Here is a 144,179-nt window from a genome sequence, read left to right on the forward strand (position 1 = left end):
TATAACTGTAGGCAAATCCTAGGTACTCAGACTTGCTCACTCTTTGTTTTCAAGACATTGTGGCAAAAGAGAACTTTCTACCTATTCCTTTTCCTAGCCTCTATCCCTGCCATTCTTTCCCTAGCTCCAAGGGGAGAAAGGGTTCAAAGTTTGGCATTTTCTTTGCTTAATAGCTCATTGAAATAATGCTGTGAGAGTAGGTCAACATTAGTGGAAAAAAGCTTACTTGAGTTGATACTCAACTTCCTCAGAGAGGAGTACTTGGGAATCCTGAGAGAGGTAAAAGGCTAATGGCATGGTGAGTTATCAAAGATGGAGGGACATCAAAGAGAGGAGAACAACTATGTGTACCCATGGGACATGGAAGTGGGTTGACCCAATCTGTGACTTCATAAGGAAAGTAATGACCTGCCTTGTGCCTTCTGCATGACCTGTTACTAGTGGCTTACATATCTCTTAGGCACATGGGCATGAGTACAGTTTACAATTCTAATTTCCCCAAGTTTTCAGTGTGGATCAGGACACTCTCATCCTTAAAGGAATAAAGAGTATCTGAAAAGGACACAGTTATAGTTTCATTCCAGATGATTCTGGAACATTCTTCAGGGTCAGAGAAAACTCAGCCTTGTTATGAAATATTTTAATGTCCTCTCAAGATAGAAAAAACTTCTTGGGAGAAATTCTCAGAGCAGAGAAAAGGTAAACTGTTTACATTTGCTCCTTGCCCTCTTCCCGTTGAGCACAGAAAGTGCTATCTTGTTAGCAAAAACAAACGAAAGGGGTGCCTCCTAGTCTCAATACATGGGGATTTATGCAGGCAACTGGTATTAGTGTTAATGGGTGTTAGACGTGTAAAACCCAGCCCTTCAACATGATAATACATAATACACCCCTTAATTTTTAATTCACTCGGGTCTCCATTTTAAAGCATTTTCTTGTAGTTTGTCCTAATTATAATCATTTTTAATGACAGCTTAAAAATTTCATCCAACTGTCTTATCACATACGGTACTTAATTTCTCAAGTGAACAGTTTTACTGTACACCATTCTGGGAATTTTAAGAACTAAAACATAAAAGGAAAGAAAGTCCTTTGTATGGTGAAACTAGATGTTAATTGTTCTAATATACATAAAGAGACCAAAGCAGTTTCTTGAAGCTGGGGACTGGCCTTCCTGCAGAGGCTTCTCCATCTCCTTTCAAGGGAGATTCGCCAAAACCCCAGGGGAAAAAAGAAGAAAGGGATTTTTTTTTTTTTTTTTCATTTTGCTCGGTTCTGCCAAAAACCAGAACAGGGATTGAATATTCATTGTTGTATTCTACATGTTGAATAGACAGTCCTGTTTGCTTAGACCTAAGTGGAAACTACCCAGCTAGAGAGAATAACGAGCTGACGACCTTAGCCATACTATATTTGGACCAGCTTGTTTGTGAGGTTGTTAGAGGCACGATGAATTTTCTAACATTTGCTTGCAACTCTTGGGGAGCACTGACCTCCTGGTATGGTGTGTAGCTTACTGGCACCCAGAAAGACACAACTGATCGCAGAGTTGTTAGACTGCTTGGTTGTAATTAATCATGAGCCATCTGTAGGATGTAGGAGGGTTAGAAACACACACACACACACACACACAGATTTTTTTTTTTTTTTTAAATCTGGCAAGTTAAAATACACTTAAGATTGCAGTTTCTTTCCCATCTTCAGTGGTATTAATAGCCAGGTACATGGCTCCATCAAATGGAGTACTTTTCCCCACTGGGGTACTTTTCCCCACTGCCCTTAGCAATCTGACCTTCTGTGTTACCCTCAGTTCCTGCCTCAGGACCTTTGTGCTGTTCCCTTTCCCTGTGCTCTTTTCTCTCACAAACTGAGGTCTCTGCTCAAAATGCTACCCTCTGAAAGGTTCTCCTTGACTCTGATTTATCCCTATCTTCCCAGTCACTCTTTATGGTCCTATTCTGCTTTTTGTTTTTCTACAAACCCTTTATCATGCCTAATATGATCTCATATGTTGTAAACGGAAAATGCTTCACTTTCAACAGCGATTGCCTAGAGGACCCCAAAACCCAGTACTGCCCTTCATCATGACTAAAGTGCTATGACGCACACTTTGAGTGGACCCCCTTCACCAGACCTTGGTGAGACATCAAAAACACTCTTCCTTCCTGACCATTAACAACAGGACTTTTTTTGACCACTTCCCATGGACCTATGCACTCATGGGCTCCTAACTAGAGGGCTAGTTTTCAGTCCTTAATAGTTTTCAGTAGTTTGCACAACTACTCAGTGAATTTCTTTGGTGATGTCTATGCTCTTCCTTAGCAAATTAGTACATTGATTTTTGAAAATTTTCATATAATCCTACTTGTCAGCTCTGATGGTCTTTGTACTATTTTCCAGTAGTTGTCCAGTTCCTTATTTACTGTGTTTCTTCCATGGATATAAGTGACATGAAAGCAAGAGTTTCACCTGTTTACTTCTGGCTCTGTTTAGAACCTTCGCTAGCCTGCAACAGATGATTGATAACCCTACTGAATTATGTTGCTAAATAAATGACGGATTGTCCTTATCTTTGGTCTCAGCTGATACACACTGACTGGACAGAGCAATTAAACACTACTTCTAGTTATTTCTTGACTATAAAGGCAAATGAGAGCAGAGGAGGGGGCTTGGGAAAGGTTAGTTTAGTTTCAAGGTTATAGAATTGTCATAATTGAATTTTCCATTTCTCAGTGTGATTTTTGAAGGGCTGAGTAGAACATATAGGAAAAAAAAAAGGGCTAGATCATCGATGTAAGGGCTTGAAGAATTTTCACAAAATGAACATATCTTCAAGGTCAGCACCCAGATCAAGAAACAGAACATTCCTAGGATCCCGGAGCCCCTGTGCTCCTTCTGGATCTGTCTGCCAGGATGAACGACAGTAATTGGAAGGTTCCCCTGACCCCGTGCCGATCAGTCTCCTGGGGCGTGGTTGTACTGTTATTGGAACACATGGCTGTTTGATGAACTAAATTAACTATTGAGCTGGGAAGAGGCTTTATTTACATCTTCTCCTTTTTTGTAATGTTCTGGGGCTCCTGAGTTTTGTCATATTTCATTTACTTACAATTTTTTGGAGAAGCTGGGAGTCTCCAGTGGCTGCCCACGGAGGCAACAGAGGTTTTACTCTGTTCACTTTGTCTGGTGGAGACTGCATTGAAGTTTCTTCTCTTTCAGATTCCTTGGGTCACTCACAGGTAAGCACTGAACAGGCTGGGAAAATGAACTTTCATTACTTGTTGTAATTAACACTGAGGACATATTTAAAAGAACATAGGGAAACACAACATCTGTGACATTTACATTATTTAAACTGTGCTCTGGAACCAGCCACACTTTGGGAGCTCATGACCTCTAGGATATGCTGAGATCACCTGGGTATTCCGGGGACAAGGGGAAGAGGACACATTTTGAGGAATCACTTCCAAAGACCCAGTTTCAGCTGCTCTTGGGAGGGTTATTTCTATTAAGAACCTCCTAGGATTCTCAGGTAAGATTTGTCAAGAGTGACTTGGGGACTGGCAACCTGTTTCTCTTGGTAGGACAAAAAGCCAAAAGGAAACAAATCTAAACAAAATCCAGTAACAACAACAATAAAAAAAAAAAAATTCCCCACTAAATGCCTGTAACTCTTCTTGAGCAGACAATTTCCTTTTCCTGTAAAAAAAACAGCCCTAATAATAGAGTTCCTACCCAGTCACACACAAAGGTTTTCTACACACACACAAACATTTTAAAGCTTTCTGAATCAACCAGCCACCAGTGGGTATGAACAGGAGTTTCATCAGGAGCCTGATGTTGAAAGTGACATTTGAGGGAAAATCTGGCTATGGTTTGACCCTCTAGAGTTTGGGTACATCCAGATCTAACGTAACCAAGGGAAAAAGCAGCATTCCCCCTAGCCCCCCCTCAGTTTACTCCTGCCGGGCTCCTGTTCCAGATGGCAGGAAGGCACAAACGCTATTTCCGTGCAGTGTGCGGTCTGTCTTCACTTCCTTTTGGGAAAGGCCCAGGTTTTTCTGGATGGTGTGTGCAGAGTGTGTGGCTGTGTGTGTCCCCCGTGCATTGTCCCTCCCAAACAGTGACGGCCTTGGTGACTCTGTATGAAAGGGCTCTCGGGTTTGCCGTGTGATGATCAGAGCCCAACATTTACCCAAATAAGTTTACTCCAATCATGTGCCAGATGGAATGAAGACTGCAGGCAAAAACATTCTCTCTCTCTCTTTTTTTTTTTTTTTTTTTTGGATGCATCTCTCCCATCTATGTGCATGTGCTGTCTGTTTTGATTTCTTTTTGAGAAAGGAACAGGTTTTCCCATGTGTTTTATGTATGGCCAATATTAAGACTGATAGTGGTGTTCTCCCAATGGTCTTGTGTTGTGCTCCTACCAGTCACCCCTCAAGTGGCCCATGGGACAGTTCCAGGGGTAAAGGGGGGTTGCGAAGCAGGTGTCATTTCCTTTTTGGTCTAGCATACCTAGGGAGTGGAACTGAAAGCCAGTGGCCACCGCTGCAGGTGAGTGAGCTTATGACCACAAAGGCAGTGGGCAAGAAAGCTAAATTCCCTTCCCCTGTGTGGCTGGGCCAAGTCATCCCGTGACCCTTCAAGCAGAAGGGGAAGTTGCATCCACTGTAAGTGCCAGAAGGTAAAAGTCACCGCCAAATTAGTAGCTTCCAAATATCATTTTCCATAAAAACTTCCTGATAAAAAGCATGTTAATACCCAATGGTTAGTGGTTTTTATGATGGCGTTAAACCATTTGTGCTGAGGCTCTGCTCTCCATGCCGTTTTCCTCACCAAGGAATGAAATTGGCTGCTCGTGCAACGTTTGTGCGTTTTCACTGTTGCTATAAAATCAGCCCCCAGGAGAATTTTAAGTCTTCTTGAATTGCTTTTTAGCACCAACTAAGGAAGTAAAAGTTCTAAAACTGCCTGGTTACAGACAAATCACTTAAAAAGCCAGCTCTGTACTGGCAAAGTCATGCTATAGGAAACGTTTCAAAAGGCAGATGATAACAATATGAAAGCTAAGTATTGTTATTTATATAACAAATGAGGCAGGCTGTCATTGAAAACTAGGAGCCTCCAGGAACTCTTTAAGGTCATGCAAAATGCCAGATCCTTGTTGTAACAGACGCCCTGCTATAATGCGCGATGATGTTTATACACGTATGTCTTGGCTGGTGGACTTGTTTATAAACAGCCATATAAGCACACATTCTCTATTCAATAAAAGTTTATTAATCCGTTGCAAGTTGATTCAAAATAGTACCTATGTGAAGCCATTCTCCAGGTGGCCAGAATCATTGCATCTTCCAGTGAAAAATATAGAATAACCTAGGTTTAGTTCAAGTCTAATACATGGAAAGTTAAACTAATCAGAGTTAGTTGTTATGTTGCATATATCCTGTGTACACACAGTTTTAACAAAATGGAGAGAAGCCAGATCCAAAGAGTCACCAGGAAAGGTCAACAGCATTTTAGACGTGGGGTTATTTGACATGTTTGACTTGGTCAGTGTTACTCTTCCCACCGCATGGCGAGCCCCTTCAGGACAGACACCTGGGAAGTCATCTTCAGGACAGACACCTGGGAAGTCATCTTCCTACTCCCTGTTCCCTGGCCCCTGTAGTGGCATTCTGCTCCTAAACATGTCCAATAAGCAGAAGCTGTCAGAAAACTGGTGCCGTTTGTGTACTGTCAACTTCAGGGGAACGACACTGTTTCATTTCATTTACTGGCCAAGAACATGAAGATCATAATAGAAAAAAAATTCTATCAAACAGGATGACAGATTTGGACTGGTTTTAATCAATGGACAGTGAGACCTTCAGTCTGGAAATCCACCTGAAAGGGGTTCAGTGTAATCCGCATGCCTTAATGCTCCCTGGCTTCCATGCAGTGACCTTGGGGTTGGCCATCACGCTGGTTCCAAATAACCTCACATGTAACAAAGAGCTAGGATTGTAAAATCCGGGAAAGACATTTTAGAAATGATAAACAACCCTGAGGGTTTGAGTATTTATTCTAGGCTGCTTATGATGACATATTTTCCTAACACTTGTCCGGGTGCCAGGTAATGGCAGGGTGGAAAATCACATTCCCCAAATAAGTGAAGGGTGTGTCACCCTGAACCCGCCTCTATCTCTAGCCAACTCTATCGATAGCTGAGAAAGAGACTTTAAAGGTGCAAGAGAGATTTAATTCCTCTCAAAATGTCTTTTAAGAACCTTTTATGTTCCAAGAAGCCTTCCTTTTCTTCTTTCTTTCTTCCTTCCTTCCTTCCTTCCTTCCTCTTTTTCTCTTTTTCCTACTTCTTCCTCCTCTTCTTCTTTCTTTTTTTTTGACAACTTTTTTTTTTTTTTTTTGGACAGCTCATTGTCAGTGTTTGCTAATTTGTGATCTTTAGAAATGTCTAATGTATTTTCAGGGCTTCTGCGTACCTTTAGTGAGAAAGGTTTCTCTGCTTAATTAATTTGCCTTCCTTTTTTTTTTTTTTTTTGTTTGCCAGACAGGGTCTTCTGCTAAAAAATCTTTTTTTTTTTTTCTTCTAGAAAGCAAAGAAGGAATTGGAATAATTTTGCATGTCAGTTTTAGAACATTTTATATGGATAATTTGGGGTTTGAGCTTGTGAGAAGAGATATAGGAATCACATTCCTCTCATTTCTAACACTGCGTTCTGTAGAGTGTTCTCTGGAAGGTTCACTTAGTGTTTTCTATTAAAGTCTGACTTGAAATTGGGATTCCAGAAGGAAGCGTGTATACTTTCTAAGCATACTGCCACTTTCCCATTGTAAAATAACCCAATATAAAGTTTCAAACACTATACAAATTAGGGATGGTCATTAAAATAGTCACCCAAGATGCCTGTATGTTTTCCCCTCAAGTAATTAAATTTACACATGGACGTTAAAAGCTGCCACAGAAAAGGAAACATAATTTGTGTAAAAATCAGGGCTGGGAAGTTGTCACTCCTTGCTGAAAACTACAATTCTCATAGCATGTGGAACCGTAATACCGACCTCATGCTGGTCAAGTAAGAGACCATTATTACTGACAAGGAAAACGGGGAGATTTGCAATTATGACTTTGTTCAGCTAGGGGTTGAAAAGTGCAGACAATTTATGCCAAATATATCTGATGTCCTGCATTTTTTGATGTTATTAGTAGACCTGGCTTTCACATTTGTGGAAATTTGCATGGGGTATGCCCTAGCTCTGGGGAAGAGAGAGAAAAAAAAAAAAAAAAAACTTGTGTTTTGGGGACCAGATCAAAGCCCGCAACCTCCAGAGAACATGGAAAACTGGTTCCTTGGGGCCAAAGAGTATTTCTGAATGATGTCAGAGATGTCACACAGGGGAGGACCATTTTTCTCCTTCCTGAATGTCCAGTATTAAGCATTTGAAAAAAAATGCAGGTGTGTTCCAGGATACACGCAAGTAGACCATCTCATTTCGTCAAGGGAAGGTGACCTGTGCAGTCATACACGGTCCTCGGTGCAGATGGTCTGCGCTTGCTCTGGTACTTTGCTCTTTCCACTCTTGAAGTTTTAAATAATTTTAGCTTCAAACCTGTGCTTTGCAAGTGAAGGCCAATGGGATGGCAGACCATGTGTGAGAACAGAGGAGATGTAGGTCACATGTGTGCTCCTCTCTCTTTGCCACTTTATTTCCATATAGCCTTTGAGCAGCCCCTGGAACACAGAATTTGGGGAGAGGGCCAAGTCCTTGGTACGTGGGACTTAAAGTGAGAAGAAAAGGAGCATGTTATGGAAGCCCCAATTTCCAGAGGGTATTGGTAGAATGTGGGTGACTCAGGAAGTAAGGTAAAAATAGTGGAGTTGCTTTCGTGCCGTGTTTCTATTGCTGCGGTAAGAAGGAGGGATGAGCCTCATAAGAGCTATGAAATATAAGTTGTGTAATTTTGGTGATTTCATGCATGACTTAAATGCTCTTATATTTGCATTTAAAACTGGCAGGGGCACATATAAAGATGAATGGTAAAGATCGTACTAATGATTTAATTAAACTTTTCTTTACTGAGAACAATATGAAACGGCAAACAAGAAACACTAGGCGAAGTTGAGAGAGAGAGGGGGAAGACAACTGAAGAAGGAAAAAAGAAAAAAAACCTATATTTCAGTATCTTCATTGGTACTTTTCCTCTACTTTTTGAGCAACATGTCCTGCACTTTTATTTTACACTGACCTACAAACTCCTAGCTGGGGTTGATTAGGAAGATGGAAACCACAGTAGCTATTTCAGCGGAGTCATTTAATGTAAGGGATACTATAAGGAACTGGAGAAATAGGCATGGATGGGCTGAAAAGGCAGAAAGAGGACACGGAGGTAATTTGGGTAGTCAAAGCAGGCAATGGACTGTCACCACTCCAATGGCAAGGAGAAAAGGGATGAGCTGGGGTCAGCCACACCCAGAGCTCAGAGGTGGAGCCTTGTAGAACGGGGCCCAGATGCTAAGGAAGGACACAGACGGGCTGGTGCTGGTACCTGAAGAGCTCCCAAGAACAGCCCCACAGAACCAGGGTGCAACCCTGTGGGAGCAGACATGGCGTCTTGTGCTGGTACCGCTGGTGGAGCATGGTGGGCCTGCTTCTAGAAACTGGACCAATAGTCCTGAAGCTGACTACTGTAGCAGGACTGGGTGCTTGGAAAGGAGCAAGGCCCTTCTCCTTCCTGTGCCTTTGAGTTGACGTTTAGTCGTCCTGTTTGGCCGACCTACTAGGAGCTTGGTTGGTAAAGGACAGACATCGTTTGTGGAGTCCCAGTGCCAGTGTCACTAAGGGTTGGAACTGAGAGACTTCCTTAATAACCAGAACATCAGTGAACCACGTTGAGAGCTCTGGGGTATTCATGGTTTCTTACAAGAGCCAAGTTTTCACTGGTGGCTACATGCAGTAGCTCTAAGAGGCATCCAGAGAGGCTAACGAGAAGTTTCCCATATGAACACCACCGATGTTCGAGGCTGAAGATATGCCTCATCTAGTCTCACCCGCTTCTGGCCTTAGTCATTTCTACTCTCTTCCCTGCCAGGCCCCTTCTCACCTCAGGATACTCCCAGGTCCAGAGCGCCCTTCTCCCAGATGTTCCCATGGCTACCTCTTCCCTACTTAAGTCTCAGCCCAACTACTTCTCTGTTAAGCCTCTCTAGACCTCAAACCCAAATAGCAACTTTCTCTCCCGCCCTGAGGCACACCCCACCCCACTCTACTCTTTTGTCTGTGCAATTATCAATATCTACAAATGTGTGCTTGCTTGTTTAACCTCTTCTCCGAGCTGGCTTGTCAGCAGCATGAGAAGAGAGAGGTGGTCTACCCTGTCCAGGGCTGAGATTATGCCTGGCATGTGATAGATACTAAATAAAATATTTCCTTTTGGCTCCAAGTGGGAAAGAGTCCTAGAGCAGGTGTTTTCTGTCATTAATATTATTAGGTGAAAGTGGAAGGTAGAGTTAGAATATGGTACTTTGCTAAAATGGTATGATGACCATAGAAAACTCTATTTAAGAAATATATAATCGAGGATTAAATACACTTAACTCATTGCAACTTTTTCTTGAGGGGGTTCCTGGTGTGTGTGTGTGTGTGTGCATGTGTGTCCAGGCGCACTTCGGAATATAGAGTTTTCAGTGAACCAGTTGAAGAATTGAGAGACTCAAAGAATGTTTTTTGGACAACCCAAATGTCCACTGGTTGAATGGATATAATGTTGTATATCATATAATGGAACATTATTTGGTTGTAATAAGGAAACAAGTACTGATATGTACAGAACATGGATGAACCTTGTAAACAGTTTGCTAAGTGAAAGGAGCCAGTCACAGAAGACCACATAGTATGATATTATTTATATGAAATATCCAGAAGAGTCAGGTTTATAAAGACAGGAAGTCGATTTGTGGTTGCTAATGGCCAGAGCGGTGGTGGTTGTGGTGGGATAGGGGAATGATATAGCTAAGTACAAGATTTCTTTTTGAGGTGACAAAAATGTTCTAAAATTGAGTGTGGTGTTGGGAGCATATACGTGTAAATATACTATATATTAAATATATGTATTATATATATGAAATATACTATATACTGCTGAATTACATACTTTGTATGGGTAAATTGTATGGTGTGAAAATTATAACTCAATAAAGTTATTATTAAACATACATGTTTTCTTATTCAGGATGGTATATGAAGAATGCACACTTATATTATCTCACACCCTATAGATCAGGGATGGATACACTATGGCCCATGGACCAAATATGGCCCAGAATCTGTTAGCCTGTCTTTTTTTTTTTTTAAATAAAATTATATTTGGAATGCAGCTATCCTCATTTGTTTACATACTGTCTACAGTGGCTTTCTTATTACAACATCGAGATTGAGTAGTTGTGACGGAGACTTCATTGCCCACAAAGCCTAAAATGTTTATTACCTGTCCCTTTAACAGAAAATGCCAACCCCTGTTTAGAAGAAAAAGATGGGCAGATGAATAATAGCAATGTCATTGAAAGAGCAGATACATGTCATGCTAAGTGCTACATAGAATATTAAAACAGAATATGCTGGAAATGGCCACCTGGAAAATTTCTGAAGAAAACCCAACCTTGTTGTGAGCATTTCTTTCTTTGTCATCATACTATTGCCTAGATCATTCTATTTCATTGACTCTACCATTCCACCAAGTGTGAGAAGCACCATTACCATATGTACTACTAAGGAAGAAAGACTTGCTTTATTAAAATACAACACAAGGCCTTTTCATCATATAGAACTTCTATTTTATACTTGTTGAAAGAACTCTTCCAGGTACATTTAGATGCATTTTTATCCTACATTTTTCTTGCACAGGTGACCATGCTCTGTGGCAATATGTCAAGAGAAACGATGGAACTCTGGGTAACTCTGGAAAGATGTTCTCATGCTTAGTATTTTATTTCTTGCCTCCTATCCATTGCTTCTCTTAGTCTCTCCTTCTAATTGTCTAGTCTCTAGTCTCTCTTTCTAATTGTTGCATCTGCCAGTCTCCTCTGTCTAGATGCTCCATATCTACTTTCCTCTCTCTTTGTCCCTTTCTCTGCTTCTTCTCATACATCCTTTGTGAGTACAAAGGACCTATGGATAGTGACTAAAAGAGACGTCTTGGGGCATAAAAGTTGAGAAAAAAAAATGTGTGACTTGGAATCCATGTAGGATGATATTGAAGATGTATGGATTTTTATAAAGATTTTATTTATTTGACAGAGAGACACAGTGAGAGAAGGAATACAGGCGGGTGGAGCGGGAAAGGGAGGAGGCTTCCCACTGCGCAGGGAGCCCAATGCAGGGTTCAATCTCAGGACCCTGAGATCATGACCTGAGCTGAAAACAGATGCTTAACAACTGAGACCCCCAGCTGCCCCAAGATGATGTGTGGATTCTAAGTTATAAGTAAGATGATGTAGAGAGGTTACAGGATAATAAGCTAGTGTAGTCAATGTTGTTTGGATTTTCAATTTGATAGGTTTTGTATGTGTGTGATCAGCTGATAATGCCTGGAGATATTCTTGTGTCCAGCTCTGCAGAGAAGGATCTCTCCAGCCCTCAGCTGGGACAGCCTGTGGTGACTGGAACATGCACCAACCAGTTCATGCTGGAGCTCTAGTGGCCAGAGCCTTGCTTCTGAATCGCAGTTCCTGCTCTGACCGACAGGGGGCTGTGTGGTGCCCAGCAGTCAGCCTGGGCATACTCCTCTCTCCTCCATTTTCACTCTGCTGTCAGTGGTACTTAAGGTGTAGCTACAGGCTAGGCGAATCAGGATCACCTGGGACCTTGTTAGAAACACTAAAGTTTGGGAACCACTTCTTAATAACCTACCTGGAGTGGAAATCTCTATCACCTTTACCAGTTCCTGGCCTGTGGGCCTTCATCTTCTGCCACAGTGGGATTAAAGGTGGCAGGAAGTGACCATAAATCTAAATTTAAAAAATTCATATCAGGTAAGGCTGTTCTTTGTGGGAGGGACTGCTCAGTTAGGGAAAAAAGGCCCCATGCTTTTTGCACTATTGGGGTAGAGAACCTGTCCTTCTTGGGTGATGTGATAGGACAGGACTGATGAGCAAGGATAGCCTGCACGGTCCGAGAAACCCTCACTGAAGAAGCGACGCTTAAGGGGCATCTGGAGGGTCTTCCTACCCTCTTCTCTATTCCAAGTTATCCTTCACATGGATGACAAGTTGATATACTCAAAACACCTGTTTATTCACGCCACACTTCTGTTCCAGACACAAATATGGCTTCTGCCCCAAAGTCTATAACACCACCAGATTTAGCCTGCATTCCTCCATGGGACACAAGCTACCCATCCCTCCTAAAGGAGTCCACTTACAGTCTTCTTACTCTGCTCAAGCTTTCATCCTGTCCGCATGTGCTTCTCTTCCCCAGTACCATTCTGAAGGCTCTCTACCTACAACTGTGTCACTGTGTTAAGCAATCACATTAATCATGCTGCTTTTACAAAGACCTTCTATGTGGCTAAACCATTAGCATCTCTATACATTTTCCTTTTTCCACTATTTACACATTGCTTTATAATTGTCGCCTTAAGGTGTAAGAACTGCTTACCCATATGTATGAACACACATACATCCATTCCCCCCACCCAGGTATTATTAAGATTCAGATCTGATTCAAGTATTCATTTTTGTTTTTTCTGAGCCTACATAGTAGGTATTTAATGAAGGTCTGTCAAATTCAGATAGGAAAATGTGCCTTTTAGAGAGTTCTAAAGAAATTGTTGTGGCAGAGTTACCACCGAATTCATTTTTCCTTAACAGCAATTTTGGTTCGGTGTGTCTTAAACCAACAGCGGTAGGGTTCACAGGAATTACAGAAAGTACAGGAAAGAAGACCCCTGCTTCAGAGGAAAGTGTACCCAAAAGAGATTAACGGAGTAGATTTTTTCAGTATTAGTGATTTCATAAATAAGATTTTAAAAAGGAAGGATGAAAACCAAGAAAGATGAGAGAATAGATTGCAAACAGTAGAATTTTAAAAAATAGAACTATGAATCAAGAGATTCAATATATATATATATTTTAAAGATTTTATTTATTTATTTATTTGACAGAGAGAGAGAGAGAGAGAGAGAGATAACAAGTCGGCAGAGAGGCAGGCAGAGAGAAAGGGGGAAGCAGGCTTCCCGCTGAGCAGAGAGCTTGATGTGGAACTCGTTTCCAGGACCCTGAGATCATGATCCAAGCCGAAGGCAGAGGCTTAACCCACTGAGCCACCCAGGTGCCCTGGGGTTCAATATTTTTAAAAATGATCTTTTTAAACCTATTTCTAACCTCCCAGTTTTTAAAAGTTTACTACCATGTAACTGCCCCATAAGAAGGACAATTTCCAAATTACAACATAAATGGCAAATGTCAAGGTTTGGAGGCAAGTCAGACAAGCTCTCCCAGCATCACTGTGCCCATTTCAGAGCACTGCACATGGAAGTACCAAGAGTGTGCCTTAGAAAGCAAACCCAAGGCCAGGAGGCTGCAGTGTAGAGCGCAGGTTAAGGGTTTAGGGTTGCAAATAAGACTGTTGGGGAGGCAGACAGCTGGTGTCAAATATCTGCTCACCCTTTACCAGCTGAAGGCCTTGGGCAGTTTATGGAACTGCTCCCGGACCGAGTCTGACAGTATTTCCGAGGTTGTCGGGAGACTAAAAGAGATACAGCAGGGGAAGCTCTTAGCATAGGTTTTGGCAAGTTATAAACACTCAATAAATGCTAACTATTGTACAGAGAAGGGGTCTTTCTGTCTAACCACCAGATGACATTTCCTTCCTTCTGGGCTTGCAGATTCATTGCAGGGGACTATCAAGCTATCTGCTATCTCACAGCAGAGGACTGCTTTCATGTTTCAGTTTTATGAGTTTCCTGGTTATCTGAGTGCTAGGAAATCCTTCATTTGACCAATGTGCCAAACCCATTTCCCTGCTAACAAACAAATGACAAGGGTGTTCTCCTCCAAAATAAAACATAAGCTTGAGAACGAAGGCATTTCCACAAAGAATAATGAGCACATCGAGCCCATATTTTCTCCCCAGTCCAGGTGGCCTTCAAGGCAGGTGACAGCAGGGGCCATGATGGTATTAACTTCATAAGAGTAGATAAGTCAGCGGGAGCTACTCAATCACTTGACAGAAGTCAATTCAGAAGGCATCTGAAATGCCTGGCTTTAAAGATAATCATGTTAGGAATCAAAAAGGGGTCTCATGTTTGAGTCATGCCTTTCAAATGTAACAAATCATTATACCTGTCAAGATTTATGGACAGATGTATTTATGTTGACACTGGACCACTAATACTTTGACAAATGAGGGGCCTTGACATATACAGCAGATACGTCTGTTTCCCGATTCAAAAAAAAAAAAAAAAATGGGATGAAGTAGTGAATCATGACAAGCTGGCGATGTGGGCAGGCATGGCTCTGGGCAGGCTCCTACCGTCCAAGCCCCATCACTGCCCATTGCCCACTGCAGCAAGGCCAAACTGTTCAGCACAAAGGGCCTCTCTCACCAACGACTAAGACTGGAAATGGCTGATCTGAAAGTCTAAGAAAGAATGAACTCCCCTGGAGGTTACCCACTCCCAGAAATGAACCTGACTCCTTAGCCTTAAAGCGTTTGTGGCCCTTTGTGAAGGAAGTGAGCATTTGATTAGCAGCTGGGAATCTGAATGTGGCGATATTGCAATGGCCTTCTATTCTAAGTTTATTAAGGAGGCTAATTCTTATCAGTGAATTAAAGTCAAGGCTTGATTCATAACCAGACACTTGGGAGAAATTTGCTGTGGAAAGAAAAAAAAGTCTCTAAAGAGACAATTAGATTTATGATGTATCATCAGAATTTGATAAACTTGCCATGGTCAAAAGGGACCTTAGATGGGATTTGTTAATGTAACAGGATCTATGGCATTAATGACTTTTGCAGATGGAATATTATTTCTACCTGCTTGTTTTTGGATAAGATCCCCTGATTTTTTTTTTTTTTTTTTAACCAACTCATAGTTCTTGCTTTAGGTAAGTCCAATCCATAGTAATTTCGTTCTTGGATTCAAAGAAGGAATTTCTTTATTATAGGACAACTCAGTGTGCACCAAGGTTTTTGCCTGGAGGAAACAGAGCCTGGAATGATGACAATGAGCTTCTTTATAGAGACAGAGATTGGGTATGGGTGTTATGGCAGAGAGGGAGAACTTGGCCCCACAGACTTCCAAGATAGCTTGGGTGGAAAACAAGGGTTCCATCAATGTATCTCTTTGTTTGGGCACACACATACTCTCCCCTTCTGAATTTAGTTGTGACTATGGAAAACAGAACAGTAAGAGGAGTTCTGCAGGCTACAGAAAACAACTACCTTAGTGTTCACTCATTCATTCAACAAATACACATGAACAAGTACTGTGCTCCAGACAAGACGCTAAGGCCCGGAGAAGCCCCAGTAGAATATATAGCAGGTAGCCTGCCTGCTCTCAGGAGCTTGCAGTCAAGGTGTGGGTGATGTGAAGGGAAGGACCATCAAATAATGAACACACAGGCAAAGAAAAAGATAAATGCAGTGTGAGTAAAAGCTGTAAAGAGGGTAAAGATTGTGGAGGTAGAGAACAGTATGGAGGGGGAACTCCTTTAGGTAGGAAGAGTAAGGTACTTTTGTAAGATGATGAAGCATATCAGGAGAAGGCAGAATGGAGCAGCTCTGCCAAAGTCTGGTGTGCCAGATCGTGGGACCAGCGGGTACAAAGGCTCTGAAATTGGCAAACACTTGGCTTGTTGGAGGAAAAGAAAGGAAGCTGAGATGACAGAGGAGGAGTAAGTAAGGGCCAAGAGTAGAGAGGATCCACTGAAGGGGTTGGCACTTAGGAGTGGGATCATCTGATTTCAATGGGGGGGAAATATATATATTCTGATTGCTCTCCCAGTGATTGCCTGGAGAGAGGTAAGAATGAGTGTAGGAAAATTTGGTGACTACCTGGTAATTAGGCAAGGTGATGGAGCTTGGACCAGATGGACACCACACAGATGGAGAGAAGTGCATGGATTGGGGATTTATTTTGGAGTCAAAGGACTATAACTCCATAGTTTCTTGGAAGGTTGCAATTCTTTTTCTAGTAAGCACCTAAGATTTATATGGAGATTAATGAAACGGTACCCACACAGTGCTTTGAATTCCTCGGAGGGAAGCAAGGCATTATTTTCTTTACTCATATTATAAATTTATTAACTTTTAGCTCCTATACCAATGTAGGTATTTCACTAACAACTGGGGTCTCATTTAGCTCACCAGGTGCCCATGTGAAACAAAGGTTATATTATTATTGAAGTTATTATTAGAAAAACATAATAGCTTATGTTGAATACCACTAACAAAACTTAATTTTGTGTAACTCTGGCAAGCAGCTTTAGTTATGGGCATGGGCGAGCGAACTGGGTGATCATGTTTCTGATGTTCAATGTTCGCTTCTCCTGCCGGCTTTAAGGGTATTTGGGATCCTGAGTGATTCCAGCCCAGTTCATTTGGAATGAGAGCTTTGCACAGTGGTCAAACCAAAAATTTCTCCAGAATTTAAAATTAATCTCTTGAGGAAGTGAGGGACAGCATGTTGATAAGGCAAAAGAAAAACCCAAATTAACTAGTCCTCAAGAAGCAATTAAACCCAGGAAATTTGGTTATAGGAGGAGGGCAATTTTAGAACAGGCTTACGATTACATTTAACAAAATGCAATAAATGTAGGAAGAATATGCAGTCATATATTTTTCATTGTTTGGATGTGGATAAAATCAGAGTTAATATATTACCTGAGAGCATTCGAATCCTCTACCTCCTGAAGCCCTCGTCCTCCCAAACTGGACTGTACCACACACAAATTTCATAGCTAGTTGCAAGCACTATCACTTAATGTTTGTTTTTTAAAAACAGGAGAGCCTGCCAACCAAATAATACGTCCTCAGTGAGGCGAGGATGTGTAGAAATACTGGTTAGTATCCATGTTGACCAGGGTAAAAAATATTCTTTAACACAGACTTGGCAGAGAGAGATCACAAGTAGGCAGAGAGGCAGGCAGAGAGAGAGAGAAGGGGAAGCAGGCTCCCTGCTGAGCAGAGAGCCCGATGCAGGGCTCGATCCCAGGATCCTGGGATCATGACCTGAGCTGAAGGCAGAGGCTTAACCCACTGAGCCACCCAGGCACCCCTTCTTCTTCTTTGCTTGATTTTATTTGAGGTGACAATGCTCTTGGGAACCCTCCCCCACTCAGCTTCCCAGCTTCCCTTGCAGCTAGGTTTGGCTCTGACAGTTTTGGCTAAACAGCTGTGAGTGGAAATCTGCTGGGTAGCGATTCCCGAAAGGTACTGTCTTCCTAATTTTTAGAAAGCCAGATTTGACTGCCATGTCTTTGTAAACATCTGAACCAAATACCCTTGATCTTCTTTTTCTCCTTTGTGCCAGTAACCTGGATGTGAGTCCTGGAGGAGGAGCAGACATATTGACAACAGGAGGCAACGAGCGTGAGGACAAATGTTAACTCTCTAAAGAGGGCGTGGAAGTTAGAAAAAGCCTGGGCCTGGCCTGCCTTGTTGAGCTGCAGTGACCGTCCTGGTTCCAGATTTGCTAATACAATTCCAAGCCACACTTGGCATAGTTCTCTGTTACTTTCACACTACCCTGAAGCAGGATCACGCATGGAATTCCCCGTGGGTCTATATGTGTAGAAATAAACACACACAAACACATACACCATCCCCACCTGGGCTCTATCTCTAAACATACCGATTCGGAAGATCTGAGATGGAACCCTAAGCATCTGTCTTCAAAACAAACAAACAAACAAACAATAAAAAGCCAAAGCTCTGTAGGTGAGATTGAAACCCTCTCTTCAGACAACTTCCAGGAAACTTGGATCTAACTCTTCATGCTGTACATACCCATCCATCTCTGTCTCTGAAAATACTGCCCTCCAGAAAAGTCCTATCATTTAAGGCTTCCTAAACTTCTCAGTCATATTTGGAATGTTAGTGGCAAGAACTTTTTCTTCCATTGCCCCAAGAATGAAACAGGGTTTATTGTTATACCCAGAGCCTTTTTTATTTTAGCCATTTGAGAAGAACACAAATGAGAGCAAGCAGGAGTTCAGTCGTGGCTAGCCAGTCCAGAGCATTGTCAATGGGAAAGCTTCAAGAGTGTGCCTAGTAAGGAGTTACAATTATTGCATCCCTTAAGTAATTAAGATATTTCAAGGTGGCTAAGTACTGGCTGTCCCTGGAAGGATTAGCATAGGGCCATGGGGGCATCCAATCCAGTAGGGGTGCTCTGGGACATCAGAGTGGAACTCTTCCTAAAAGTAGGTGTTAGGTGCATGTATATTTGCTCTCCATATCCTAGGGCATTAGAGATATGCTTGTATATAATCATTCATTAACAACATTGAGTAATTCAGGCAAAGGATACTGGGCCTTTTCTTTGATCAAAGAATATAGAAACACAGCAAAACAACAGCCAAACAAAGTGTTCCACACAAATTTTCCCTTACAGTGAATGATTCCAGTTACCAGTTTTCTTTTCTACCGCCTTAGTGCACAAATATTCATGATGAACGGAATCTTCTATAATAAAATACAAACCCTGGCTACATAAGATAACTCATCTCTAAAGTAAGGAGTGTTTTATTTAGAGTAGTAAGGGAATAATGACTTTCCATTGACACTCAACTTATGGAAGAGAGGCAGGTCATGGAAGGTTGGACATCTATCTTGTTTTATTTCAAAACAAATGCTCTTTTTATCTTCCCCTCTTGGACCACATGTTCCAATGATCTGCCCTGCAGCGGAGAGATGCAAAAGTGGACAGATTCCCACAGAGCAGGTGAACTCACAATGGTATAATTTTAAAAGCTACTTACTTCCTATCCAACCTTATACCCTCCTCAGAGTTCGGAGCTGAGTTAGACATTTGCAGACATGCCTTTCCTTCCTTCCTGCAAACACTGGAGGCTGAAGCAAGGCAGTGCCAGGGAGCAAGTGTGTGAGGGCTGTGCTACCCCCATGGAGAGTCCACAGCTGACGATGCTAATTGATTACGAAACTCTTTCCTATTGAGTCAAACAGTGGACTCAGAATCTACCCCACGACACTGCCAACAGTCTCTACCACTGCTGGAGATGACAAACCCCATGGACCTATTTACCACACGGCTGAAAGTTGAAGACCAATTTCCCACGTGAGTGGGGAGTAACGAATTTCCCAGCCACACACTCAGGCTTCTCCTTTGTGCCGCTCCACCTGGTGATGTCAGCCAACTGGCTAGTAGGATACTGAGATGTTAGAGACCACCTTACTGAATGAGGTGACTTCCTCCTAACTTCCTTAAAACACCCAGGACAATCATTCTCAAAATCAGCATGCATTAGAAGGACTTGTGGCACCACCCCCTCACCCCCATAGAGTCAGGTGGCCTAAGGTAGGACCCCGGTCTTCCATAGTTGACACTTGCAAAACACTTTTCAAAAACCATCTCTGGATTGTTCTTCTTCCTCTTTGGAGAGAGAGAGAGAGTCAGTTTTGGTGACTCTGGGGACTCAAAGGGGTATCCCATAAAAGGTGAAGTACATATCTCTTCTAGTCCTCACTGTTCCTACCTGTTATGTTCAGACCTAAAAGTTCACACCAGACACAAAGATTTGTCCTAATTCTTCCACCAATGTACTCACTGATTCACCTCAAAAACAGAAAATTGCTGACACATAGATTCTCAAACCCATGTTGAATGTACAGACGCACGAGTCCAATTTTACTTCAAGAAAAGCTTTTAGATGGGGCGCCTGGGTGGCTCAGTGGGTTAAAGCCTCTGCCTTTGGCTCAGGTCATGATCTCAGGGTCCTGGAATCGAGCCCTGCATTGGGCTGTTCGCTTCTTCCTCTCTCTCTCTGCCTGCCTCTCTGCATACTTGTGATCTCTGTCTGGCAAATAAATAAATAATATATTTAAGAAGGAGTTCTTAGAGGTCCCCTGAGATATATTTGATAATTTTTAGAAGTCTTTGCCCTACATCACTTCTTTAAATACTTTTGCAGGAACAAAATCATAACAGTTGTCTCAGAAGCTCACCCCAAAGTTAATGCTGTCAGTTGCAATGTGCCTGGAGTGACTCGATCAAGGAGCATTTCTGCTGCCTGGATACCTGTTCTGGATAACTGAGGAGAGTGTGGCTGTCAGCTGGCCCCAGAGCGAAGCAGTGGCTGACAACGTCCTTTGTTGCACAAGCTGCCCACTATGCATAAAAGAACAAAGCTTGGAGCAGATACTGGCATGAGAGTTGTCCAGTTGAAAAACTGTCTCCATGTCAAATTTAAAATAGGACTTTATAAAACAGATCACACTTGTTCTGTGACACTCATTCACTTGTCTCGGCATCACTCAAGGTCAATGGTGCCAGCTGCTTTTTACATAAGGAAGGCATTGGCTGTTTTATGTCTTTGTAAACTCAAATGCCATATTCTCAGCAAGAGCTCATGCCACACAACTGTAGGACGTCACCTGACACACCTCTGAATGAGACGTAAGCCATCCGCTACCACAGGGCCACCTGTCCTCCAGGGACAAGAGAGCTTTCCAGATTCATGGGGAGTGGACTTCCAAATAATGGCCGGCTAAAACTGATTCGGCTTTCATCTCAATTCAGTTCCAGCACATTCTTACTGTGCACCTGCCATTTGCCAGGCTTCTTATAGGGACCTGGGGATATGGTGGCAATTCAGCCAAATGGGGTCGGGCCTCACAGAAATTTTAATCAGGTGCAGGAGTTCTCACCCCTTCTATGCCATCGAGCCCTTTCGAGGGTTAGTGATGCCTATGAACCTCTTCTTATGATATTAGTTTTAAATACATTAAATACATAGGGTTATAAAGAAAACCAGTGATAATGAAACTGTCTAAATAATTTAAAAATTTTGATATAATAATATATGTGTTTCTTTATTAATGTATTAAATAAATTCTTGAGGCATGTCTTATGACTACCATAATAGTGATGAGCATAAATATTTTAAGAGATCAGTAATAACTGTAATGTGTTATGAAATATCTATGCTCTACTGTTGACAAAGTCGGAATTGCTGCTACTACTGTGTTTTGTTGCCTCCATTCACAAAGGAAGGAAATGATGAATTTCAGTTTGAGGTTAGAGGAAAAAAGATGTCATTTTTTTTCCCTCCCACAATTAAGTTTGAAAAATACCCTCCCCCACCTCCAAATTTCTATTTATGGACCACCTGGAGGTTAGTCAAGTCAGGTAGAAAACACCTGGAAGTGGAAGAGGCTATGAATATGGTTCCTCATCCACACCATATCTATATCTATATATCCATAGAGAAGTAAAATATAATGCATGGCAGGTATTGTGATAGAAGAGTACAGATTCCCCTGTGTTACTGTAGCCATGGGTGGAGGAAGGCTAGGACATTTGGAAGAAGTAAAAGGTAGGTTGGGACATAAAAGTAAAGTAAAGCCCGTGAGAAGTATTTAAGGAGAGGGAAGTCAGTACTATTTCAGACAAAAGAAATCACACGTACAAACTCCATTAAGTAAAACAGATCATGCATGGAAGGGATAAGGAAAGTTTCAGGGGCTGGACAATGGAATGGTGAGTTGTCTGTGCTCGGGAAGGGCTAAGCGTAAAGAGTGGTGAAGATGTTAGATCACGAGGGGAGGCACTTCATGCTAAGGAACTGACCTTCATCCTTAAGAGCGGTGAGAAGCCATGGTGGGTTTTCAAGAAATATGTCAATTTAGAAGATCACTTTGACTACCATGTGGAAAGCAGCTCATGTGGGGTAAACAGAAAGAGGCAGAGAGACTCCTGGAAGGCTGCCGGGCTAATTTGGCCACTGATTTGATATGGGAGTGAGCAGAACTCTGGATGTCTGATGATGCCTTTACTGAAATTGTGATTGCAGAAAGAGATGTGAATTGAGGGCAAGGGAGAAATACTGAATGCAATTTTGAGTGCAGTAAATTTCGTATGCTTGTGAAAAACTCAAGTGGCCGTAACCAGAATGCACTTTTATATCTGCATGGAATCTGATGCACAGAAATAAAATACGGGCTGGAGATGGAAATTAAACTAATCTTTTTCTTGTTGGATACCAAACCAAAGATTCTAAAATTGGCAAAAAACTATATTGAATCACATATTATGTAATTATTTCTAAATACCATTTAATGCTATGCACCAGACATAATATATAATTTGGATGTATTTTCTCTGTCTTTGAAGAATTATACGATTGTGCTAACTTCGCAGACAGGAAAACCAATACTAAGAGAGGCTAAGTAATCTGTAGATCAACAGTGAGTAAGAGACAGAACCAGACTTTAAACCAGGTCATGAGATGCTCAAACCCATGATCCCAAATAGTGTGTTCTAGGGATTCCCTAACTACCTCCCATGAGAAAAAAACAACAACATTCCCTTAATAGAAAAGACAATAGAAATATCAGACTTTCTCTTTCTCTCTCCCTAAGAAGTGAACCAATTTCTACAAAATTTTCTGCACATTTTCATTTGAGGTCTCAGTTTATACCTAGTAAAATCTTATTTAATTATTTTATATTTATAAGGATTTTTATTTATTCATTTGACAGAGAGAGAGAGAGGGAGGGAGCACAAGCAGGGGGAGAATGGCAGTTGGAAGAAGAAGCAGACTCTCCTGAGCAGGGCACCTGATGCCGGACTTGATCCCAGGACCCTGGGATTATGACGCTTCACTGACTGAGCCACCTAGGTGCCCTCTAGTAAAATCTTTTCATCCATTTCATTCATTTGTGTCATATGTACTCAGTGTCTATTTATCAAATGAATGGAAATCCCAGCTTCACCTGAGTTGAGTTCATTAAGGAAGAAGAACATACACGAACATTTTCTGAATTAGGGAGAATTATGTTCGTGATAAGAGACACAACCCAACAAAGTTGATTTGGATTAGTTCAAGGGGGAAAACAAGGATTATTTCCTGAATAATGGGAAAATTATCTTCTCTTCAGGATGGCTAGATCCCGGTCGTGTTCAAATGATGTCACTAGATTTGGTCTCCCCTGGTCCTTCCTGGGATAAGCTTTCCACAAGACTCTGTCCAGTAGCTCCAGGTTGACATCCTCTTGGATTCATTTCCAGGAAAAAGAGCTTCTTTATTCCAGTCATTCCAATATGATTCTTTGAATTGCCTCTCTTTGGTCTGGCTGGGATCACACGCTCAGTCTGAGCCAATCTCTGTGGCCAAGACGAAAGACTCTGATGTCTGGCCTGGTCTGAGTCATGGGTCCACCCTCCAAATGTGGGCGAGGATGAGGGTCCTCCCAAAACCATATGCACTAAGGGGATTAGAGGGGGTGGGACCTCCCCTAAAATGCAGCCTCTGCTAATAGTAAAGGGAGGAATATGTGCTGGGCAGGCAAAAACAACAGATGTCCATTACATTTGGCCACAGCAAAATAAGATTCTGGTTTGTCACAAAGAATGCAGTTTTCATATAAATATCTTTGTGTCTAGAGATAAGAATATTTCGACAACAGTAAGTTCCATAGTTAACTCTTCAATCACCAGGTGCTATTTCATGGGCTGCTTTGGGGTTCTAACTAGAATCGAGGAACATAACCAAGATGTAAAACTTTAAGGGCACCTAACTACAAAAAATGAAAACAACCATAAGCAATGTTATCTGGCCTCCTGTCAGGAATTTCTAGAGCTATATTCTCTGTGATTTAACAGAAAAAAAAAAATCCCTGACACCAGTGTAACTTCTGTGTGAAGAATAAGTGACTAATCTTAGAGCAGAATAAGAAAATTTGCCCTCATTACCTAAACTCTATTTGGTTCCTGATTTTGGCTAGTGTATGTTATCACTGTGAGGGAAACCTATACTGGATTTAGGCTAATGATTCCCCATTCTTTAGGTGGAGCAACTTTTACTTTTTGATGTATCCTCATAGACATCAATGACATACACAATTATGTAAATGTAACATTTAACAAAATAAGAACAAAATTCCATCCGTTAGAGATGAACTATAGCATTCTCAAGATGTGTGACAGTGTTAGTTTTGTTTAGAAGTAAAAGCAAAAGGAGTAACTAGCTCCCTAATAGAGCTCATTAAGCAAATACGTCATCGTCATTAACACTGTATTCTGTGGTGCCAATATTGGGATGCCCTGGGATGACAGATGTCTAGACGTTTCTTAAAGAATAAGTTCATATCACAACAAAGCAGAGCAAAATTAGACTAAGGCTTTTCTTTTCTCCCTCTCCCTTTTTGTTCTTGGCACCTAAAGAGAGATTCATTAAAGAAGGAACAATAGGAAATTGTTCCAGGAAACTAATCTTCCTAAATATTTCAAGATCAAGAGAGGGAATATTAGTAGGACATAACTAACACTCATTGAGTACCTACTATGTGCATGGAATTTGGCAATTAAGAAAAAAACCTTTTTATTTTGAAATAATTTTAGATTTACGAAAGAGTTGCAAAGAAAGGTTACAGAACTCCTGTGTGTTCTTTAGCTACATAGAATATTTATTATAATTAAGAAAGTTTGGAACAATACTGCTAGTGAATGTACAAATTTCATTTGGATTTTACCAGGGGTTTTTCTTTCTTTTTTTTTCTTTTCTTTCTTTCTTTCTTTTTCCTTTTTCTGTTTCAGGATCTAATCAAGGATTCTGCATTGCATTTAGTACAATTCTTTTTAATACTTACATATATGTCCTTTGGTCTATGTGACTTTCATACAAATGAAACAACAGTTACTAAGAACTTATTAAGATTCCTGGTGGCAAAATCTCTGACATCAAATGCCGTAATTTTCTCATCCCTATACTGCACTTTGCTTATGAATTCATAAGTTTAGAAATTGATATTGAGGATATTTTTTGCCTAAATATCATTGCCAATTAAAGCATTTAAAATTTGTACTTTAAAAAACTCCCCCCTCTATAAAGTGTGATAGAGACATTTTCACAACCCGTGTTGATCTAAAACTAGTTGGTTATGGAGATCAATATAAGATTGTAAGAAAGCTACCAGCATTTGATTAATTCAAAAAACAGACATTTCCGTTCAAGATTCTGAACAAAGAAACAAGAAGTGGTTGAACATATCCTGCAGTCACTTGTAGCCTCACGTCCCTTCCTGCTTTTCAATGTACCACCATGTTGAGTGGGGGAGGTCAAATGACCTGTTCCCTTTTGCACATATTCTTGGTGAAAGGGCCATTTCATGGGATGCTCCCACACTGCAAGCAAGAGAGGAATCCCCTCCACCTTCTTCCTACCTGGAGAGAGCCTAGGTGGAGGTACGAGACCTAAGCTTAACCAGTTGCAAATGGTTTCCCAGAACTTTGGATCCCTAGCAGATAACATGACAATGAAAAGACTGATCAGAAGTCCCCGGCCAGCCCACTGTGGCCATTTCTACTTTTTTTTTTTTTTTTAAATATTTTATCCATTTATCTGACAGACAGAGATCACAAGCAGGCAGAGAGGCAGGCAGAGAGAGAGAGCAGGAAGCAGGCTCCCCGCCGAGCGGAGAGCCCGACTCGGGGCTCGATCCCAGGACCCTGGGATCATGACCCGAGCCGAAGGCAGAGGCTTTAACCCACTGAGCCACCCAGGTGCCCCCGGCCATTTCTATTTTTAAACCCTGGTTCCTGCTGCCTAGGCTTCTGTTCTCGTCCATTTCTAAGCCAAGTTCTCTAAATGCCCATTGATTCTGTGGGTCTGCACCTCAAATTTCCTTCCCAAAGACTCCCTTTTATTTCCATGAACAGAATGGATTTCTGTTGTTTGTAACCATGTGCTGTAAGAGAAACACACAAAATCTCTGGTCTAAGCATGGAGAATTGCATACATGTTTATTAGGCTTTGGAGGCCATCAAAATGCTTACTTACCCAATTGTTCCTTTGTTGAAAACTGGATGTTGGCTTCTACCTTTGGGGGCCTGGAATGCAGTGCTGCCTGTTCATTTGGTCAGAATCCTCACACTGAGTTCTTGCTGTTTGAATTTTTCCCCAGGTGACATTCTCTATCCAGGCAGGGCCTTGGCCACCAGTGTCTAGCATTACGTTGGACACACAGCAGGCTCTCATGAGATGGAAGGGAAAGAAATGCATGATTACCAGAAACATTTCTCCCAGTAAACACACACCATTTATCCTCGAGAAGGCACATTTTTACCTTTGGGATAGTTATTTCAACTTCTAGTGAAGAGCCACCATCTGTGTCCACATTAGCAAAAGCAGATGCTTGTTCACCAAATATTGAAGGAGACCCCTTTAAAGGTGCCAGAAACACTGTCGTCATGTCAATTGGAAAGTATTTACCAATTTTTACTTCACCAGATAGGCCCATATTATTAGTTAGCATAAGGTCCTTTAGAAAGAAACCACTTCCATATGCCGTGTGGAATCTTGTGACGGATCATTACAGCTCTTAAGGGAGACACTATTTTTCTCTAGAGTTCAAATGTATTTGGAATCATGGACTTAACACGTGGGGGCAAAGTTATAGCCCACCAAAGCCATAACAACACTGTTTAGCAAATGAGGGTGATGTTTACAACAGGACTGAATGTGACAGCTTTCACAGCATTATGTACATTTCTAGGCCTATACATGCAGAACACTGACAGCATGTCAGTTATAATTTTTGTAATAATGTGGACATAATTTATTAGAATTCGAATATGGAATAAACTAAGCACATGCTTGCGTCCAAAGTACTAATTTGTCTATTGCTGACAGTTCTGTATGTGTTTTAAGGAGAAATAAAGACATTATAATGGAATAAACGTTCTTCCCCTTGCTAACCATGCCCTCTCAGGGTTAACAGCGAGCAAATGGAATAATGCGGAATCCTTGCAAAAGTAACCACAAATAAGACAACCATGGGGGAGAGGTGGGTTTCAGCTTTCCTGGTTGCCTGCCATAGAGGTTTGCTCATATGTGATTGATTGCCCTGGTGAGTAATACCAGTTGGCAGACATTAGTAACACTTTGTCTTACTTTTGGTACAGTTGTTAGCTTTTCTATGTTTAGCATGTTTTCATATTTTAATAAGAATTCTGAAGCTGTGTGTGTGTGTGTGTGTGTGTGTGTGTGTAGTTAGCATTAGCCTGAAACTTGACACTTTTGATTCTGGGGTAATTTATAGCTTCATCTGTATTTGACATAACTACAAGATGCTTTCAACATATGGAATTATGCTTGTAAAATTTAACCTTATTACATTCCTATTCCAGCCCCTGTGCATTTTTTTTTAAATACACATTTACTCTGCATTTTAAACATTTCGATCCTATATTGTTAGTGGGGTTGGCATAGTTTTGCAGAAGGCGCAGAGGATGGGAGAAAACCAGGGGACACGTGGAGTTGGTTTTTTTTTTTTTTTTTTTTTGTGACAATTGACCAGGAGGCTCCATTTCATTTAGGAACCAAGATGGATGAGGTACCAGCCTGAAATCCTTTGTGATTTGGCCAACAACATGAGTACCAGGAATGTTTTTACCCCTGTACTAAAGTATCCGATGAGGTGTTGGAAACATGTGGGCTTGTCCAGTATTCTGTGTGGTGCACTTGCTCCCTTCTGGGAGTTGGAACACATCCACCAGGCGAACCATGTGAAAGGCATGAGCCTTCAACAATGGTGTGATGGAAATTTAAATAGGCGAGGACCCGCGCCAAGTTTGCAGAGCATTGTTTTAGGCTGACTTTAGCTCAAGCCAATGAGTGGCTTGGCTTGCGTACTTCAAGAGAAGTTGAAAATGGCTTAGGGTTGTCTTGGAAGTCCCGGGAGTTGCTAGATATTTAATAAAGCACCCCCATCTTCATCAGGAGTTATTTCTAAGGACCGGCTCAATCTAGGAAACGGCACAAAATACCTTCGAGAGAGAAGGCTCGGGATGGTTTTAATTCACAATGACAAACTACAACTAAAATTAAGTGGATGATAATCCATTCTGTATTTGCTTATTTCAGTTTATTGCAGCAGAGAAGTGCATTTTAAATGCTTTATTATGTTCTTTCTATGGAGTTCAGTTAACATCGCCTGGGGCCCCTGAGCAAGGGAAACTTAGAGGTTTTTCTTAAACAAAAGAGAGGAGAGCTTGCTCCTGAAGCAGGTTTCCCAAGGTCAGGGCCACTTCTAATTACAATTCTAATGAAACGTAAGGAGATCTTCCCAGGAGATCATTACTTGGTAATTTTTCAACAATAGCTATACCATCTTCTTCCCTATTTGGAAAATACAGAAAAATGGCCCATCAGCGTCCCCACCATAGATGTCATTTTCATACTCAGTATTTCTGAATCCTTGATTAGTTCTCTGACAAGCAGCACATTTATATACAGTATGAAATATGAGCGTTATCTGTGCCTCGGTCTTAATTTAAAATTTGCATTATACAGTATTTATGTGGACCCTCTCTGCAACCTTTCAAGTACTCAAACAAATGATTCTCCATTAAAAGAGTTTATCTTGAAATATCTGTCTGAGCATTGTAAATAGCAAGTTATGTATCACGCGTTTATTTAGACAAGTGAAATACAACATCAAAAGCTAGCGCTGAAAAACTAGGCCAATATGGGCATTAAAAATATAGCATCATATATCTTGGGCAAGAAAGTTCTCCAGATCCCATGTGCGATGATGGGGAATATTTAGACTCTCTAGCAAAGATTACATGTTTCTTGATTCATCTCACAGAGCAAGTCTACTTCATTTGCAAAGTGATAACCTATTACCATAACTAAACCGCCTATTGCATGGAGGCTCAGAAATAAAATAAAAAGATTAGCCAGTTATCTTATTTACATATATTGAATTGCAGTAATACAGCCCGATCTCTGCCTCTCATTTGATTCTAATTAAAGCGTAGCAGAGAAACTGCAATCCACACAAGAGCTTATTTTAATAGTCAGAGCTGGCAAAGTCCCAATATCACAATGTAGCAATTAACAGCACGGCTGTATTTGCTATTCATGGTTTGATGTAAAAACTTGTTTATTAAGATGGGCTGGAGGCGCTGGTGTGCAATAGACCTGCATGTAATTAGATTCCAATTATTTGTCTGTTTCTGATATTGTAAACTGGCACTTAGCACATCAGTTAAATTGACACACGGCGCTGCATGGTTTACTCGGTAATTAAAACATGTTCTGTTAATTAGATGATGACCACTTTATTTCAGGGCTCTTGTGTTTGGGTTTTCTAGTGTGCTCTGTTTGTATCATGAGCCACCAGACGCTCCTCTAATGAGTCCTTGTTTTGTTTCAATTACCACCTGCTGTTCAAAAGCAAAGCTTGTTTTAACTAAACAAAATTAATGCTTGTCTCTTCCTTTGTAAGAACTTAAACGTTAGACAAATTAATACGCTTATTATCGAAGTGCTAAGCTCTGGTTTTAAAGACTGCTAAGGCAATTAGAAGAAAGTTATAAAATGTTGTAGAGTGCGGCATAAATATTGTTTAGCGTATTAAGAGGCATTACAAACAATGAAATATTTGTTGGAGTTGAAAGGGAGCATAGAGACTTAGCCTCCCCACTCCCAAATTAAATTAGCTCTTGCAATTTGCAGAGGGATCCAGACACTAATGATACCAGGGACTTTCTAAGAGAAGGAATTGAATGAAGTTAGACATGAAGGTATGTGGCATGACTATAAATAAATTCATGAATGGTCATGGATCATCCTGGATGGTTTTCAAAATTACGTGTTTGCTACATGTTCTCTTACATGATACATGTTGTTTCCATGCTAAAGAACTGAAGCAGAGGTTTCTTAGAACTTTCACTGCAAAGCCTAGCAGGAAAGCTTCTGCATTTTCTGGGGGGTATAGGCTTGTCCTATAAACTAATACTTCCCTATCAGGGATGGTCTCATGCAACCAGCACAGCACAGCACAGCACAGTTCATCTTTACAACACCTCCATCCGTCTCAACAGCAGCTCATTGCACACCATGACGTGTTGGCCGCCACGCCCATCTAGAGTTGGGCACTGAGTTAGTACAAGAGTCAGGAGCAAAGGATGAGTTCTTATTTGCCACGATATCTTCCTCACTGGATTTGGAGGACTCATTAATGAGGTTAACGAAATGGTGTCAGGCAAGCAAGCCACCGGTGGACGTTTGAGAAAGCACTCTAAATAAAGTCAGACCTTTCCGAACGGCATACAAACCCACCAGCTCATTTCTCTCCATGGGGACCAAACCAGCCAAGTCAAAAGCTAGGGGGTTGTCCTGTATAAGACAGACCAGCTTGAGGTAACTCCAGGGTTGTTCCGATGTGCTTTTTTGTAAGTGGCAATTCAGCGTTATTCAGAGTTCATGTCACGTGTTTTACATTTAACTACCTGTCGTCTTTAGGAAAATGCCCAAACAGATCTGGAGTGGTATACTCATAATGTATTTTCTTAGAAAGGCATTTTAATTCCAAGGCGAATCCTGTTATCCTGTTGGGAAAAAAATCAGTTTTATTCTTACAGGTGTATTCTAGAATTTGGGATTTCATTGACACCAGACCTTCAACAACAGCAACGGCAGAGCACGGAAGGCGGACCTGAGATTACGGATGTCAGCCAACCCCCGAGACCATGGTTCATCAGTAAAGGTGATACACTTGTATACAAAAACTAAATGCTGCACTTCCTTCTGGAACATTAATTGAAAAAAAAAAAATTCACAGTAGCTGATTTCTATACCTTAGGGTACATTTTCAAAGCAATGGGCGGCAAGCGAGCTGCTAGACTTCTATTGATATTAATGGCAGTCGCAAAGCTAAATCACCAAGCACCACTTGGCAAACTTACTCCTTAATGCTGCAGTTGCTTTAAATTAATATTTTACAAAGACCTAAAGTAATTAGACTGTGTCTAACTAAATGCCCCATTTACTCATTAGATAATTCAAAATGCATCTTTTGCTGCAGGCCCACTGGGGCACATTAAGTACTCTAAAACGTATAAATGACTTCGGTGGGACCTTTTTAAAAATACTGGTGGAGGGGCAGGGCACAGTTTCCAGTTTCCTCACCAGTGACCAACTAATACTGGCTCTCGAGGGTACACATTGTTGGGACTCAAGGGGCATGATCTGATCATGGCCATCCACATCCGGGAACCAATGAGTCATTTTTCAACCATGACTCCGTGTATAAATTTCAGATGTAAACCCTAATTTCTATCTTTGTGGTAGACGTTTGCCGTTTTTGGCCTTCCAGGCTCTACTCCCTTTTGTCTAATTTTCCATTTACATCCTCCTCCTTGCCCATTTACACCTGGGGAAGCTGATTTCACTCCCAGTCCTGAATGAAAAGGCCAGTGTGAGCCCACCCCTCCTGGCTGTAGTGATTGGCTTACAAATGAGCACCTTAACCAGGATGGTTGAATCCCGGAAGCCAAGGATGCTTAATTAATAGTTAAAAGAAGAAGTATTCTCCTTTCTGCTGGATGGGTGCCTGGAAGAAAATAACCCCAATAATTGCTGACAGACAACTTTGACTACATCTTTTCAGCAAAGGGCCAACACAGAGGAAGCAGAGGCAACAGAGGGAACATGGCCAAATCACGTATAACCTTTATCAGGCCATGTCAGTGCTACCCCTAGATTAATGTGAAGCATTATCTCCTCCACTACCTTGACCACCATACTCTATTTTGTTTTGTTTTAGCACTTAAGATAGTTAAGGGTTTTTTTCCCCCCCCCCACTTGGAAGAGGAAGAATCTCTAACCCAACTTTTCACATCATAGCATCATGCTATTTTACCTATTTAGGTCCTAAAGCTGAAGAGAAGAATCTGTTTTAAAGGTACATGGTCCAGGGGTGTCTGGGCGGTTCAGTGGTTAAGCCTCTGCCTTCAGCTCAGGTTATGGTCTCAGAGTCCTGGGATTGAGCCCCACATCAGGCTCTCCTGGTTCCCCGCCTCTCTCTGCCTGCCTCTCTGCCTACTTGTGATTTCTCTCTCTGTGCCAAATAAATAAATAAAATCTATAAAAATTAAAAACAAAACAAAAACAAATTACATGGTCCAGGATGGATTTCAGGAGATTAATTAAATCCATGAACTCATAAGCAACGTTTTCCTTTATGTGCATTTTTCTAGGGAGTCAAAATGATTGTTAAGATGTTCTCCAATTCAAGAAGTTTAAGAACCCCTGCATACTGGAAACAAAAGTCTTGGCAGGTCAGGAGGAATAGGTACAACCAAAATGAAGAAAAAGTTTGTATGAAATCACCCTCTGGTGTCAATTTTGACTCACCTCAAAAATTCAAGGGGTTCTCTGAAGAAACATGCCTAACTGAATGATAGGACTTCTGGTTGTCCTGGGAGATAAAGGAGGCAAATCAAGGCTATAAATGAGTTAATGAGGTGGTGTTTTTTGAAAGTCTTAATGATTGTCCTGCTTCAGAGATTGTTGCTTCAATGTGTGTTTGATCGCAGAGACTATGCTACATATACATTTTTGCACATGTAAGGGCCACTTCAAGGATCTGAACCAATAAACAGATATTTATAGTCCATGTTGCACCTGGAGAAATGTACAGTGACAACTTCAAATGCACTAGGCAAAGGGGCTTGCCTCAAGGCTCTGTACTCAGAGAATAAAACCAGAACCAGATTCAAGAGTTGTCATGCTGTAGACATGGAGGCCAAGTCTATCACATCTTCCCATTTCTTTTCAATGTTCTTCAATATCTCTTTCCTGTGATCTAGATGAAAATAGGTCCCTGCTCCTCAGTGATGATAGTATAAGAAAAAGAGAAGCAAAGCAAAGCTAAACATAAAAAGTAAAATCAATCCTCCCAGACTTATCACTCACTTATACTCTGGAATTCTGCCTAATTATTTTGTCAAAGTGATCCAACTATGAGCTCTAGAGCCAGATTTTGAATTTCAATTCTGGCTCTGCCTATTCCTACCTTGGAAGTGACCTTGGAAATGTGAATTTACATGTCTGTAGCACAGATCATCATCTAAAAAGCAGTAGCAGACTAAATTATAGGAAATAAATTGACATTCATCTATATTTAGAAAAAGAATAATTTTATATGATTCAGACCCATATTTCTCCTGTATTAGTTTCTATCCAGTTTGTGGGTGCTTAAAACAACAAGAATTTATTCTCGCAGTTCTGGAGACTTGAAGTCCAAAATCAAGGCATTTGCAGAGCCATGATCCCTCTGAAGGCTCTAAAGAAGAATCCTTTCTTAGCTCTTCCAGATTCTGGTGGTTGTTGGCAATCACTGGCATTGCTTGGTTTGCAGCGGCTTCACTCCAACTCTGCCTCCATCTTTACATGGTGCTCTGTGTGTGTGTGTGTGTCTGAGTATCCATGTCTCTCCTTATAAGGGACACCAACCTAATCCAGCATGACCCCATCTTAATTTGATTACATCTGCAAAGACCCTATTTCTAAATAAAATCACATTCTAGGTACTGGGGGTTAGGACTTGAACATAACTTGGGGGGGGTGCAACTGAACTCTGGGATGAATAATGAATAACCAAGGCTAAGTTGGGACATTCTTGTGAGACCTAACTAAATGTAACTCTCTTTAAAGAATCCTTCCTCCTGGGACGCCTGGGTGGCTCAGTTGGTTAAGCAGCTGCCTTCGGCTCAGGTCATGATCCCAGTGTCCTGGGATCGAGTCCCACATCAGGCTCCTTGCTCGGCGGGGAGCCTGCTTTGCCCTCTGCCTCTGCCTGCCATTCTGTCTGCCTGTGCTCGCTCTCTCCCGCTCTCTCTGATAAATAGGTAAAATCTTAAAAAAAAAAAAAAAAAGAATCCTTCCTCCTGGTCCCTCCAAATGAAATTTGGGTTTTCCCAAAAGATACTACTTTGGCCATAAGCTTCTCTTGTGCAGGAAGCTGCTTTTCCAACATCCTGTGGACCTTGGATCCTCAGCAGTTTTGAACTGGCATTAGGGCTTCCTGCTTATTCCACATCAAGACTTGTGAATTTATTTAAAAAAACCCACCATATTATAGGGTCTTTTCTTGCTCTCTGCTTTGTTTTCCTCCCACTTCTCATAGTCATTCTCATTGTCACCCCCAAATCCCTGTTGATTGGTAAGTTAGGCAAGTTGAGTTGTAGCTTAGCCTCACTCCTATTTCAACCATGTGCTCAGAGATATCTTTTCCAAACAAAAGTGGTCAGATGCTCAACACAAGTATGTATGAGTCAGGGTTTTCCAGACAGGCAGAGCCAGTAGAATGTATGTATTTATAGAAAGAGATTTATTACAAGGAATTGGCTCAAGCAACTGTAGAGGCTGAGAAGTCCCAAGATCTGCAGTTAGCAAGTTGGAGACCCTAACTGCTGATGTGTAGTTCCAGTCTAAATCTAGGGCTTGAGGACCGGAAGAGCCAATGGGGTAAACACTACTCCAAAACCAGAGGCTCAAGACCCAAGAAGACCCAATGTTGTAGACTGAATCTGAAGGAAGGAAAAGACCCATGTCCCAACTCAAGGCAGTTAAGCAGGAGGAATTCCTTTTTCTTTGTGCAAGGGGCTGCCTTTTTATTCACTTAGGATTCTGGCTGATTGAATAAAGGCCATTCTCACGAGGGAGGGCAATCTGCTTTACTCAGTCTACTGATTTAAATGTTAGGCTCATTCAGAAACACTCTCACAGATATAACCAGAATAATGTTTGAACAAATACCTGGGCACATTTTGGTCCAGTCAAGTTGACACATCAAATTAATCATCATTAGATGGTTCTCTCCTCTGAGAGAAATTCTACAGATAGCTCTTACATCTGTAAGATACATGCTACAGATAGCATCTTACATCGAGCCCCGCATTAGGCTCTCTGCTTGGCGGGGAGCCTGCTTCCCTTCCTTTCTCTCTCTGCCTACCTTTCTGCCTACTTGTGATCTCTGTATGTCAAATAAATAAATAAAATCTTTTTAAAAAAAAAGTAGCTTAAAAAAAAAAAAAAACCTGACCATCCCCAGTTTGTCCCCCCACCTTTCTACTCCATCCTACTCCTTGCAAAATTAAAAAAAAAAATGAGTAGAATTCAAAATCCTTCATTTGGTATACAAAGCTGCCCCCAAATTAGCCCACTATACTTTTCTTAGCCATTCTTTGCAGTATCCTATCTCCTGTCATACTGAATTTTTCAGTTTTTCTTAGAGATCCTTTTGGTATTTTACTCTCACATAAGCCCTTAGTTCACATAGAATACTCTTAACATCTTGCTCACTTATACATTTGTTCTAAACTTAGGTAAACCTACTTGATCTGAGGCACCTGGGTGACTCAGTCAGTTAAGGGTCTGACTCTTTGTTTCGACTCAGGTCGGGATCTCAGGATTGTGGAATTGAGCCCTGTGTTAAGTTCCTGACTCAGTGGGGAGTCTGCTTCCTCTCTTCCTCCCCACTGCCCTCCAACCCTGTGACTCTCTTTCTGTCTCTTTCTTTTTTCTTAAAAAAATAAACCTGCTTGATTTATTTGTTATATTTATAAGGCATATTCTGCACGTTACTATAATGAGCTCTAATTTGTGGTCTGTTTAAATATGTCTCCCTAAACTGACAGAATAGGAGAAGATATTTGCAAATGACATATCAGATAGAGGGCTAGTATCCAAAATCTATAAAGAACTTATCAAACTCAACATCCAAAGAACAAATAATCCAAGAAAGAAATGGGCAGAAGACATGAATAGACATTTCTGCAAAGAAGACATCCAAATGCCTAACAGACACATGAAAAAGTGCTCAACATCACTCAGCATCAGGGAAATATAAATCAAAACCACAGTAAGATACCACCTCACACCAGTCAGAATGGCTAAAATTAACAAGTCAGGAAACAACAGGTGTTGGCGGGGATGTGGAGAAAGGGGAACTCTCCTACACTCTTGGTGGGAATGCAAGCTGGTGTAACCACTCTGGAAAACAGTATAAGTTTTCTTGAAAAGTTGAAAATAGAGTTACCCTATGACCCAGAAATTGCACTACTGGGTATTTATCCCAAAGTTTCAAGTATAGTGATCTGAAGGGGCATGTGCACCCCAATGTTTAAAACATCAATATCTACAACAGCTAAACTATGGAAAAAGCTTAGATGTCCATCAACAGATGAATGGATAAAGAAGATATGGTGTGTGTGTGTGTATTCATTCATTCTATTATATATATGGAATATAATATATAATTATATAATGGAATATTATGCAGCCATCAAATAATGAAATCTTGCCATTTGCAATGATGTGGATGGAACTAGAGGGTATTATGTTAAACAAAATAAGTCAATCAGAGAAAGACAATTATCATATGAGCTCACTGATTTGAGGAACTTGAGAAACAATACAGCAGATCATAGGGGTAAAAAGGAAAAAATGAAACAAGACAAAACCAGAGAAGGAGACAAACCATAAGAGACTCTTAATCTCAGCAAACAAACTGGGGTTTGCTGGAGGGGATGGGGTGGGTGGGATGGGGTGGCTGGGTGATGGACATTGGGAAGGGTATGTGCTATGGTGAGTGATGTGAATTATGTAAGACTGACAAATCATAGACCTATACCCCTAAAACAAATAATACATTATATGTTAATTAAAAAAAAATCTCTCCCTATCACCATCCTATGGTTTCACAAAACAAGTACCTGGGAATGGTTGCCCTAGGAAGGGGGGAAAAAAAAAGAACTATAAAAAATAGGGTTTCCTTTTTTAAAGAATTGCAAAATGTGTCCATTATATTCCTCCAGATTAGAATTTTGTAATGTATATGCTGAAGACTCTAAGGTCTTCAGAAAAGAAACGTATTTAACTTGGTCTATTCTAATATTTGACTATTTTAAACTGATTTATTTTGCATTTTTACTGGCTGAGAGTTTGTTGAGGTTTTGGAACTACGGGTTGAAGTTTTTCACATCACTTGTAAAAAATTTAACAACATGTTTTCAAATGTTTTTCTTCTCTCTTTATTTCCTTTCAGGATTCCAATTTTACAGTTAGATCATTTGGTGCTTTCCTGGAGTTTATCAATACTCTCTACATATATTTACTTTTTTTCAACCTCTCCCTGCCCTTGGCTTCAGTATTAATACTTTAAATTCACCTGTCTTTATTAGTCCTTTCTCCCTCAGCATTCAATTTTATACTAAGTCTCTTCCATGAACTTTAAAAAAAGTTCACTTTTACACTTTGGTTCTTTGGTAAGTTTCCATTTTCTTGCCAGAAATACCCTCATTTTATCTATCTCTTCCTATAAAACATTTCATGTATGCATAAGAGTTATTTAGAGCCTTTGCTAATTTCAATAAATGTGTCATCTATTGATCTGCTTCTATTGGTTATATTTTCTTTTTATTATGTGTTACATTTTCTTATTCCTTCTCATCTCTCATATTTTAAAATTTCCTTCTTGACTATATAAAATGTAAAGTCTGAAAGATGAAAGGTATTGAGAACAAAGTTGTGGCTTTTCTCCTTCCCTACTTATGGAAAATGAAAGTGGAATATTTCATTTTCCTACCCAAGAGTGAGAGCCTCAGGACACTTTCCTGAAGAAAAGGTAAATATCTGCCAGAAGGAAGACAGGGAGTCTAGTCCCTGGCCATACATTTCCTTGTATATTCTTCTGCTCTGTCTTTGTGCCCATTTGAGTTTGAGAAAATGAACAGGGGAGACACAATAAAGTAAAGAGAGAATAACAGGTACAAGGTTATAGTGCTATACTCAACAATAAGAACTTGTGAGTTTTGTGAGACACAAGTGGACCAACCACAATTGTGTTGTTTTGCTAACTGTCCCCACAGAGGGTTGCCTGTCAAGAGGCTAGGGGTGGGGACTTAGGGTGGAACCTAGGGGGAATATTGAGGCTACACTGATGAACTCTCATGGAGGAGGACTCCTGCAGTACTTTCTGGAGAACTCGTACATATCCATTAGGGAGTAGGAAAGGAAACGTGTAGTGCATACCCGAAAGTAATGATTTTACTATTTCATGGCTGATTACCCCACCAGCGTTCAGAATGCTTAATAAATTGATTACATTTAAGTTTCTGTTTCCTATGAGGAGGTCTATGTCAGGGCTTATGTGTGTCTTGCCTGCTTCTCAGTTCAGTGCCTTATTCATAGAAGGTGGAGTATATTCCAAATATATATTTTGAATAAATGACCAAAGAAGTAGAGTTGCCACTAGCCCCCATATATTCACTTCACTTTATTTTTCTCCCTAGCACTCATCACATAGGATGCATTATATATTTACTTATGCATTTGCTTACTGCTTATCTTTCCATAGAATATGAGCCCAGTGCGGAGGGCTTTGCTCAACTGTGTGTCAGTAGGACCTAGAACAGTGACTTGCACCTACTATGTTCTCAATAAGTATTTTTGAATGCGTGCTTTTTCTGTATGCCACACTTGGTACACAGAATACAAAATTGGGGGTGCGGCAGCTAAAAAGATACAGTCATGGCAAACATTTGATGTGTATTTTGGTAACACAGATAAAATTAAGGCAGGAGAGATTTTTGATGCTAAAATAGTTTTTGAAAATGATTTGTGAAGCTACTCCAAAGGACCTTTCTTTTAAAAAAAATCTGTAAGTTTAAAAACGTTTAAACATTCACCTTAGCTCACATCTTTTATAAATTATGACAATACACATTATAGCAAGGATAAAAAAGAAACAATTCTTAATTGATGGGGTCACAATCTAAAAAATTAGCTGAACACCAAATATTTAAAAAAAACCAGTTGAATAAGTGTTTGAATACCGACTAACATGAAGCTTCATACGGTAATTAATGAATCCGCTTAAATGAATAGAGGGAGTAGGACTTTTGGAGCGATGATTTTTTAAAGATTTATTCATTTATTTTTAGAAAGAGTGAGAGAGAGAGCAATAGTGTGCATGAGCAGGGGAAAATGCAGAGGGAGAGGGAGAAGAATCCTCTAGCAGACTCTCCACTAAGCATGGAGCATGACATGGGGTTAGAGGCTCTATCTTAGGACTTGAGATCATGACCTGAGCTGAAATCAAGAGTTGAATGTTTAACTGACTGAGCCACCCAGGCACCCCTGGAGAGATGCTTTTTTTTTTTTTTTTAAAGTTTTAGGGACGCCTGGGTGGCTCAGTTGGTTAAGCAGCTGCCTTCGGCTCAGGTCATGATCCCAGTGTCCTGGGATCGAGTCCCACATCGGGCTCCTTGCCCCGCAGGGAGCCTGCCTCTCCCTCTGACTCTGCCTGCCACTCTGCCTGTGCTCTCTCTCTCTCTGACAAATAAATAAATAAAATCTTAAAAAAAGAAATCATTAAAAAAAAGTTTTAAATTCAAAAGTGAAACAGTCTTACATTGAAACTGAAAAATTTTATTGACTTGTTATCCTTCCTCTATCTTGCACATAGGAAGGGCACAAAACCATAAACCAGGTGAGTGAGGAATCATGCCTTGGGTAGTATGTGACTGTTGGAATGAGCTAGTTTTAGAGTGTTTGTAAATAGGGCTTTGGTTGACTTCCATCAGGATCACTGTTGGTCATATCATAGACAATGAAGCTAGTTCAAAATATGTGTCCATTGGAGAGTAAAGGGAGGCATTAGACTTTTGTTGTATGACCCTGACTTTAGTGCAGCAAATATCCCCTAAGAAAGCAATGGACAGTCCAATGAGCCCATGACCTAGCTCTTTGTTTCTCTTAGTCATCATCTGATTAATCTGAACATAAGGATTTTTATCCTGGTAACCAAAAAGTAGGATCCTGGGCAAGAGCACCAGTCACAACACTGTTTCTTTTAGTTAGACGTAGTGGTAAGTGGAAGAAGCACCTTTTAGATTTTACCTGATGTTCCTTAGCTGCTTAATGATAAACCTTAAGACAATGCCAGGACTTTAGGAACACCTATTTTAATAGCCACACTTCCTAAAAGCATGTACTCTGACGTCAATGAGGTGTTGTTTCACCACGCAGGAAATTAGCCAGAAAAAGAATCTGCAAGTGGCAATTTCTACAGTAATAGATTTTGATGAATATTTTTTCAAAATGTTCTGCTGATGCTTGACATGGTAATGAATCATGCCAGATTACATCAATCATGTTGTGTCACTTAAAAAAAAAAAACCAAACCCCAAAACCAACAACCCCCAAACCATAGTGTGGCTGTTAACGATGGAGTTGTAATGGGCCATGCCTAGGCAGCCTCTGTTTTTAGAAAGAAAAAAAAAATACTATGAATACTTGGTATTTACCAATTGCCAAATTGCCAAATTAAGAAAGGCTTCTAAATTCTCTCTGAAAGGAGACAGGAGCCAGTTTCATATTTAATTTTTTTTTTAAAGTAAGATATATACTAAGGAAAAAGGATAATCTAGAAACAAATATTTAAAACTATATACAACCAATTCACAAATCAGATTGATTGGGACCATTCAATTATCTCCCACTTGAACCTGTTTCTTAGTTTATGAACCCAGTGGGGAGTATAGAAACATCCCCATGTAGAAACTAGTGGGCATCACAGAATGATTCACCCGGAGAAAGATGAAAGTGAAAATGGGGAAAATGAAATCATCCTGAAAGGTTCTACATCAACTATAAAGTTCCTAGGAAATATCTCTATTAGTTTGATTGATGTAAATACTATTTTTGTAGGATATTGATACTCTCAGAATCAAGGAGCATTTCCTTTTAAGTCTTTCCTTCAAATATTATTCAACTCCATTTCCTTTCTTCTTGTCCCTGGTTAAAAAAAAGAATGCATCTAGCATATTAAATATCTTTTTGAGATACAAAAATCACATTTTTTTTCTTCTCTAAGACAATTATTCTCAAAATGTTTTGGCCTAAGAAATCTCTCTTTAAATAAAATTTTAATATAAAACAGATCAAACTGCTCAGGTTGAAGGGAGTATAGGTAGTCCTCAAATCCTTCTCATTTCATTGACCCAGTCAGATCTACAAGAAACACCTATAGTGTAAGATGACAACTATTATTTCATCTATCTTTGTATACTCAGAACCAATTCCCAATATTGTAATTTTTATTGCTTTTTTTTTTCTGTTTTCTTTACCCCCACCAGCATTTTCATATGTGGACCCTGAAACTAAAAGATATTGAAAAGTTCTTGCTGAAATTCTGGTGCAAGAAGAAAGAATGCCATGGATGAATACTTTGATTTAGAGTACTTAGCTATTTTTTTATAAGATTTATTATTTTATAGAGAGAAGGAGGGAGAGAGAGAGTACTAGAGAGAGAGCATATGTACATGAGCAGGGGGTGGGGAACAGAGGGAAAGAATCCCCAAGTAGCCTCTGCTGAGCATGGAGTCCTACACAAAGCTTGAGCCTTTAACCCTGAGATCATCATCTGAGTCAAAACCAAGAGTCCTATGCTCAACCAACTGAGCCACCCGGGCACCCTTGCTCTATTCTTTATACTGTAAATATGTTTCTTAATACCTTGGGAGGCATGAACATCTCCACTGTTATTTACCTGTTTCCAAAATGTATGATTAGGTAAAAACTTAGAAACTTATGAAAAGTTCATTTTCTATGTTTATAAAAACTTGAATCTGATATATCAAATTCTTGAATTTTATACGTGGTTGCAACTGCCCTAATATATGCAGGCTGGAGAATAGAAAAACAGAAAAACAACTTGTGGTGTGTTAATGTGATACGCAAAAGAAGATGTCTGCACATATATGAGGGAGTACTGTAGAGTAGTGAGATCTGTAGTCAATCTGCCTCAAGTTCAGATCTTCATACAATTACTAATTGTAAACTTTGGTGAACTATGTTCTTTCTCAAGATCCGTTTGCACCAACAAATCAGGAACATTAATGTCTGCCAATTGGAGTTATTGTAAAAAGAAAATGACACACCACGCATAAGGACACATAACATGGGTGTCTCACAATCAGCAAACACTCATGTATCATCTATACTGTAAATTTCATTTGGGAAAACAACAGTCTTTTGTAGGGTTGGCTTGTCACTTTAAGTTTTTCTAGGGTCAAGAATGTAATGAAATATTACTTGTAGACTTATATATATATATTTGAGAGATAGACAGAGAACATGGCAGGAGGGGCAAAGGGAGAGAGAGTCTTAAGTAGACTATACACTAAGCATGAAGCCCCATGCAGCACTCCATCTCATGACCCTGAGATCACAACCTGTCCCAAAACCAAGAGTCCCATGCTTAACTGACTATGCCACACAGACCCCCCAGTAACAAAATATTTTTTTCAAACCTTTCTTAAGATTAAAAACTCAACCAATCTTAGTCATAGGCTTTTATTTGAGGAGTAAATACTAAACCAAGAAGTATTAATATTCTTATTCATGACTTGCAGAAATACAGGCAGAGAGGCAATGTAGCTTGATTATAAGGCATGGTTAAGGAAATGCCTGATTCTTCATACCTTTTCCTTTAACCACTAGAAAATATTTACTCTGCAAAAGTTCTCCCTTGTTATTGGATCTCTTGCAGCTTTGACCTTTGGGCATTGGCTGGTACATTTTTGGATCTTCTTCAAATGACTGGAATAAATTTGGGGTTGAAACTGAAAGTTGGAGAAACCAAAAATCCATGGTGAATTGTGGCCTGGGGCCCTTGTAAAACTTCTCAAAGAACATCACAAACAATTTACCACCTGCTCTTACTTGTCTGCTTCATGAAAATTAGCGGTGTCTTGGGTGAGTAGGGGCGGGTGAGGGCTGATGATTTACAAAGAGCTGCTTCCGCTCCCCAAGTTTGACAGCATGTGAGAGCAAGTCACGTGGAAAGGACCCAGAACGTACACTGCTTTGATGACGGCTGGCCATCGCCAAGGAAACTGCTCCCTTGGTAACCATGGTCAGTACATCTGTCTAGTTGCGTTTCTCAGACTCACATAGTCACTACCATGGAAAATATATTTTAAAGCACAAACACAGAGGGAAAAAAAACAAATAAAAAATAATGGAGTTAATAAGGAATTCTTTGCTTTTATGGCAAAGTTGTTAGGACACAATTACAGTGTTCAGTAGAACATGTTTAGGGGTGTTAACTCATAAATGGAAACCAAAATGTCTTCAGTGTAAGCCAGCCTGTAAAACAAAACAAATCTAAACCAGATAATCATTGTTTATTATTCACAATATGCAGGGGTTTAAGACTTCAGAGAAATATTTCTGGGGAGCTTATTTCAAATACTGAGCACTCCCTAGTACAGTTAAGCTGAAGTTTGCATAACTTTATCTATCTTTAAAAGAGATGAGGGCAAGAGTGATGGAGATAAAGAGGAGAGAGTAGAATGTTAGATCTAACAAAAATTAAGAAAAGAAATTCTGAAGTAAAACTCCAAGGTGGTAGAAAATATGATTCTATTTAGGAACACCTGATTTTTTTTTTCAGCATTCTTCAAGAATACAATGTAATATGTGAGGAATGCCTACAGTGAATTGTCACTGACTTTGAGAGGCTACGGAAAGCTAAAATTTAAACTTAAAAAGTTTGAGTAAGGCTAGAAACAAAGATTTGAATATACATTATACATTACAGATTTCATATACATTATACATATACAGAATTTCATGGAAAGTTGATTGTTTCTGTGAAAATAATTTGTGAGTGTCCTTTACCATTAAACATCTGTGTAACTATAAAAGGCTAAAGAAAATATATGTGATGCTAGTGATATTTTATAGTATGAAAATACTAGGGAATTGAGATAAACTGTTGGGTTATGCTTGCAAATGTACCTTGAACAATAAATAGTATTTAACAAATTCTTGATACAATTTTCCACGTCTTTGTGAAAGTACCTTAACATTGCTGCTACCCAGCAGTGGCTGTGACAGAGCTAATACCACCTGTGCTCACCCAGGAAAGTTAACTGCACAAGACAGTGTCAGCAACTTGGAAGGAAGTCTTGGGAATAATAGTGGAGCATTCTTTTAAGGATGCTAATGTTCATGATGGCACAGAAGATGAGAGTGTATGGAAAAACACAAACATCAACAACTGTGTCAAAAATGAATTCAGAAAAGTTGGACTATAAATATGTGGAGATTTTAGGAACACTTTAACCAATTTATTTTACTTATGTTTTACTTTTTATGTTTGTACAAGTGTGAAATATGATAAAAATGTGTCTAAGTCTAAAACTGTTCTTTTGGTAAGCAAAGAATAAAAATTCTAGGTGATAAGAAAGCATTACATTATAGCTTAGGCAGCTCTGTGTTTTCTGTCTTAGTGGTAAATAAAAATGGCGTATCTTACAACTGACAGTATCTCAGGTTCAGTGAAATACAGACCTAAGTTTAGACATTACCTTTTGTCTAAGAAGCAAGGAAAAGGAAAGGCTGAGAGACAATTGGATGAAAATACTGACCAACAAGGACACTATTCTCCCTCCCTAATAAGTAGAAACAGGCAAAGATAATAAAAGGTTTTCAATGAATTGTTGCTTAGTAGAGACAAAGTACAAAGTTGGTAAGCATTTCTCTATGGCAAAACATGTCATCATTAAACACACAATTATATCGATTTCATAGATGACCTTGGCATTTAATCTTAATCTGCCTCTGTCACTTAATCTGAAATCTGATTTAACGTCTTCTTTTTACATTAAAGAACAACACAGGTCCATGCTATATATGTTCCCAAAGGAAAAAAATTTAATTAAAAGAGAAACACTTTCCCAGATAGTAAGGTTGATGTCAATGTGTTAGGTAGAGTCACAGTAAATTTGGCATTTCCATGGAGTAGGTTGATTTTTCTCTCCGATAAATTATTCTTCAAGAATATCTTCAATGTCAAGTCTAAAAAGTTGTCTTTATAATATTGCCAGTCAGTTATTGTATATACTTTCTTTCAACTGATTTATCTACCAGGGTCTTTTTGTGCCTGTTGATTGAAAAGTCAACCCTGCATACATTTCGTTGTCTTGATCTATTTGACACAATCTTAGGGAAACATTCAGAAAGAGGATCCTGCTTTCATAGTTATATCACTCTGTTTGAGATCCCATTGAAATTCAGCAATAGATAATACCAATTCCAACTTTATAGTATAACTTCCATTTTGTGGGAAAGCTATTTTCATTTTGGCACATTAACTAGTACAATATGAAAATGAAAAATCCTTAAGTGAATATGAAAATCTGTATACCCTCCAGCTGATTCTTCAAAGTTCATTTTCAAAATGTACTTGTTTTGAGATTCTCTGCGGTAGGAAAACTGTATTTACCAAACCATGTAGCACATTCCTAGACAGACACAATACCACTAAATCCATTTAATGTTGGCACTTGCCTTACATGAGAGTTTGGTTTTAAGCTTATCACTGATGGTATGATTTTTGGAGTACCTAGTAACTGCTGGCAAATTGTAGTTATCATACTTAATTGTAGCAGAAACAGAACTACGTGTAGCACTAGGAAGGCTACATTCCCCAGGCTGCCTTGCAATTGAGTGGGATCATGTGACTGTATCCTAGATGAGTGATACAGGCACTTCCTGGTCTCACCCTTCTGTTTCTTTGTTTATTGGATGATAGATACCAAAAATTCAGGGAGGACTCTGAAACTTAACAGAGGGTGAGCAATAGGAGAAACCATCCCAGGTCCATTCATGACTCTGTGGAGTAGAGAAAACCTATACTCTCAATCCACATTTGATGGTGCCAAGAATGAAGCATGAATCTGTATTATGTCAATGTGCTGAAATGCTGGGACTGTATGTTATAGACTCTAGGGTTACTTAACCTGACCAGTAATGACAGTTTAATAGACAAGTCCCCTTCTATACTCCTTAGAAGCTCCACCAGATATTACATTATAGACATAAGGTCTTTGTAACATAGGAAAACACAATCAAAACATACCTGGATATTTATTCCCTCACCTCAGGAGTATTTTTGTGTGCCTACGTTCAAAGAATTGAGATAAGTACAGGGGATATAATAATGAGCCAAATAAACATGGTTCTTCTTCTCATGGAGCCACCAGTCCAAGAAGCAGACATCAGACAATTGATCATACAATGTAAAATTACTTCCATGACACAAGAATCATGAGCTAATCAGACATGAAAACAGAAGTAGTATCCTTAATTAGGGAGGAGCCCAGGAGGAAGGATTCTATCCTAAGGGAGAGAGATATGCAATCACCATGTGGATGTCAGACGGTATGAGACAAAACAAAGGAGAGCCGGAGTAGGAGTAGGTAGGGTAGAGAGAATGAAGGGAAATGGTTTAAGACAATTCTGGCTGAGAATGCAGTGGCTCATCCACTCTTACTCCGGCCAGAAAAAGGATCTGCTCTTTACTCAGATACTAAATAATCAGATTTCCCTTTTTCTTTTAAAAAGGCTGTTCTGGGGTGCCTGGGTGGCTCAGTGGGTTAAAGCCTCTGCCTTTGGCTCAGGTCATGATCCCAGGGTCCTGGGATCAAGCTCTGCATCGGGCTTTCTGCTTGATGGGGAGCCTGCTTCCCCCTACTCCCCACTCTCTCTGCCTGCCTCTCTGCCTATTTGTGATCATTGTCTGTCAAATAAATAAAATCTAAAAAGAAAAAAAATGAAAAGGCTGCTCTGACTATACTGTAGATGAAAGGATTAAACATAAACATATGTCTATATTTACACAAAAAATATGTGATATTAGAATTATCTATCAATATACAGATACCCCAGAAATAAAAGGAAATATAAAAATAGTTCAGTAATGAATATGCTTTGGGGGATCGGATGGTCCTTTTGCTAAAGTGTAGTTACTTTTAATTTTACTCCCTGTCCCCAACTTTTTTTTTTTTTCCCCCAATTACAAATCACCTAGTAGTTCAGTTTGGTAAGTCTGACACAGGAGACATTTGTCTTGAGCCACTGGGAACATCCAAGGCAAATGAAATTGCAGCAAAATATAAGACTGGTTTGAGTAAGATTTTGGTCTTTAGTGGCTCTGTACCCAATCCCCTTTAAGAACCTACAAGTCATTCATCCATACCAGCCACAAGGAGGTCTCCCAATAGGAGTGCTGGGATTCCCTGACTTATTACTGGGAAGACATTATGATGTCTCTGTTTGTCCCAGGACTTTATGAAGAATTATGCCCAAAACATGAAGGAGAAAAGGTTTTCCCAGCTTCCCTGATTTGCCCAGATTTCTACCATCCATGTTCATCTGCCTCAACCCCTGAGAGAAGATATCTTGATCCTTTTATACTGATTTGGTTCTCTGTACATGAAAACCACTGCTATTGAGGCTTGTGATTACATAATCATCTTGAGATATTTCCTGTACTATTGTGGGTCCCAATCTGATTTCTTGCCCTTGCAATTCAGGCAGAGCCTGGCAGTCACACTTTCCCAAGCACATAAACATCAGAGCAGGTTCATACAGGCCCTTTCTCCTCCATGCACAGGAAAAAAAGAACTGGACGCTCAGCTCTTTGCTGCTTTTCATTTTTAGACACACTTCACCTTTCCAGAAACAATTTATGGAGAAAATGCTAAATAGTCTGCCCTACATTGAGATCCATCTCAAAAAATATCTCTTAGGGTGAGAAAGGGTGATGGATTCCAAGTAGTTAGTTTCTAAGGTACAGTTGTAGACCTTCAGAGTCAGGTTGTTAATTCAGTGATATTAACTTTTGAGTCACTTGACTAGTCAGTTTAGGAAGCAACAATTCTCTTAAAACTCTTATAATTACACTTGGACAAGTTTGCGCGTAGGACCACAAGTCCATCAGCTTATTATAACCATGGCGCGTTTCACACACCATCTTCATTATCTTGTGCTAAAGAAGAGAGCACACACTCTTCTGTGGGTAATTTTAGATTGGCCACTGACACACTCCGCAGTGTTTATAAAGAAAACAAAACTTGGATGTTGGCCCTTTTAATTATAACTGGCAGAATTGCTACACCCAAAAATCACATAATCTCTTCACCATATTATATCTTTGAAGACATCTGCTTACAAAGCAGTAACAAGGAACTTGAAATCTAAAAACAAACTTTGTACTAGATTGATTGGTTTGGCGAGCCATGCTTCTGAAGTACTGACGGATTCTGAAAGATATATTCCTGAACTTCAGGGAAAGTTTAAAATATACTATCATGGAGCTACATGAAATTGTCCTTGATCTGGACAGGCAGATTAGAGTTCATTATTAGAGCATCTGTTGTGAAAGAAAATTGTCTAGCCCAATGGAAGATGCTGTAAATTTTACCAGTCATTTCTTCAGTTTTGTTTCACAGTTTCCAAATAAATGTCTTGTTAATGAAACATTTTGAGAAGTTCAGGGCACTCTTTCACCTGAGAAATGATCATCCTTACGACACTATTTTCTAGGTGCTTTATATAATATTTTGAAGACAACTGAAAAAACTGGACATTCCATCAAAGGATGAAAGCTGATCTATGACATCATCTTGACTATTCATCCAGAAGTGTAGCTGTCCATTCCCATGTATTTGGACATGATCTGAGCTCATCTTTGAGTAATTACACTGCGATCCTAGTCACTTACCTTTGGGCAGATCATTTTACGGCTCACAGAGTTCTTAAATGCGTGGTGCTGTAACCTGAAAGATAAAAGGGAACAGTTAATTATTAATTAATCTGTGCTTTGCAGATGAGTAAGAATCTTTTCTTTTGTAGGGTGCTTGTGCACATGCAGTTGAACTAAGTGCAAAAATAAAATGCAAAGGCCTGAATATCTTGCCAAAATAAAATTGCCTACGTCTTATGGAGTCGTATAATTCATAAGATCCCACCCTCCTTCCATAACTCTAGCCAAAGAGTCTGTTTTTCCTTCCCTAACAGTGTTTTCTGAAACCCAGGACTAGTTGTTAAACACTAACATGACTTAAGGCGGCTGCTGGAAAAGTGAAAGCAATCTCATTGTGCTGCATTAGTTCAACCACAATGACTAACAAATTTCAACATTTAGAATATCCAATTGGACAAATATTTACTGCTCAGTTAGTAAGTTTATTTCAAGAGTCTTAATCCAAAATTACTTTGCTGGTGGTAGTGCTTTGAACATTGTCTGTATTTTAGACAAAGTGATTTTACATTTATAAATAGGTACATTACCTAAAAATGATCAAATTGGGTGTATAACTTTTTAAAAGTCAAAAGTGCCCAAGAAGCTTCAAGCATGCTGATATTTATTGTCATTTTAACACTAATTTTATTACTCAAAGGTATTTTTTCCCAAAGGCTTCCTGAGAAGCACAGAATAACTGTTGTTAGCCCAGAGCCTGAACTATGAACTGTTAACAGCCGGGGAATTTCCAGCTTCCAGTATTTTAGTGCATGCTTGGATATACATTATTTTGCTCATGCAACTCCTTCTTGCAAATGCATAAGCCGAGAATGTTAATAATTTTGGTATGAATTAAAAACTTCTGAATGTCAGCATATATGTAGCACAGACTCAGGAAACATTGTTAGAACTAGCCAACCACTAGGATGAAAGAAAGTGTGAAAGCAACACACACACACACACACACACACAATTACAGTACAAAGAACAATTTATTTTAATGGAGCTAGTTCAGCATTTCCATTTTGTGCATTTATGGCACAGTTATTCCACATGTTTTCTCCTTCCTTCCTTCCATCCTTTTTCTTTCGTTTTCTTTCCTTTCCTTCCTTCATTCCTTGCCTCCTTCCCTCTTTTCTTTTCTCTTTTCCTTCCCTTCCCTTCGCTTTCTTTCCTTTCCTTTTCTTTTCCTTCTCCTTCTCTTTTCTCTCTTCTTGTTTTCCTCCCCCCCCCCTCCTCTTCCATCTTCTGCTTCTGACAGGTCATGCCAGGAAGACTTTGGCTGAAGAAAATCTGTACAGACAAGAGATAATGGAAGAGGAAAAACAAAACAACACCTATCCTATGGGGATGCCATTCTAGAACTTTCTGCCATTCTAGAACTTTCTTTGCCAGGGAGTCAGACCAGGATGTTTGGAGCTAGGTACATTTGGGGGAACGCCTTGGGCTCTCAGAACTTCCACAGATCACTGGAGAAGGGGTGAAAAAAGATGATTAGGGGCTCTGATTAGAATATTAATGTGGCCTGTGCTAAATCTTACTTTTTTTTTTTTAAGATTTTATTTATTTATTTGACAGACAGAGATCACAAGTAGTCGGAGAGGCAGGCAGAAAGAGGGGGGAAGCAGGCTCCCTGCTGAGCAGAGAGCCTGATGCGGGGCTTGATCCCAGGACCCTGAGATCAAGCCTCTTTAACCCACTGAGCCACCCAGGCCCCCCTAAATCTTACTTTCTTCAGGGTAGCTTTGTGCTGACAGACAGGCGTCCAAATTATAAGATCTGGGTGATTTTTAGACAAGTCTGTTTTGCAGGACTTGCCTTTTAAGGTGTTTTCCTGGGCCAAGAAAAATCTCTATCATCAAGACAGGATAAATACATATGTACTCACTGCAAATTAATATGTCTCAAAGGCTGCTAATGCGGGAAATTCCTCCCTGGCTCAGAGAATCTAGAAAACTTGTGACTTCTGCACAACTCTCTCAAATGCTAAGGAAGCAGGCAGGACTGGTCTTTGATTCTCTTAGGGAATGTAAAGAGTGAGTAATGGTACAAATAAAATTATGTTTATTTTTATTTTATTCACAGCATTTAACTATAGAGGGAGATGGGTATTCAGATAGCAAAACAGCCATAAACAAGGGAAAGGTTCCTCGTTCTTTTTAAATGAACGCTCTGTAACAGCTGGGCAGAGCATTACTGGAACACCCAGCTAAAGACAGAACCCATAAGCCTACGTGTTCACTTCGGGTCTGTCAAATAGTGCACTGTTGGTCTATTTTTCAAGCCATTTCTCTGCAGTAACTTGGCATTCGATAGGATTACCTTTAGATTCTGGTCTGAGTTTCTGCTATGCCTGAAAAGATTGTCATCTTTTGATTTAAAGATAATAGAGCCAAACATGTGAAACTGTTCTGTAAAGAGTCAACCTGTGACTCATAACCAAATACCCAAAAAGATTTTGTCTATAGTTTGTTTTCTTACCTCATTGTTGTAACTAAAACGATCAAATGACTAGTTTCCATTATAAACACTATATATTTATTTTATAAAAAGCTTGACATTCTTCAGAAATGAAATGTAATAGTATCATAAAACCGAGAGGTGATTCTTTTCCCCTGATGACTCAGAACATTTGCTGATTGTAATTTTAATTCAAAAGTTTCACCAAAAAAGATGAATCAATTTTGCTTAAGTCTAACATTTGTCAATTAAAAAAAAAATGTGAACAGGCCAGACACAGATAAAACCAAATTCTGAGGCATTAGAACGGTATAGTGGAGGAGGAACAAAACACAACTGAACACTGGCAATGCAATTGACCATTCAAAATATAGTTAATAAGTTCCCAAACATACAAGTTTGAATTTTAAAATTAAGCCTCCCAATTGCCAATTTCAAAAAATGTAATGAGTTTAGAGTGGCCTTTTTATTATGCATGGTTTTATGTCTTTGGATTTCAAAATTACCTAGCATGCATTTTCAACTTTGCTACAATTTCTGGGCTGTTTTCATTTCTATTTTAAAAAGGCTAAACAGTAAGATGTGCCTCTGCTTTGCATTCTAATTGCATGTAACTGATTTGCACAGCAGAACAAAAAACTCATTTTCAGATTAAGAATTGTGCACCAAGAAATAATTATTGTTCTACTAGGAAAAAAAAAACTATTTTCCCACTTTCTCCCCTCATTTATGTGAACTGTTTGCTATGTTTTCCCCTAGGTTGATCTCTTTTATAGACCACCGTGCATTGCTCTTTAGGGACTAAAACAATCCAAATGGAAACAAGGAATATACAACTGTTTTGACTACATTCTTCTGCCTGCAACATAACACTTGCCTTTATTATTTTATCTTCAACAATCAAGGGGTGACTAAATGGTTGCAGGTGGTGATGAAAATAAAAGCCATCCATCATTATTTATTAGGCATGAAAAAGATACACAATAATGTAATTTAATCTCAGAGCAGACAATTATTTCCACATATTGATAATACAATGTGAAAACTGTCATGAATTCTAATATGATATTTTGGCTTTATTGTTGCACCACGGCCAACATGACAAATAATGAAATTGTCTCAAAAAGAAGACAAAGGTAATTATGTGCATGTGTCAATATCATGGGTAGAAAACATATCACCAAAATTTTAAAGCTTCTTCATTACAACTTACCCAATTCGAAAGTTTGAAGTGGAAAAAAAGTACATGTTCAGTTTTCAATATTTAAAACACCATCTCTTACATTCACACCACAATCTCTAATCTGAATAAACATTGACTATGTAAGAGTTTTATCATATAAAAGTTTTGAAGACTAGCCAGTCTGCTAAAATATTTGCGAGAAGCATATATACACCATAGGGTCGAATTTCTAACATGTTCTTTGGTTCACTTTAGTCTGGGAAAAATCTGCAGATGAAAACTCTGTGATCTCTACTTTGGGTAGCATACACATGACTATTAAATGTAGCAAAGAACGTACCTTTTAGCCAAATAAAGCAAGAAATGGCTGAAAATAAACATCTTTGGTAGGAAAAAACCTGACTGATGAAATGTTCAGTCAGAAAAAGGGAAAGCAAGTTTCTCTTTATATTAAATGATTCCTAGTTCCACGTGGTTGTCGAACTCTATCCTCAAATAGGCCTTGGAAGGTGAACATATGACAAAAAAGGAACGGACTAGTATTTGATCTCTGTAGATGGAAACTAAAAACATTTTATGACTTGTATTTGAAAGATTTGGGTTTGTGCCAGAAGAGAGATCATGATTAGAAGGTTTTCTTGTTAGAAATAAATGAGATGGTTTTCAAAGTACCTGTTCATTATACAGTGTACACACACACATACATTCTACAATATATATACATAGCACGCTCAAGGCTTGCTTGAAGACATAGTTACTCACCGTTCATATATTGATTAGGGATATAAATATAAGCTCACTGGATAAGATAAATGACCTCCTCTTAGAAAAATGCCTTTAGAATTATTAAAGAGGAAAAATAGGTTAGATTTGGCTTTGGGTGATGGACAGGACCTGGAAGAAAAAATATCCCTGAGTGATCACAACACTGTGCCCATTCTGGGCCAGGAGAAAATTTATATATCATGTGGTTACTCAATTTTATAAAGGGAATCTAAGAACAAGTGTAGGCACTGGTTAGGAAAAACAAATGAAAGGAATAATTTAAAAAGTCAATAAGCCACAGGAAATCTGGAGACTGTTTAAAAACACCTTATTGGAAGTCTAGCAAAAGTATGTGCTAGAGATCAAAGGGACACTTGGAAATGTGGCCCAAGTAAGGAAACCAGGGAGATCCGCAAACTATGGCAGGTCAGGTGTGAACAAGAACACAGGCGAGCCAAAAGAGAATTCAAGTGTACCTTGCAAGTGACTCCAAAGCTAATAAAAATGTTCTTCAAAATATATCTATGGCAGGAAACCAAGTAGAGAACTAATGGGCCAGTCAAGTGACACACTCTGGGAGGAAGAGATGCTTCTTAGAGGATGGAAACTCTTCTAACTTTACTCAAGATGATTCATTCATTCATTCATACATTCACTTTTATTCACTCATTCAATCACCCACTTATCCATTCACTTTATCATTTAATTATTAAAAAAATTTACAAATGCCTACCATGAACCAGACTTTGGGTTTACCACTAGGAATATAGAAATGCATTAATCATTCATTTATTCATTCTTTTTTTTCCTCTCACTTAATCTTCGATGCATCTACCCATCATGCATTTGCTTATCTATCCATTCAACAAAAAAACCCTGCAGAATGTGTATCATGAGACAGACTCTGGGTTGAGTACTCGGAATATATCAATATGTAAAATATCCATTCATTCAGCTAACAAATATTTGAGTGTCTGCTATGTGCCAACCATGGGTCTAATTCTTTGAAATAGGTTAGTGCACAAAAGAGTCGACATTCTTGCTTGAATCTAGCTTTCTTTTTAGCAGTGACTAGCCGTGAAGGTAGGCAATACATACAACAAGGAGCTAATCACAAAATCCAAAGCAGTCATTTAGTATGGTTAGTATTATGAGCGGCAAGTCCAGGTAGCTGTGTGTGCCTGACAGGGACCCCATCAGAGAAAGAAGCATCCTATCGACAGAGCTGAAGGAAAAAGAGCAGAGAGAGAGAAGGAGTAGCAGGAGGTGATGATGGCACGATGGTAGCTCCATTTGGGGCTTGGTAGGCCACATGAAGAATACTAGCCAGGCCCTCCCTTCCTCCCTCCCTCCCTCCCTCCTCTCTCTCTCTCTCTCCCTTCCTTCCTTCCTTCCTTCCTTCCTTCCTTCCTTCCTTCCTCCCTCACTCTCACCTTTCTTTCCTTCCTTCCTTCCTATCATGGTAAGTGTACACTTTAGTCCCCATCCCCATCACCAATTTCATCCATTTCCCATTACCTCCCCTCTGGTAACCATCAGTTCTTTATTAAGAGTCTGTTTTTTGGTTTGTCACTTTTTCCTTCATTCACTTGTTTTGTTCCTTAAATTCCACATGTGAGTGAAATCCTATGATACTGGTTTTTCTCTGACTTACTTCACTTAGCATTATACTCTCTGGCTCCATCCACCTTATTGCAAATGGCAAGATTTCATTCGGTTTAATGGCTGAGTAATATTCAATTTTGTGTGAGTGTGTGTGTATGCATATGTATGTATGTACAACATATAGGTATATTTATATATGAGATATATACGTATCTCACATCTTCTTTATCCATTTATCTACACTATCCATGGCACTTGGGCTGCTTCCATAATTTGGCTATTTTAGATAATGCTACAATAAACATAGGGTACATATATCATTTCAAATTAGTGTTTTAGTACTCTTTGAATAAACACCCAATACTGAGATTACTGGATCATAAGATAGTTCTACTTTTAATTGTTTCGAGGAATCTATGTACTGTTTTTCAGTGCTTACACCAGTTTGCATTCCTACCAACAGTGCACGATGGTTCCTTTTCCTGCCCATCCTCACCAACACTTGTTGTTTCTTGTGTTTTTGATTATTATCCTTCTGACAGGTGTGAGGTGATAACTCATTGTGGTTGGGTTTGCATTTCTCTGATGATTAGTTACGTTGAGCATCTTTTCACATGTCTGTTGGCCATTCAAAGAACACTAGGCTTTATCTTAAGACAAGGAAATCAGCTGAAGTATTTTAAGCCAGAGCAATCTGCTGAAAAATTCTGACACTCTTCCACTCAAAACTCAGCAATGGCTTCCTACTTCGGAGTCAAAGCTGAAGTCCTTACAGTGACCTATAAGACCCTCCATATTCTATTCTCATTAGCTCTCTGGCTCAATTTTTTAAACTCCCTCCTCTGCTCACTCTACTTTTGCTGCACTAGGCTCTTTGTGTCCACTGGCTATGCCCCTTCCCCTCCACCCATTCCAAATGGACCCACCCCTACCTTTTGAAGTCCTTGCTCAAATTTCTCCTTGTCTATGGGGCATATCCTGAAGACTAGGCTTAATACTGTAACTTCCTCACCATTTCTACCTTTCTCTTGCTTTGCATTTCTTCCCTCTTATAGCATTCATTACCTCCTGGTATTTATTTATTATGTTTTGTATCATGTCTATGTCTTCCAGTAGAATGTGTTTTCCATGAGGCAGGAATTTTTGTCCTTTGTTCCCACTGATCCTAGTCAACTAAAAGTGTGCCCTGGACATACAATTTAGTAATCATTTGCTGAACAAATGAATGAATGCATTGAGCAACATAGTCATATTGGAATTAAAAATTATTCTGGCTGAAGCCTGAAGAAAAAGTTGGGAAGAGTTACATACAGATGTAGAGGGTGTATGTGTGCTCTAATTGAAAAGCAATTGCAATTTAGGCTAGGGCAATAATGCTACAGAGAGAGGCAGGTAAATAGGTTAAAGGGTTTTTTTTTTATGGGTAGACTCACCACAGTTTATTTTCAGTAGTGTGCTGGAGCTAGTTGGCTCCCACTAGTTCGTGGAAGCCAATAGTTAAATTTTCAGGTTTTGAGGAATTTTCTTAGTTGGTTATTACACATAGGCATTATTAAATATTAAATTAAACTTAAAATTAAATATATTAAAATAAAATTAATTCAAATGTAATGAATTCATAATTATTTTATTACATTTTACTCTTATTTGTGCTCTTCATGTTATTTGTGTCTTTTGTGTTTGTATGGGAAATAACATATGATGGGGTGTTACTGCACAAATCTTCCCAACTCCACGTTCAGTTATGTCATGTCTGCAGTTCGGAATCAGTCATAGCAGGAGTATTTAATCCTTGGTAATTGTCAAATGCTATAAATCAGGGTTTGCTTTTTTATGTTGTTGACTTTCTAGATTTAAGAAAGTGATGGAGAAAATGTTAATAATACAGATTGATTTTAAAAGTGTGTCATGTCTGCAGATGTTTCATTGTTAATATTACACAATATTGAGGAAACATTCCTCCAGTATGTGAAGACAATGATCTGATTCAGCAAAGAATTCATTCACACCATTGAAAAAAGAATGAAATTTTGACATATATCTTTGTTGTTTCTCTTGTGTCTTACTCTTCAATGTAAAGAGAACTATCAACCAATATACCCATCTGAAATACACTCAGTTGCAACCACAAGTTGACTATGGATCCAAGAATTTGGCAAAAAGGAATGAAAGCATTCTGTGAGAATCAATTGGCTCTAAGAAATTTACAACAGGGCACTATATATTTCATTATTTGTAAACTATTTGCTACACATTCCTCATATCAATAGTGTGATGATTTAAATATATATGCATACATTTTCTTTTTAGGAGAACTAGTTATTAAACAGCACAGGTATATATGAGTCAAGACAGAAGGTGTTGTCAAAGATGCTGCTAGTTTCTGTCTTGCTCAACTGCCTATATAATGGTACCAATTTCCTTACTCAGGGAACACTAGACAAGGGCAGCGTTGGCAGATGGGGACAGAGAAGTCTTTGTCATGGGCTAGGCTGGGTAATATTGACTTTAAAGAGACAGACTACACAGTCTGGTGGCCAGTTGGATCGATCCAAAGCTCTGGAACTCAGAAGGTAACTCTAAGCTGGAGCCATCATCATTTAGGCTGTATCCATGAAGAGTTAAGTAATTGAAGACTTGAGAGTGGATAAAACTATTCTGTGTTTTTTCCAAATTAACTTTCAAAGTAGAACTTGGAGGCATTTAGATAAAAGTGTTCAATGCTGGATGTTTTAGTTCTAACAAATTAATAGCACAAGTATTATTGGGGCTGAACAATATCTTCTAAGAATATTGGAAGCTTCCATGATGAAGATATAGTTCCATGACCAAGGATATGTTCTCATTTATTAGAGAAGGATGCCTGACTTAATGGGTAGTGTCAAAAATATAGATTACTATTGGAAGCCTGTGATAAGCAGAAGACTACATAGAGTGCCATGTATAAGGGGACTTGAGTTATTTACTTACTACCTACTAATGACCTGAATACTGTATGAAGGGGTAGTTAATTGATAACTGATATAAAATGTGGGGGTCAGATCCTCAAAAACAGGTTCTTTATTTGAAGGCTTTATATTACCTTTTAAAATGAGAATCAAAAACTTCCACTTCTGGGAAGATGTGGTTTTCACCACTTAAACACAGCTAAGACCCTGGTGTATATATGTATATAGATAAGGAACAAAGAAAATATTATATATATAGTGTATGACACATCCTGGAAAGGTAGAGAAAAGCAGGCAGGTGAGGCAAGGAACTTAGGATCAAAGAAAAAAGGTGGAGGTGAGTGTCCTGGGTTTTCTTTTCACCTCACAAGTCTCAGACTTGTGAGCTAAAGAAGTTAACAATCCAGAAATGCCAATAGACACAGACAAAAGAAAAAAAAAACCCAGCCTAAAACAAAAGCCTAACCTCTCTAGTCAAAGAATCAGGAAAGAAACCTAAGAAGACAGAAAACTTTTAGAAAATAGACACTCTACTCCAGCCAAACACTACAGAAAAAAAATGTTATTCCACCCCAGCCATACCAGCAAAAGCCAAGTGGGAGGCAAAAACCAAGTGAGAAAATCCACCCTAGTTGGATTATAACAAAGCTTCCCAACACCACCCACCAGCAGGATAATGTCAAAAAATCCCCAAACAGGGAGTTTATACTTTCATTTCTGCCAAGTGGTAAGGAGACATCCATCCCAACCCTATTATGTGTGGTGTTGGTGGAGACCACAAGTTGAGCCTAGACTTCCATCCCCAAGAGCAATAACGAGGACATAACTTTTGGTATCAACCAAGGCTGAATGGGGAGCTTGAACTTCTACTGCTAGCTGATAGTAAGGAGTCATTTCTTCCTCCTCTTTCTTGCTGGCCATACCAAAAAGACAAAAACAAAAACAAAACTTTCAGCTAAAACAGAAGTTTAAATAAGAGTCAGAATATCACAACATGAAAATGTCTAGATTTCAGTTAAAGATCATACATCATAGCACGAACCAGAAAGGTCTAAGTGAGAATGAAAGAAGACAATAGATGCTAACACCAAGATGGCAAAAATGCTAGAATTATCACAGATTTTAAAGCAGTTAAAAAAAATACTTCAATGAGCAATGAAAAATATGCTTGAAAATGGAAAAAAAAAAAGAGCATCTTAAAAAAATAGAAAGTATCAGCAAAGAAATGGAAGGTAAAGAGAAGAACCAAGTGGAATTTTTAGTACTAAAACACAAAATAACCAGCATAAAGAGATTAATGCATGGGTGCAAGAGCAGAATGGAGGAGACAGATGAAAGAACCAATGAATCCTGATAGAGACCAATAGAAATTATCCTACCTGAACAACAGAGAGAAAGTATACTGAAAAAAATGTGAGTGCCTCAGGGATCTGTGGATTGTAACAAAAGATGTGATATGTGTGTCAATGGAATCCCAGAAGAAGAGGAGAAAGAGAATGGGCTAAAAAAAATAGTTAAAAAATAATGTGTGAAACTTCCCATATTTGCCAAGATGCATAAAACTACAGGTTCATGAAGGTGAGTGAATCCCCAAAAGGGTAAACACAAAGAAATCCATTCTAAGACACATCATAATTAAGTGTTCAAAAACTAGAAACAAGGGAAAAATCTTGAAAGGAGCAGAGAAAATAATACCTTACCTATAGGGGAAAAACAATTAGGATGACATAGTATTTCTCAACAGAAATCAGGGAGGCCAGAAAGAAGTGGCACAATATCTTGCAGGTGCCGAAAGAAAATAACTAAAAGGCAGAATCCTATATCCAGTGAAAACATTCTTTAAGAATAAAGGGAAACCAAGATAATCCTAAATAGAGGAGAACTAAGAGAATGTGTAGCCAGCAGATATCCTCTAAAAGAATGGACAGAGGAAGTTTGTGAAATGATAAAAATAAGGAACATCAAGAAAGAAGAAATAATTTGATAAATGAAAACACTGGTAAATACAGTAGACTTTTCTTCCATTCTTGAGTTTTCCAAGTTCTGTTTGATGATTGAAGCAAAAAACGGAACACTGATGGGGGAATCCATCAGAATCCTAGAGGAGAACATAGGGAGTAATCTCTTCGATATCAGCCACAGCAACTTCTTTCAAGATATATCTCCAAAGGCAAAGGAAACAAAAGCGAAGATGAACTTTTGGGACTTCATCAAAATCAAAAGCTTCTGCACAGCAAAGGAAACAGTCAAAAAAACAAAGAGGCAACCCATGGAAAGGGAGAAGATATTTGCAAATGACAGTACAGACAAAAGGTTGATATCCAGGATCTATAATGAACTCCTCAAACTCAACACACACAAAACAGGCAAACATATCAAAAAATGGGAAGAAGATATGAACAGACATTTCTCCCATCAAGACATACAAATCTCTATCAGACACATGAAAAAAATGTTCATCATCGTTAGCCCTCAGGGAGATTCAAATTAAAACCACATTGAGATATCACCTTACACCAGTTAGAATGGCCAAAATTAACAAAACAGGAAACAACATGTGTTGGAGAGGATGTGGAGAAAGGGGAACCCTCTTTCACTGTTGGTGGGAATGCAGGTTGGTGCAGCCTCTTTGGAGAACAGTGTGGAGATTCCTCAAGAAATTAAAAATAGAACTTCCCTATGACACTGCAATTGCACTCCTGGGTATTTACCCCAAAGATACATATGTAGTGAAAAGAAGGGCCATCTGTACCCCAATGTTTATAGCAGCAATGGCCATGGTGGCCAAACTATGGAAAGAACCAAGACACCCTTCAATGGACGAATGGATAAGGAAGATGTGGTCCATATACACTATGGAGTATTATGCCTCCATCAGAAAGGATGAATACCCAACTTTTGTAGCAACATGGACGGGACTGGAAGAGATTATACTGAGTGAAATAAGTCAAGCAGAGAGAGTCAATTATCATATGGTTTCACTTATTTGTGGAGCATAACAAATATCATGGAGGACAAGGGGTGTTAGAGAGGAAAAGGGAGTTGGGGTAAAATGGAAGGGGAGGTGAATCACGAGAGACTATGGACTCTGAAAAACAATCTGAGGGGTTTGAAGTGGTGGGGGTGTGGGAGGTTGGGGTACCAGGTGGTGGGTATTATAGAAGGAATGGATTGCATAGAGCACTGGGTGTGGTGAAAAAATAATGAATACTGTTTTTCTGAAAATAAATAAATTGAAAAAAATTTTTAAAAAATTAAAAAAAAGGAACACTATGTGATTTGATTCTAAATGTATTAATTAAAAAAAAGCAGGAATTACTCTATTAATATCAGATAAAACACACTTCAGATCCAAGAATATTAACACAGATAGCCATTTTATAATGATAAAAGGGCCAATCTACCAAGAAAATGTCTGAATTGAACAGAAGACCTACAAAATATTTAAAGCAAAAACTGAAAAACTGAAATCCCAAATTATTTATAATCAGGAAAACTAGAGAGAAAAGCAGCAATGATCTGGAAAAACTCAACATCATCCTCCCAAGTTCTAAGTGATATTTGTAGAATTCCCCCTCAAGCCATAGCAGAGTGCATATTCTTTTTAAGTGCCCATGGAAAATATGCCCAAATGGATCATATCATGGGTCATCAAACAAACCTCAACAAATTTTAAAGAATTCAATTCCCACGGAGTATGTTTTATGATCATAAGAGTATCAAACTAGAAATCAATCTTTCAAACAGAAACATAGTAAGAAAATCTCCAAACACTTGAAAACTAAACAATACACTCCTGAATAGATCAGGGGTCAAGAAGGAAATATCAGAGGAAATTTTAAAATACACTGAATTGAATGAAAATAAAAGTACAACGTATAAAAATTTGTGGGAAGCAGCTAAAGCAGTGTCAAGAGGGAAATTTATAGCACTAAGTGCTTACATTAGAAGAGAAACCAGGAAAGCCTCAGATCAATAATTTAGGCTCTCAGAAGAACCTAACAAAAGAAGAGCAAAAGAAGAAGGGAGAAGAGAGGAAATACTAAAGAGCAGAAGTGAATGAATTTGATATAGAAAAATGATAAAATTAAAAAAATAAAGATCTGATTCATGGAAATGATTATTAACAAATTCACAGTGAGATATAAAAAGATAAAAAAGACACAAATTACTAAAATCAGGAATAAAAAAGATGCTATCACTATAGACCTTGGTGACATCAAAATTATAAGAGAATACTACAAACAACTCTATACACATAGGTTTTACAACATAGAAAAAGTTGACTAATTCCTGAAAAACTCAAACTAACAAAACTATCTCAAGATGAAAGACATTAACCCTATGACAATTGAGGAAGTTGAATTCATAATTGAAAAAATTCTCCCATGGAAATTTCTGGTCCCATATGGTTTCACTGGAGAATTTAACCAAAATTTTAAAGAAGAATTGAAGCTAGCTGTACACAGTCTCTTCCAGAAAGAGAAAAGGAAAACCTTTCCAATTCATTTTATGAAGCTAACATTACTCTGATAATGAAACCCATGACAGTGTAAAACAGATCAAAACAAAAGCTAGAAAACAATATTCTTATGAGCATAGATGCAAAAATCTTTACAAAAATAAAAGCAAATAGAATTCAACAATAAATAAAAAGAACTATATGGTCAAGTATAGTTTACTTCAGAGATCCAAGACTGATTCAGTAATTTGAAAAATCAATGTTAACCCACCATATTAACAAGCTAAAAAATGAATTTCATATGATTTTTATCAATTGGTATGGAAAATATTTTATAAATTTAAACACCCATTCATGATAGAAACTCCCAGAAAAATTAGAATAGAGGGGATATTCCTCAATCTGAAAAAAAGAACACCTACAAAAACCTTAAGCTTATAGCATACTCAATAGTGAAATACTGATTTCTTTCTCCTGAGATTAAAACCTGAAAGAAGACAAGGATATCTGCTCTTGCCATTTCTATGTAGCATTGTACTAGAGCTCCTAGTCAGGGTAATTAATCAACTCATTTTTGACAAAGGTAAAAAGAAATCCAGTGTGAGACACCTGGGTGGCTCTGTGGGTCAAGCATGCCTTTGACTCAGGTCATGATCCAGGGTACTGGGATTGAGTCCTGCATCAGGCTCCCTGCTTAGCTGCCCTCCCTGCTTGTGCTCTCTCTCTCTCTCTCTCTGACAGATAAATAAGTAAAGTCTTAAAAAAAGAAAAAAAAGCAATCCTGTACAGGAAAGATAGATTTTGCAATAAACAGTGCCAGAGCAAAGGAACATCCAAAGGTGAAAAATGACTTGAGACTCATAACTTCTGCAAAATTGAACTCGAAATAGAGTGTGGACTTGAATGTAAAATTATAAAACTTCTAATTGTTTTAAAAAAGATTTATTTATTTATTTATTTATTTGAGAGAAAGTGAGAGACAGCCTGCATGTGCATATGGAGGCTTGAGTGGGGGAGGGGCAGCACAGGGGGAGAGGAGAAGACACCCTGCTGAATGCTGATCCCAATGCGGGACTGGATCTCCAACCCTGAGATCATGACCTGAGCCCAACTCAAGAGCTGGTCGCTGAACTGACTGAGCCACCCAGGGGCACCAAAAGTACAAAACTTTTAGAAAAAAATATGAGAATATCTTCAAGATCCAGAACAAAGCAAAAGGCTATTACCGTTGCCATCAAAAGCATGATTCATTTAAAAAAAAATGGATACAAAGGACTTCATTAAAATGGAAAGTGTTTGCTCCTATTAATTAGTATAAAAAGACAAGCAAGCTGCAGACTGGGAGAAAGTATTTGCAAACCACACGTCCAGTGAAAGACTGGCATCTATCTTATATGAAGAACTCTGAGAACTCAATAAACTCAAACAAACCAGTTTGAAAATGTGCAAAAGACTGAGTGATGTTTTACCAAAGAGGATATACAGATGACATGTAAGCATTAAAAAAAAATTCAACATCATTAATCATGAAGCAAATGCAAATCAAAACTACAATGAAATATCACTATACACCCACCAGAATGGGAAAACATGAAACGCTGGCAAGAATGTGAAGAAACTGCCTTTACACATGTCCCTGGTGGAAATGTAAAACAGGACAGTTACTCTAGAAAAGTTTGGCAACAGGGGAAATGAACTTTAACAACATACTCTCTTGAGTTCAATATTCAAATTATAGCATTTCAACATGTAATCAGTATTAACAATTAATAATGACATATTTTACATTTCTCTTTTATGATAATGTTTCAAGTTCTGGTGTGTGTTTATACTTCAAGCACATTTCAATTTGGACTAGCCACACATCAGGTGTTCAAAAGCCACTTGGGGTTAGGGGCTAGTGTCTTGGGCCCTTTGAGTTTCCACACAAGATTTGAAAGGCAGAGGAAAAGCCTTCCTCTCCAGCAGAAGGTGCAGTGAGTCATGCTAGCATTGGCAGATAGGAGATAGGAGGTTTTGCCAGCAGCTTCTCTGAGTCCTACAGACAGCTGAAATCATGAGTGACAGTTTCCTGTGATCCCTGAACTTGCTGATTCCTTGAACTTTAGTGGATTCTTGCTCAACCTTCACTTTCCCTGCTCTTTAAATGGTTGTATGTGACTTCCAATGTCCTATATTAAATCCCTTCCTACTGGAAATACCTAGAGTGGTTTTTGTTTTCAGGACTGAGCCCTGACTAATAAGGCTGGCAGAGAATATTTACTTCTCAGCAAATATCCATATGCTCTCCCACATTTCCTAGCACCCTTGCAGTTACGGAGCCTTGTATGTGGTTCAGGCCAATATGCTGAGAATTAGTGAAGGATGTTATTTGCAATCTGGAGCATTTAAGAGTTATGTGTGACTTCCTAGACACGTGCCCTCTGAGAGAACCTTAGTATCACATATTGATATGACGATGTCATGAGATAAAAGCCACAAAATTGCATGAATCACTAGAAGGGAGACAGATGCCCTGGAGGTGTCCCAACTCACCATGGAGTTTTCTTGAGCAAGAGATAAATTGTTGTTACTTTACGCCGCTGAAATTTCAAAGTTTGTTTGCTGCTATACCACAATCTAGATTATAATGACTAATATAGAAATTAGTCCTGGAAATAAACATCAGTATCCAACCCTAAAATAGGTGGCAGGGGCTTAATATTCCTGTGAAATAAAATGAACCAACACTTGACTGCTCGAGAATAGGGGATGTCACAGATTAAACAATGAAATCTGCTCTTGTGTAAGAACGGCAAGTGGTGCTGGTTCTTTGGAAGGAGAAGCCCAACATATTTTGAAATCATTAATAGTGACAGGAGAGAATATAGGGATATTCAGACATCTACTTAGAACTTTTTTTCATATACCCAAGACTATCTTGTGTAAGAAGTATATATGTGATTCTTTGAAACACCGTCTAAAAGACTAGGCTTAAAGAATGATGAGTGTCTCTTCAGAAGTAATGTAATTCCAGAAATATTAACAAATGAAGAAGGAAGAGATGTAGAAAGGAACTAATGTTACCATAGAAGAACATTTTTTAAGAAGCAAGATGTCAAAATGTTCTGTATATTCACTAAATAAAAGAAAATAAAATGTTTCAGAAATATGGAGAAGCAGTTGTCGTCCAGGGCTATAGGAGAGAAGCTGAGTTGTCTTTGTATTCAGGCAGGAGATAAACAACAGACTTGCAAAAGTCTAGAATAAAACTGGTGTTAATAATTAGTAAGTCTCAAATTGATCATTCAACAAAAGATGTATTAGGAGAAAAAAATAGGCCAAACATTTTCTCTTCTAGAAACAGATTGGGGATCACTGATTGATAAGACAATTTGTGGATGGCTCAAAATTGAAAGGATGGTCAATTTTTTGGCTGAAGAAGGCAAATTCTAAATGACTAAGAGAAAATAATTAAGATAAAACAGGTTTTAAGGCTACAAACTAGTAGATATATATTTCTTCAGCTAATCCCTTCCCCCCCAAAATTAAGCACAAAATAAAGGCTATTTAAATTAACATTTACAAATATGAAACATCTGGGATTTTATCTGTTTCATATTAAACAAGCCCCAAATAAACTGTTGTGAGTTCACATGTATTTAAAGCACTCTTGGGCAAAATTAATTACTGTCTATGATGAAAGATGTAATAATTTCTTACTAACCAGACCATAGCTAGAAGTGTGTGTGTTTAAACTTGGGATATTGGCAAGTTGAAAGTGAATTTTGGTTCTAAGCAAGAAAATAATTTCTAAAAATTGCTACTACTAAGTAGCATAGTTTTCAAGTGTTTACTCCTTAAATGGGAGGACCCATTTCCAATCCCCCAAATCTTTAAGCTATGTGAAGCAGATATAAACAGAGCTGACCTATACTGTTGAGTTACCTGTGACTATAATCTCACTGCCTTTTCTTTCCCCTCAAGCTTAACAGTTATAATTGACAAACGAAATGGTCCGTTGTTTAAAGCGTACCATGTGATGACAGATACATGTATATATTGTGAGAAGATTCCTCCTCAGCACACCGATCCCCTCACATATTTACCTCCCCCCCCCTTTAAAAAAAAATTTTTGGTGAAAACATTTAAGTTCTACTTTCAGCAAATTTCAATTATACCACATAGTGCTATCAACAACAGTTACCATGACATACGTTAGATCCTCAGACCTTATTCATATTTTATTTCAGCTTTTGTACCATTTTATGAACTTTATAATTGCAATTGCTCTGAAGCAGAGACTCAAAACTAAGGCAACCCCTCCTTTTGTTCTCTGGACCTCATATCTGCTTTTCCTCTCAATGATGCTAGTCTTGCAATTACACTCTTTCTTTCCTACCCCATTATTTTCTTCCTTTCCTTTGGTTTTAGTTTGTTTTCATCATCAATCTAACATGTTCTAGTGTAACCTTCTTCATTCACATTCCTTGTCCCCAGATCCCCCTCCATCTACAACTATACTGCTCAACTTTCTTCAAATGAAACTTCTTGGGAATCACTTATAGTCACTTTTTCTTGTATCCCATTTTTTTCTTGTTTTATATTCATCTGCTCTGGCTCTTGGCAAGGTGATCATGACCTTCACATGGAGAAACCCAATGGTCAGTTTTCTGATCTCTTTTTATTTGACTTCTTAAGCATCCTTTAAAAGATACCTTTCCTTCTTAAAGCATTCTCGTCCCTTGGTGTGTGTTTTTTTAAGATTTCCTTATTTATTTGAGGGGGGGGAGGAGGGAGAGAGAGAGCGAGAGCGCGCACACGCATGTGCATGGGGTGGGAAGAGGCGGAGAGGGAGAATCTCAAGCAGACTCCCCACGGAGTGCAAGCCGGATTTGAGATATAATCTTACTTCCCTGAGATCAAGGCCTGAGCTGAAATCAAGAGTCAGATGCTCAATCAACTGAACCACCCAGGCGCCCCTTTTGTTTTTTGAGTTTTTTTTTAAAAGCAGCACTCACTTAGTTTTCTGTCTACTCTACTGAATTCTTTTCAGGCTCTTTGTTCTTCCTTATTAGTTCATTTAACCTCTAATTGTTGAAATGCCCAATGGCTTAGCCCTAGGCTTCATCTCTGTTCTATCTGCATTTGCTCCTAGATGACTTCATAAAATTCCAAAGCATTAATTATTATAAATATATTAACTGACTCCCAAATTTTCTCTCTAGGTTTGAACACTCTAAACTCTGATATTCAGGTGTCTACCCAACATCTTTTTTTGGACAATTAATAGGAATCTCCAATTTAGCATGAGTAATCAGGATTCTCTTTCCTTTTGTGCATCTCCCCTGCCCTGGTTATTCCATTTTGGGAAGTGCTACCTTTCCCCTACTTGGTGAGTGAAAACTGGGGAGTGATATTTGCTTCCTTCCTTATCCCAACTCTCACAACCAACCACTAGCAAATCCTCTCATCTTATCTTTCAAATTCATGCCAGTGAGGTCTAGTTCCTTTTAATTCCTCTGCACATACTCTCATCTGTGGTCTGGATCATTTAACAGTTTCCCCAACTGTTGCTCAGCTAGCACCCTAGCTAATTTCCAATCTCCTTTCTACATAATTCCTGGAGCGGTAGTCAAAGAATTCTCAAAAATCTTCCCATTGCACTTCATTGATGAGAAAGATGGTTCATGGGCCAAACTGGACTTTCTGAACACATGCTTGACCACCCCTACCTTCTCTCACTGCGATTTAGCCTCAGTGATCATCTTTCTGACCTCCAACGTGCCCAATTCCAGCTTGACTTGGGGCCTTTGTACTTGCTCCTTTTCCTGGCCTTGTGGAACAAGCTTCTCTACTGAATTCACCTCCTCAGAGAGCTCTTTTCTGGCGACCATCTCAAATAATATTCCCACCCCATTCATGCTCCATTCACATGTCACACACATGTCTTGAATAATACAAAATGTGACATTGTAGAAACTTAAACAATTTTTGTAATATTGTTTATAGCATTTTTAGCATCTGAGATTTTATTTGTTTTTTAAAAATATAACCATCCAGATTGCTTCCTCCTTACCCAAATCATGAGTGGTGCCATGGTATCAAATGGAAAAGTCCAAGCCCTTTCAAGTGTCATCCAAGACCTCCATGATTTGGCCTATTTGACATTTATTCATTTTCTGCTTCTATCTATTTATTGCCCATGAATCCCATCCTATTACAACCCCCCCCCCCAATTACATTCTTCCCCCTGGGTACACAGAACACTTGCTTTCCCTTTATTTGTTAAGTGACACTTATCCTTCTTCTCAGACTCGGCTAATATGTTACTCTTTGGAGCCCTCAGGAATGACCATCTACTCTTCCTGTAGTCACAGAGCATTAGGTATATTCCTTTTGTGTAGTATGGCCCCTTGTCCATCTGCCTCAAATTTCCCACTTCTAAAGAGTGGGGGAGTGGTTTATTCATCTGAGTATTCTCACCACTCACATTGATTTTGGCACAAAGTAATTTTTTTTTATAGGTGACACATGCTTTTAATAACTCTCCCTAGTATGAATACTCTGATTTCTCTTCTTTGAATACTTCTGGTTTGCTCATCTTAATTTTGAAGTGTGAGGCTTGGAAAACTGTAAATAAATTGGTCATAAATGATCTATATCCGTATCCCTAGGTTCAGCACCTGGCACATAGTAGCAACTCAACCAATGTTGACCATTGTATGAGAATGAATGTAGCACTATAGAACATGTAGATCCTCTAATCCCACTAGAACAGGATTTCTCTCTTTCTTCTCAACCCATGTGTATAATTAGTGAAGGTTGGTCACATATCACATATCTAAGTTATTTTATATTTTAATAATTACAACACGACATGATAAAATGTCTGTTAAGATCACTTATTTATCAGCAATCAGCAATCAGCAATCAACAGATACCTCTTCAGGACCTACTATGTACAAGACATTCTCGTAAACATTCAGGTTGACCAAAAAGATGGCATTAGTGAGGCTAGGATTGCTGTGGCAACAAAGATCTTCACATTTCAGTGGCTTCATAACACAAAGGCTTGATTCTGGTTCTTGTCACAGCCCGCCTGGGTATCAAGTGGGCAGGGCTTCCTGAGAGGGTTTGGGGATCCAGGCTCTGAATCTTCTACTGTGGCTCTACCCCCTTCCAAGTCTTTGAGTCCTCTGCTGAGACTCCAACATCCTGCCAGTTGACTAGCAAACAGAAAATGAGGGAACAATCTTACAGGACAGAGAAGTAGCATTGACATTTCTTGACCACATTCTATTCGCCAAAAGTAGTCAAGCAGCCCTAAACTAACTAGAAAGGAGTTTTGAAAGTCTATTTCCAGGAAGAAGAGGATCAATTAAGATGGTTTCTGCTGTATATCTAGGGCCCATTTCCTCCTGGAGATGCCAATCTGTGGGGAGATGCTTCAATCTGATCCTACTACTTAACTTGAGAAAATTTGGATCATTAAGTACAACTTTTTCTTCTCCTACTGAGAAATAGATGCCAGAGTAATTAATCATATGGCAAAAGAAACTTCAGGAAAAATTCTTAAATTCTTCAGGGAAATCTTTTAAAGGAGGAGTAAATGAACTGCTGTCCATGAGATGAGTCCAGCCTGCTGTGTTGTTGGAAAGCCATCTCAGAATGGTTTTTACATCAATAAATGGTTGAAACACATCAAAAGAAAAATACTTCATGACACATGAGAACCGTATGAAATTCAAGTTTCAGTGTCCACACATAAAGTTTTATTGGAAAACTATCCTTACTGTGTATTTATAACCCATTGTGCTACAACAACAGAGCTGAGATGGAGACCAAATGTCCAGCCAAGACTAACATATTAATTATTGGGTCCTTTACAGAAAAAGGTTGCCCATCTCTGTGTAAAAGCATTTGAGTAGCATATATTTTAGTGTTGACAATTCAGTACCTTCATCATAAGTCATCCTTGTATTTGTATTTACTTTACAAAGGTGGGTCCCAGAAAGTAGCTGGATCTGATGATGAAAAATCAAATATTTGCCTAATGAAAAGTCAGGAGGGGAAATGAAGATGCCTTCAAACCCTAGAGATCGGTTTAGGTAAATAAGATAATTTACCTATAGATTATTAAGAGACAGTGGTAAGATCTCTTTTCCTGTGACAAATAGATGCTTCTATACTCAGATTATTTACTCAGGAACTTAGAGCCAGAAATTTCTCATTGCTAAAACAAGGCCTCTGGTACATTGGTACTTCAGCTCCCAACTCTCACAATTTCCAGACAAGGAGACATGGATGGAGCTGGTGGTCATAAATCAGAACTCCAACATTTCACTAAGAAAGATGATGTACTGTCAGACAAAATGACAATAAGTCTACTGAACTACAACCATCTCAAGAAACGCACCAGGTTTTCAAAGAACATCTAGTAATTCAACTCTTTTTATAGTGTAAGACTTTTTTTTTTTTTTTTTTTTTTTTTTGAGAGAGAGAGGGAGAGAGAGAGTTTGTGTGTGCAGGGGGGAGGAGCAGAGGGATCTCAGAGAGACTCCACACCCAGCACTAAAGCCAATGGGGGGGCTTGATCTCACAATCCTGAGATCACGACCTGAGCTGAAACCCTGAGGCAGTTGCTTAACCGACTGAATCACCCAGACTCCCTCAAAGTATAAGGCTTTTGACTAAATGTCTAGAGCATACTATTTCTCTCAAGACATTCTGCAATTGAAAATTCATTAGTTTACACTGGCCACATTTAATGAATAGCCTAATGTATTCAAATGACAATGTGGATCAACACAGCCAAACAGACTTATTTTTCTTTTCAAGGAAATTCCAACTACGTTATGGAAATAGATGCAACATGGTAACCCAGGGAAAATTCCCGGCCTGATCTGTGCTGAATGGTTTCCTTTGAACTCTGCTTTGGAATTTCAACAAACGCTTATCATGACTTTGAATATTTTTTCACTTATAACTTCATATATAAATATTTCTATGTGTACTGTGAATATATATAGTGATGTATTTTTTATTAGTTCAAATTGACTTGTTAATGTAAATGAAACCAATCATGGTATTTTCAATAGAAGTTATAAAAACAACCAAGCCTTTTGCTCATTTCTGTGTCATAGCTTCCCCCTAATTAATACTGTGAGGTCCTTGTTTCCAAATAGAACACTGATGGAATTCTTGCTATGACAAGTTCATCTAGTCTAGTGAATGAGGCATGTAACCAGGATCTGGGATCAAAAAACTGGAGTTAAATTTCTATTTCTGCTCTTAACATGAAGTAAATCTTTAAGTTTACTTTTAAATCTCACACCTCCTGGTATGGATTTATCATGGCCCAGATGGATGAGTGATAGGTTTGCTCATTTTGTTTTCATTTTTGGATTGGGCAATTTTGACGGAAGAGAGCTAGAAGTGATTTTTAATTCAATACAATGCCCTAATTTTAGATCTCTTAGAGGAAAAACATGTCTGCTAAAGTTTCTATTGAGGGACCATAGTTATAGATATTCAGGGATTTAGGGGTTTTTTTTTGTGTGTGTGTATAAAGTATTTTTAAATGATGCAAATACTGGAGGTTTTCTTGGGGGGGGGGATGGCCATATTTATTATTAGCCACCTATAATGACCAAAGATGTTCAAATGAAAACCCCTGTTACTGAAGTTTGGGATATTTATTATGTTTTAGGATTTTTATTTTGATTTTCTCTGCTGATTGATTTTAAAGTTTCACTTCACAGACATCCACTCCTTCTCAACATACATATGTTATTAAATGTGAGCCCAAATGGGCCATTCTTATTTTTATTGACATGTAATTACATTTGGGCCAAATATTTATTTGATAGGAGAGTTATCGTATTTGGCATCTCAAATTTAAAAAATGAAGGGAAGATTATAAGTTCATGAGAGCTTATGGTTTAAAAAAACAAACAAAAAGAAAAAAATAACCCCAAATTTCTTTTGGGCGTAGCCACAAAGTATCTTGAAATTTTACAGAATTCAAAGGTAAAATACGGGAAATGCTGGCAAATTGTTCAGAGTAGCTGAAATTATGCATTACAAATATTTGTGTGTGTGTGTGAAATAACTGACATTTTGTGAGGATCAAAATTACCACAGAAATTTGGCCAAGTCAGCATCAAATGATTTCACACAATTATTGAACTTTTCTCTGTTGGAGATGTTCCCGGCCAAATCCTTCCTTTTTGGAAATTTCCTGGAGCTCCCACGTCTGCTGCAGAATAGCACTGAAAGTCTCTCATCCAACGATTGAGGAAGACACTAGTGGCTCCATTTAGTTTTCAGCCAAGCCTTTATATTTCACCTCAGGACAAACTGCTCAGTTGTGTACTCTACTCTTGATTTTTATGTGATTGGGTGGCTTTCTAGAGAGGCCTCTAAGATTGACCTTTCTCACCCATTCACTTGACTAATTCTGCATGCCAATTTCTAGAGCAGCGCTTTTTGCTAGAGCCTTCACAATAATGGAAATGTTCTACATTTGCATTGTCTAATATGGCAGCCACTACTCATTTGAGGCTCTTGAGCACCTAAAAAACTAGTGTACCAAAGAACTGAAATTTTCAGGTTATTAAATTTTAATTTAAATAGTCATATATGTTTACATTGGACAGCAGAGCTCTTGATCATTTCTTTCCATACAGGTTCTACAATCCTTTTAAAAACTAGATTATAATAAATTGCATGAATACAGGTCTATGGCATGTCTGTTTTATGAATTTTTGTTTCAACATGGAGCACTGTGTTTTGCATGTAGTAGGTATGCAGATTCTTTTTTAAAATGTATGAATCAATATATGAACTTCAAGAATAAAGATAATTCAAGTGAGGAGGGGGACAAGATTTCTATTTGTTCCCTTTTCTTAGAATACATTAAATCAATTCCTTTTATACCATATAACTTCAGAATTTAAGAAACAAAACAGATGAACATAGGGGAAGGGATGGAAAAATAAAATTAGACAAAAACAGAGAGGGAGGCAAACCATAAGAGACTCAACTACAGGAACAAACTGAGGGTTTCTGAGGGGAGATTGGTGGAGGGATGGGGTAACTGGGGGATGGGCATTAAGGAGGACACGTGGTGTGACGGGCACAGTGTTGTACGCAACTGATGAATCACTGAATTCTACCTTTGGAACTAATAGTATACTATATGTTAATTAAATTGAATTTAAATAAAAAATAAAATAAATAAAATAAGAAGATGGTCTCTTCAAGGTAGTATTTATTACTCATTAACCAAGCTGTGGATGCAAAGAAATGATGACTTTCCACTCACTGTGGATTAGCTTCTGAGTCCTAACTTCTTGGTCCGAAAGGACTGTGTCAATTATGTATGAAACTGTAGAGACGTGTTTTTTCATGGATAAGTCCTGCTTACAGGATTGTATCAAACAGTATTATCAGGGGATGACACATACTCCCTTTCAATAAATGTAATTTCCTGGCAGATCAGTTACTGTCCCTATTGACTACAGCTTTCTGGACATTGGTAAATATGAAAGAAACAGCAGGGAAGTGCTGAAGACTCGTCAAGTATGGTTTTTACTCATTAGCTTGTTTAACTCAATATAGCTGCCCTCTACTTCTTGCTTCACTAATTATGGCCTGCCACGACCAGATGTAAAACACACAACAAAAAATACAAAGTGAACTTGTAATCTTCTCTTCTTATAAGGACGCAGTCATATTGGATTAAAGTCCATTCTAATAATCTCATTTTAACTTAATGATCTCTTTAAAGCTCCTATCTGTAAGTACAGTCACATTCTGAACTACAGGCATACTTCAAAAATATGGCAGCTTCAGTTTCAGACCATCACAATAAAGTGAATATAAGCGAATCAAATGAGGTTTTTTTTGGTTTCCCAGTGCATATAAATGTTTACACTGTAGTGTACTCTATTAAGAATACAAAAAATAACGTATATAGTTTAATTTGAAAATACTTTTTGTTAAGAAATGTTAACTATCAACTGAGTTTCAGTGAATCATAATCTTTCTGCTGGCAGAGGGTCTTGCCTTGATGTTGATGATGCTAACTGATCGTGGTAGTGGCTGCTGAAGGTTAGGGTGACTGTGCCAATTTCTTAAAAAAAGACAACACTGAGGTTTGGCTCATTGATTGACTCTTCCCTTTGTAAATGTTTTCTCTCTTGCATGTGATGCTGTTTGATAACGTTTGACATGCAGTAGAACTTCTCTCAAAATTGAAGCCAATTATCTCAAACCTTGCCACTGCTTTATCAACTAAGTTGATTTAATATTCTAAATGCTTTGTTGCCATTTCAACAATCTTCACTAAGAATAGATTCCATCTCCAAAAACCATTTTCTTTCCTTATCCATAAGAAACATCTCCTCAATCCATTCAAGTGTGATCATGAGTTGTAGCAATTCAGTCCCATCTTCAGGCTCCACTTCTAATTCTAGTTTTCCTGCTATTTCCAACACACCTGCAGTTACTTCCTCCAGAGAAATATTGAACCCCTCAAAGTCATCCATGAGTGTTGGAATTAATTTCTTCCAAACTACTGTACCTGTTGATATATTGATCTCTTCCCACAAATCACAAATTCTCTTAAAATGGCATCGAGAATGGTGAATACTTTCCAGAAAGTTTTCAGATTTCTTTGCCCAGACCCAGCAGGGTAATTACTGCCTATGACCTTGCAAAATGTACTTATTAAATAAGCATTAAATAAGTATTAAAAGTCAAAATGACTCCTTGATCCATAGGCTGCACAATGGATGTTGTGTTAGCAGGCATGAAAACATTAATCTCATTATCCATCTCCTTCAGAACTCTTGGGGGACCAGGTATATTCTCAATGAGTAATATTTTGAAACGAATCTTTTTCCTGAGCAGTTGGTCTCAACAGTGGGTTTCAAATATTCAGTAAATTCAGTTGTAAACAGATGTGTTGTCCTCTTGGTCTGGTGGTTCCCCTTATAGAACACAGGCAGAGTAGATTTTGCATAGTTCTTAGGGACCCTAGGAATTTTAAAATGGTAAATGAGTTTTATCTTCAACTTAAAGTCACCAGCTGTATTAGCCCCTAACCAGAGAGTCAGTCTGTCCTTTTACTTGGAAGCCATGCACTGCCCTCTCCTCTCTACTTATGAAAGTCCTAGATTGTATCTCCTTCCAATAGAAGGCTATTTGATCTACACTGAAAATCTACTGTTTAGTGTAGCTACCTTCATGAATTATCCTAGTTAGATCTTCTGGAGAATTTGCTGTAGCTTCTACATCAGCACTTGATGCTTTGCTTTGCACTTTTATGTTATGGAGACAGTTTCTTTCTTTAAACCTCAAGAACAAAACTCTGCTTCCAAAAATTTCCTACTGCAGCTTCCTTGCCTCCTTCAGCCTTCACAGAATTGAAGAGACTCATGGGCCTTGCTTTGGATTCGGCTTTGGTTAAGGGAATGTTAGGGCTGGTTTGATCTTCCATCCAGACCATGAACACTTTCTGCATATCAGCAATCAAGCTGTTTCACTTTCTTACCGTTCATGTATTCACTGGAATAGCACTTTTCATTTCCTTCCATAACTTTTCCTTTGCCTTCATAACTTGGCTAGCTAGCTGTTTGGCACAAGAAGCCTAGCTTTTTGCCTATCTTGGCTTTCAACATATCTTCCTCACTAAGCTTACTCATTTCTAGCTTTTGATTTCAAGGGAGAGATATATGACTGTTTGCTTCACTTGAACACTTAGAGGTCATTGTAAGGTTATTAACTGGCCTAATTTCACCACTGCTGTGCCTCAGGGAATAGGGAGGTGCAAGGAAGAGGGAGAGAGATAGGAAATGCTGGTTGGTGGTATAGGAAGGACCACCCGTAACGTTCAGAGGTTAAGTTTGCCATCTCTTATGAATGTGGCTTGTGGTGTCCCCAGATCATCACAATATTAATATTAAAGATCACTGATCACACATCACTGTAACAAATAAAATAATAATAATGACAATGTTGGAAATATTGCAAGAATTACCAAAATGTGGCACAGAGATATAAAGTGAGTAAATGTTGTCGAAAAATGGCACTGATAGACTTGCTCAAGACAGGCTTGCCATAAACCTTTGATTTGTAAAAAATGCAATATCTGCAAAGTTCAACAAAGCAAAGCACAATAAAATGAGGTACGCCTGTACTGAGAATTAGGACTTCAACATGTGGATTGGGGTGAGGAGAATGGAAACAAACATGGAAAAATATTGTTATATAGGAGCTTTATCAATTAGGAAATAAAAGCAGACAAAGTCATAACATTGACAAAAATAAAAAATAGCCAGGAACAAGTGTACAAAACTTAGAAATTGTGTGTAAGACCATGTGACAGAGACTATTAATATCTGTGTTTTTCAACCTGTTGATAATGCCTCCTGTATTACTGGGCAGGAACAGTGGGTCTAGTGAAAAGACCACACTTGCCAGTCTGCCTTGTACTTAATCAGGGCCAGGAAACTATGTTCTGGCTAGTAAGATGTAAGACAAGTTACTGGACATATATTCTGGAAAGGCTCCTTAAAAGGGTGACAGAGAGGGATGCCTAGGTGGTCCAGTAGGTTAAGCATCTGCCTTAGGTTCAGGTCATGGGTACCAGGGTCTGGGGATGGAGTCTACCTCAGGGAGACTTGCTAGTGGGGAGACTGCTTCTCCCTCTGTCCCCAGGCCCCTGCTCATGCTCTCATGCTCTTTTTCTTTTTCTGAAAAATAAATAAATAAAATCTTAAAAAGAAAGGGGGTGACAGACAGATGAAGCTCTTTTGCCTCCTCTCCTTTCTGACTGATACAGATGAAACTTTTGGAGCTCCAGAAGCCCACAGGCGACAAGGTAACTTTGAAGACAAAGCCATGTGCTAGGACTGTTGCAGAAAGTTAGAAGAAGCCTGGGTCCCTGGAAATAGTAGAGCTGCCACATTAGCCCTGGAGTGACCACTTCCATATTTCATTTAAGTGAGAGGGAAATAAACTCTTTTACTTAAGCTTCTGTTATTTTAGGTTTTGGGCTTTATCTAGGGTAATCCCAACTAATAAAATTATAAAGGACATAAAGGAAGATCTGAACAAAAAGAGATATTCAGGAATATGGACAGAGAGTCTCAATAACATAAAGCTGTCAAATTTCCCCAAATGATGAAATAGTTGGAATTCAAGCCAAATCCAAACAGCTTTCATGGAATTCAACAATATGAACCTATAATTCATTTGGGTGAACAAAGCAACATGGGTATCTAAGTAATCTGGAAGACAATATTAGTGGTGGCATAGGAGGAGCATACCCTACTGGGTAACTAGAATGATTATAATGCTATAATAATATGCCTTTAGTGAACATGGTTTTAATACAGAGCTACGGCATAAAACAGTAGAAATAAGTAGAGGGCATAGGGCACCAGCGTGGCTCAGTGGTTTAAGCCTCTGCCTTTGGCTCATGTCATGGTCTCACGGTCCTGGGATCAAGCCCCACACTGGGCTCTCTGCTCAGCAGGGAGCCTGCTTCCCCCTCTCCCTCTGCCTGCCTCTCTGCCTACTTGTGATCTCTGTCTGTTAAATAAATAAATAAAATCTTTAAAAAAAAAAAAAAAGGGAAAGAAGTAGAGAGCATCTCTCTTGATGTGAGGGAAAGAGAGTTGAGTAACTCTCCTGGGAAAATAGTTACCCATAAGTAAAACAGTGACAATCCCAATTCTACTTCACATCACAAAGTCCAGTTGGATGCAATACTTATATATAAAAAGGACAAATTTTTATGACCTCAGAGTTGAGAAGTATTTTAAAAAGAAAACATGAGAAGTGAAAACCCCAGTTTTAAAATTAAGAAAATCCATGTACAGTATTAAAAATACAGAAAAGATATCTGTAACACATATAATAAGTTATTATCTTTCAGAATATATGAAGAACTCCTAAAATCAACAAGGAATAAAAGTATATAGGAAAAAAAAAGGCATGGGAGTGAAAACAGTAGTCTGGCGAGAAACCATGGATGGTAAATAAGCCTCTTAAAGAGGGCTCCTCTTTGGGCTCCTGGGTGGCTCAGCCAGGTAAACTGCTAAGCATCTGCTTTTGGATCAGGTATGATCTCAGGATCCGGGATCAAGGCCTGTGTGTGGCTCACTGCTCAATCGGTAGGCTGCTTCTCTCTCTGCTCCTACCCCCTGCTCATACTCTGTCTCTCAAATAAATAAAGTCTTTTTATAAAGTACATATAAAGAGGGATAATTTCAGTTGTAATCAGGATAATACAAATTAAAAATCCATTTTATGCTTACCAGGTTTCCAAAAAATTAAGAAATCTGACAGTATCAAGTATTAGGACACACAAAGAGGGTTAGGATGTCCACACATTACTGGTGTGAGTTAATACAACCATTCTGAAGTGTGATTTGGTAATAGATAGTACAATGTAACTGATTCCCTTCCCTTCATTCCTGCAACCTCACTTCTAGGACTGCCTGCCAGAGACACTCTTGAGCATGTGCACTAAAAGACAGGTACAAGAATGTTCATATTGTCGTTCGTACTGTGAAAATCTAGAATAAATTAAATGCCTGTTAACAGAAGAGCAGGTCAATGCACCTCACCAGAGTCATACAACAAAATAGTACACAGTAAATTAATGACATGTACCAATAAATGACATGTACCAATACAGATAAATCTCAATAAGGTTGAGAATAGCAATGTATATGATATATAAAATAAAATACTGCTTTGATAAGTCTTAAAAACTTAAGAATTGTGCCTCAAATTTATGGACACTTCGATAAGTGGTAACGGGACAAGTATCTGCTTGGGAATGATAAACATAAAATTCAGAATAGTGGTTACTCTGGAAAATGCTGGGATTGGGCTCTAAATAAATCTGTCAAGTTTTATTTTCTGAAAACAGTGAAATAAATATAGCAAAGTATTATGACTTGATGAAAGACAGTACTATATATATATAGAAGTACACTTTTTTGAGCACTTGAAATATTGTTCAAATAAATTATTTCTATTTTAAAAAGTTTAAAAACCATTTGAACCAGGATTTTAACACTCCAAATGAAAGATTTTTGCTGATCCACATCTCACAAGTGTATCGGGAAGAGTGAATGTAGAGATACTGTGTTTGTGTGTGGAGCCTGGGCAAGGCTGACAAATTGTAAATATTCCCAAACTGCATTTAACAGATTGATCCAGAGTTTTGCACACTAAATGGTCTACGTATTGAAGGGAGGAGGATACTTGATAAATTGACACTTGGCGTGGGGGGGGGCAAATGATGATGTCGCTGAGGTTATCTGAAATATAAAATCCAATTCTACTTTCTCCAAGAAATGAAGCCAGGATGTCTAAAAATAACACAATCATAAAAGCTGCACTTCTGGCATAGTTCAAGAGGTTCTTGTGATATAAAGTTGAGAAATAATGCCAACTTCGATTCAGAGAGTACTTACGTGCCAGGGAGCGGGCTAGGTAGGTTATGTTTTCAATTCACAGATAATACTTTAATATCCATTATACAGATGAGAGAAATGAGACTTATCTGTACACCATCACCCAGGTTTTGGGGGGGCAGAGCCCATCTTCATGTGCAGGGTTTCTGATGACAAAGGATGCTCTTTCATGATTCCTCAAGGGTGCTAAAGAGGTCCTCATAAGCAGCTCTGTTTTCACATCCAGAGAGCCTAGGTCTGGAATCAGAATTGGTATTTCTAGGCCTCCTATCATCTGACCTCTTTCTATCAAATAAACATTCTTTTGAGACCCCTTGAATGTGATTTCACTTTCCTCCATTTTGAGGACAGTTATCTCATATGGGAGAGCCAGTTCGGACAGCCTCTGTATTGGTTGACTATCTCTGTTATTATATTTCCCATGCAAACAAGGAATGGGTTCCTTGTTCCATATGCTGGAGCTCTAACATTCTAAATTCAAGGGAAAAAAAGGAAGAAAGAAAAGAGGAGAGGAAGAAAGAAAAAGAAAAACTAAAACTTCCAATTAGTTTCTTTCCACTTATTGTTCTTTGGCATGCCAATGATTTTAAGATAATCATATGCCTTTACTCAAAATGGCTTTTACAGGGAACATCTCCAAATCTATAACCAGCAACTGAATTTATCAAACCATGGAAGGATGGCGGAGAAGATGAGAAGACAAGAGGAACATATGCAAACATGCACACAAGATCATATATATTTTAATGAACTCACCCAGGACCACACCCATTTTGTCACCTAGCCATTCTATAAAAGCTCAACTCATTTTTGCAAAAGTTAGATTAGAAAAAAGAATCCATCAACAATCTTATTTCTTTACTGCTAATCGCTTGAAAGATTCTGTTGACATTATATGGCTATATTCTCAGAGGAATGCTCCCCCTCTCCAAGATTAATTTTCATTTTTCTCAGATGTATTTTCTGCATAAACCCAAGCAAAACAACATTCTAGATGCTCATGGAAAATTCTCTTTTTCCCTCTGCAAATATTATGCTGAAATCTGTCATTCACTCTATGTCCCAAATCAACAAATGGTAAATATTTCAATATAGTTGTCTGGTATATTTTGGTATCTTCCTCTCTAAATTCCTTTTAAAGAAAAAGTATGCCCTTCAGTTAACTAAAGGTATCTGCAAAGAAACTAAAAACAGTCTGGGGGAAAATAAAGGGTCTTTGTTCTCTTTTATTGTCTCACACAAGGACCTTTGTACTTACAATAATGCTGTGGAAATGTCTTCGTGTTCTATCAATAATACATTGAAGCACAGTTTATTTCATTTTATGTTGTTTTTACTCAGCTTGGCAAATAACACACACTCTCTCTCGACTTTCTCATTTTAATCAAACTGTAGAATGCTAATAAAACAAATCCAAACTAATAAAGCCCATTTTCTCTACATTAATCCTCTTCAATTTATCAGGGACTCACATCCCTAGGTATGACTAGTACAATCAGACATAGAATAAAGAGACTAAAAATATGGAAAAAGGGACTAGTAACATACAAAGTGTTAAGACAAAAACAATGACAAAAGCTGTACTGAACTTGGTTATTCAAGACATGTGTTGGGTAGAGACCCCAGTCACAGGAAATATCTTATACTGTTGAACCACTATGACTTCTGCAGGAATATTATTTCAGCATTCATTAAAAGGATTTTAAAGTTTTATTTTTACATTGATTGATCTGTTTTGAAAAAGATTTCATCCTGCAAACTACAAATTTGATAACTGTTTTCCCAAGTGCTTAGGACGAATGAACCACTCTAGAGATTCTTTGCTTTTCACAAAGAATTTCCTCTAAAATCTAGTTAAGTTTAATTATAGCAGTCTGGGTGTGATTTCTGTTTATATCCCTCCACTTGAATCTGCTCTGGCTGGGTTTGGGTCAGAGCTATTTCTAGGAAATGCCTGCTACTTTTTCTCCAACTAAAACTTCTTTGCGTTTTTCTTTTTCCTGCTTGATGTCTTTGTCTCTTTAATATGAAAACAGGTGATCCATGTACACATCTGTAACTAGGCCTGTGGGTGTGATATCCAATCTAGCTCATTCTAAGGAGGTTTGCAAGTATGTGATTATGGTAAATATTCTTACTGAACTCTTAAAAGCACTATTCTAGTTAAGGCTCTTCAGTTCCAGGTAACAGCAATCAAGCATGGTTTAAACCAAAGCAACCAAATGCAAAACAAGGAAAGAACAATGCATGATGATGATACAGGGATATCTCATGGATTTCTGGGTAAGAAATCTATTGGATTTCTGGATGTACCAGGCCCTAGATTCCCAAGAGAACCTGGAACCCATGGAGTACTCTCTCCCACTTTCATGGCTGATCCATTCTCTCTGTCTATTCCAATCTCTTCCTTCTGCCAAAACAGCTTTATCTGCTATACAATGCAGACTGAAGGTGGTCCTCAGCAACTCCCAATATCACAGATAACAGTTACTTTCTCACAGAGAAATGGATATCCTCTTCCTAATTTTAAATGACTAGGAATCTGATGGGAGACAAATTTGGTATAAATTCTCACTCCTTCTAGTCCAGCTGTCCCAGTCAAATGCAACTAGGAGATCAGGGACTCATCCTAAGAGGCCTCCAGGGATAAATTAGGGTGGCAGTTAAGAGCACCTGCCAAGAGTGTGGTAGTTGCTCTACAAGTTGCCCTGCCATTACAATGAGGAGAAAACACATTTATATATGTGACAGAGTAGGGAAGCTGAGATGAGTGATACTCCCACTGGCACAGGACTACACAAATTTGTTGAATTTCTTCAGGAGTATCTTGGCTGCTACCTTGAGATATTTGGCCAGACAGGTGGTAATGCCCGACCCACTTCATAGTTCTTAACAAAAGCTGGGATCTGATCAGCATGATATCCCCAATGTTGATGTTCTTTCATATTGGGATTAAATTCTGCCCAGATCAGAGATGTCAACTTGGTACCCCTCCAGTAAGAAGACACTGTATTCTAAACATGTGATTTATCTGAAGACTTTTGAACTTTATTCCAGAAACTAAAGTGGAAAAAAGACAGTCTCTTCAATAAATGGTGCTGGGAAAATTGGACAGCTATGTGTAGAAGAATGAAACTTGATCATTCTTTTACACCATACACAAAGATAAACTTGAAATGGATAAAAGACCTCAATGTGAGGCAGGAGTCCATCAGAATTCTAGAGGAGAACATAGGCAGTAACCTCTTCGACATCAGCCACAGCAACTTCTTTCAAGATATGTCTCCAAAGGCAAAGGAAACAAAAGTGAAAATGAATTTTGGGGACTTCATAAAGATCAAAAGCTTCTGCCCAGCAAAGGAAACAGTCAACAAAACAAAGAGGCAACCCACGGAATGGGAGATATTTGCAAATGACAATACAGATAAAGGACTGATATCCAAGATCTATAAAGAACTCCTCAAACTCAACACACACAAAACAGATAATAATGTCCAAAAATGGGCAGAAGACATGAACAGACACTTCTCCAATGAAGACATACAAATGGCTAATAGACACATGAAAAATGTTCATCATTAGTAGCCATCAGGGAGATTCAAGTCAAAACCACATTGAGATACCTTACACCAGTTAGAATGACCAAAATTAACAAGACAGTAAACAAGATGTGATGGAGACTATGTGGAGAAAGGGGAACCCTCTTACACTGTTGGTGGGAATGCAAATTGGTGCAGCCACTTTGGAAAACAGATTCCTTAAGAAATTAAAAATAGAGCTTCCCTATGACCCTGCAATTGGTATTTACCTGAAAGATACAGATGTAGTGAAAGGAAGGGCCATCTATACCCCAATGTTCATAGCAGCAATGGCCATAGTTGCCTAACTGGAAAGAACCAAGTTGCCCTTCAACAGACAAAGAATAAGGGAGATGTAGTCCATATATCCTATGGAGTATTATGCCTCCATCAGAAATACCCAACTTTTGTATGGACATGGATGGGACTGGAAGAGATTATTCTGAGTGAAATAAGTCAAGCAGAGAGAGTCAATTATCATATGGTTTTGCTTATTGGTGGAGCATAAGGAATAACATGGAGGACATGGGGAAATGGAGAGGAGAAATGAGTTGGGGGAAATTGGAGGGGGAGACGAACCATGAGAGACTGTGGACTCTGAAAAACAATCTGAGGGTTTTAGAGGGGTGGGGGTTGGGGGGTTGGGTGAGCCTGGTGGTGGGTATTATGGAGGGCACATATACCATGGTGCACTGGGTGTGGTGCATAAACAATGAATTCTGGAACACTGAAAATAAAATTTAAAAATTAAATAAATAAATGAAAAGAGGAAAAAAAGGATCAAAAGTTTCTGTGCAGCAAAGGAAACAGTCAACAAAACAAAGAGACAAACCAGGGAATGGGAGATATTCGCAAATGACAATACAGACAAAGGACGATATCCGAGATCTATAAAGAACTCTTCAAACTCAACACACACAAAACAGATAATCATGTCAAAAAATGGGCAGAAGACATGAACAGACACTTCTCCAATGAAGACATACAAATGGCTAACAGACACATGAAAAAATGTTCATCATCACTAGCTATCAGGGAGATTCAAATCAAAACCACATTGAGATTCCACCTTACACCAGTTAGAATGGCCAAAATTAACAAGACAGTAAAGGTGTGATGGAGACGATGTGGAGAAAGAGGAACCCTCTTACACTGTTGGTGGGAATGCAAGTTGGTGCAGCCACTTTGGAAAATTGTGTGGAAATTCCTTAAGAAACCAAAAATTGGGATGCCTGGATGGCTCAGTTGGTTGGGCGACTGTTTTCTGCTCAGGTCATGATCCTGGAGTCCCAGGATCGAGTCCCGCATCGGGCTCCCAGCTTCAAGGGGAGTCTGCTTCTCCCTCTGACCTTCTCCTTGCTCATGCTCTCTCTCACCTCCTCTCTCTCAAATAAATAAGTAAATCTTAAAAAAAAAAAAGAAAGAAACCAAAAATAGAGCTACCCTATTACCCTGCAATTGCACTACTGGGTATTTACCCGAAAGATACAAATGTAGTAAAAAGAAGGGCCATCTATATCTCAATGTTCATAGCAGCAATGGCCACAGTTGCCAAACTGTGGAAAGAACCAAGATGCCCTTCAATGGATGAATAGATAAAGACGATATGGCCCATACATACAATGGAGCCTCCATCAGAAAGAATAAATACCCAACTTTTGTATGGACATGGATGGGACTGGAAGAGATTATGCTGAGTGAAATAAGTCAAGCAGAGAGAGTCAATTATCATATGGTTTCACTTGTTTGTGGCACATAAGGAAAAACATGGAAGACACTAGGAGATGGAGAGGAGAAGTGAGTTGGGGGAAATCGTAAGGAGAGACAAACCATGAGAGACTGTGGACTCTGAGAAACAAACTGAGGGTAGTGGAGGGAAGAGGGGTGGGGGGTTGGGTGAGCTTGGTGGTGGGTATCATGGAAGGCATGTATTGCATGGAGCACTGGGTCTGGTGCATAAACAATGAATTTTGGAACACTGAAAAATAAAACAAAATAAAATTTAAAAAAGAAAAAAAGATAAAAAATTTAAAAAAGAGACTGTTTCATAAATATACTCTGAGGATTGAGACGAGTTACATATGAAGAACTTAGAAACAATGCAGGCACATAGTAAGTGCTATATAAGTGTCTGTTAAATAAATAACAGACCCTCAAAGATTTGTTCAACAATGAAACTGAAGAAAGAGAAATTAGAGAATCAATTCCATTTACAATAGCATCAAAAACCACAATATACCTTGGAATAAGCCTAACCAAAGAGGTAAAGGATCTATACTATAGGAACTATAAACACTCATGAAAGAAAATGAAGAAGACACAAAAAGATGGAAAAATATTCCATGCTCATGGATCCAAAGAAAAAACAATGTTAAAATGTTAAAAACATTGTTAAAAAGCATTTGTTAAAATGCTGCCCAGAGAAATCTATACTTTCAATGCCATCCTGATCAAAAGACCATTAGCATTTAAAAAAAAATTTTTTTTTAATTATTTTATTTGACAGAGATCACAAGTAGGCAGAGAGAGAGGAGGAAGCAGACTCCCCACTGAGCAGAGAGCCTGACACGGGGCTCGATCCCAGGACCCTGGGATCATGACCTGAGCCAAAGGCATAGGCTTTAACCCTCTGAGCCACTCAGGTGCCCCACCATTGGCATTTTTTAAAGTGCTAGAACAAACAATTCTAAAATTTGTATGAAACCAGAAAAGACCCTGAATTACCAAGGAAATGTTGAAAAAGAAAAACAAAGCTCGGGACAAGCTATATTACAAAGCTGTGATCACCAAGACAGCATGGTATTGGCACAAAAACAGACACATGGACCAATGGAAGAGTATACAGAGCCCAGATATGGACTCTCAACTCTATGGTTAAATAATCATCAAAACAGGAAAAAATATCCAATGGAAAAAAGAATGTCTCTTCAATAAATGGTGCTGGGAAAATGGACAGCTATATACAGAAAAATGAAACTGGATCATTCTCTTACACCACACATAAAGACAAACTCAAAATGGATGAAAGACCTCAGTGTGAGACAGGAATCCATAAAAATCCTGGAGGAGAACATAGGCAGCAAGCTCTTCAACATTGGCCACAGCGACTTCTTTCAAGATACATCTCCAAAGACAAAGGAAACACAAACAAAAATGAACTTTTGGGACTTCATCAAGATCAAAATCTTCTGCGTAGCAAAGGAAACAGTCAACAAAACAAAAAGGCAACCCACGGAAAGGGAGAAGTTATTTGCAAATCACACTACAGACAAGGGGCTGATATCCAAGATCTATAACTTCTTAAACTTAACTTTCAAAAAACAAATAATCAAGTCAAAAAATGGGCAGAAGACATGAACAGACACTTCTCCAATGAAGAAATACAAATGGCTAACAGACACACGAAAAAATGTTCATCATTAGCCATCAGGAAAATTCAAATCAAAACTACATTGAGATACTTCTACCTTACACTAGTCAGGATAGTAAAAATTAACGAGGCAAGAAACAACAAATATTGGAGAGGATGTGGAGAAAGAGGAACCTTGTTACACTGTTATGGAAATTCAAGTTGGTGCAGCTACTTTGGAAGACAGTGTGTAAGTTCCTCAAAAAATTAAACATAGAGCCTTATGACCTGGCAATTACACTACTGTGTATTTACCACAAAGATATAGATTAGTGAAAAGAAGGGCCATATGCACGCCAATGTTCATAGCAACAATGTCCACAATAGCCAAAGTGTGGAAAAAGCAGAGATGCCCTTCAACAGATAAATGGAAAAAGAAGATGTGGTCTATATATACAATGGAATATTACTAAGCCATCAGAAAGGATGAATACTCAGTTTTTGCATGAACATAGATGGGACTGGAGGAGGCTATGCTGAGTGATATAAGTCAAGCAGAAAAAGTCAATTGCCATATGGTTTCACTTACTTGTGGAAAATAAGGAATAGCATGGAGGACTTTAGGAGAAGGAAGAGAAAAATGAAGGGGGGGCAGATACCAGACAGGGAGATGAACCATGAGAGACTGTGGACTCTGAGAAACTGAGGGTTTTAGAGAGGAGAGGGGTGGGGGGCTGGGTTGGCCCAGTGATGGTTTTTAAGGAGGGCATGTATTGCATAGAGCATTGGCTGATATATGTAAACAATGAATCTTGGAACACTACATCAAAAACTAATGATGTACTGTATGGTGACTAACATAACACAATTTAAAACAAAAAGATTTGTTCAATAATTTTTTAACAAATCATAGAGAAAAGTGAATGACAGAGGCATTTAAAATTTCCAAGATCTGGGGCGCCTGGGTGGCTCAGTAGGTTAAAGCCTCTGCCTTCGGTTCAGGTCATGGTCCCAGGGTCCTGGGATTGAGTCCCACATCGGGCTCTCTGCTCAGCAGGGAACCTGCTTCCTCCTCTCTCTCTCTCTCTCTCTGCCTACCTGTGATCTCTATCTGTCAAACAAATTAAAAAAAAAATTTCCAAGATCTGAGGCCTGGTATGTAGTTTCATAGTTTGCTCCCAAGCCCCAATCTGTTTTTTTTTTTTTTCCTTTATATTATTTTTACAAACATTTAAATCTAGGGCATCATTTTTGTCCCCAAAAATGTCTCAAGGAGCTTTGTGCTCTAATACAAGTGCTCTAATATGTGCTCTACACCATCTATGTGTAGGGGATGGAAAGCATCTCTAATAGGAAGGGAAAAACATTGGTATATTTTGCAGTCTCAAATTTTCTCCAGATGTAAGAAAAATTATTGTGTCTTAGTAAATTTAATTTTAGTTTCATTATAAAAAATGCATTTCATTACAGAAAATTTTCAAAATAAAAAAATGTCATGGAGAAATAAAATACCCTTAATCATATTGAGAGTATCACTGTTTCATAAATAAAGTTATGATACACTATATCCCAGGTTAAAAATAAAAAACACATTCACCTAAAATTGAGGTTATAATAAACATTTTATTCTACTATATCCTTCATTATGCCACGAGCATATCCTCATGTTATTAGTCTTCAAATGAGAATTTATAAATGGGTGTGGATTTTCTATCACATGCTTAATTATATTTTATGCTTCCAAGATTTTTGGAAATACAGGATATTTGTGATTTTTCTATTAAAAATCATGCTAGGGGCACCTGGGTGACTCAATGGGTTAAGCCTCTGTCTTTGGTTCAGGTCATTATCTTAGGGTCCTGGGATCGAGCCCCACGTCAGGCTCTCTGCTCAACAGGGAGACTGCTTCCCCCTCTCTTTCTGCCTGCCTCTCTGCCTACTTCTCATCTCTCTCTCTCTGTCAAATAAATAAATAAAATTTAAAAAGAACCATGCTGCAGTCAGCACCTTCACCAGGGGGCAGAGGGGATTTACCTGAAAATATTAATAAACAGGAAGGGGAAAACTGCCCACAGAAGAGAAATCCCTGCCTTGATATTAACCTAGAAGCCCAAGGAATATTTATTTCTGGTTTCAGTCTTGCCCATCAAATTTTACTAATTTCACATTTAATCTTTTAACCTTCATATTCTTGCCAAGTATTCAAAAAATGCTGAAAATAAGTTCGCAGTGCCAGGATCACTATCTCTGCTCAAGAAATACATGACAAATGACTGAACCCTATTTACTTCCTCTGTGAAAAGTTTTAGAATTGAATCCACAGAGCAAGCTCCAGAAAGAGAGGGCAATTTGAAGATCAAGATATTGGAGCAAAGGTGAAAGCTGTTCCAAGAATAAAAGGGAAGATGCGTGGATGAGAAATTTTACTTTTCAACAAAAGCTTACTAATCAGGAAATCGGAGCTGTTAGTTTAAGGAACACTGAAGAATTAATTCTCGCTTTCACACAAGGTCAAGTATTTTAGAGGTGAAAGGTTATGTATTCTTACCTTATTTTGTCAGAAGTGGAATACAGAGGTACAAAGTTTAAATAATTTTCCCAAGGTTCATTCGGAATAAAATCTAAACTTTTTCCTTGGGTTTACCAAACCCAATCTAACCTAACTCCCTGTTATTCCCTGGCACCGCTCCCTGGCTTCTACCCCAGACCCACCATGCTCTTCCCATTAAGGGCATTCTCTTAAACTTAACTTCCCATTAAGTTTCAGGCACAGTGGCCTCCAGGAAACCAGGACCATGTTGGAGGGGGTGCTTCCTGCTGGCAGCCTATCACAGGGAACCTCGCTGCCCACACAGGGACACTGCCACAACTTCTCTCTCCTCCCCACACTCCTCTCCACTCTGTCCTTACTCCTACTAGCTTCCTTTCTTCGTAAGAAAAATAGAAGTAACACGAAGAGCAATGAACAGACCCCTACTAACTCATGCACCCACCTTCACACCCTGCACCTATAGATTTTGCCTACTTGGCTGTTAGGTTGTTAAATTTCCCCTGTTCCCATCTAAAGCCACCCTCTCTAGTGTACTTGCTCAACTCCTCTTGCCTGTTCAAGGACACAGTTCCAACAATGCTTTCTAATTCTTCTGCATCCTCAACTTTTCCTCTTTATCGGGTCAGTCTCATCCACATGCAAACACATGCTGTTACTTCCCTTGTATTTAAAAAACAAAACAAAACAAAACAAAACAAAAAAACAAACAAAAAAATCCTAAAAACAAAACAAAGAAAACCCGTTCTCTTGTTTCTTTATTGATTTTCTGCTTCGATGATCTATTTCTGAGAGAGGCATGTTAAGATCTCCTACTATTAATGTATTCATATCAATATGATTCTTTATCTTTTTTTTTAAAGATTTTATTTATTCGACAGAGAGAGAGATCACAAGTAGGCAGAGAGGCAGGCAGAGAGAGAGAGAGGAGGAAGCAGGCTCCCTGCTGAGCACAGAGCCCGATGCGGGACTCGATCCCAGGATCCTGAGGTCATGACCTGAGATCAACCCACTGAGCCACCCAGGCGCCCCTGATTCTTTATCTTGATTAACAGTTTTCTTATGTAATTCGCTGCTCCCATATTGGGGGCATAGATATTTACAATTGTTAGATCATCTTGGTGGATAGTCCCTTTAAGAATGATGTAGTGTCCTTCTGTATCTCTGACTACTGTCTTTAGTTTAAAATCTAATTTATCTGATATGAGAATCGCTACCGCAGCCTTCTTCTGAGGTCCATTGGCATGAAAGATGCTTCTCCATCCCTTCACTTTCAGTCTGGGTGTACCTTTAGGTTCAAAATGGGTCTCTTGTAGACAACATATGGATGGGTCCTGTCGTTTTATCCAATCTGCAACCCTGTGCCATTTTATGGGCACATTTAGGCCATTCACATTGAGAGTGATTATTGATAGATACGTTTTTATTGACATCGTGTTACCTTTGAAGTCTTTCTTTCTGTAGATTGTCTCTATATTTCTGTTCAATGCTATTCTTAGGATTTTTCCTCTTTTATAGAACGCCCCCTTAATATTTCCTGCAGTGTCGGCTTGGTGGTTGCATAGACTTTTAAGCCTTGCCGGTCTTGGAAACTCTTTATCTCTCTATCCATTTTGAATGTCAGTCTTGCTGGATAAAGTATTCTTGGCTGCATGTTCTTCTCATTTAGTGCCCTGAATATATCTTCCCAGCCCTTTCTGGCTTGCCAGGTCTCTGTGGACAGGTCTGATGTTATTCTGATGGGTTTTCCTCTGTAAGTAAGAGGCCTCTTTGTCCTAGTGGCTTTCAAGAGATTATACCTCCAATTATGATTCCTCAATTTGACTATCAGGTGTCGTGATGTTTTTTTTGGAATGTATAATCTTGGGTGGAGACCGTTCAGCCTCTAGTACATGAACGCTGGTTCCATTCGCGATATTGGAAAAATTTTCATGAAGAACTTGTTCCACTATATCTTCTAGACTTCTTTCTTTCTCCCCTTCAGGGATTCCAATAATTCCGACATTGGAATGTTTCATGGCATCATTTATTTCCCTGATTCTGTTTTTGTGGTTTCTAAGCTGTTTGTTCCAGGCTTCCTCCTGATCCTTTCTCTCTATCTGTTTGTCCTCAAGATCACTAATTCTATCTTCTGTCTCAGTTACCCTAGCTTTGAGAGAATTTAGATTAGATTGGAACTCATTGAGAGCATTGTGAAGCTCATCCCTGATAGCTTTCAGCTCAGCCCTAACATTGTGAGCATCCTGTCTGGTCGCTTTCAGTTCGGCCCTAATCAATTCCGTTTGGTCATCCATGGTTTTCTCCAGCTATTGTCTGGATAATTGTTAGCCTGAATACTCTTTCCAACATATTAGCTTCTGCACAGCAAAGGAAACAGTCAAGAAAACAAAGAGGCAACCCACGGAATGGGAGAAGATATTTGCAAATGACAGTACAGACAAAAGGTTGATACCCAGGTTCTATAAAGAACTCCTCAAACTCAACACACACAAAACAGACAATCATATCAAAAAATGGGCAGAAGATATGAACAGACACTTCTTCAATGAAGACATACAAATGGCTATCAGACACATGAAAAAATGTTCATCATCACTAGCCATCAGGGAGATTCAAATCAAAACTACATTGAGATATCAACTTACACCAGTTAGAATGGCCAAAATTAGCAAGACGGGAAACAACATGTGTTGGAGGGGATGTGGAGAAAGGGGAACCCTCTTCCACTGTTGGTGGGAATGCAACTTGGTGCAGCCTCTTTGGAGAACAGTGTGGAGATTCCTCTAAGAAATTAAAAATAGAACTTACCTATGATCCTGCAATCACACTACTGGGTATTTACTCCAAAGATACAGATGTAGTGAAAAGAAGGGCCATCTGTACCCCAATGTTTATAGCAGCAATGGCCACGGTCGCCAAACTGTGGAAAGAACCAAGATGCCCTTCAACGGATGAATGGATAAGGAAGATGTGGTCCATATACACTATGGAGTATTATGCCTCCATCAGAAAGGATGAATACCCAACTTTTGTAGCAACATGGACGGGACTGGAAGAGATTATGCTGAGTGAAATAAGTAAAGCAGAGAGAGTCAATTTCACTTATTTGTTGAGCATAACAAATAGCATGGAGGACATGGGGAGTTAGAGAGGAGAAGGGAGTTGGGGGAAATTGGAAGGGGAGGTGAACCATGAGAGACTATGGACTCTGAAAAACAATCTGAGGGTTTTGAAGGGGCGGGGGGTGGGAGGTTGGGGTACCAGGTGGTGGGTATTATAGAGGGCACAGATTGCATGGAGCACTGGGTGTGGTGCAAAAATAATGAATACTGTTATGCTGAAAATAAATAAAAAATAAATTTAAAAAAAAGTGGGCCATATGAATAGGGAGTCACACAGAAGGAAGTCACACAGCTCCACCTGTGACTGGTGGAGCTGGGTGCAGGAAGGGGAAGAGACAGGATTTGCAGGAAAGGAAGTTAGGGCCACACGGTGGTGGAAATAGTCACAGCTGGCAGCCTTGTTCCAGCTTCTCCCAGCTCACCTCTTGGGCACCCCACATATAACAAATTAAAAAATAAAAGCTAAAACAAACAAACAAACAAACAAAACCTTCTCTTGACCATACCTGCTCTGCTTACAACTTTGTTTTCCAGCTCAACACAGCTCCCTCAGGAGAGGTCTATATTTGAACTCTGATTCTCCTTCTTTCATTCTCTCCTGAGCTAAAGTCAATCTGATTCACTCTTCTGCCACCCCACCAAAATTGCTCCAAGACATGCTATTAAATCCCATTGTCATTCTGCAGTTGTCCTGTTAGGTAACCTATTGGTAACATTTGATATGGTTGGTCACTGCCTCCTCAGCTACATTTGTCTGTCTGGCCTCTGGGGCACCATATTTTATTGACTTCCCTTTTACTTCACTGATAACTCTTTCTCAGAATCCTTTGTGGTTTTTCTCTTCTCCAATCTCTTAACTGTGGTGCCCATGAGGTATGCCCTTAGTGCTGCATATTATTTCCATATTGCCTACTGTTAAGGCATAAAATACCAGACTGCTCTCCTCACCTTTAGAATCTTATATACAATGACCTATTTTGGATTCCTAATAATATACCAACATCAACATGATTGAAAATTCCAGACCAACAGACACCTCCAATGCCAAAACTGTTCTATTCTCAATCAGTGGCAACTCCTTTGTTCTACAGGCCCAACCAGTAAGCCTTGACTTCTGCTTCCTGTGAATCTTAAATTCAACCCCAAAGGAAGTCCTGTTGTCTCTACCTGCAAAAGGTATCCAGAATCAACCACGCCCCACCACTCCTAACTCTCTGGTCCAAGCCATCATCATGTCCCACCTGCATTAAGGCTACAGTTCTTAACTGTTCTCTTTGCTTCTACACCTCCCTCCTGAGAGTCTCTTTTCAATTCCTAGCCATATCAGACCTTTAAAAACATGTCAGACGATGTCATTCCTACTTTCAAAATTTGCAGTGGCTCCACATTTCTCCCCAAGTAGCACAAAAACTCCAACTTTGGCTATAAGGCCCTACATAATCTGATTCTCCATGGACTTTCTGACCTTCTCCTCGTTCATTCTCTGCCAGGTACACTGATCTCCTGGAACATGCTAGGACTGCCCCTGCCAGGGGGCATTTTGTACTGGCTGTCTCTCTTTTGTTTCTCAGTTTCCCCAAATAAGTACTTGGCTATCCCCTCATCATTTGCTCAAAATTTCTTCTCAGTGAGGTTTCTCTTCACTACTCTGCTTAATAATATAATAATATAATCTACCCCTGTCCCTCTTACCACTCTTGTCATTGATCTGCTCAATCCATTCCTACTACATATCATTTTTTAAATAACACTTATTGATCTCTAACATTAAGTATAACTTATTTGTTATGCTTACTTTTTATGGTCCAACTTCACCTTTACATGTGGGTCCTGTGAAATAGAGGTCTTTGGTTCACTGTTGAATTCTAATGGTAAAATAGGACCAACACGAAGTGAGACTGAATATGTATTTCCAGAATGGACCCAGGAATGAATAAATGGTCACTACTCTTTAACAGTTCCCTTTGTCTGGAACAATGGCTCATTTAGATGCTGAAGACCTCAAAGAGGTCTTTCCTAACATTATAGTCTGAAGCCACCAGTTATATGCCATCACTCACCCTAGTTTTAGAGTTTTTAATCACATTCTCTAGTGTTTTCTGTCTATTTGTTGTATATTCCATGCCCTGTCACTCATTCCTATTCACATCTGAATTCTTAAGACCTAGAACACTGCCTAGCATACATCAGGCACATGTTTATTATATAGCGAAATATCACACAGTTAGGGCGCCATCTGGAAGGCATTACATAAATTACATGTTAATGGCAGAATCCAATGCAAAAGTCTTTTCCTACTGCAGGTCAAAATCCCCCTAATGGGTGTTCTGCCAATTGAGCAATCAGAAGAATACTAAACAAGAAGATAAAGTATGATATTATTATTTTTAGTAGACTGTAACCATCATGACTTATCTAACTTAGTCACCACATAGTTTTCAGACCCATGGCTCAAACCCATGGAGGGTTGCAAATCTTGAACTGAGCTCTTCTCCTATTTCATAGTGTTGCCATTACACTGACAAATCAATCATATCCTGGCTTAACATACCCTGTTTATAAATGTAATTGCCTGTGCTTCATTTTATCTGAACAAACATCTAGAGGATCTTAACCCATCATCATTTGATCTATTATATATTTAGTAGGCAGTGAAGGAGGGTCCATTTTTCCATGGAGTTGCATTATGGACAAATGCTCATAATAGACATTCATAGGTCACTTGATGAACAACAGGAAACTTGATGGATATCAATGAATGTTTAGGGATTAAGAACTCAGAGAAAAAGGCTCAAATCAACGGAGTGAAATATTAAAAAGAGACTATCTTGAATATGAATGCAATATATACTCCTGTTACAGATGTGGATTATCACCATTCCCATTCCCCCATAATTCTCTCTTTTCATTGTAGTACAAAGTGATGAGCATCATGGATCACTGACAATGTGGGGTTCTGTCACAGGGTAATCTGAAGACTTGAAAAAGTCTCAGGGCCTTTTGAGGAATCATACAAAGGCAGCATACAAGCTGATGTTGATGGTGGAAAGTCTCCACTTCTGTGAACTACAAGATTAGCTAAAGGGGCTGTCGGAGGTGCTCACCCCAATGGCCCCCAATGACTTAGCTTCCACAAAGCCTCAAGATGTCTCCGTGCTCTTCCACTTTTTTCTTCATAGAGTTGTCCCTCATCCAGCACTCTCCACTCTGACACTTCCATGTTTGACCTTCAAGGTCATGTTCTCGCCTCTCTGTTTTCCTCTATCCTGCGTGACCTTCTTGTCATTGTGAGGATTTTAGTAAGCGACACAGTGCACATGTGGATTAAACTGGAGGACATCCCTGGAGGAAGTTTTATATGTTAAAATCAGTATTAAATTAGTTCTCTAAAGCAATGAAGTGGGAGGTTATCACAATGCTCCTGAACTGGTGAGGAGGGATCACAATGAGGATCCTCACCAGATGGGTAGATGGCAGGGCAAGAAACGTCAGAAGGAGGGAAGAGAGTGGCAGGAGAAAAGAGGTGTTTCAATCCCTAAAGTAATAGCTACCATTGGTCAATTCATTGGGTTTTAGACAAAAATGCTTTAAAAGAATGGAAAAGGGGTGGGGGACAGATGTTGTGTAAGCAGTTAGGTTTTAGACAAATGTATGTATCATTTAATAAAAGTCACTTAAAAAGGGTAAATGTACACTTCACAATGAAAAGCACTTAGAGGGACGCCTGGGTGGCTCAGTCGGTTAAGCCATTGCCTTTGGCTCAGGTCATGATCCTAGGGTTCTGGGATCGAGTCCTGCATTGGGCTCCTTGCTCAGTGGGGAGCCTGCTTCTCTCTCTGCCTCTGCCTGCTTGTGTTCTCTCTCTCTGACAAATAAATAAATAAATCTTTTAAAAAAAAAAAAGCACTTAGAAAATCCAGGTCTAACGCCTGTGATGAATGCCCCCCATTACCACTTCTTACACCAGAACCCATTGAAACGGGACACCTGACACAGGAGGGAAATAATTTTAGCATGTGTGGTAGAGAGTTAAGGTTTCCCAGCCCAGCATCCTGCCCTTCTTCATTTGATAACTGACCCCAGTTTAGGGAATCCCCTCCCCTCTCCCCATTCCCAGCCTCACGAGACTTTACCACCTTGTTGATGTGGATGACAGAGATGTGTGGGGCAGGTGTGGTCTGAGTACCATAATCCCCAGAGTGAAGATTCCCGGAGTGGTCATGAGACTCAAGCCCATCCCAAAAAGAAAGTCCTGAAAGATTTGTCAGGGCTATAGGAAAGGAAAATCTCTCTTTTCCACTGGGGTTAATGCTGGAAGCCTGTAATTATTTGGGGGGGGCATTGTGGAGTATGGGGAGAGAACTTGTTTGAGAAGATGGCACAGAGAAAGGCATGAGAGGGAGAGAGAGAGAGAGAGAGAGAGAGAGAATTCACACATCTGGATCCAGTTTTGTTTTTTGTGATTTTAAGCTCATTGAGTCAACAAACCTCTATTGCTTATGCCTGTTGGAGTTGGTTCTGTGTCCCTTGCAGACAGAAGAGCCTGACAAACAGGAAGTATTAGCTAACACTTACCTAATGCTCATCATTTGCCAGTGACACCCAATCTTTTATATATGATTTGATTTAATGCTCTAAGAACCTTATGAGGTTAACACTACCGCATCCCCATTTTAGAGATGGGAAAACCATGTGATCTCAAGATCATATAACGAGTCAATGATGGACTTGGGATTCAAACCCAAACAGCCTAGTTCTGAAATTAATGCCCTTGACCACTCCATCCTTCTAGACTCCTCGAGCATTGAACCAATTTGAAGGCGAACCCTTATGGCTTCCAGAGGGACTCGTCTGAGCCAGCTCAACCAAGGTTAGAGAATTTCTTCAGGGTTTTGACTTTACTGAAGTGTTACCTCCTGTAGGGCAAGATCTACGTTTCATCCTTTAAATCCCCACGCCTAGCACACACTTGACTCACAACTATATAGTCAAGATAAACATGAAACTGAAATAGAACACAGAATTCCTTAAAAACAGGATTCTGTGGTTTGCCAATGGGAAAAAGAATAAAGGTATAGAGCCAGGAACCCAGATAAAAGTGTGTGCACACACTTACACCTACTTGCACATTTGAGCAGTCTTGCCAAGGGACAGAGTTGTAGAACAATTGCAGATAGGACGGCATGATGAATTATAATTCACTTTCAAAAACTCTGCATATTTTTTCCTTTCTCACAATAGCTAGAGCTGTTGCTTAAGTCATAAAGGAAATCAATGTTCTGAACTCTCTTGGAGTCCTATGCAGTTTTTAACCGCATCCTCTGTGTGCTTGGCAAGTTCTATCCACTTTGCTGCCTCTGCCCCGGGGATTCTGAGCACGGATTTTTCTTTGCTGCCTGTCCTCCCCCTGACCCCACCTTCTTCCAAATGTCCATTCTGATCAGATGGACAAGTCAGACTTTGCCCAATTAGTCCACTTTAAGTAGCTTACCCTGTACTTTATTAAAAGCAAAATCCACATTGGGTTGACAAGATTAGAGGAAAATATAAAAATAAATTACTGTATTAAAATTAATTAAATGAAAAGCTGTATCTAATACCAGGAAATGATGGACTTCACAGGAGCAGTGAAGCCCTTAGTTCAACAAATGATTTTTAAAAATCCTAAAAACTCCCCAACTCAGGGCGGAATTAAATATTCCACACCGAAAGCAAAAGCAAAAAGATGTTAATTTTGGCTTTATGCACAAAGTGAATAAAAAGTTCATTCTGCTCTTTGCTCTGCAGGAAAATTCTTTTGATTGCAACACTATTCCATGGGCTGGGTGTTATAAATAACACCAGCTCACACTTATAGAATGACTGTGGACTGAGGATCTCTAAGAATTTTGAAAACACTCATGCAAAGTGAACTGAAAAACAAATAAATAGGACTACAGGTTCAATGGCTCAGTTTAACATTTACAGAGTACATGTCAAGAGGCAGGTTCTATGCTGAGTGCCGGGTGTGCCGGAAAGGTGTGGACACTAGAAATTAGGACTGTGGTAACCAGAATGAGAATCCAGCACAAAGTGCCATGTGCTCTGAGTTATTATACCCTGACATCAATTATTGTCACAGCTTACTTGTTGATAAGTTCAAATTCTTTTATTTACTCATGAACAATGGAAGGAATTGGATTAGGATTTTAATGGGTATGGAAACACTGGGGGGGGGGGAATCAAGTCCAAAATGGAATATAATGGCAATGGCTTTGTATTTTGGGTCTCTGATGGTCCCTTTCCTTCCAAGCCCCAAATGCATTTTCTCATTTTTCTTCTGTGTATGTGTGTTGGTGGCGATGGGAGGAAATAGTCAAATAATGGGGTTTTCTTTTGTGCCTCTTCCTTGTCTGAAGCAAGCTTTATCAATTCCAACAAGCCCCAGGAAGCAAAAGGAAAAGTAGGTGACAGAACCAAAGGCTGGGTCCAGGCTACTTGGGTGATGTGATAGATGGCCAAGGACTCAGTCACTGAGTCTCTCTTTTCTCATCTATTTAAAGAGGAGAATCAGAGTGTCAATTCCTACAGCGGCTGTGTAGAGAAATTGAGTTCATTTATGTAAAGTCCATAGCACCAGGCTTGGCACCAAGTATGTATTGGCATATTTTAGGTTACAACTAAGATGGTACTACTGTATTTTTGGGTCTTGATAGAATTTCAGTGCATGGTCCTATTTTCTCTGCCAGGAGAATCTTGATCACTCTCTATTCTACCATGTCTCCAGGCTTTGTCACTTTCTATCCCCTATTTTTTTTTTTCCAAGTCTGTATCACCATGAACATATATTTCTGTATATGTCCTGTCTCCCTTCCCCCACCCCGCCCATGCCCGAGGTAGTTACTATGGCCCTTAAAAATAAGACAAAACACCTCCCTTTTCATTCTCCACCACTAGAACTGGAGCTCTGTGAGAGAAGGGATTGGTTACTTTTGTTCCCTGATGCTTGCATGGATTCTATAACAAGGCCTCACATAGAGTAGGCACTCAAATATTTTTGGAATGAATGAATAAACTAGTTGTTCTCAAGACCTTCATACTTCCAAGCACAGGTCAGACCCACAGTCCCTTCCTGCTTGAATCTGAACCCATGATGAAAAGGCTACATATACTCTACTTGGGATTTGAGGAGACCCAACTGATTATGCCCCATGTGGATTCCTGATGGAGGTGTTTCTCCAGTGTACCTGGTACCTTGCAATTCTATTAGAACGTTTTCTTACAATCCCATGTTCCTAAGAGGTAATCATAAACTAGTCACCTGGGCCCACAAATGTGTGTGCATCTGTGTGTGTGTGTGCACTCACACACACACATAGGTATATGGATGTATTTATATTTAATGATTTCAGCAAATTAGTAAAAACCAGAAGATTTCAGATGAAAATGCACAATTTCAAGTTCCCTTTTAAGATCCAAAGATGTGGCCACACTGGGCCCACATTCCTGGACATCAATTGGCTGGCTTTGAGTGGCTGTACCTCCATTTAGAGAAAATAGGGGTCTCTAGTTTGCTATTGTTTGTGCTCCCCTTTATTGTCTTTCTAATGTTGTGGGCAAGTGTCAGTTGAAATTTACTATTGCAATTGAGCAATATTTCCCAAGACAGAGAAATCTCTTAATCAAAAGTGCACAAACAGAAGACTTGGTACTTTAGACCACAGGGGAGAAAAAACTTTTTTCAGAAGGAAATAGATTGTTCTAATGTGTTTGCTATGGAACTGTCCAGCACGCTTGAATCTTTAGGTTACCTGGTCATTCCAGATGTTTGAGTTTGCCACTCTGTTCTAGGAAGAGGGAACCCTATGGCTTGGACCACTCTGTCATCCTGGGGTTGTGCTAGATTGATGACTATTTAGGTTTTTCCCTTGCTGGTGTGAGCAAGACATGTCTGGATGTCAACTTCCTTTCTGTCATTTAACTTTATGCAATCACAGCTTTGGGTAATACTTCTGCAGGATATCAATTCACAAAAAATTGTTAGAAATTGCTACTCCTTCAGGATCAGAAACAATAATCTGATTCAAATGCATTAGAGCATTTTATTTCTGATTATACTCACATGCTTGAATATGTTTCAATAAGTCTCTATCAGTAATAGGTGTTACAGGAAAAATGAGTTCCTTGTTAAATAAAACTGGAAAACACAGATGAAATATGGTTCTATGGGTTTCTTTACTGTGAATTATTTTTTTCCTTTTTTCTTGAAACAAGCACTGTGTATCCCTGAAGTACTGAGAGCTGGTTGGGACGGAAGGGGGCTGGTATGTATTATTTTCCAAACTTGTTTTGTCTGGTTATAGACCTTTCTTTCTTTTATTTTTTTAACCACAAAAGATCAGTTGGCAAGTACTATAGTGTTTGATCTTTTACTCTGCATAGAGTCCATTGCCTACATTTTGAGATCAACTTCAACTGGATCTATGAAAATAATAGTACAAAGACATCACCACATCCTGGATTCCCAAGGACAGCACTTATCTGAAGCATGCAAACAACCTTTAGATAATAATCCCTGATATCGCAAATTCATTAGGGTCTTATTACTGCCAGGCATTGAACCTACCCTACACTTTCTCTCTGATTCTTTAAATTAAACAAAAACCCTCCCAGGGCTTATTTTATAGATGATGGAATCCAAGACTTTGTGACATTAAATAATTACCCAAGATCCAACCTCGGAGGGGGTGAAGTTAAACCCTCCGGAAATATTTCACATACACATATACTCCGAACACCCATGTTCTTTAACGATATAAACAAACAGCTAGTATTTATTTAAATGCTTATTAGGAATCTGGCATATAGGGATTTTATAGGGATTAGCTACTTAAATCCTCCCCACTACAAAGTGCTACTATAATTTTCATCTTTACAGATTAGAAATTAAGATTGAAGCAAGGCTCTTAACTGGTACATCCTTACGCCATGAGCACATTGTGCCAACTCTGGGCACATCTGGGAAGATGCCGGTGTCCATGCATTTAACTGCCTTCTGGATGCTCCCAAGATATGCCGTGAGCATCTGTTACTTATAGAGTTCGTGATAAATACTGATAACCTGGGGCGCCTGGGTGGCTCAGTGGTTTGGGCTGCTGCCTTCGGCTCGGGTCATGATCTCAGGGTCTTGGGATCGAGCCCTGCATCGGGCTCCCTGCTCCGCAGGAGGCCTACTTCCCTCTCTCTCTCTCTCTCTGCCTGCCTCTCTGCCTACTTGTGATCTCTGTCTGTCAAATAAATAAATAAAATCTTTAAAAAAAATACTGATAACCTGCTGGGCTTAAAAGCACAAAAGAAGATAGGAGGATGTTTATCGAAAGCATCAGCACTGTATCACTAGAAAAATAGGAAAAAAAAAAAAAAGCAAAATCCACAAACAGCCAGTCTTTTAACAACTTCAGTGAAGGATTTCTAGTCTTCGGGTTGTGTTTCTGTATCTCTGCTTTATCCTTTGTGTGTCAAGTTTTGCCGACTAGATTTTCTCTGTTAGGAACAATAGCAAGAACACTTTCCTTGATGAATTCCCCAGGAGAAATGGTACAACGCACCATCCCCACATGCTCTCCAGAGCAAGGCTGCAGCCCCTGGGGCAGGTGGGCATCTCCATTCCTGGTATCTTCTCCCAATGGGGAGGGCTTGTCTCCCCTGTCTGGAATGTCCCCCATGGCAATAAGGAGGTCAGCAGATTCCCTGAGACTGTAACAAAGGCCTAGGGGACGGCATGCTTGGGGAAAAAACTGGAGGTGAACACCAGAGCTTTACAAAGAGCTCCCAAAGTAGGCCCTTATAAAAGTGAATAATGAGCTGCATAGACTAGTTTCTTCACGCTGAGCTCAACACACATCTTTAAACATAAGATTGTCAAGGAAGCGGATACTCGGAAACCCTTTCATCTTAATTAAAGTTATGTGGGCTACGAACTACTTTTCCTTTATATTAAGCTCTTATTCCTGTGGAGAAATTTCTATTTGTTTTTATCTAATTTGAGCTTCAAGGTTAATCTCAGTTTAAGACTTTCACTCACTGGGAGAGATGGTCCATCCGGTTCGCCCCTGATCCCATGTATATGCATGCGTCCCCCAGGAGCCTGCTGGGCTCCAAAGCCTCTTGCTGACGGTGCGTTCTTTACACTGTTCCCTTCAACAGAAAGAATGGACTGTGTATCTGGGAAGGATATATGGAATGGGAGGATTTTGAAAAAGGTCACAAAGCTTTCTATATTAGGGTTCCATGTGCCACAATCCTTAAATGTGGAGTTTCTGATAAAACTTGCTCTGGGATGTGGAGCCTGAGGTTTTCATGGTGGGGAAAGCAGCAGCAAGAGGGGATACGCTGGACACAAAGAAGGAGAATGCATTTCATTCCACAAAGGGATTTTTGCAGACTTTGAGACAACGGATACATCAGACTGCCAGGCGCACCATGTTCCCTAATTTTCTTCCACAAATATAAGTTTGATTGGATTAAACCAGTGATGGAAGTCACGTGTGCTTTTGATTTCAAAGGGAATGTAAGAAATCATACACAAGTTGCAGGAGATCTAATTTAGGATCTAATTGGAATTTTTCACAAATTTAACGCATACAACAACAAGCACTCAGATTAAGAAATAGAACATTCTTAGAGTCCCAGAAGCCTCTCTTTCAACTCCAACCACTCTTCCCCACACCAAGGAAACTTCTATTTTGACCTCTAACAGCATAGATTAGTTTTACAACAGTTGGTAAATTTTAAAATGCTTACATCAAAAGTGGTTTACCCTAAAAATATTCTTTGCTTTGCTATACATACTACATGTCTTGGCTCTAAGTACAAAAAAAATTCAGTCAGAACACTCTCTCACCCATCACCTGCCTTTTTGCCAAATAGGTCCAATAAAGAACTTCCCATTCTTTTACAAGGATATCTGAGCTCCTATCTAGCCCTTCCCATTTTATTTGGGTCAATCTACTGTTGCAAAGCACTTTCGTCTTCTTCCTGTTGGAAAATGGAGGCATTATAAAATGGTTTTCACTGACTTTAGCAAAGTATTTGGAATGATTTCTGACTAAAAATGCAGAGTGTATGGAACTCATTTCATCAGGAGGACCTTGGGGGAAACCCAGAGAAATAGCCAACCATACTCCAGAGTGCCTTTAAGCGAAGGAGAACAAAAGTAACTGCTGTTTGAGGGAGACGGATCCAATCCAGTAAGGTGCTGGGGCCAAGCAAATAAATGGGGGTTAGGAGTGTGAACCCAAATCAAGACTCATACTGCAGGTGCTGAGTTGCGATCAGGAAGCTTCATACACGGGCAACTCTATTTAGCAACCTCCAGAGTGACTAGCAAGAGGGAATTTATTTAAGGATTCTTTGTGATTTTCTTATGATTCACTCAGGATGCTTACTGATTCTCTGAAGCAACAGAGGGGAACCCAGCTGGTAATAAATAAGATGCTGATCTATACTGCTTCCTCTCTGAAATCTCCATGCTGGGATTATCCTACATTCTCGGCTCCAGGGCTGCAGGCTTCCATGACTTTGCTGCGAAGATCCTGCTCGGCTTTTTGGGTCCTTCCTTTCTTGGTATTTCCAATGGTCGCTTTCTCCTGTTTCTCTTGACTTGATCTATCACAGCCCAGAGTCGACTGAATCGGCAGTGTGATGCCTCATGAAGAAACAAGCATTTCACAAATAAACCATAGAACACAGGGGAATGTGCCTATCCGACTCCCCAAAGAACTTCTTGGCTTATCTAGTTAATGTGAACAAACCAGAATGGATGGTCTCTGGACTATGGTAATTGTATTTTATTGACTGTATCTCTTTGGTTCCCTGAAAGACTTAAGATGGCTTACGAGGACACGCTGTACAGAACAGTAAGTTAGAAGAAGTAAAAAATATCAGAAAAGGAACAACATGGATAACATTATTAACTGAAAGGAAAAAGGCCCTTGAACCACAAATGTTTATCACTAAGGCTTTCGTAGGTTGTTCATGACAAGTTTGACTTTAAAATTCCTGGAATTTGGGGCACCAGACTGGCTCACTCGGAGAAGCATGAGACTCTTGATCTCAGGGTTGTGAGTTGGAGCCCTGGGTTGGGAGTAGAGATTACAGAAATAAAATTTAAAAGGGAATAAAATTCCTGGAATTTACCATCAATAGGAAAACATGAGAAGTTACAAAATCGGTGTTGCCAATAAGACCAAAAAAAAAAAAAAAAGCAAACCAGCTTTTTAAGGACAGACACAATTCTTGATGTTAAGACAGGAAACAAAAGTCTCCAAGCGTTCTCATCAAGAAGATGCTTAATAGTGAATAGGAAGGGTTACAGGGCAGTTGTAAAACAGCAATTCAAAGCCGGCTTATTGCTGTCTTCAATATAGTAAGATGGCATTGTACCAAGAAGAGTGTGGCCACAGTGTGGTCACAGATTTCCAATGAGGAGTGGTAAACATGGGGTGTTCCAGAAAGAACTGGATGAACCACATGTGCACCATTAAAAAAAATAATAACTGGTTCAAAATTATTATTGGCCTGGATGGTGGCTCATCTGCATTTTTCACTGGGTTTGGAGACCTAAGTTTTAATAGTTTGTGAAGCTGAGTAAAAAGGGTTGGTTCATCTTAGTAAGGTATGAGGCGCTTAAGTTCTCATAATTTCCCTGTAGACAACTCCTTTGCTGCTCAGAGGTGGTCACCAGCCTAACTTTACTTGGGACCATGACTAAAATTTTCCCTAGAGAAGAGTTTTGGAGTTACTCTACTACACTGAGAAATGGCAGACAGAAGGCCCAAAGATCTACATTCTAGAGCCTAAGAACCATGGGAATTTACCTCACATTTAAAAGCAAGAAATCCCAACAAAGCCCCCAGAAGAGACCTGTTGTCAGCCCAGGATTTTCTCATGTGTTCCAATTGATGAAGTAGTTGCACAGCTGTATATAACTGAGGACATAAATAAAATCTACACAATACTTAACCCGTACCATTGTGCATTATCTTAGTGGCTACGTTCCAAATTAGACACAATAAAATCTCTTTCTACTAATTGCAGACTCTTCTGATGAGATGGAAAAGCGACCTAGGCACTAAAACTCCAACTATAGAAAAATATTCCTGAGCAGAATGAGATAAAATATAGATCTACTATTCTTTCTGCACTTGATCTTTTGTGTTTGATCATAAATGCACGTTGTGAAGAGATGCCTCATACCTCCAAGCTAAACACTGTTTGCTACTCATTAGTGATTTATAAATGATATTTTCTCCCTGGTGACATATCTTTTGATATGATTCTCTAATAATAACATCCACCAATATTAAAATAAGAAGAGCCCCATGTATTGTGATCATCTTCAACCACATTTCCTCATGAAAATTAAATTTTCGCACACCAACTGATATTGTATGCATATATTTGTCTACCGTCATTATAAATCTCCTAAGGGTCTCTATAAAATGATAGTTTTGCCTCTTTGCAGTAATTCTACCTAAAGCTCCAAAGCAAGAAACTAATTACATGCTGACTTTTCACTAACTTTGATCTTTAAAATGCCATACTATGGACGTTCTATAGGTAATCATATAATTACAATTCACTAAATGAGTTGAAATTAGCCATAAACCTTTTTATTTAAATTGTATTAACTGTTTCTTCAGTAACACTGTCTGCGAGGCTACTCTTTTCTACTTAAGTTTGCCGATATAAGGTTTCAAACTAAAATCTGATTATGGTCACTAATGTTTATAACAAATGCCTCATTATAACACCAGAAGCACCAATGAAGATGAATATGCAAGAATTTCTTAAAATATGCTTAAGGAAAGGCCAAGGATAAACTACAGTGGCAAAAGGAAATGACTGAAATTTCTCAGGGGAATGTTTTACTCTATAAGAAAAAAAAAAATGACCTCACTTGTATTTTCCCATTGAGTTGGTGCAGTATTTCCTGACAGAAAAATTAAAGACAATTGTTTCTTTCAGTATACCATAGGACTATGCACAGAAAGAGAAAAAAAAAATCCTAGATTTCACTTTTGGGAAATCTCAATCCCCTCTGTACAGACTGATGGGAATTGGCAAACAAAGGATTGCCACCCCATAACGCCCCCCACTTTTTAAAATCTCTTAATTAAATTTTACTTGTTTTTAACAGCCATTATCGTTGGAAAATTTTGAGTTCCTCTTGTAGGTTTTTTTTTTTTTAACATTATATAGGATATTATTTTTGTGGGCACTGAAAATTTCTTTTCTTGTTAGTATATTCAAAACACTAGACCAATAGCTCACAACTGGGGTTGGTTTCGCCCCTCAAAGGACATTTGGCAATGTCTGGAGACGCTTTTGGTTGTCACAGCTTAGGAGTTCTACTGGCATCTAGTGTGTAGAGACCACGGATGCTGCTAAAATCCTAGAAGGCACAGGACTATTCCCACAACAAAGAACAGCCAGCCCAAAATGTCAACAGTGCTGCGAGTTTGAGAAACCCTGCCTTAGACCACATAAAATGAATGAGTATACATCAGTGACTACTTTGAAAAGTTTTAAAATGAAGAAACCCAAGTCTTTGGAGTAGGGATACTGGTAATGAATTCCTCTTTAAAGTTGAGCCCAAAAGGTATGGAGAGGAAGCCCTCCATTGTTTGGAAAAGAGACCTCTACCTTCACCGTGTTTATGGACCTTATTTATCTAATAACATTCAGAGCCGCACAAAACCCTGACCACCACATTCACTTTAAAGCTGAGTAAACAAAGTGTGTTTTGACTTGTCATCAATCAAGACATGTGATCACAGGGAATATTGTGTGCAAGAGGCAGTTGTTTTATCTGGAGCCTCAGCCTTTAAAAAATTCAAAACAGTAAAGTTGTTTATTTGACACCACTCTTGACCTGATGGTAGGGCTTCATTCTGAGAGAAAGTAAAACACACACTGCTTTCTGATTATTTGTAATTATATAGGAAATCTACCTCTCTATGGTCTGAACCCAGAAAGAAACAGGAAAAGCTTTCAAACCAAACCAAGCCAAACCAAACCTCCCAAGGAAAATGGGGTGAGGACGATGAAGTGTTATTTCCAAGCCACCTGCGGAACCAATAAGGACTGTCATTTTCTGAGTCTTCAGGAGTATGAGGGAGCATTTAGCTCTGGGAATTACTTCCTTTGAAGATCTTTGATCCAAAGAATAAAATGAGATATTTAGGAATAGAAACTTGAAAACCAAGCTTCTGAAACACATCCATAAACCCAACATACAAACTTTGGGCTTTGTGTAGGTGGATGGCCAGCCCTGTCCCAGACACATAACCTATTTTCCAAACCTTACTTTCTTTGAATAGACTTACCCTCTGTATCAACTCCATTCATTGTGTTTAACGATGCTGTTTGCTGACTTTGATGGCCTGCTTAAGAAGTGTTTGTAACCTGGAGCATTAAATGGTTTTCCAGTATAGCCCTGAGACACCTGGCTTGGTGTCTTGACATAACTTTGTCTGAAGTTTGGTCCTCCCACATAGCTACTGAGCAGCTAATATCAGCCACTTGGCTTTTCCCATCAATGATTTCTAGGATAGAGTCCAAAGCACTCTTGAGATGCTATTTTCTTTGATGCTTGTGGATAAATGACACACAAATGCAACAGCTTTATCTTTCTTATGCAGGTTGTTACAATGACTTGTAGCCTACTAAGGAGTGAATGAGCATGACTAAAACCTGGTTTTCATGAGCTGAAATTACCATGTAGCTAAGCTATCACTTGAATTCGAGGACTAAGTTAGTATTTGAGATCCTGGACTACAAAGCCTCTCCCTGTCCCACACGTGCACACAGACAAAATCCTAGTGGGCCCTGAAGAGTGGGAGCCAGGGCCAAGTTTTTTGCTTGATTGTTATGAAAAACAATTTTTTAATTTAATTGCTTAAGTGAGATGTGGTCAAAAACCTTACAGAGTCACTGCTCTAGTCTCTTTTTCCTCATTTTCAGTTAAAGACAACTGGATAAACAGATATCAAAGCTACCTTCTCATGGTTTGTGTGGGGGGATGCATCTACAAATTTGGGTCTACCTTTCTTCCTTTGGGTCAAGCATACATTATGACAGAATGGAGAAGGAGAAACGTTATTTTAACAAAATGAGCAGCTGTATTATATAAAATGAAGGCAATATTTTGGATGTAAGTGTAGTCAAGATATCTATTTTAATTCAGAAATTACTTGATCCTGTAAGCCTGAGGGACTTGATTTTTGCTTTCTCTGCTTTGAAGGTGTTACCATCCACCCTATCAAATGCTACTTATCTTTTGGGATTCAACCCAGCAACCCTTCCTCTGAGAATCATCCCCATGTAACATGGGGTCATTCCTTCCTTTGTAGCAACCCCTGCCCTTAGCATATAACCACATCTACAACTATCATGCCATTCAATATTTTTAATAGCTTCTTAAGGTATTTTTATATCATACTATAAAATTCCCCATTGAAATGTACATTGAATGATAGTCAATTTACAGAGTTGTGCATGTAACACCTTGGGGAAATCTAGACCATTTCTATTACACCAAAAAGAACCTTCATGACCATTAACAGTCATTCTTCATTCCCACCCACCCACCCCCAACCCCACATTACCATTACCACTAACCTACTTTTTGTTTCTGTAGATTTCATACTGGCCTGGGTTGCCTTCTTTGGCTTTCCCTTTCCCTTGAGAAACACTTCCTTCTTCCCATGCTTCTTGAAGGCATGGATCATGATTTTCCTTCTTTTTATCTTTTCTTCCCAACTACACAACTTCTATAATACAGGTAAAAAATAATAGAATGTAATATTTATCAAAGCATCCATACATTATTTGAAGTATGCAATTAAGAGTGTTATAAATTCCCTCCAATTTAATTCTTTAATCGGTCATTGGATGGGTACCATGTTTATCCCTTTCAGAAATAAAAATATAGCCCTTGAGTGGTTAAATCACCCACCCTGGGTCATGTCAGGATTTGAAGCTCAGGTTGTCTGACTCCAAAGCTGAGTGAAAAAATGAATGGATAATGAGGATGGGAGTTCTTAATCTGGAACAGGGATTCTTAATTCTAGAAAGGACTCCATTAGAGACCTCATGAATTTGTTTGCCATGTTTTAGGTGCATATGGTATATATTTGTGCTGTAACGTTCATAGATTTTATTAGAATTTCAAAGGTAGCCTTGATCCAAAAATGAGAGTGCCCCCTCATGTAGCTGCTGACTGGGGCAGCCCAAGTGGTAAGTCATGGTCCCCTCAATGTGCTTCTCTCTTCCTAGGATAAAAAAGTGGTACCATCCTTACCCTCTGTGTTATGTGGGCAAGGTTTTCTAAGAACCCACTTGTCCCAAATCTCATTCTGTGTTCAAAATAAGGAAGTTAATCCTACCTCATGTATATCAAAGGAAACGCCTCCCCCCTCTTTGCCCTTCCTTTGTTTCTAGCTGCCTGTCATGTCAATAAAGTTGTTGGGGGAAAAAAAAATTCAAGTGGGAGAAAGACTATAAATGGAGAACCCTTAGATCCTTCCTTCTCCCTGGTGTAAACGCTTCCTTTCTCCCCAGAGCTGGGGTAAGTTAATTGTATTTGAATGAATAATTCTAATAAAGCAGTGACCTTTAATGCCAACTGGTGTTTTTAATTTTAATTCACTGTCAGTCACTCCAACGTGAGCCACCCCAGGATGTGAGCAGTGGAAAGGCTAGTATGTACAGAGAAGAGAAAAACAAACATGCAGAGCTGGGTGCCCGCCGCCCGCAGGTAAACAGAGAGATGGCAGATCTTACAAAGAGATGTGGGCTGGAGGGGGTTTGGGAGAAGGGGGTGGGATTATGGACATTGGGGAGGGTATGTGATTTGGTGAGTGCTGTGAAGTGTGTAAACCTGGTGATTCACAGACCTGTACCCCTGGGGATAAAAATATATGTTTATAAAAAATAAAAAAAAAAAAAAAAAAAAAAAAAAAAAAAAAAAAGGAGGCAGGAAAATGGTGGAAATTAGAACCAGAGTTATGTCAAAATTCAACAGAGAAGTCTTCAGCCCATCAAGAAAACTCACTGTTCATTGTATAAAATTTAGAAAAGACAGAAAAGCAGGGAAAGGAAATGGTAGAATAAAACAGACAAAACCAAACCAAACCCACCTAAAATCTCATTTCTTAGAAACAACCACGGTGACTACTGTTAATATTCTGGAATATATCCTTCCAGTCTTTTTTCTACCTTTATATACATATATAAAATTGATGCATACATTCTTTTAGCTATATATTTTAAAACTGAATTATGCTGTGCACATTGTTTTATGGATTGCTGGAGGAAGAATTAATTGTTTTTTTTTTTTTTAATGTACCTTGAAATTCAGTTTTTAAATTCCTAACTCATATGAGTTGGAAAGATAGTAGGTGCCACTGGTGGGGGAAGAAATTTCTAGTGTTACAGGATCCTCTAAAGCAGATATCTCAATAGAAAAGCCAGAAGGAATGGGGCTAACCTTGAACTGAGGGCAGAGAACCAGGTTAAGGCCTTTCTGACAAGCTCTTATTGAGGCCCAGTAAGAATTTGGGTTTGTTGGGGGTACCTGGGTGGCTCAGTCTGTTAGGCATCTGGCTTCAGCTCAGGTCATGATCCTGGTGTCCCTGGATGGAGCCCCAGCCAGAGTCAGGCTCCTTGCTCAGCAGGGAGTCCTTTTCTCCCTCGGCCTCTCCTCCCTGCTTGGTCTCTCTCTCTCTCTCTCTCAAAGAAATAAATAAAATCTTCCAAAAAAGCATTTAGGTTTGTTGTTGTTCCCTGCACTGATGTGAAGTCAGAAATTCATATTTTGACAAGTCCTCCCATTTAAAAATGATAGCAATTCATTTAAATTAAAATAAAAATCTTGCACGGACCAAGTAAATTAAGTGTCTTGACCGGATTCGGCCTAGGCACCAAGTTGCCAACTCCAGTCTAAACGAGCAGGTAACCTCCAGCCCATCCGTGCCTCCAGCCACCAGTCACCACGCTCCTGACAATACAGTATTTACCCTTCTGCGGGAGCTTGTTGGTCTTACACAGCATATATTTAAATTTCAACAGATTATAATTAATATTCCATTTTAATTCCTTTCTTTCTTCACCACTTCTCAACAGCAATGAAAACGAAAACCAGAAATTCTTTTCCTCCAGAGAATTTACCACGGAAGAGGTCAATATATTAGTGCCATCATTATAAGCATTTTATTTCAACTCAATAAAAATGTCTTGTGTAGCTACGGTATTTAGAAAGAAATGAGACCATCGAGGGCTTCCCACGGAAAAGTGCATGTATTTATTTATTCATTCAACATATGATCGAGTTTCTACTGTGGAAACAGTGCTCTGGGCACTGGGTACGGAGCAGTGACCAGACCACGTATCTTAGGGGTCATGTTCCTGAATGCTGGGCCACAGAAGGTGGGCAGTGGGAGCAGGCTACAGGTCAGCATCCCTCCTTCCACACCAACAATGAGCCCTCTTATACCACACGGGAGAGTGCCTGAGGGCCAAGATGCCACATGGAAGGTATAAGAGGGTCTCAGAAAACCAATGTTTCTAACCTGAAAATTCCACTCAGAAGCCGGAATCCATTGTGTAGCTTTGCTTGCCTTTGATGGAATACGAGTGTCTCAAACATTGTTCTGTGCTTTAACCATATGGGACATCTTGCCTAAGAACCACACCAGTCATTCCCAGCTCTGAGACATGCACAGAGTAACTGTTGCTTCCGTGGACCCACCTGCCAGGCCTCCGTCCCAGATGTGTCGGTTCTTAGGCCCAGGCGTGCTGATTCTCAAACTCCTCCCTCAGAGGGCACAGAAATAACCCAATAGGCCAGTGAGTAGTGCACGGACATTATATAAGTATTTTCCATTTATAAACAAACTGACTTTTCCACAGACAAATTGGCCTTTGGGTTTCATCTGAGGGCTAGTTCATGACAGGCACAGTGAGTGTTGCCCTATTTAATGCATCTTCCTACGTCAGGTCACCTAACTAAATTGTGGGTATTAAGATATTTCTGCCTCTCTCATTAGCCCTTCCTTCATGTCTTTACCTCCACTGCCAGCTGCCATGCTTAGACATTCCAATGTTGAATAAGTGACCTAAATTTATGTGAAAGGAAATATTTTGGGATCTATAGGTATCTTGACCCTACAGTACAATCGCTTCATCTTAAGCACAAGGACATTGCAGCCCAGTGAGGCAAAATGATTTGCTCAGATCACACAGACATGCCAATTTAAATGCATCCCAAAGACACTGTACTTGGGAAAAAGAAAAGTAATGAACATGATTGTAGATATAGGAGGCGGATATTTTCAGTGGCTGGTAGAAATAGCTTCTTTGGAATCATCTAAGTGCCCCTGTAAGAGCTCAGATGAGTTGTTATGAGATATTGAAAAAAACTGAGGGTGGCAAATATTCTTGATTTCTTAGGTGATAATATTTAAGTATGGCATACCACTTTGTTTGAGAATGAAACAAAAAAACTCATGCTATAACACTGAATTCAAAATCTCTGTTGGGCAACAATGATTAGAATATAGTTTTAATGTCTAGTTTGATTCAAAATATGTTTCTGAGGGAGAGTCTAACATGATTCACTATATATGGTTTTGACTAAAATAATATTTTGCTAGACTCTAATAGGATGTTAATACCCCTGTGAGCCAGGCTGGCTCCATTCAATGTTCATCTTAATTAGCTAACATTAACCATCATTAGGGTTTTATATGGTACAATGCACATTACTTCATAACTTCCACCCAGATCACATGGATCTAGATCATAATACATGTTATCAATCATCAACTTCCTGGGCTTTCTTAACACCTAGCTTTTATTTTAAAAGTTAAGGTCAATGTTAAGTGTTATACTTCAGCTGAAAAAGTTTTAAAAAAAATCAATGTTAATTAACAATGTTAATTAAATGTTAATCATGTAAATGAGAGCATTTTTCATTCACTTGCCTAGTAAATTATAGCCAGGTAGTCTCATATATTATTCGAGAGGACAGAGGGAAATGGTGTCCACTAAGAGGGAACGGGGAACAAAACTGGATAAAACAAAACAAAAATTTGGTATGGAAAGTATGTGATTTTTGTTTGTCTGTCTGTTTGTTTTTTGCATGGGGTATCTACCTTAATTTCCAGAGATTCACTGACTGATACAGGAGAAGGATCTAGAAAAAAATAAAGAGGCATATTTTGAGGCAGTGGGATATTTGGAAGGCCTCTTTTCCAACTAAGCTTATCTTTGCCTGACAAGATGCAGACCACATACACTTGGCTTCAGTATTTTGAGTTCATGAAGAAGGTATTTTTAAACTGTTTTTAATATTTAAGAGTATTACAAAGCAGCTGGGACCCTTCAACCAGTAAGACCATTTGGAAAAGTTACACATGCCTACGTGCAGGCCTGTCTTATCCTTTTCCTATTGGCAATAGAGAATTGCTACCAAAGGAGAATCAGATCAGAAAATTAGTTTTTTTTGTGATTTTGCAAACTATGTCGTGGTTCTAAATCCTAAGGCATCAAGGGCAAACTTTGTATATTGACACTTACTTCAGTACATGTGTAAGTGCCTGCTCTGTGTTAGATCCTGTGGAAAGATATGGATGGAAAGTGTGTGTGTGTGTGTGTGTGTGTGTGTGCAATTCTTATTACAACATTCATCAAAAATAAGACGTTGGACTTCAAACTAGACACACACACACACACACACACACACACACACACCCTTAGAATATAGGGATCTCTTAGGTTATCAAATTAGGTTCCCAGACAACAAACTGGGGGCCCACAGATACTTAAGGGTGTTGCCAAAATATAGCTATGTAACACTGGACCCAAACAGTTGTGTGTGTTTTTACCGTTTAATTCAGGTGTATCATCTGACAGTAGGCTTATTTGTCCACTTATTTGAGAGGACAAGCCCACTTGTCCAGGTTGCTCTTCAACCCAACCCATTATATAGAGGATTATCATGGATTTTATAAACCAATACCATAATAGGACCAGAACTCATGAGTTAACATTGGCCAAACTCTTCAACAGTCCCACAGCTACACGATGATCTGCCCCTCTGATGGTGCATTTTCTTCCCTTTCCTTCAATTACCGGAGACACCGGACAATCTCTGTCCATTTCTCTGCTGTCTGAGTTAGAAAAGGTATTTCTGTTGATTGCAATTCAAGAATCCTAACTGAGGAAATGACCCTCATGTGTCCATCACATCGGCAGAGAGTAGACTGGCAGAGGCTTACGAACTGTTCCCAGGGCAACAGCTCTAACTTTATCCCCACCTATCTGTCCTGGGAGTAAACAGGTGGAGAAGGATGTACTAGATACAGAAAAGACAGCCCTGCTCCACTCGACAAAGTCATTAAATTATGCCAGACTTTTTTGTTATTTTGAGCATCATTAGCAAAATGTCACTTACATGACACTCATTTGAGACCCAGGTGTGCCACACATTTGTATTCTGTCATCTCTCACTAATCACTGTGCGGTCTGCTGCTTGAGGCTTCCGTTTCTTTGGTCAGAAATGTGGGAATGATGTCCCTCTTCCAAGAAATGACCAAGATGAATGATTTCCAAGGGAAAAATACTTTAAAGAGAGTATCTGTTTTTTCCTTTGATTAAAATAGGTTGTGTAATTTCTTAAGAAAAATGGAAATATCCAAGCCGTGTGAGAGATTTTCTCCATTTAGAGGTCCTAATCCTCCAGACAGGAAAGGAGAATGAGAAACTGCCTCTATTTGAAATCTTTGGGTTTCTCTCCCTCCACAGACCCACCTAGAAAACACACATATGCTCAAACGCTCTCTCTCTCTCTCTCTCACTCACACAAATGGATTCCAAGAGGAAACTCCTTGTACCTTGGAGGTTTAACTCTTGCCTTTTCACATACAATAACTTCTTTGGTCACAATTTCCTCCCAGAACATCTGGGCCTATCTCTATCCATTATTAGAAAACAAGTTACTTAAGAGAACCTTTCAGTCTTAGAGTGACTTTCAGCACCTTCTTTACAGCCAGAAGCCAATACCATTAACTTGCCAGACTACCCTGAAAAACAAGTCTAAGTCACTATGTTTAGGGGTCAGGAACACCCACTCATTTATGAGTCTCTTTTCACACTTCCCCGGTTGATACAGCATTCTAGAATGGAGTCCCTTGAAGTGTGTTCTTGAACAGTCAATCCCGGAAGTTGTGATCTTAGAGTGATCTTCATGTCTGGAGTTCTGCTAGCTAGACTGGCAGTAGGAATCTCCAGTCATTTGACTAACGCGCCCAGTTAGCGGGGTTCGCATGAGGGCCTGTCTGGAGGCAAGGACTGGACCAGAGGAGCAACAGCGGGCACAGAGGAGGGCCTTGGAGACGTGGGTAACCCATGGGAATCTTAATGGAAGGCCCAGACTCTAGACAAAAAAGAAGCTGGAATCCTCTGTGGTGCGGGTCACCAGAGAAGCGAGCAAGTGGCAACTTTCTCATCTGGAAATTAGTAACACAATTTAATAGACCCTGGTACCCGCAGAGGCCTAGGGAACAGAAACCGCCAACATTTTAATTTAATTTTTTCCTTAATTAGTAAATCAAGTCATCATCACAGTGAAACCAGAGGAAAGGACATCTAGAAATCCTTACTTTTATTCATTTAATATGCTTGCTTAATGTAGGCTCACACGGAATCAGAGACACAACAATCCTAAGCAGCCATTTCGATAATGTGATTTACTACTTGTGACTGGGCTTTTGAGGGGGAATTACGGGCGGCAAATTTATTTTTTAAAGGGGCACACTCCTCATTTGTCCTTGGAATTTTGATTCAAAAATGAGACAAGAGATTGGTCCCTGGAAACGCTGGCCTTAAAAGAGAATGAACTCATTTTGGAAAAGTGAGGCACGTGCAAACCAGGAAGAATTACCCTGGTCTGGCCATCTCCCCGCTACAGAGACCAGGGAGGTGGTGCCTGCATTCTCCAAGAGAATGGGACCAAAGAAGATGACATGACATGTGTCGCTCTCCCAACAGCTTCCTGTAAACTTTCTTTCTAACATTTATTTTCTCTCTGTGGCATCTGAACGGCACTTCTTTCCGCATGGGAGGCACCGAGGACTTTACTCTTTAAGTGGCAGCAACTTAAAGCCACAAATAACTCCTGCTCCAGAGTGTGCAAAACTTTGCCCTCAAACATAAAAGCCGAGTGTTTATTTTGAGAACTCCTGGAATATTTTTTCCTCCATTTTTCGCTCTACGTCTGAGAACTTTGGCATCTGACTAATTTACCATGCATTTAAGGCTGGTAGCAATATCGGGAAAGAAATACGATAATCACTTGCTGCCACAAAGTATCCTATATACTGTTCTCTTTTGCAGCTCTAGTTCCACATGTGTTGGTTCAATGGAATATTCAATAGACATTTATAGGAAATAAATTGAGAGATGAATGTAAACCATATGGCATCTGGAGGTTTATTTGCAAAGTCCCTGCATCAAAGCTTTCTCCAGATCACACCATATTAGCTATGTTTTTCCAGTCCAGCAGAATCAGGAAGGTAACCACAGACTTCCTTGATGGAAAACACATGAAAAACCAAGCAAATCTTACTATGTAGCTTGAGTGGCTGGTCAAGGAGCATCCCTTAAAATAATTTTATTACCAGTGTTTTCAACACATTGTTTAGAACTGCATTAAAAACATAAAAGAAGTTGATGTTGCTTAGGATTTTCTTCAAAATTCTAGGACACAGTTTTTATTTATTCAAGCCAATAAAAATTATATCACCTTAGCAGTATTTTATTAAAATCTCAGGACTATTTCTTTTGGCTTGGGCATGTAAAAATAAATGCCAACCAAAGAGAAATGCTGCATTTAAATATAGCCTATATATAATGTACATTAGAATTTTTGCAAATAGCAACAGAGCACACACTCACATATGCAAAGACTACCACACTCAGCTTCGGAGAATCACATTATTATAAGTAATAGTTAAAAAACATTGATTGGACAGAATGAGAAATGGGCCTCAAACTTAATTTATATATAAAAAATTTTCCTCCACCTTGAATGCTCTCTGCTTTGTGCAGTTGGTTATGGCTAGCATTACATCTGATCTCAAATTAATTCTCATGCAGCCTGTTATATAAATCATTATGAAATGTCAAAAGCTTGTACATATATATTTTTTTTAAGTTTTCACTTACTTTCCAAATAGTTTCCATTTTTCAGTGTCATACACTTCTCAGCCACTCAGTCAATTTTAATGATTTTTTTATCACTCTAAATGTTTCCCTCATTTATAGTACACTTGTGCCTGCCTGCACACACATGCACATGTTACGTTGTGGGATGCAGGTGATGTGCACAACAGTAATCTGAAAGTTTTCTCATCGTCTGGTTCAAAACAAATGGTCAAATGAGTGGCACAAAGAAAGAGTGAAATGTTGCTATTTAAATACGCAACAACTAAAGATTGCCCTTTGTAAGTAAATATTAAGGATTCAAACAATAGCCTAGTGACTCCATGCCCCAGGGCAGACCATAGTTTCCCCCTTAAAACAGTCGCTAAGGAAAATGGTGCCTTGCACTTTTTGGTAATTACTCCATTACCCATCTCAATGAAGTTCTCCTCCCTTTACAGGTTCAGCTTCGAAATTTATGGCAGTAAGTTAATGCCACTCACAACTTAAAAAAAGTGGGGGGGGGGAGTGTGGGAGCAACATCACTTAAAAAATATGTGGCTAACTGCTGGAAGCTATTAAAAACCAAATAAACAAAAGAGATTACACTTCAAAGAAATGTCAACAGTTTTTCCTCTCTCAGAACAGACGAGTTTTCTTTACTTATATCCACATCCACATCTGGAAAATGCTTATGGCTTTATACATCTTTTATGGTAAAATGAATTTATTGAGTTTTAAAATTTTCGTGATGGATTAATGCAGTCTTCATAAAAGGTAAACCCACACCCTAGTAAAAAATCTGTCTTAACACTGAAGAATGATTTCAATAATAAATAATAGTCCAATGTTAATTTCAGAGAGCAAAATAATTTTAAGAAAGCACTTGGTTAACTCAATTTTTAAAAAAATACATTAAATGACATGGAAATGAAAATACAATATCTCGTTCCTTCTGACCTGTCTTTAGGTTCGTACAATTAATTCTTAAGTTGAGGGGAGAAATAAAAGCAGCAGTGTGCAAAGCCAACTCCAAGTTTAAGTGAATATACTTACTCCAATTAACTAACAATAGAATCCAAGAATGCACTAAATTTACTGATAGCAAGATCGCCAAGGGAAGATTTTGAAACAGTTAATGGGTTTCTACAGTTCTTCACAAAATTATACAACATTGCTTTTGTATACTTAAAAGGTGAGAATTAATTTCTCATAAAAAAATATGTAGCCTGTTCCAGGCGTCCAAACAATTAATTCATATGCTACACAATGTTCTCTCATGACCCCCAAAGGACAACATTCATTTGATGTTGTATTACAATTAACTGGTTAGTAGCAACTAGCCCGCTGCCTAAGCTTGCCAAAAAAAAAAAGCAAAACACACATTTGGGATCCAACCAAACATCCACATGTGGACAAGTGACTTAAATTTAATAATTTATAGTTTTGATGGGAAGGGAATAAAAAAAAAAAAAGACTTGAAATAGGGAAGAAGGTGTCATCTTTCTAAGTCAGGCCAAGAATTAAAGCGGGGGGGGGGTGGGGGGAACCAAACCAGAAGAATGTTTAAAATGGAACAACATAATTTGGACATAAAGTAAGTGGTCTGCAGTCAATAAAAAAGAAAGAAAAAGAAAAATAAACTCCAACAAGCCGGCTGCAGACTAGGAAAGTAGATCTATTTTGTTTATTTATAAGTGAGTAGCAAGTAGATTCTTTCGCACTAACTAAAGCAGACAGTAATTATAAACACAGGTCGGTTAAATTCCATGCACCCTACGAAAGGAAACAAGCTTCTTTCTTTTCCAAACATTGTCATTTGTTTATTGAGCCTCTTTGGGGCTTGGTTTCATTTAAAACCATGTAAGCACCCATCTGTTACCCCCAAACAATGTCAACCTTTTAAAGCCAAACCTGAATACTTATTATACAAAAATTTGCAAGTAACCTAACAGCAATTTTTGAAGTAGCCAGTTAGCATACTGAGTAAAGAATTTGGATTATTTTTGTTCCACTACAGAAAAAAAAACCCTTACATTATAGTGTAATCATACGGGAAGCAAACAGTCGCCGCCTCAGTAGTTTTGGATAATTAGTTACCTAAATTTTCTGAGGTGAATTCAATGTACTTAGACTGAGGAACATTATTGCTTATATTCTGAAATACCACAATACAATCTTGGTTAACAATGACATTATAAATATTGGAGTGAAACGTCATTTTAGAATCATTAGGTTTTATCAGTACAGTACAACTGAGTCTCTCGTTTAAGGAACTGTTTTATTAAAAAAAATGGGGGCCTGTGATATTGCTTATATTAGCTCATGTCAGATATCAGATTTCAAAAAACTTTAACACAGTAGACACTATTAAAACATCATTATTAGCGTTGTCATGCTTGGGTGGTTTGAACTAAAGTGAATTTCATGTATTTGCTGGGAGACAGCAATAATAAATCCTGGAGTCTGCATTTCTAGGCAGTGACCTAGAGTCCTAGGGAACTGACTTAATGAACAGACAGGACAAATGGAGAAGCATAGCAGTGGGGAGGGGTGGGGGAGGGGCAAAATCTGATTAAAGTTCACTGGGAAATACAGACATGGCACCCAAATTCCCTGAGGCAACCACTCTCAAGAGGACAAATTCCGTCTCCTTCCATTTCTGTGCCACTCATGGAATCCACGTGAGCCAAGCGAGGTCAACTAATCTTATGTTGCGTCGACTCCTTCCCTGGATGTGGCAGACATAGCTAGTGGATCACCGAACTCTCCCTCAAGTGTGAATGGAGAGTCCGTCTTTTTCATGCAACACACCAGTCAGTCACTGCCAATCAATCCATCCGCCAGCAGGGCATTAGACCACGTGCCAGTTCTTAACAGAGCGAGTGCAGTATCCCTGACACCTTTCACACAACTTGGCACAGAGCGAGAGCTAAATAAATGTTTGTTCAGGAAAGGATTATTTAACTTGCCTCAGATGGAAGAACGGAAGCGTTGGAATGGAACCCAAATTGGGTTCTAAACCTAACCCAGTCATTTACTAACTCTGTGACTTTGGGCAAGGTACTCAACCATTTTCTCAGTTTTCTCATTTATAAAATGTGAGGAATTAATGAGTCTGTAAATGTGGAGTGCTGAAAAAAGTCTGTGATACATGGTAATCAATGAATGTTGGATGCTATCATTATTTGCCTCGTTATTGTTTATTGATATGCCCTGTCTACATGACCCAAGTTACATGTAGCTTGTTCTGTTCGTGCACACGCTTAGTACTCCATAAAACCTTCACACAGATGCTAGAGACTCTTTTCTGAAACACAGATCTTAGAATATTCTCTTTAAAACCCTAAAGTGACTCCCCACTGTTGATAAGACAAGACAAGACAAGACAAGACAAGACAAGACAAGACAACCTTCCAAAAAGTGAATCCAACCTGTAATTTCCAAGCTGCCTTTGGTTCTCGGACCTCATCCCCTCTCTCTTTCCCTCCATTCCCTGTGACCTTATTTTTGGCCCATGCCTAAATTCTTCTCACTCCATGAATAGTGTCTCACTCCATGAATTGTGTCTCCTTTTGAGACACAATTTAAATGTTACCTCCTCTGTAAAGCATCCCCCCAATCCCTCAATGAACTGATAGCTTCTCAACACATTTTATTTTTCTTCAGTACAGCATCTTGGCACTGACTTGTGTTGCCTTCTTGCCCTGATCTTTGGGTTTCTGTGGTCTTGCTACCATGTACACCCATGCACTTAATATGTAAGGATCATTCAAATATTTGTTGATGAATATATAAATCCAATCCCCCAATAATACACTTCTTAAGGCTATTTTTCCTTTGCTTTACTGAAACTGTTACGTACTCTTTACTGGTTTTCAACTTGCAATAATAAGACCTGTCTATGGTACAGAAGTGTAAAAAAGGTAATTACGGTTAATTATGATTCTCTTCTTCCCATTGGAACCTGCTCCCTGACTACCAATACTAAAAAAGTGGTGTCTATCCTCATCTTTCTTTTTACTTATGTGACTATATATACATATATATTATATAATTATATATAATATATAACATATATTATATAGATACACATGATTTTATATATATTTATATATACATGCTATAGTTTAAATTAATGGGATATATCATATACACTGGTGTGAGTGTGTGTGTATATGTGTGTGTGTGTTTTCTTTTTTGGTTTTTTTTTTTTTTTTTTTTTGCTTACCCTAGTCTTTTTAATACTATCCTATGCATTCTTCTTTACTTTTCTCAATGCTCATCTGTCCATGTATGAAACACATGCCCTATCTATGTTGTTAGCTTCACTCAAAGGTAACCATATGCACAGTTGTATCCATACCTTACTCTTTTGGCTCCTAACACTGTTGGAAACCCTCCCAAGTCAACTGGAAGAGCACTGATCTATACTTCTTAATGAACACATTACATGGTGTAGATGTACCATAAATATTATTAACCATTCATTGGTTCTAGCTTTTTCCTGATATGAACGACACAGGAATGCATGTCTTTATACTTAGCGACTTGCATACTGGTGCTTTTATAGCCTTGAGACAGATACCCAGAAGTGGGTTTGTGAGTTTGAACCATGTACACAATTTATTCTTTGTGGATGTCATTAGAATTATATTTCTTCTGAAAATGCACGAGATTGTTTTATTTTGTGCATCTCCACAAACAATTATTATCACTTCAAGTCAATTTCTTTGACAATCCATTAGGTAAAGTAGTATCACGTTGTTTAATCTCAACTTCTGAATACTTGTGACCTGGAGCATTTTTTCATGGTCGCTGATCATTCAGATTTGTTCTTCTCGAATTTTCCTTACATTTTATTTCCATTGCTCTTAACTTCAGATGATATGAACAGCCTGCTGTCTTTCTTTTTGACCCTGCTATCTGGTGTCCCTGTGGACATACACAGATTGTAGAGACCAAGGCACACCTATTTTAACTATTTCTCCTAAGTCCTGAATTCCGTAGTATTTTTCTTTTAAGTAGCAATGTGTAATTGCACAGTCAATGCAAGTTTTAAAGAGGTACTGGCTAGGGTTTCACTGAATGGAAACATAGCAAGCTCACCATGAATAACTGTGTATTTAATGAATACTATTTTCATTTGCACATTTTTTTTTAAACTCTTGCTTTTACTCTGTAACAGTCACTATGCCACATGCTTTAATACGGGACCTCATTTAATACTCATAACAAACCTGTGAGGTACAAGTCCCTATTAACTGCATTTCCTACCCTACACGAGAGTAGAGTCTGATTTACTCCAAAAGCTTAGCACCTAGCACTGTTATCCTACCGAATTTAAGACATTCAACAGATAGAAAACATGAACATAGGTTCAGTATTTCTTGGATAATGCGGGGACCTCCTAAGCTCTACCTGGGATAATTTGTCTGATTAATCTAGACATTCTATTTGCAAGTGAAATTTTTGTCAATCCAGCTCTTAAAAGATTAGACTCTAACTCAAATGTTCAGTTAAGAATCAATTGATAATTGTCAGGCAGCCACCGACTATTGTTAAAAAGAAGGGGGTTGGAGGGAAGCACTAGATTTGGAAGGAGGAAACATGAATTCTGATCTTGACTGAACCAGCCCCTAACCACACGATCCTGAGCTGTTCTGTTTCTTATCCCCCTTATCCTCACATGCAAAATAGGGCCATGAGTTTCTCCAACCCATGCCACTGGGTTTTCATGAACCCCAACAAGATGACTTATAAGGAAGCCCCCCTCCCTTTTCTCTTCTTTCTTTGAGATTTAACAGTTGTTTATATTTTGCATATTGGCATTCCCTTTTTGAAGTTAAATTATAGACATTGCATTCTCATTTTCATCCTCAATATATTAGAACATATCTCTTAAAAATAAGGACAAAAAGAACCCCTTTTTAAACTCAAAAGCATGATTTAAAAAGAAGATACTATTATTACTACTACATATAATCCATTTTGAGGACTCTGCTTAACCTCCCTCTACAACCGAACCCCACCTGTATCAGAAAGGCACTGTGAAGAACAAGGTCGTGCTCTAATGTTGCCGACAAGCTTCAGGAAAAAAAAAAAAAAAATCCGCAGTACTTATATAATCACCATCTATTCTTTTCATCTAATGGCTGTAAAAAGAGAATCTCTCTCAATTATATTTTTGAAGCAGAGAACCACATTAAAAGCAGGACACCACTCAATAATTCAAGTTAAGATGCATTTCTGTCTGTCCTTGCAAATGCAGCTGAGGGAATTTCAAATAAGCAGAAGTAAAGGCTCTGCCACGTGCAACATCTGAAGAAATGAAATAAAATGTACACTCCTGGATCTTAGGGGGTGGTGGGAGAAGTACTTCCACGTCTTTGAATCTGCCCTGGGTGAGCCCACGGCACCTAGGGACAGCCCCATGCTCCCTGGAGGAGCTCAACAAACATTTCTTGATGAAGATAAACACCTGCTGTATTTAAATACGAGATGGAGTCAGAGCGTAAATGAGTCTAAGAATAAACTGGGTGTGTACGCGTACACAGCTACTATTAGCATTATGGGAAATTACATTCCTGCTATTATTATGATTATCATTCTAATGACAAAGGACTACACACTGAGCAAGAGAAAATTATAAAGAAGAAAGGAATAAATCAGTTAAGGAGGAGAGTGAGTTTAAAACACACGTATGCCCGATGGCCCCAAATAAAGCGAAAGCGCTCGGTTTCTCTCACTGAAGCCATACCGGGGTGTGAATAGTGGTGAACACTGTGAGACCACAGGTGGAAACGGTCTGAACCCGTGGGAAGACCTAGTTTTTATTCCTTCTCCCTCCCACCCAAATGCCTTTGCCCAACATTTTCTATTTAACAGACAACCTCGATGCTTTAGTGTGTGTAGGGTGTGTGTGTGTGTGTGTGTGTGTGTGTGTGTGTGTTATGTTCATATCAATAAAGACTGTAATCAGATGGACCAAACGTTAGCCAGAGTAGACAAACATTCTTGTCCTGCCTTGGAGGACAAGAAAAAACAAAACAAAACAAAACAAAAAAAACCCCAGAGATCCTGGGGTGAAAAGTTGTTGGTCACCAAAAAATCAAACTTAGAAATTATACTGGCTTTCTGAAATGTGGATAGACTTCACTTAGGAACTCCACCATTCAAACTGGAGTTTGAATCAATTAGACCAATTTCTCACCCTAAGCAGTCATGGTTTTAACAAATAATCTCTTTTCCCAATAACATATTTCACATGAGTGCTAGGAATAGAGTGTAGAACTTGATGGAGGGTGCTATGAAATGTCCAGGGGGTTGGTGTTTGCTTGTAAGCACGCAGGGCAAAAGTCTCAAGTCCAATCCAGTGAGGGTTCTACCTAGAATATTGTATCACAATGTGGCCTTTCTTAGAGAAGGTGGTTCTTTGTAGGAGTGACAATCACTTGTAAACAAGACTTGAAAAAATAAACCACAAAATTACCTGTTTTCTTGCAACTGAAATGGCCTGTCAGTCAATGAGGACTGTACTTCCAGAAATAACTTCTCAGGCTAGAAGCCTGACAGGATTTAGCAGGCATGTACTTCTCCGGATCTGTTCTGCCCCGCCTGTATTCAGACCGGCAGGCAAAAACAAAGCACCAGCTCGGCACGAAGAACTTAGTAGGACCTAATGCTTGGGACAAGAAAACAGACAGGGGCACTGGGAAATCTAGGGCCTTTTATTTTTAAATGCCCAAATGTTTACCAGCTGACCTTCCCCTTTACTGCGGTCCTGGAAGCAAGGTACATACAATAAAGTTCAAACCAATCAACTGCTTTCAGCTGTTCTTGTGCAATGAATTTTTAAACATTTGGTCATTAAGCCCAATATATATGCAGGTCAGTTTTTGAACAGGATGGGAACAGTTTGGGAGCAGATGCCACGGTACTGCCTGGTGGAAAGGGGCTAGTAAAGAAGCACAGAGGAGATCTATATGGCCCCAACCATCAGGTTCAATTTCTCCCAGTTCTTTTGCCTTCCAACCGCCTCTATACATTGTTTCGACGATCAGGAATAGTTATTAACTTCTGTTGTCACTTCTTTGCATTAATGGAATGGCAGCCTCAAGACCATACAGAGAAGAGCTTGGGCTAGCTTTCTCTTAAACTGGACCCTCCATGAATAGTCTGAAGGTGATGTAGCTGAAAATTGGTCTTGTGTGTTTGGTTGGGGAATGGCACACTGATTTGTTAGTTTCTGAGCAGTCTTTGCTAGACTCTTCAACTCATTTTTGAACATCAATGAGCTGAAAGCTTTCAGTGGTAAAGAATTTAAATCACTTAACCATTTCCCTTTGCTACATTCTGGCAGCCATATGTATGGGGGTAGCTTTCATGCTGATATCCTGGGGGTCAAACACAAGATTGTATTGAAGATGGGAAAATAATAAGACACAGTATCCTCCTAGTCAGTTTAAAAGGTTATCTTTGTTAGCTCAGACCAGCAACCTCGTTCAGATGATTGTATTCCTCATAAGCAACTTCTAACAGCAAAACTCGCCCAATTTTACAATACCTGTTGCCCTCCTCACCCACCACCCCCCCGACAAACAAGACGGGAGGGGAAGCTGCTGGAGTTCATGTTTCAGATTAGGACATACATAAAATCTCATCTAGGAGTTACCCTAACAAATAAAACTCCAATGTGGCCAGGTATGTTTGGATGGTGGAAAAAACAACCAACCACAGCTTGCTGATAAAATAAAGAAAGTGTTGGGGGGGGAAAGGCAGCCACTAGCTTTATAAGGCACAGCTGGTTATGTATAGGGCCTTTTGTATGACTACAGCAGCTGGCAGTTTGGTTTAAATATTATTTGAATAGCCAGCAATCTCAATACTATCAAAATTGTAACAAAGCAATAAAGTCAGGGTGTTAAACCCTCCTTCTTTCCTTGTAGCAAAATTCTGTACTATTTACAGACTTCCAGAGGCACAGAAATTTTTTCATAAATAGATATATTTTTCAAAGATTTTACTTATTTTTTTGAGAGAGAGAGAGAGAGAGAACACAAGACAGGGGAGGGTCAGAGGGAAAAGCAGACTCCCCATTAAGCAGGGAGCCCAATGCAGGACTTGATCCAGGGACTCCAAGAACATGATATGAGCCGAAGGCAGACGCTTAACCAAAGGAGCCGGCCAGGTACCCTCATAAATAGATACTTAATCAATACAAATATCATTTCTAGCATTCAGTCTTAAAAATATTCAACCCTGGGGCGCCTGGGTGGTTCAGTGGGTTAAGCCACTGCCTTCGGCTCAGGTCATGATCTCAGGGTCCTGGGATCGAGTCCCGCATCGGGCTCTCTGCTCAGCAGGGAGCCTGCTTCTTCCTTTCTCTGACTGCCTCTCTGTCTACTTGTAATCTCTGTCAAATAAATACATAAATAAAATCTTTAAAAAAAAAAGTATTCAACCCTGAAGATTTTTATCAGGACATGTGAACATGTTTTACTAGAGGAAAATCATTATTGGTTGACACCTTTATAGAATAACTGTGGAGAAGGAGAGAATTGTCTAGATTTTAAGTGACCAAATATCTACAAATTGTGGAAGTCGTGTTGGTAAATAGAGAAATTTATATGTACTTGAATATCAAAGTCTGCTCTGTAGATTCAAGGAGAACTGGTAAACCAGCAGCCTTATGACAACCTACTTTAGATACAAGAAGGTTCATTTTGAAGTTCTCATTTGAGAAGCCAATAACATAAAAAGTCCACAGGCAAAAACACTGAGGGCGTCTCTGGGTTTTTCTTAGAACAGAAATCTATACAAATGAGAAAAGTAAGAGTCCTTAGATCAGAAAAGAGAAGTTTCAGATTTAAGACCTAAAATTTTAAGGAATGAGGCTATACAATTGTTCTCCCTCTACATATCTAGAGTATGCTACAATTCATTACTGGTAGATAGAAGGGAATGAGCAAGAAAATGCAGCTGAATGAGCGAGGGTGAGTATGAAGGGTCTTTGCTAGAACGTCATAAACAAGGAGATAAGCCGAGAAAAATCATCCGGCAAGCTTACTTCTCATCGTAATAAAAATATTTCCTTCAAATCATTACTCTGTTTATGACAAAATTTTAAATAAGCAAATAGGACTCATTTTAATAGCTATTACCTGACAAACGCCTTTCAAAATCGAGATACACAGATTTAATTTAAAAAAATCTCATGCCAGGCCAACCAAGAAAGTTTATTTTTAATAGCCGTTTTTATGTGTCACAAAAAACAATGGTTTGTGCTCCCTCTGTTGGCTTTTCAGCAGCAGTTAATTCATAAATCCCATTCCTGGAGGGACCCTCCCCTAGCTGGATGCTCTGGGAGCTGTGGCAAGGGACAAGATGTGTCCTTAATTGAACTTTACGTTCGCCTTAAACACAAAGTCATTCTAATTTCATTTCTAGCACATAATGCAGAAAGTGGAACATATTTGGTAATAGGATAGAACTACATCGGAACGAAAAATGACTATGGTTGCCCCTAAAATATCAGGTCGGAAATTTTTGAAAAAAAGTATAATACATAGTTCTTTTCACCATTTGAGTCAGTGAGGAAACATCTTCAGGGAATCATTTGCTGTTTATTCTCTAAATTGTTTTCGTCCCTGTATGTGATGTTAAGCTTAAGTTCACTAACGGAGAGTACTAAAATGGGAACGAATTCATTTCCACACTCTGCTCAGGGTGACTTAAAGGGGGAAAAGACAACAACTAGAGTTACACTTAATTTAACTTATCTTCCAGTTAAAAGAAAAAAAAGGAAGTTTGAGACCAAAATTATTACGTGTTTGGCTCCCACTCACCTTCATGTAGCCTGGCAAAACCTCCTAAGTATCTTAATTTACTGAAAACAACAACAACAACAACAAAAACACCTTTTTGTGACGAGTGCTAGTCCCCGAGTTTGGCTGGTTGTTTTTTGTTTGTTTGTTTGTTTGTTTTTCTTCCAACAATTGTCTTATTGTAGTGTCTTAGGCTTTAAAAGCTAGAATATTTACTCTGAGAATTTCAGAACTCAAGTGTGTCGATATTTTAGGCTCTGGTATCTGTGGTTTAAATGATATAGTTACACAATATCTTAAAACCTCATTTGCCTTCATCGAGATCTTCTCTATGTTCAGCATGTGGGTTCTTTTTTAAAGATGCACAGACAGTCATCATAGCCACTACTAGCTGAGCATTTGCTATGTGCCAGGCATGCTAAGCACCACATGGGCATCTCCCATTTCCTCTTCACGGCAATCCTTCAGGGATTATTAGAGGCATTATTATCTCACTCATTTGGCAGGAGAGGACGCTGAAAGGGGAGAGATCAAGTCTCTTGCCTAAAGTCACAAGTCTGACGAGAAGCGGAGCCGTGCTTCCAACCCAGGAAACGTGATGCCAAATCCCAGTTCATAGAACAGCGCTTGCCCAGCTTTAGGGATCACAGGAAACACAGAATCATCTGGGGACAGTGTTGGAAGGTCAAGGGCGGGACCTGAGATTTTGCATTTCTAATGAGCTCCCAGGTTCCTTCTGCCAAGCAGCTGCTGCTGCTCCTGCTGCCCCTGGTACCCCTGAAAAGAGGAAGCCCTCACCCATGAGATTCTAATTATCCAGGCATTGGGAGGGGCTGAGAAGAAGACTGAATTGCTCCAGGTGATTGTTACAATCAGGTAAATTTGCAAAAAACAGAGTTCTAATGCAGGATCTACTTGTAGTACATTACCTCAGTGTGTAATGTTCTACAGCAAGGTGATGGCTAACAGAGGATAATTTCTTACTCACCAACTACAATAAGACTTTATATTTTTCAAAGAATATACCTCCCATAGAGAAAACCCCTCTTCTTGCTTTTCTTTTTAAAATAATGATTTCCTTTTAGCTAGCTTTTGGTGAGAATTTCTTTGAAGCTGTGCCAGTTTCCCAGAGCAGTGCCTGATGTGGCGCTCGGACATGTGGTGTTTTTTATTTTTGGTGTCGGTGTGGTATGTTTCTCAATATGCTGACTAGTGAGCACACATCTACTTCACCTTGCTTATTGGTGGATTTCAACCTGTAGCCATGACATTGCAATTAAGCGAATGGTGTGCGCCAGGTGTGTCTATGTGTTCGCAGCTCTGTCCAAGGGAGAACCATCCGAACAGAACCCAGGTCAGAGAATCATTTGCAGAGGCATCAATTGAGCCAAGAAGTCAGGAAGTGCTTGCCTGACTTCTCTGCCTGCAAGCTCTGTCTGCGTATGCACCCAGGGTCAAACAGGTGCTAACCTCCTGGCTCGCAGAAATTTTCAGTTTGGTGTGCTCCTCCCTCTTCCCCGAACCTAGCTTTGGGCTGGCAGACATTAAGTAACTTGGCCTCTAGCTTAGACATGCATGAGCCAAGCCTCACTGCAACATGGAGACAGATCAAATGTTCCTTTTGAAAACAATTTAAATTCACTATATTATAGTCTATTCACTATAAAAAGAAAACAGAACTCCCTCCTCTCCCCGCTAACACACATCCATGACTGTAAGTCTTATTCTCAGCGACTAGAAGATTGGGCACTTTGGAACGTTCTACAATCTCCTGACAATCAGCAAACATTCTAAAATATTTGAGACATACAGTAAGTATGTAGAGTAATACGACAAATACAAGAATATATGCCACCTGGGTTAGGAAATAAAACATCAATATAGTCAAAATCCCTGGTGTTCCTCGCCAAGTTCATTCTCCCTCTCTCTCCTTGATAAACACCAACATTGCAGAATTGATATTTATCATTTTCTTACATGCCTTGAAGCTATTATTTCAGATGTACAGACACTTAAGGAATAAATAATGTTGTTTTGGAGGTTTTTGAACTCCATATATATAGTGATCATACTTCACATACTCTTCTGCAATTTGCTTTTATCACACAATATACTTTTATGTTAAGTATGGCTCTAGCTCATTTATTTTCATGCTCTATCATATTGTATGATATGAATATACCACAATTCACAAGCCCTTTCTCTTGCTGATGGACATTTGTACTGTTTCCATTTTTAAATCTTTGGAACAAGATTGTGGTGGATATTCCTCAAACTCCTGGTGCAAATGTACAGTGGTTTTCTTGGGCATAGTGTCAATTTTACTAGCTGTTGACTTTGCTTCTCTGTCTAATATGGGAGCTGCTTACCATGTGCAGATATCACACCCTTAAAATGTGGCTAGTCTGATGTGAGTTGTACCCCACATGTAAAAACACACCAGATTTCAGAGAAAGTGTGAAATAAAGAATGTAAAACATCTCATTGATAATTATTTTTAGATTGATTATATGTTGGAACAGTAACATATAGGGTATATTGGTTGACAGGAAACATATTATGAAAATTAACTTTATCTGTTTCCCTTTACTTTCTTAAAATGTGGCTTCTGAAAAGTAGGACTCACATCTGTGGCTCACATTTTCTTTTTATTGGTCAGCGCTGACTCAAATCATCTTCAAGGTATTTATACCAATTTAGTCTCCCACCAGTGATCTGTAAGAATGCTCCTGTATTCTTGCTAACCCATGGTACTGTTACCCCCTATTCTTGCTGTGTTAGCTGTGAAGTAAATCTTTGTGGTATGCTTTTTCATTTAAGCCATTACTTATGAGGTTGAGAATCATGCACATGCCTGTTTTGGTTTCCTCACTGATGTCTCTTGCCCGTCTTCTACTGGGTTGTTATTTTCTTATTGATTTGAGGATTTCTTTATATTCTTCCAGAGTATGTCTTAAAAGCATTTTTTTCAGGGTCTCTTTTGATATATAGAAATGTTTAATTTAATGCATCCATTTATTGACTTTTAGAATTTGAACTTCTCAGTAAACAACATCTTGAAATGTTTTCAGAGGGGCAAGGAATTTTAAATCTGTTTTAATAACTGCTCTATCCCCAGCATCTAAAACAGGGCCTGGTCTGAATGGGCATTCAGAAGTGATATCACTTTTCTGTGGTTTTCTGGAGTCCCTACTATGCCTTTGTCATCAGCTTCCTTGCTCAGGATCGAGCCTCTCTTTCCTGGTTAGCTTAAGGTACCTTGCTTTCATGCCCTCTGAAGCTCACTGGCATCAGATCTTCAATTCTCCTGATACTTTGTACTTAATGGTGTTTTTCCAAGTGTACTGCTGGCAATAGCAGTTCTAGAAGATGTTAAAAATGTTACATGGAAAATAGATTATCATAGACAAATAGGGCTTGTGAAGAAAGTTGGGCGATTTCTGATGTTATAGGACTGTGAAACTTTGATATGCTAATATGATTGTGAATCTCTAAGAGTGGGGTAATGCTTATAGCATTTCCCAAACCTATTTTACCAGACGCATGCTTGTTTTAAAAAAAATGCTATTGTGCATCTCTAGATCCAAAGAATATACTTTAAAAAAAGCCATGGATGGACTAATTGGAGGACTGAATTAACCCCAAGACTGTGATCACACACAAAACAACATGTTGGATGTGGTCAGTATTTTGGAACCATCAAGTTTTGAAACTCACACACATTTAACTCAGATGCCTGAAGTTTTCAGTATGGGTTGTTTTCTTAATATTTTTAAATCTGTCCTCCTTCAAAATATCTGAACAAACATATCACCCACATTAGGGGCTGTTCTTGAAATTCACATAATAAATAGAACATCCTAAAATTTAGCTTTTTTTTTTAAGTTAGAGAGAATATTTTTTAAATAAATGCTTTCTAAAATGAAATATTTCTGTACCCGTTGAGATTTTTCTTACACAACAACTTGGGATAGAAAACATTTTTAGTCCTTTTTTTGTACTTTTTTCTCTTTTATTTTAAATTTAGCATTTGTATCGAGAAAATATGTTCTTTTTTAACACAATACGAATTAGTTCTGTGAGCATTAGGACTTGGTGTAGGATAGGCAGAAAAGCAAGTTTTGTGTTGGCAAACAGTGGGAAGAAAGTGTTAAGTTTTTAAAATTCTCTTTCATTTGTTTCTGATTTCAGACTGCTAACTCTTTCAATTTGGGTGTGGAGTGGGGAGTTAGAGATGATATGATAAAAAAAAAACAAAAAACAAAAAACTGATCCACAAGAAAAGATATCAAATTGGTAAAACTAGTTTGGAAGATAAGTTGGCAATATTAAAGAAACCCAAAATGTACATTTTCTTAGGTCTAATCTTTCTATTTGAGGGCATCTAACCTGGAGAAAAAAGAAAGCACTGCTAAGTATTTGGGAATGTATTCAGAACTGCCACTGAAATATTATCTGTAAAAGTGAAAAACAGAAAAAATTGAAGCCTACTTGATTTTGACTTATGGAATAATACAGATTAGTTAAAAAGAATTACAACTCTATCCGAGGATATTGAAAGATCTCCAAGGTATATTTTGAATAGAAAAAGCAAGTTGTAGAACAAAGCATATAAAATAATTCCATTTTGTTTCAAAGACACAAAAACTAAAACAAAAAGAAAAACACAAAATCTGTGTATTTCTACAGACATAGGACCTAAATGTAGTAAATACATACAGTGTGAAAAAAAAAAAAAAACCAAAACCCAAAACACAGTAGCGATATCTGGTGAGGGTACCTGAACTGAAAAAGATGGTCAAGGGAGATACAACAATGACTTCTTCTTGTATTGCTTGTGCAATTATACATTAATGGATAAAATTTAAATAAAAACATTCTTTAAATTTCTCTTTCACCTTTTACGCATTTAACTGTATCGCGGGTCAAATTTTGTAAAAACAGCTCATGTTACAGATCTTTGCGATCTAAAAAAAAAGGATAACTGATAATTTTCTGCTTACCATTTGGATTTGCATCCTCCTATTATTGTAAGGACTATTTCTTGAAGATAAGGGACAGAAATGTGTGAGAAAATAGAGGGAAAAAGGCCTTTTTCTCAGTGAGATAGCAAGAGCCCCTTTTGAAGATTCTCTACTTGACAATGTTTCTGCAGGACAGGACATGTAGAAACATATTTGCCAACAACAAAGCCAGCTCTGACTTTTGGAAACAGAGACAAACAAAAGCCGCTCTGAGTGAAATTCCTTTGAAGACTACTTGTGCTGTCCATTGTCAACATTCTTCCTCTGGAAGGGAATCAGCCAATATATATGCGGTGGCCACATCCCCAAACTGGGCACTAGATTAAAAACATGCCAAAGCAAAGGCACTAGATGCAAGCCAAGATCCAAGTGTATCTTGGGCTGTAAAACCAGGTAGAGAGGTCTGCACATTAGGGAGAGCAGAGAGGTGTTGGGGGTGGGTGGGATTTATGAACCTATTTGAACATCATAAGTTTGAAATTTCCAGACAAAATTGAGCCTTGTACGGTTCCATTTATCACACTTTCCATTTCAGGCTGGCTGAGATGGGGGGAGTTTAAGTGACAGCTCGCTCAGCCTCACCCCCAGGCCACCTGATGAAATTGTGGAGCCTAGCCTGCCTGGCGGGTAGGAGGCAGATGACGGGAAGGGAACTAGCAGTGGGACGGGGGCGGGGGCGGGGGTGGGGGGTGGGAGGGGTGCGTGGTGGCAGCACCAAGCCGGAGGAGTACTCCATGGGAGGGGAAGAAGGGGCTGGGAGTCTGGTAGGAAGACCCGAGGACAAGCAGGGGAAGAAGACTTGCGACCGAGGCCTCGTGCCAAAAGATGGATAAAAGAAGATGAAGTAGAAAGGCAGGCAGAAAAAACAAAATCGCCCAGCTGTTCAAGTAGAGCCCCTGAAATAGAAGGGGATGTCGATTTAGAAAAGAAATCGGTCAGAAAAGAAAAACAGAAGAAACTCGGAAAGGTACTGCCTGCAGGAAGAAAGCCTCTGTTGCATTTTTATGACTGCCTTTAAAATGGAGAGAAGCTTAAAGGTGGGCGGAATTATTTCAGCATCTCCAAAACGTGTGGCTACCTGCTTCCCTGTGGCCAGGATGTTTGCCTGGCCACCGATCAGCTCATATTTCCTTAGAAAGTTGGAGACGTCACTTATCCATTCCCATCAGACGTGTGGAAACCATTCCTGGATACAGATGTAGCTTTCTGTGCTTCACCGGACAAGAAAAAGTGACAAAGAGCGAAAGTTCCAGTGGAGCCATTTCTGGCGCCCCCCCACCCTTCTGTTTTATTTCAGGCTACTATTTCTTTCTGCACTTTGAGGTTCTGTTAAAAACACTAAATATTTTGGGTGTGTTTTTGTTATACTTTTCAAGATCTCCCCCACCCCCAAAATTACCTTTGGAAGAACAGATCATGAACTCCTAGAAATTCGAAACTGGCTTGAGTTAATCCAAGGCATGTTTTTTTTTTTTTTGAGGGGGTCACTTGAGACACATCAGTAGGACCAGTTTGTTTTGGAATCACATTTAGCAGAATTTTTTTTTTTAAAGCCATGAATAAGTCTGTGTTTTTCATAAAAGCAAACAGCAGATTTTGCAAACTAAAGAGGTCATTCATCCCCCAAACGAAAGTGTTTTGCATAAAAACAATATGATGCTTTACCTAAAGAAAACTAGTCATGAATTAATGACAGCGAATTCTGATTATATCCACTCTTTCTATTTATTGGTGGTAAAAAAATTTGCCCTTGAAACAAAATGTAGTGCTTTCTCCTCACAGACTCACAAAGATATCAGTCATTCTGTGAGATGAAAGTTGATACTTTGATAAGCAATTAACATGTGCTTCTTTCAGACAGAGCCAAATGTTTCATTAGATTTTTAGATAACGGCATTTCAAGCCTTTCATCGAAACACACATGTAGCGTATTAGAAAAGGTCCCATTTGAAGCTATTGCTGAGATTACAAAGGAAAATATCTCTCTCTCCAGCAAAGCCCAACAATAGGCCTTTTTCACGTGAGCTTTTGCACTAAAACTCCAGGCCACAGTCAACAACAACCAGTGTCTCCTGAGACTGCCCAGGTTTAAGTGATATCTGTTGGTTCAGGTGGTCATGCCGAGTTGTGAGTTGTTTTCAAGTGCATCAGAGAGAATGCAGGCTACCAAGGAAGTGAAAAGAGAAACTGGTTCAAGAGTGCAATTGATTTGAACATAATTTAACAATCTGAGCCACATTGTATACTGTGGCTAACCCATTGTTCTCTGAAATTCAGAGGGGGAGACAATAAAATTAGATGTTCCTTTGGAATTGAGTGTGCTGATCCAGCACTTCCCTTGGCTCCCTACCAAGAGCATAAAATCTGTGCTTTAAAATGTAAGAGGCAATACTCTGATTGGACAGAATGCCATAAGATACTCCGATGGCTTACACTTCACTTGGGATCGACTGGAAAATGTGTGTTGGAAATCTCTTTCACAACTACGAAATTTCACTTCCAATGCAAAAATATCTTGCACGCTAAAAGCGAAGTAACACCACTCCAGAGAAAAGCATTGGCTGTCTCCCAGATTAATATGGGGTTATGGTCCATGATTGGGTTAGATGAGGTAAAAATTTCCCACCACTCTTCCAGATATACAGGAAATTGTTGTGCTTGAAATAGATTTGGACTAAGTAACTAATTAAAAGAATTTGGATCAAGAAATGTGACATGGAATGTGATGTGGATATTTCCAGTTCTTATTCAGGAAACCTTATTGCAAAAAGGTTGAAAGATAATTGAGAAAATAATTTATATGGTGGTGAGAGTTATTTGTGTGAAGATAAAATACAGAGTCCTTTTCATTGAGATGGAGAAGCTGCCAAATAGCTCTTGGTGATAATTCTATGCACAAAATTTTCATAGTGGGCTTCAATACCTTGCCAGATGAAAGCTTTTGCTCAGTTTAAAGTTGGAAAAGAGATTTGAGTCTCCACCAAGGATAATGTGTTAAGCTTGGTAATTAAAGACTGTTTTTCATAAATAATGCCAAAAGCACATTGGGAACAGTGGGCTCATATATTACTGTACTTTAAAGAAATCAGGGACCTAATAACATTCTTGATAGGATCTCTCTCTCTCACACACACACACACACGCATACATGCATGTACCCATCAGCGTCAGGATGTGAAATGAGATTACCCAGTTTTTCTGATCATAAACATAATTAAATATTAATAAGGGAAAGTATGTCTGTAAATAACATCAGATTTTAAAAATATAATAAAAACTTTCAGTTATATAGCCCGGTGCTACTCAAAGTGTGGTCCATGGTCTGGTCCTGGTCCATAACTAGACCACAATAAGCTAAGTGGTACAGAAAATGAGACTAAGCATTTCAAAATCATTATAGCGATAAGACAATGACTGTTGAATGTCACCATTTAAAAATGAGCTTGTATTTTCTATTTCCTTATTATTCCAATTTTATATTTCAAATTCATTGTATGTTATAAATGCATTGGTCCACCATGTTTATATATATATATTTTCTCCTTCACAGACAATTTGAAAAACACGAACATGAAGTCTATTTTTTCAGAATTTCAGTGTTATTACTTAAATTCATGTTATCTTTGTGTTTTAAAAAGGTTTAAGATCTAACCTCCATTGAAGGAGGAAAACCAGACACATACATTGAATCCAGCCAGTGTTGTCTTCACTGACCAGTCTTTTGCCGCTCTCCCCTCATTTATTCAACTCTAACACCATGCCCTTCTTTCCGTTTCTCACACACACCAAGACCCTTCCTGGCTTGGAGTCTTGGCACTGACTCTTCCCAGGAATGTGTTTTCTTCTTTTCCTCCAGAAGTTGTACCTTTGCTAGGTATGCCTCAGCTTCAAGGTCATCTCTTGAGGCTGAGGCTTCCCTAACTCTAAGTGATAAAGAAAGCCCCGCCCAGGCACCCTTAATTGTTCTCTCAATGCCACTCATGACTGCTACATATTTTCCAATTATTTATTATCTGTTTTTCCATACTAGATGTTTAACTCAATAAAAGCAGGAATCTTGCCTATTTTTTTTTTCATTGCTGTGTACCTAAAGCCTAGCGCTCTACATAAAACACTGGCGTATTGGTTCATTGAAGAACACAATATCCGATTATCTATCTTCCCTTAATAAAGTATAAGCCCCTCAAGGATAAGTGTTATTTTATTTATTTTTATATTCTTAACATTTTTACACAGTGCCTAGCACAGAGAAACTGTATGAAAAATGTATTTTGAAGAAATTCATGAATAATATACCTACTGGGACGACCCATTTGGGTGTCCCATGGGCATTACAAGTCATGTTTTTGCCACTAAACTCATCACTTTCTTCTGTAGGCTTCAATTTTGATCACCATTCACTGAGGCTCCCAAGCAAGAAAATAGTGCCATATTTGATTCTCACTCTCATTTCTGACCAACAGATGAAAGAAAAAGGAAGCTGATTTCAAATTCTAATATTTCATTTACCTTTGACTATATCCTTATTTTTGTTCTTGAGATCTTTCCTTTCTTTTCTTTCCTTCCCTTCTGTTCTCTCCTTTCCTCTCTCTCTCCCTCCCTCATTTCTTCCTTTCTTCTTTTTTTTTTTGTTTCTTTCTTCTTTCCTTTCCTTTTTAAAATATAGGTAGATTTATGATTGTTTTTCTTTATAACTTAAGCTTTTCATGTCTTGTTTAAAAAATTCTATGTATTTTGTAGTCCTATGTATTTACTATAGCTAAATACAATGTATTTAACTGTAGCGAGTGATGTCAATTTTTCTTACTAATTCTACATGCCCAATTCCACACTTCTGTGTGCTTTGCTTCCAAAGATTCCCACTTACAACTTTCCTTGGAGAACTGCCCTGGGGTTACTGGACATGCTTCCAATCCATGTTCAGAAAGCCAGTAGTACCTGGAACTTTCTGTCTTGCTGTGGGTTATATGGAGCCAATACCACCTTCTATGGGACTAGGAGAGCCCAGCTCCCTTGCCTCGATGTAGAATGAACTCTGAGGGGTAGTTTATTCTCCAGGGCTTCCCAAGGAATCAGGCTAAGCCTGAGACTTCACCTGAGGCTGGTTTTACTTCCACATTTCACTAGAAGAAGCTAAGTATACTAAGGAACTACCAATGTATAGTTACGTCTTTCTTTAACCAACACCATATAAACAGAAATTGCTTTTAATATTTCTGGAAAATATAACACCATGGTGGAAGACACTGAATGATAAACTGCTAGTTGAAGCTTCACATGTACCCAGGTTACAAGAGACAACTCAGGAGAGCCTCTGGAAGCATGAGACAGAGTGTCAGCTGCCTTTGGTGAGGTGGGTAGGATTTGAGGAAAGAAAACAGAATCTCTGGACAATGCATCTGTCCTAGGAAATTAAATGGGAGAACTGAAATTAAAAGAAAACACCCTATAATATGTTACGTATACAAAAGGAAGCTGATAACCCACATATATATCTTTACCTATCTTAGAAAATGTTTGACTCTGCAAACAGAGCTGTATCTTACATAAGAAATAGAATCTGCAGTCAGTGTATCTGGTACATGTTGTTAAAATAGAAATAATAAAACGCTAAGTCACACTCATTGTGGGGAGATGTTGATCCCTATGAAAAGCACAGAAGAACTGAAACCTGCAAATGGAACAACAGATTCGTGTTTCTCATCCAATGTTCGGGCTAGGAGGGAAGCATATTGAGCGGATGGTAAGCAAACTAGTGACATTTTTAAAGTTGTTACTTTTCTTTTCATACTTTGTTTCATTCTTGTTAACATTCCTCTCTTTATGAAATAATATTGTATACACTTAAGAGGATTAAATGTTACTATGCTATTATCCTATATTAGTATATCAAGGTGATTCCACTCCGAAAGAAATCAAATGGGTTGGAAGAATGGTTGGGGAATGTGAAGTATCAGCCATAGAGTTAATGGAAGCAATTTCAGGAGAGAAAGGTCTTCACATGTCCACCAGAATTACCCTTCTTTGGACGGCTATTAAAACAACCATGAAGGAAATAAAAGTTTTTCATTGTTCAGTGACTGCAAGGTCTACAGTCTCTTCTTAATTAGAGGAACCCATTTAATTAATTTTTTAATTAAGAATTTTTAGCAATGGAAAAAACTTGCACGCATACAGGAAATGGATAATTATTTTAGCATTTGGTGGCCTTTTATTAAATATTCTGAAAAATATAAACTCCGTAGATGCCAAATTTTGCAACATGATCTTCTTCAGTCTGTTACTATACAGAAGAAAGCAGCTGAGTGGAAAGAAAAGCAAAGTTTCTCTGCTCCGAAGAAAGATGGCTTTTATTTATCTGGCCTCCTCTGCTGCTCCTCACATCACTATTTTAGAAGATTACACTTGTAAAAAGTTCACTCATGGTATAATCTTAGACCAGACTTATTAATAGATGCCCTTTCAAAGAAGGATACAAATGAACGAACTAGATGAAAACAAAAACCCAATGCCCGTTTATCTTGATCAGAAATCAATACCTTCTGTAGCAGAGATTAAAATTTCATCAGCTATGTATCTGCCTAGAAACTTGGTGGTTACTTTGTTTTTTCTAAGAGGATAAAAATACACAAAAATTATTACTGGACAGGAAACCCAATATAAAGTCCCATTATTAGAAGGAAAAGCAGAATTTTTTATTTGCTTCTAGTTAAACCCGAGAACATAAAAAAGATGCAGACTGTCGGCATCATATATAAAGAGACTGGCTGTTGGCTTTGGAAGTTCAGGTTGGTCTAACCCTGTCCCTTACTAAGAGTGTGAGTTCAGGCTGGAAATATAATGCACTGTGTGTAGAAAGGAGATGCTATGTTCATGAACCCGTGTTTAAAGAGGCGATACGTGTTAAGAACTTGGGAGTATCTGGCACTGTCATCGCTTAATATAGATGAACTATTGTTGGCGGTACCATGTGAGACAGAACTTTCCTAGTCAGCTGTCTCTCTCTCCACTATTACAATAAGAAGATTGAAAAAGATCCATGTTTCCCAAAGAAGGGGATGCAAACACTGGTATTAAAATCAAGACCATGTGAGGTATTACAGTACACAATACTGAATGAACTGAGTCTCAATACGAAAATGATATTCCCATTGCAATACTCAACCAAATTTTCTCATTAAGTCAAAAAGAACATCATTGTTCAGTGCTAGAATGACATAGCCAGTCCCCATTACTTGAAAAAACAAACAAACAAACAAACAAACAAAAAAAACGAGCCATACTTCTTTGACAGGCATGGATAAGATTTTGGAATGACACGTTATTTTTTGTCATGTCGATTTTTAAGATTACCTTCTATTTGTGACAACTGATACTAGTTTTATATTTATAATAGTACTGTACAGTTTTTTCTTAGAAGGTATATTTTGGTAACAACTGTTGAGAAAGCAGCCTTGCGCATGCCATCTTTATCCCCACTTGGTCACATGAGAATGGGCCTCACTACCTACCAGGGCGCTTCCTTAGAAGAGACTTAAAGAGTTCTCACAGCCTGTGCTAGGCTTGGCACTTTGTTTGGGACTATCTTTCCCTGTTTCAGACTCAGTGGGGAGCTTTTGTTCTGCTTAACTGTGTGTGTCATATGGTACAGGACCAACAGCACGACTGTATCTGTCTCAGGGGATGCTGTCTTTCATCCAATGACAAAAGAAGAGTGTGTACAAGCCAACTGCCCAGTGTTGTTGCCAGGAGGGTCTCACTGGCCAAGAGTGACCAAACTCCATGATAGAAACTGACTCTGCTTTGCCTCTTCTCTATAGGAGTGATATCTTCCCATTATTTACTTGGGATGAGCCTAGCATAACAGCTCCTCCAGGGATGGTCCCTTGCATGCACCAGGTGATTTCAGAGTCCTGAGCATGTGAAGCAGTATTAGAAAGAGGTGAGCAGGTTCTATCCAGTAAAGCTCTGGAGTGTGGCTCAGGAGAGGCAGAGCCAGGGATTACCTGTGTGTCTCTACCTGGTTGAGACTTTAAACTGACCATTACATCCACAATCTCTTACCCACAATTTCAAAATGCAACACTCTGAAAACTAGAAACATTATTTTTTTATTTCCACTGGAAGCAAAAATGTGACCAGACCCGGTGATTCATCAGGTGATTCATAGATTTCACTTGTCCCATTTGGTGTGAATATTCTTGCATTTTTCCGAGGAAATATTGATACCTTTGCTTACCACATGCTGCTCAGGGCCCCAGATCCTGAGGTTTTTGTTACATGAGGTATGGTGTGTGCATCTTTGTATCTTTCTGAAAGCCAACCAATTCTGAATTCTGAAATATATTTGGTCCAGAGGGTTTTGAATAAAGTATTGTGGACTCCTATTTTCCATTAATGTTTTACAGTCAATTCTGAGACATGTAATGTTAAATTCATCTGCAAAGGCTTGAGCCCCAGCCCAAACTACTTTAAGCATCGTAACGACAACAACAACAATAAAGGAATTTGATTGGCTCTAGTAACTTGAAAGTGTATTTCAGATATGGTGAGTCCCCGGCACCCAAATGGTATTTTTTTGGTGTTCCTTCTTTAGGCCTGTTGGCTTTATTCTTAGGGATATTCTGGTACCACATGGCAGGAAAGGTGGCTTCCCCAAGTTCACTTCTTTATGGCTTATGATCCAAAAGGAAATTGTCCCTCCCCTCTAATGTCATATATCAAATTCAGGGAGAATCTGATGGACTGGATTGCATGTTTACCTTTAAACCAATCACACTGTAGTGATGTGGTTGTCTGGCCAACATGGATTCCATGTATCCCCTGGTTACTGCAGCCTAGGGAAGAGGGATGTGATTTATACCAGCACTGGGACATCAGGGAATAGGGAAAAGGCATAACCTAGAGACAAGGTGAGGTAGTGCTTGGAGAAGGAGAAGAAGTGCTGGGAAGGCAAGATAAACAAACAAACAAACAAACATAAATATCGCTACTTTCTCTACTTCACCATACAATATCTTGGAAGACTTACCTTTCACCAAGTATGGATTTATTCAAACAAATAATAGAGTTATTTTTTTCAAACAAAAAATAGAGTTATTTTAAAAAATAATTTGCTCAAATGTAAATATTTTTGTCACTTCCTCTGAACTCATAATGATCAACTTTATTAGAAAACTTTTTTACTTTTCTGAGGTTGTTCTTGGCAACCATATTTGTACTAAGTACCCTTAGATTTCTGATGTGAGATGCACTGATTAGATTCTTTCTGCCAGAATTTGGAAGGGGACTGAGAAGCAATTGGGCATCTAGGCTAGGTTCTTGAGCAGAAATGTGCTCTCAGGAGTTGTGGAGTAGTCTCCCTTCCTCTATGTTGATAGAGAAGTTGAGAAAGTTGTGCCCAATAGAGAAAAACACACAATAGAGAAACACAATAGAGAAAAACATGTACGAAAAAGAGAGAATGTTGCATGGGTTCTTGTGGTCCCTTCCAGAAACTTAGACTTTGCTGCCCTGGGAATTCATGAAGACATAGTGCATTCTTAAAACAATCCCCTTTATTGCTTAAGCTAGTGCAGCTTGAGTGGGTTCCTGTCCCTTGTAATAAAAGAATCTTAATTAAGCGAATTTATTTCAGTTTCTTAGATCTGAAATATTCTGGAAATAAAAATGATAGAAGTACCATATATATCCAAACATAAGTCAACTCTTAATCACAAGGATCCATTTGCATAACATGAGGACATTTGCTGTAACAGCTATCTAATTCAATATAATGTAATTGGGAGTTCACCATAATATAAGATACTTAAGGAGATTCTTTTTATTTTAATGAATAATTTAGAAAAAAGAATCTTACCTTATGGTCAGACAGATACTAACTAGAGGGTGCTTTGATGCTAATGAACTAGATTGATGCTAACTAACTAGAGGGTGACTTGACCACAGTGGAGGGGAACACGTTAGGCCTTCATACAATGACCACATGATAACTTTATGCAGAGAGTAAGAATGTATTTTCCTACTCAGTACACCATACTCGGGATCTCCGGTCCAGGCTGTATGTTATCTTCCTAGCCAAAACTTGAGGTTGATAGAAAAACTCAATACAATAATGAAAGAGAAAACCTCCTTAAGGTAATGGAACCCCGAAGGATAAATTTATTACCAACCCACCCATATAGCTGCAGAGAAAGGAGAAAGGGGAAGTTTAAAATGAAACCGAGAGCTTACAGAGAGGTTTTTATTTATGGGACGTGATTTTGCAATAAATTACCTTAATGCTTTCAAAATGCTTACTAAATGGATTGATATGATAGCAGATTTTGTTTTGCGGCTTATGTATTCCCTAAAATTAAATTATGAAGTGGGAAGGGCATTAACTCTTTGAGACCACTACAAAACCATTCCAGGCACTAGATTGCAGAAAGTATTAGAAATAAGGATTCAAAGGAGAATTTCTCAAGCCTCTTTATAAACCTGGGGACTTCATCAGAGTACAAAAATCACAAAGACAGGGATTAGGAAACAAACACCCAAATAAAGAAGGGTTAGCGTTCACATGGAAGAGAAACTATGCTAAAATTATTGGACAACTGAGGGTGCACAGTGAGGAAAAATGTAGGGTAGAACAGTAGATCTCAGCACGTGGGCATCAGACCTGTAGCCCATGAGCAACACTAGAGAGCTTTGCTAGGATTTTGTATTCTCAGGCCATTTTCAGCCCTATCGAGCCCACAGTTCTGGGACCAAATCTGTGTTGTAACAAGCTGTTCAGTTGATTCTATGCGCACCAAAGTTTCAGAACCACTTGAGCAGAGTTGAAGAGCAAGGCCTTTGAACTTGGGCATATGGGTTTAAATCAGTTTTTCCTCCTACTGACTATTATTTTGACCACTTACATAATATTTGAATATCTGAAATTCCCTCATCTGTGTAATGTGAAAAA

Source organism: Mustela putorius, unplaced genomic scaffold (assembly GCF_011764305.1).
Source record: "Mustela putorius furo isolate JIRA1106 unplaced genomic scaffold, ASM1176430v1.1 tig00000095_pilon_pilon_pilon, whole genome shotgun sequence".
Taxonomy (NCBI): Eukaryota; Metazoa; Chordata; class Mammalia; order Carnivora; family Mustelidae; genus Mustela; species Mustela putorius.